The sequence below is a fragment of the Tenrec ecaudatus genome, chromosome 2 (genome assembly GCF_050624435.1).
Source record: "Tenrec ecaudatus isolate mTenEca1 chromosome 2, mTenEca1.hap1, whole genome shotgun sequence".
Taxonomy (NCBI): Eukaryota; Metazoa; Chordata; class Mammalia; order Afrosoricida; family Tenrecidae; genus Tenrec; species Tenrec ecaudatus.
This window is the reverse complement of record NC_134531.1, coordinates 211,439,606-211,583,450: the sequence shown is the minus strand read 5'-3', so window position 1 is coordinate 211,583,450 and position 143,845 is coordinate 211,439,606. Positions and strand designations below refer to the sequence as shown.

General features: G+C 48.1%; 2 protein-coding genes and 1 pseudogene across 2 annotated transcripts; 2 read left to right on the top strand and 1 right to left on the bottom strand.

Moving 5' to 3' along the window:
- Positions 1–2,761: 2,761 nt before the first annotated feature.
- LOC142440494 (zinc finger and BTB domain-containing protein 21-like) lies at positions 2,762–5,517 on the top strand. Its single transcript, XM_075542911.1, has one exon. The coding sequence runs from the start codon at positions 2,770–2,772 to the stop codon at positions 5,515–5,517; it is 2,748 nt and encodes a 915-aa protein (XP_075399026.1). The 5' UTR covers positions 2,762–2,769.
- A 38,522-nt stretch (positions 5,518–44,039) lies between these two features.
- Positions 44,040–67,733, bottom strand: LOC142440493 (non-histone chromosomal protein HMG-14 pseudogene; annotated as a pseudogene).
- A 117-nt stretch (positions 67,734–67,850) lies between these two features.
- Positions 67,851–136,726, top strand: UMODL1 (uromodulin like 1). The gene is made up of 21 exons (XM_075542910.1): positions 67,851–67,926; positions 71,009–71,251; positions 78,643–78,804; positions 80,425–80,546; positions 82,614–82,800; positions 85,237–85,380; positions 97,761–98,015; positions 100,617–100,729; positions 102,816–103,035; positions 105,660–105,797; positions 107,194–107,814; positions 109,998–110,255; positions 111,733–111,845; positions 117,471–117,684; positions 123,411–123,548; positions 126,908–127,245; positions 128,863–129,008; positions 129,556–129,792; positions 130,061–130,220; positions 131,881–131,965; positions 136,545–136,726. The coding sequence occupies exons 1-21, from the start codon at positions 67,851–67,853 to the stop codon at positions 136,724–136,726; spliced, it is 4,152 nt and encodes a 1,383-aa protein (XP_075399025.1).
- The last annotated feature ends 7,119 nt before the right edge of the window (positions 136,727–143,845 follow it).

The following is a 143,845-nucleotide window of genomic DNA, read 5'->3' as shown; positions in this document are numbered from 1 at the left end:
TCAGGGAGTTGTCGTGGGTTTTCTTGTCAGCCCACCCACACAGACCCGCTGCCATGGAGTCCAGCTGCTCCGTGGGGTTTCTAAGTCTGTACAGTTTTACGGGAACAGACGGCCTCATCGTTCTCCTGAGGAGTGGCTAGTGGATTCGAAGCCCTGTCATTGTGAAGAGCAGTGCAACTCATTGTGTCGAGAGCTCCTTATCGCCCAGGCATCATTTATCTGGAACAAACTCAATAACTAACGCGTCCACAGAAGATCCTAGCTTTCAAGCTTAAAGACTGTGACCCTGGAGAAAATCACATTCACAGCATGTTCGGGGGAGGGGGTGATTTTGGAGGCATGTGCGCCCAGCAGATTACCTGACAGAGGAAAAGGAAGCATAGCATTCCTCGGTTGCTGAGTGGCTTCAAAGTTCAGGGGGGGGGGGGGGGTCTGATTGGTGTTCGTTTCATTGCTCCTTAGTAGAACCTAAAATCCAACTTGAAAATACCTGTACCTGCTGATCGTGACCCCAGTCACATCTTGCTGCTGACACAAAGGGTGACTCTGCAGTCTAAGAGCCACTTTTGTTCAGCCCACCCACAGTGCCGTGTTAGTGTGTTAAAACATTCATCATCGTGTTTTCTTTGGGGCGTTATTTGTTGAAATCGTGTCCACGGCTAAAGAAAAGTTAGGGATACCAGCAGTGAAGCTAAGAGGAAAGCTGAGAATCACTGTAGAGTTAACGAAATCGTTCCAAAATTTTACTCAGGCAGCTGCTTGTTTGATTCGGCAACTGAATACAGTATGGCTAACGTGATGTTATCAACATTAAAAAATATATGATTAAAATGGCTAATGTAGCAAAAGGTGTGAAATCAATGAGGAAAACAATGAACCCAGACCATTGAAGAGGTTGAAAAGTTAACGTAAATTTGGATAAATCAGAAACAACTCTATGGTTATAGTGTCTCCAAGACAGTAATATGCGAGAAGGCTAAAAGCCTCCATAGTTAAAATCCTGGAAAAATGGATTTATAAGTGTAATTCTTGGCCTTCAAAATAAAATTTGGTTTTCTATTATTTTTTATGGGAAAAACATTTCCATTCTTGAACTTTTCGGTGTTCAAACACGAATTTGGAACAAATTGAGTTTGACAACCAAGCTATCACTGTATAACACTAACCTCACATTTTACAGCAGCCTACTTGTTTGTTTTTTAGTACAAGAGGTAACAGCTGTGTTGAGCTCTAGCATAGAAGGGAAGGCATCAATGTATGACAGCATAGTCCAGTGACTTCATAATCTTGACCTTGAGTTATCAATAAGGACTTTGCATCTTGTGTAAACCTTGTATAAAAAGTGAAACAAGTAGGTTTAACTCATTTTAGAAAGTCCTTTGGAAAACTTTTTAGAAAAATTTCCATCTGCTTTTTTAAAAAGGTAAATCCCTTGTCCCTCTCTAAGAATAATAAGCATTAAACTTAGATTAGTTGTTGGTGGTAAGTGCTTTCCAGTGGGTTCTGGACACTTGGCACCCTATGTAGAAAAAAACAAATTACTGCCTAGTCCTATGCCATGTCCACAATGCTTTATTGGAGTCCATTGTTGCAATGACTGTGTCAATGACTCTCAAACATAATGCCCTTTTCTGAGAACTAGTCTCTAATACTAACGTCCCATCTTCACTACTGTGATGCATAGTCAATAAAATATAAGTAAACATCTTTCTGGTATTTGCTTTCAACCAAGATTTATCTGACATCAGCAATTATATTCCTTATTCCACACCTTATTGTGAATCCAGCTTGAATTTCTGGCAGTTCCTATCAATGTGCCGCTGCAGCCATTTTTAGATTATCTTAAACCAATTTTACTTGCATATATTAATGATATTGTTGGGTAATTTTGGCATTCTGTTGAACTGCCATTTTTGGAATGGGCATAGATCCTGGTCTCTTCCTGTCGGATCGCTGTCTTCCATGTATCTTGGTATAGATAAGTCAGTGCCTTAAGTGCTTCATCAGCTTGTCTAAATATTAGCTGGTATTCACCAATTCCTAAAGCCTTATTTTTTGCTAATGCCTCCAGTGATAAGCATGGATATCTTCCTGAAGTGTACTTGGTTCTTGGTCTTGAAATGGTTGCATGTTGACCAGTTCTTTTTGGCACATTGACTATATTCTTTGCTTAATCTTATGGCACTTCCCTGCACCATCAATATTTTCCCTGTAAAGTTCTTCAATATTACAACTTGAGACTTGATATTTTTCTTCATTTATTTCAGTTTGAGATATGCTGAGCATATTCTTCCTTTTTGTGCCTATTTTTTCATTGTTGATCTTTATAGTTCATAGTTGGATATTGTGGTAGTTACATAATCTGGTGTCAATTTGGGATTTGAGAGGATTAAGAGTGAAGGGGTGGAGTCTAGTCTGTCAATCAGATCATAGCCAGTGAGGCCTCTGTGTGGGCATGGCCTTCTGAGAATTCTGTAAAATAGAGTATTCCAAATAGAGTATTCCATCTTGGAGGTGGGAGACACGTCTCACTTCATGGGAGACACTTCTGACAAGACATATCCAAAACCTCAAGATGAATCAAAGACTTAAATACAAAACCTAGAACTATAAAGATCCACAATGAAAATATAGGCACAAAAAGGAAGAATATGCTCAGTGTATCTCAAATGGAAAGAAATTTACTGATGTAAAGAAAACTGGTGTTCCCTGCCGTTGTGGGGCACTGACTATAACACTGTGCGTTTGTCTTTCAGAGCAACCCAGACAATGGAGGGATTACTGCATTACATCAACCCAGCACACGCCATCTCTCTCCTGAGTGCCCTCAACGAGGAACGCCTCAAAGGACAGCTCTGTGATGTGCTTCTGATCGTCGGCGACCAGAAATTCCGAGCTCATAAGAATATCCTGGCAGCCAGCAGCAAATACTTCCAGAGTTTATTCAATAATAAGGAGAATGAGTCACAGACTGTCTTCCAGCTGGACTTTTGTGAGCCAGATGCTTTTACCAATGTCTTGAACTACATCTATTCTTCATCCCTGTTTGTTGAGAAGAGCAGCCTGGCGGCAGTGCAAAAACTAGGCTGTAGTCTGGGGATTTCCTTCCTGACCAACATCGTTTCTAAAGTCCCCTTCCAGCCGTGTCCTAGTAGGAAAAGAGTTTTCCTGGAGGAGGATGAAAGCAGCTCCCAAAAGAGAAGCGTCATTGTCTGTCAGAGTAGAAATGAAGCACAAGGGAAAACTGTGAGTCAAAATCCACCCGAAGGAAGCCATATTTCCCAGCCCTCGCCCGGCATCACCAGCAAGACAAGTACCAGTAAGCTGCATGTCCCCACACCGACGGATCCGCTTCACAATCTGTCGCTAAGTGAAAGGAGTTGGCCCAGAGATAGTTCGGTGGGATATGCTAAGACCCTTCAGCGCTCTGGCTCTTTGGATGAGCCTAGTAGAAGCAATGTGGCACAAAGAAATGCGGTCTTGCCTTCAAAGCCTCCACAAGACCGAGAAGCTGCAGAGGATAAGGCAGGTGGGAGTGGTCAGCTCCCCAAAGAAAAAGCCATCGAGCTGGCTTTGAAAAAAACACGGCCACCTGTTTTGTCCCTGTGTGGCTCATCGGAGGCTCCTTACCTCTTGAAAGAGACGAACCCAGGAGGGGGTCAGGACAGAAGCTTGCTGGGCTATTCCAAAATGGGGCTCATGGTCCCATCCAGGGAGCTTGATCCTGGCAACCAGAGCATTGATCCATATGGCCCTCTTGTCAAGAGTCTCCTTAGAATGTCACTGTCGGTGGACAACCAGGTTCCTATGTATTCACCCTCTTCAGATATGAAGTCTTCTCAGGGATTATCTGCCGTGGGTTGTGATGCACCAGGGAATGTGCTTTGTGCTTTAGCTCAGAAGCCGGTGTTCAAAGAGGGCGGGGCGAAAGCAGCCTTGGATGGCTGTACTCCAGTCCTATCGCCACACCGCCTTAGGTCCTTCAGTGCATCGCAGTCCAACAGGAAGGCCACCTCACCCGTCACGGAAGTTCGCATCAAGACGGAGCCCACCAGCCCCCTCTCAGACCCTTCTGACATCATCAGAGTCACCGTGGAGGATGCAGCAGCGTCCTCCCTGTCAGCAGTCACAAGAGACGTTTCCCTGAAAACAGAGGACGACCTGAAGGAAATGAGCAGGCTCCCAGCCAATAGAAGGTTGCCATTCAAGAAGCTAAAGGTAAATGAGCACAGATCCCCTGTGTTGGAAGATAACTTTGAGGAAGGCTCGAACCCTCCTCTCCTCGAGACAAACCTTCCACATTCTGACATGAATAAAGATGCATTTGGTGAGTTGGCGGGAACAAAACCCAACAAAAAGTTTAAATGCAAACATTGCCTTAAGATCTTTAGGTCAACAGCAGGCCTTCACCGCCACTTTAACATATACCATAACCCCGAAAAGCCCTATGCTTGTGACATTTGTCACAAGAGATTTCACACAAGCTTTAAAGTGTGGACACACTGTCAGACACAGCACGGCATAATGAAGAACCCGTCCCCAGCCTCTAGTTCACAAGCTATTTTGAATGAAGTCAATCCCATGAATCCAGCAAAAGAGGATGTTTTCAGCGAGACTTCTGGACAAGTTAACTTTGATTCCAAAGACTCCTCTTGCCTCCCTGAAGACCATAGCCTTTCCACGCAACTTGAAACTCAAGAGAAAGAGAAGTCTGTAGAAAAATCAAAGGAAGCGATGCTTGAGACCTGCACAGCCTCCAAAGAGGCAGCCATGAGCAGGAACACTGGCCCCCGGCACTGTAAGAAATGTGGGAAGATGGTCATAGTGCAGAAGCCTTTGGGGCAGCCCCAGGAGCTCCTGTGTTCTATGAAATCTTTCCTCTGTCACATTTGCAACAAAGCCTTTCGCTCAAACTTCCAGCTCTGGAGTCATTTCCATTCTCACGTTAACTTGAGTGCTTCTCAGTTCACAGTGAGGAAGGCTGTCTCACCTCTCACAGAGTTTTATGTAAAGATCGAGCCCAGCAGTCTCCTCTCAGACCCTGTGAACATCATGAGAGTCACCATGGGGGATACGGTGGAGTCCTCACTGTCAGCTGTCTCAAGAGACTTTTCCCCGAAAACAGAGGATGACTCGAAGGAAATAAGCAGGCTCCCAGCCAAGAAGAGGTTCCAGGCTGACAAAAGGCTGCCGTTGAAGAAGCTGAAGGTAAATGAACACGGATCTCCTGTGTTGGAAGATAACTGTGAGGAAGACTCGAACCCTCCTCTCCTCGAGACAAACCTTCCACATTCTGACACGAACAAAGATGCATTTGGTGAGTTGGAGGGAACGAAACCCAACAAAAAGTTGAAGTGCAAACATTGCCTTAAGATCTTTAGGTCAATAGCAGGCCTTCACCGCCACTTTAACATATACCATAATCCCGAAAAGCCCTACGCTTGTGACATTTGTCACAAGAGATTTCACACAAACTTTAAAGTGTGGACACACTGTCAGGCAAAACATGGCATGTGAAAAACTCATTCCCACCCCCAGGTCACATTCCGGTTTAGATGAAGTCAACCACATGATCACAGGAAAAGACAGTGTGTTTGGGGATTCTTCTGAACAGTCAACAATGATTGTGAAGACTCCTTGCCTTCCTGAAGACTACAGTTTTAAGCAACTTAAAACTCAAAGAGGAACCCATGGAAAAGGCAGAGAAAGTTATCTGAGAGCAGTGTAGCCCCAAAGAAGCCACCAGCAAGGAGCTCGGCTTGGGGTCTCTGTGAGAATTGTGGAAATGTTAATGCTGCACAAGCAGAGGGAGCGGCACCAGGAATTCCTGTGTTCAACCTTTTATCTGCCACAAAAGATCTCTACAAATTTCTGGCCTGGGAGTCTTCCAGCCCTCTTGTGTTTAAGGCAGAGGGTGGGTGCATGAAGAATCTGGTAGTGCTACTTGTGCCAACAATTTCTCATTCCTTTTTACCTCTGCTACCACTGCTTTTGCTTCCCAATATCCAGTCCTTGGAGCCTGACTGCTCATGCAGTCTGTATTTAATCTTTGGAGTCATAAGCAACTTAAAACCTGAGTGAATTTACAAACCAAATTTAGAGGCTGACACTTTATTAAATGGGTTTTCAAATTTCAGCTACATTCTGTCTGAAACACATCCAAAGAAACATATTTAAAATAACAAGAGTTGGAAATTATGCTTGAATTTTAGCTTGAGGAAAACAAGTAGTAAGATCCATATTCAAGTTTAAGAAAAATTTATTGTGTCTAACAGGATTATTTGATTTCATTAATATTGAAACGTGATTAATCTTGTTAGTGTGGTGCCTCGTTCCATGTGTTATAATGCCACAAACTCAGGAGAAAGAAATGAGATCTTTTACAATATATTTTACAAATAGTGTACATTTAGTGAAATGTTTTATAAAAGACCTAATGATTGTAACCAAGTATGGTGTTCTTCTCCAGGGACTACCTCACAATATATCCAAAGTATGTGAAGTCTTACTGTGCCTGAGTTTGGTAAGCACTATGTGGAACGACCTTAAAGTTCTCCAATGACCTTAGCGTAGCGGGATATCTTTGTTTTTGTTGTTAAACTGCATTTTATTTTGCATGGGAAAGGTTTACAGAGTATGTTTGCTAATGAAAAAGTCTACACACTTTGTTTCATGTCACTGATTGTAATGCTCACAATAGAACTTTACATAATCCTACTTCCTGTGCTGCTCTTTTCCATTCTACCTCTTTTGCTAACCTGTCTGAACTTTGTCCTCCGAAAAACGTAGGAAGTAAGACTTTTTATTTTTAAGAAAGCAATTCTTAATATATAATCTATTTCTTGTTAAAAAGTTTCCTGGAAACCGTCTGTGTGGACAATTCTTTGCGAGCATTTTCAGCATACACTTTCTGGAATAGTTTTGTCACCCATTTGCCAATTAAAACCATATATTTGCTTCCCATTGTTGTGGTCTGTCTGAATTACCTCTATTTTGGAGTTTTGTGAGCACTTTCCCCTGTTATCAAACTTGGGTCATCAGTCACCCACAGTAAAGCTGCCTTCTACAAGGACTTTTTGTTGATGAGAAATGTTTTCTTTCACCAGCAGTACAAATAGGCCTCATCTTCAAGGTGAGTTAATTCCAATGAGGTTTACTATAGCAGACAAGGCCTCATCAAAACCACAAATTCAAGCTGAACTCGGATAATAACTGTACCATAGTACCCAGAAGCAAGAGTGGCTCTTTAAATTCTTGTTATCGATTAGGAGACGGGCTTGAGGAAAGGATCACAAAAGTTCCATACTATACAACCTAGGTTTCTAAAGTACACAACTCCACAGAGTAAGTAGGGCTCCTTTTGGTTACAAGTGTTAGATGCCATTGAGCCCATTGTAGCCATGGTGTCAATCCATCTTGGCCTAACTCCCTTTTGCTGCCCCTCTACCAAGCAGAATGCCCTTCTCCAGGAACTGGTCTCCTCACAACATGGGTTTCTCCTCACAATATGACCCCAGCCATGCCTGTTATTTTCCATGGCTTCAAATGCTTGTGAAAGATTGATTAAGAAAAACCAAAGAGGAATCAATGCTTTTGAATTGTGGTGCCAGAGAAGGATATTGAAAGTACCACGAACTGCTAAGAGGACAAACTGATAATGTCTTGGAAGAAATAATAGCCAGAGTGCTTTTAAGAGGCAAGGATGGCAAGACTTCACCTCACATGCTTTGGACATAATTGTGAGAAGAGACTAGTTTGTGAAGAAGGACATCATGCTTGGTTATAAGCATCAGGCCTTTCATAAAATATTTAATTAAACCTAGAATAATTGTCATAAAAACAATCCAGTTTGTAGCATAAATCTGAACTATTAAGTCAATACCATTGGGTAACTAAGGATACCTAAACTGCAGTCAGCTATAGGAACCATTGAAAATAACCAAATAGCATTCTCTCATCTTTTTCTAATACGTTGTTCTACTCCAGCAGAAGTTGTTAACAGTGGCACATCTCGAACTTGGCATGAGAAGGAAATCAAGGGCTGGTCTATTATCAAATGGAACCTTAGCAAGACATTTTAAAGAATTCTTTTGGGTTGTCATTTTATCTGTACCATCATGCAATTTGATCCAGCATAACAAACAGATTGCAAATTTGTCAAGCTAGGCAATACCATAGTTGAGTAAGAGTACCAGAGGAACACCAACTGCATTCCAGATTTTTAGCTATCAGAGCAGTAGCATAAAACACTCTTATTTTGAGTGAAGGTCTTCGGATCACTAATTGGAGTGTCTACTTTCATTAAGGCAGGGGATACTGAGAGGGACTCCTATAAGATCTAGTGGACACTGACTTGTCACAGTTCAACCATTTAAGCAAGGTAATGCCAAGATGTGAGGCATGTTCTCTGAAGAGCAGGATAATTTGGTCCAATATGTAAAATGCCATACCTATAAGGATAGTTCAGTTTGTCCCTGCACTAACTGCGTGGAAGAGGAATGGGTCAGTTGGCAAATGGATAAAACATTTTAATTTCAGTGTATTGGGGGATAAAATCTTGCAGAGAAGTTCTCATGAAATTCATCTCATGAAGGGATTAAGATACTGCTATTCAGGACATTGTGGGAGTGAATTGAAGCATGATAGGCCTTTTCAGATTTGGGTTAAATTAAGGCACAACAGTGGGATTTTGTTGAAATATAGAGGGGTACCATAGCTTAATGCTTATGACTGATTCAAGGGTAATGTTAGGGTTCACAGTATTGAGTATAAGACTACTTCATTACAGGAAATAATGTGAATGTAAATTTTCATGCTAAGATTGCAGATTAGGATGACAGATCTAGCAGTTAGTAAAATTGCTGGCATTAGGTACTGATTAAGGAGCCCAGTAGTGCTTCAGATTAAACATTGGGTTGCTAACTGCAAGGTCAACAGTTCAAACCCATCAGCCACTCCACTGGAGAATGAAGTTATCTGTTAGTATAAAGTTTTAGTATGATAAACCTTAGGTAGAATTTCTATGCGTTAGAATCAACTTAGTGGCGAGAGTAGGTATGAACTACTGATAGCGCTAATTTAACATGTTTTCTCTCCAAGAAGTTGTTAGAAGAGCAAAGCTTAACTGAACTTTCAATGTGAAATAAAATGGCTAAGAAGACCACAAATAAATTGAAGGGCAGCAGGAGGCATCCAAAAGTTAGTGAGAAAAAAAAGATGGTTGGATTTTCTCACAAGCTTGAAAGCTCTCTTGTGTACTAAAGTTAGCAACAGAAGAGTAAGAACTACTGAACAATGTCCATAAAATAACATGCATACAGTTTTGGTATGTTGACCTCAGATGTTTCAGGATATCAGAGCACTTAAGTGTAATTTTTAAGTTTCTGATAACTGGCTGGTCCAAAAGGGGTGTTTTAGCTTTTAAAAATTGTGATAAATGAATCCAAGGTTTAATTATTTGTAGTATGAACACACAGGAGAACTAAATATATAACCTTTGCATACAATTTTTAAGAAGTTCTTCAACTGTTGTACTTTCTAGTATATTTACTCTCCTGTGGGAATTAGGAAGATCCTGAGAGCTTAACTTTCTTACCAAAAGTTTAGTCTGTTAAAAATAGCTTTTAAATTAATTGATAATAGTAATTTAAGCTGAGCAAGGTTGGAAATCAGAATAAGGAACATTAGGGAGGATTATAGGTCTTCCAGGAATTATAAGGGGGTAAATTGTGGAGCTCAATTGGTATGGACAAGTTCAAAATGACCAAGGGAAGGATTTGTTGTTATTAGCTGTCTCCTGGTTGTTTCTGGCTCATAGTAACCCTGTGCACAAGAGAAGAAAACACTGCCTGGTTCTGTTTCTATGAGTCCATTATTGCAGCGACTGCATCAGTCCATCTCATTGAAGGCCTTCCTCTTCACCAACCCATCATGTGAAGTATGATGTTTTTAAGGGACAGATCCTGCCTGATGACATGTCAAATACACAAGATGCAGTCTTGCCATCTTTGGTTCTAAGGAGAATTCTGGCTGTACCTCTTTCAAACATTTGTTCATTATTCTGGAAGGGCCATAGTATCATTTTTCACCAACACTATAAAGGCATCAATTCTTTCTTATTGTCCTGTTTTTAGATACATATGTGGTGTTTGAAAATACCATGGTTTGTGTAAGGTGTAATATGTCTTCAGAGTGACATCTTTGCTTTCTTTACAGAGATTTAGCAGTAGATTTGTCCAATGCAATATGCAATTTCATTTCCATACTATTACTTCCATGAGAGTTGATTGTGGGGCCAAATAAAACAAAATCTTTGGCAACTTGAACTTCCCTCCGTAAGTTGTGATGTTGCTTATTGTTCCATCTACTTGTGATTGAGAGTATTTGTTTATGTCGAGGTGCAGTCCATATTGAAGGATGGAGTGCTTCATTATTTGGAGCTTTACTAGTCCATTAGTTCTTTCTAATAACCCAGAGGATTGTGAAATGGGTTCATAAAAAAATATTTTTGGTGCTCCCCATGTGAAGATGATGTTTTGAGGAGTTTTTTTTTTTAGCTATAAAAGATGTAGCATGATACCACAGTCTGCCTTAATCCAAATAAAAATCTACAAGTAATGATTAGTACATATTTATAACTTTTTAGGGTAAGAATTGAATAAAATATAGCTTCCATTAAAGCATAGGCCTAGGGAAGACCCCGGGAAGATAGGACCAAGATAGAGTTCCCTGCCTAGAACTCCCTTTAAGTGGGTGGCCCAGAGATAGCTGGACCACTATGCCATGCAAATGACAGCCATCAGCAGATATTACAAAGAAAATCAAGTGCAATGAAAGTCAACAAAGATTACCCAAACAGAATACACAGAAAAAAAAACTCTGAACTTCCAGAAAGAATACAAGGGATTGATGTTTAGGGCCATACAAGAAATCTGGGGATCAATCCTGAAAACACAAGAACTGGAGACCATAAACACCTCACACCTAAAGGAAATTCAGAAATTAAAGAGTTAGCAAAAAAAAACAAAAAAACACCAAAAAACCTGTGCAATAGAATGGAAGAAAAGGAAAATCAAATCAGTGAACATGGAAGACAAAGCAAATTTCACCAAATGAGAGAGCGAAAAAAAAGGTAAAACAATCTGAAGAAAGCCTGAGGATAGTGTGGGATACCATGAAGATAAATAGTAGATTTATTAATGTGCCTGAACAGGGAAAAACAAGCTAGTCTACAGATAAAATAGTAAAGGAATGCTAGGAAGTAAATGTCCCCAGTATAACAAAGGTGGAGAAGATAGCCATCCAGGAAGCAGAGAGAACACCAAATAGATTAACCACCCCCTCCAAAAAAAAACAAACCAAAACCAAAAAACCATCAAGACATATAGTAGTCAAATTATACAATTTCATAGAAAAAGAATCCTGAGAGCAGTAAGAAAGAAAAAAAAAACAGTCCCATACAAAGATAAATATAAGAACAAACTCCTATCTCTGCAGAAACCATGCAAGAAAGAAGAAATTGGAGCACTATGTTCTGGAAGTTGAAAGTCAAAAATTGCCATCCAAGAATCCTATATCCAGTAAGTCTATCCATCAAATTTTAAGGAGAAATAAAAGTATTCTTAAACAAGTAAATATTTATAGAATTCATAAAAACCATCATTACAAAAACAATTCAGTTCTTTATGGTGAGAAAACCAAACCAACAACTGCAGTACTCAAACATGACACCACCCAAAAATAACACAATGAAAACAATACCCAAACAATAGAGATCTATTAGGAAATGACATGGATAACCCCACCACCATACACCAAACACAATCACACACACACACACCAAAAGGGGGGAGGAAGGTTAATATCAAACACAATATGAGAAGGCACCAACTAATGTATATTTAGATTTAATTCCACTGAGTGTCAGTTGAGTAAATGTGTACCAATCAAAAAGAGTAACAGACTGGATTAGGCAAAAATAGACTGAGAGTCATAGGATGGTGAAAATTTTACCAAGCTAATGGCAATTGAAAAAATAGCAGGAGTGGCAATATTAATCTCCAACAAAGTAGACTTCAAGATACATGATATAATCAGAGGCATGAATGGGAATTACACATGCTTAAGGGATCATTAGACCAAGAACACATAACCATACTGAACATATACGTGCCCAGTGAAAGACCCTCATAACTCATCAACCAAATCCTCAGAGATGAAAAGAGAAATCGCCAAGTCAACAATAATAGTAGGAGACTTCAATATAACACTCAAATTCAGATCTACAGGTAAGAAACTTAGTTAAAAAATTGAAGAATTGAACAACACAGTAGAAAAACTCAATCTCCTAAATATTTAGAGTTCCCTAACAGCAGAAACAAAAAACAAACAGAAAACCCCACATTTTCTCTAACACACATAGTTTATATCCTAAAATAGGCCACATACTGGGCCATAAAGCAAGCCTCAACACAATAAAGGCCATATATGAAAAACCAGTAGCCAATAATTCACTCAATGTAGAATATCTGAAAAGATTTCCATTGAATAAGGAATCACAACAAGGATGCTCCTTATCTCCACTCTTATTCAACATTCTGTTCGAAGTCCTTGCCAGAACCACAAGACAACAAGAAATCAAGGGAGTACAATTGGGCAAAGAAGAAAACCTTTTACTATTTGCAGATGATATGATTTCATACATAAAGAATCATATACAGTGTCCCCCATAGAATTGTTGGAAACAATTGAGTTTAGTAGAGTAGTAGGACACAAGATTAACAAGCAAAAAATTGTATTATTATATACTAGTGATAAGAATACCACAAAATATATCAAGAAAAGAATGCCATGTAAAATAACCACACAAAATCAAAATAAACCTAACAACAGCAACAACAAAACATTCAAAAGACCTGTACAAAGAAAACTACAGAGCACTATTTTTTTTAATCTTTTTATTGGGGCTCATAAGGCTCTTATCACAATCTGTGCATACATCAAATGAGCAAAGCACCCTTATACATTCGTTGCACTCGTCACTCTCATAATTCACCTTCCACTTGGGTTCCCGGAATCAGCTCGGTTTCCCTTTTTTTCCCCCCATTCCCCTCCCTCCCCGATCCCACCCCTGGTCCCTTGATAGTTTATAAATAATTATTATATCTTATCTTACACTCCCCGGCGTCTCCCCTCACCCGCCTCCCCCTTGACAATCTCCCAGAGAGGAGGTTACACATAGATCTCCGAGATCGGTTCTCCCTTTCTACATGCCCTTCCCTCCTGGTGTCGCCTCTCCCACTGCTGGTGTTGAAGGGTTCGTCTGTCCTAGATTCCCTGTGCCTCCAGATCCCCACTGCACCGCTGTACATCCTCTGGTACAACTAGGTCCGCAAGGCAAGGTAGGATTGGGGTCATGAAGATTGGGAGGGGAGGAAGCGTTCAGGAACTAGAGGAAGGTTTTGAGTTTCATTGTTGTTACACTGAACCCTGTGTGGCCCATCTCCTCCTCACTACCCCTCTGGATAGAACACTATTTTTTTAAGATTCAGACAAATTATATTGTTTTCTCTCTCTGAAAATGTAGTTTTATACCTCACATATGTAGAATTATACCTCACATAGAAAGGCTGTTATAGAGGAGTCTAAAGAGCATGAGATTTCATTTTCAGGGATCTGATCCCAATTTCTCCGATCTTTGCTAGTTACCACTAGTTCTTAAGATCTCTGAACTTTCTTCATTTATATGATGATCATAATAATATTATTCTTTGATTGTAAGGTGTAGTTTTCTTGCTCCATTTAGTAACTGAAAACTGAGATGCATCTTACAAGACTGTGGGTTCTTTTTTTTTCAGTTGCTACCAAGCATTATTACAAGAAACCAAAAGAAACCTACACTAATGGAAGAATATCCCTTGTTCATGTATTGGAAGACTCAGTATGGTGAAAATGTCACACGGACCAATGGATCGATATGGTGAAAATGTTACATAGACCAATGGATCAGGACAGAAAACCCAGAAATAAAACCTGCATACAGACAAGTGATTTTTAACAAAGGCCAAATAATCACTAAATGGAAAGGAGATGCCCTCTTCAATAAATAGTGCTGGAACAACTGGATATCCATTTGCAGAACAATGAAACCAGACTACTTCTCACCTCATACCCAAAACTAACTCAAGGTGGATGAAAGACCTGGTGTTAGGCAGGGTTCTCTAGAGAAACAAAACCAGGACACCCATGATTTTATATAGGTACATATAAAAGGGTAGGTTTGTATAGCAATAAGGAACACAACAGCTAATTACTCCACACAGCAGAACAGAAGGCTCAGTTCAACTCACTTTCGTGTAAGTGCTGGTCCAAGGTCAAGTAAGGAGACAGCAGAATCTGTCCTCAGGCAAGATGAGCAGAGTCAGCCGGCAGGCAGCAAAGGGAGGGGCAGCAACATCCAAAAGATGAGAAGGTGAGGTGTAGTAGAACTCAGTAGCATGGGAGCTTAGCGAAGCAGGCCTTGATGGAGCCAAAAGTTCTGCGATGCATGGCAGAGCAACATGATGCACGGTTGGCTTGGCCCACAGTTAGCATGGCACATGGTTGAGGTAAAGAGCTAGCTTGAGCAGCTGCACATTTGTCTGATCACCAGGGAGAAAGAGGAAAAGCCCTGCTTCACAAAGCCTTTTATCTTGGTTGCCCTACAATCAAGCTGCAATTGGATTAAACTTCACCCACATGCTCCTACAGGAGCTTAGATGACACAATAACCCTATCAGACTGGAATGTAAACCCCCAAATTATCAGGATCACCAATGAGAAAATTAGGACAAAATAAGTGCCCTAGAACAGGGCATTCATGGGCTACCAGATAGAAAACGGGAAGCATACTCCATGGAAGACAAAACAGATGAATGGGACTTATTAAAAATAAAAGGTGTATATAGAAAGATTTCATCAAATGAGTAAAATGAGAGCCCACAGATTGGGAAAGATATTTAGCAAATACATATGGAAAAGGACTAATTACGACAACCGATAGTATACTATACACCGACAATAAGAAAAACACTAACAGCCCTCTGAGAAGGTGGGCAAAGGACGTGAACAGACAATTCACAAATTATGGCACTGAATGGCCAATAAACACATAAGGAAATGCTTATTCACTAGCCATCTGGGAAATGCAAGTCAAAACAACCACGAGCTGCCATCTAACACCCATAACCGTAGCCCAATTTAAAATACCCACACACGCATGTGCACACACAAACACCTTGAGAACAAGAAATGCTGGAGAGGGTGTGGAGACATTAGAATGCTTATACACTGCTAGTAGATTTGTAAATAATTACAAACACTGGAAAACTGTATGGAGAGTCCTAAAAACTGATGGCAGTAGAAATATCATAGGGTATTTACCCATTTACCCCAAAGAAATAAGAAACATCTTACAAACAGACGTATGCTCCTCCATGTTCATTGCAGCACAGTTCACAATAATAAGAAATTGGAAACATCAGATTAGCTAAGAAAATTCTGGTATATACACACAATGGAATACTATTCCCGCCCCTACCCCACCCCCCAAAACAGGGATGAAACCATGAAACACCTCATGACATGGAGAGAGCTGGAAAACATCCTGGGTGAAGTAAGTCAATCACAAAAGGACAAATACTGTGTGAGTCTACTTCTGTAGGAACAGCAAAAGGACAGGCACAAGCTCAGGCTTGCCGGGCATCCAGTGTGATGGTCAGGGTGGCCAAACAGCTTGATAACCTCACTGGTGCCAATGTACCGTGCATCATCCTCTCTAGCTATGTGTCTTGAAGGTCACTTTGCTGAAGGAAGCCTCATGTAAGTTGGGATCAAATGGTTAAAGGAGGGCACAGGGATATTTTCCACTGAGAGGCTATGATGCAAAGTTAAGAGGAGGCATCCCCCAGGACAGGTAGTCAGCACTACCAGAGGGATGATGGATACTGATGGGAAAGTGAAGTCAGGAGATGGGAATGTGAGCAAACAAGTCTAGAAGAGCACAGCTGTTGTTACTGTTGGTAGGAAAAGTGAGAGGACCAACTTCCAGGTGGGGGAAAGAATGACTGAAAATGCTTTTAGGGACCCTAGCACTTAATATGTCACATTGACCTGGGCTTCTGGGTGCATCCCTGGGGCCCAGACAGGGTGCCGTGGCATGCTGGGGCATTGAATCCTGGATCATCAGAGCACAAAGCATGCTCCAAGGCTACATTATTGGGATCTGATGCTACATTATTGAAAAACATCTGGGTGAGCTGGACTTACTGCAGACACACTTGTAACCTGAGGTCTTAAAACTGAAAATTCATGGTGTCTGAGGAAGTGGAAGACAAATGTAGAGATTGTTGAACTGTTGGGTGGCAGATAATCATAGTCCTGTTAGTCAATGCCCTATATACTGTATTAATATATATATTTTTCTGGCAAGCTGTGACTCACATTCTCAGGGAGTATTATGTAATTTTCCCATGACAACCAACTCCCATTGTTTGTGTAAATAGCATCGAGGCATGAAAGAATTGATTCTGTACACGTGAATAACTCAGGTACTGTGAAATGGAGTTAGCCTACATAGGCCCAATAGCCCTGTCTCAACAGCACTTAAAAACAAAATTAGAACCAAGGGCTAATCAAAGACAATTAATGGAAGATCATTAGGCCTCAAGGGGATTATTGATAAGATTCTGCCATAAATTAACGAGATTTTGAAAAGAAGCCAAAGGCAGACAAATAAACAGATCCCGGATTGGGTTTGGGACTTGCATGAAATCCTAGCTCCTATTTAGGAACCACAGTTCTTACATCATGGCCCTGTTGGATAATTACCACCAGGAAGGGAACACCAAAGATATAGGTGCTACAGTAAGTAACATGCAGTGAAAAAATTAGATGGTGCCAAGCTATCAGATGACGTAGCATCTGGGGTCTTAAAGACTTGTTTCCAAACAAGCAACCATCTGAGTGAAATGTCAACTAAGTCCACATGGAAGAAGCCACACTAGCATCAGTCACTGACTATGCATCATGTAATCTGAAGCTGAAGGAGGGAATAGTGAGAATTTGATTTGCAGAAGGCTATTGATGACAGTTGGAGTTCAGGATGTATTTATGGGATCTACATAGGAAATAAGCCTCTTGTGATTTCCCTTTATCCACAATAGAGGGATGAGAAGAAAGTGGTGACCAAACAGAGAGCATTTGGAGATGATGACTGTAGAACATCAGGAGGATAAACCTGACTTGAATAGTTAAAAATTTGTCAGTTGATCCCCCTTCTGATGCATGTGATCCCTGGATCTGGTTTTCAAGTTTCTGTATTTTGTTTGTTTGTTCCTATTGGGGTTTATCTTAGATGTGTTTTATCATTAGGGGTGACCCTCTTTAATTTTAAAAACATGTTTGTCTGCTTTTTCAGCATAAGAAACTCAGGATTGATGAACCTATAGGGACAGCAAGTAGAATAAGGGTTCTTCAGGGTACAGTGGTGGTGGTGGGTGGATAAAGGGGAGCTGATGTCAAGGAGTTCAAGAAGGAAAAGAATTGTGTTAGTCTGGGTAGACGTGAGAAACAAACTCATAGACACTCATGTATGTATAAGAAAGAGCTTTATACACAAGAGCAATTGAATATTAACAAAACATCCCAGCCCAGTATAGACCAAGTCCATAAGCCTGATATTAGTCCATATGTCTGATACTAATTTATAAAATCCTCTAAAGACTCACAAAACACATGCAATGATGCTGAATTCAGGAAGATTACAGGCCAGTGCGTGAAAGGTCTTGTGGATCCAGTGGCAGTGGAAGCCTCTCAGTGCTGGCAGGGATCTCTATGTGGCTCCCTCAGCTCCAGAGCTCCAGTGTAGCTCCATGTGTATTCTCAACAGGAATGTCTCTCTTCCAGCAAGCCATTTATTGCCTTAGTGCCTCCAAATGAGGTCTTCAAGCTGCGGCCTGATTGACAGGCTAGACTCCACTCCTTCACTCTAAGTCGCAAATTGACAACAGATTATGTAACTACCACAAGAATGTTTTGAAGATATATATATATATATATATATATATATATATATATATATATATATATATATATATATATATATATATATATATATCCTGAACCTCTGGCAGCTTCCTGCCAATGTGTTTTTACAAATGTTGTTGGATCATCTTCAGAAAACTTATCCTTACATCTGATATTAAGATATTGTTCTATAATTTGAGCATTTTTGAGGTGTAATTGGTGTAAATATGGATCTCTTCCAGAAAGTTGGCCAACTAGTTGTCTTCCAGTTTCCTCACATAGACAAGTGTGTGCTTCCAGTGCTTCATCAGCTTGTTGAAAGGTTTCAATTGGTAGTCCATCAATTCCTGGAGTTTTGTGTTTAGCTAATACTTTCAGTGCCGCTTGAGTGTCTTCCTTTAGTACCATTGGTTCTTGCTCTTATGCTACCTCTTGAAATGGATGAGTGTCAACCCCTTCTTTTTGGTACAGTAACTTTGTATATTCTTTACATCTTCTTTTGCTGTTTCCTGCATCATTGAATATTTTGCCCATAGTATCTGTCAAGATTGAAACTTGAGCCTTGATTTTTTTTCTTGAGGTCTTCAAGTTCATGAACCATGTGATTTGCTCCATCTACTTCTCTGTTAAAGTCATCTTAAAAATCTATATTTTCACATACTTATTCACATTTCTAATATGTCCATTGATTAACAAAACCACTTTTGTGAGTTAGGTGAGGATTTACAGAGTAGACTAGTTTTCCATTCTATAATTCATTCATATTTTGTTTCATCTCATTGCTGGCAAATCCCACAATGCAGCATCACCTAGTCCACATCTTCCCTATGTTTCCTGTCGCCATTCCTCCTCCTTTCCTAACCCTCTGAACCCTCCTGACTATGTTTGCAGATTTTAACTCTACATTTTAGTGCTCCCCCTTAACACACAATTCATCTTTTAATTAAAAAAAAACATATCTATCATGTTATTTTGAAGCCTGTGGCAGCCAATGCCATGATCGAGGTTAAATTCCCTAAAATTTAGCACTTATACATACAAGTCACCACAGATAAAATGAAATGCACCTGTCTCCTGGCTTCTTTTGTTTTTACGTTTCATTACCCTATTTGTGTTGGTTTTGTGTTCAATGTGTGCATAATTTCTTAGAGTCCTGTCATTACTCTCTCAGGAAAAAGGACAGTAGGTGAACGTTGCTCTAAATTTTAGGTTAGTAGTTAAGCATGTATGCTTAGTAATCATACAAATATATAAATATATTAGTCCAAATTATCATGAGTTTACTGCCTTATGACTACAAATAAGGAGATGCATTTCCTGTCCTACCAATAATTTGAAAGGCTCGCTTGGACAATATGTGATTGATCTGCGCATAAACATAAGTTTCATTGTTTTCCTTGAACTGACCAATTCACATAGAAGATTACCAGCCCAATTATAATCTATAATTTTAGCAAAAGGTCCTTTATTTTAGAAGTTGATTTTCAGACCCTTTAATTAAAATAGCATATTGTGCATGTTACGAAGATAGCATCATGATGAAGACCATTGTATGGCAGATATAGAGATTAACTAACACTAAAGTTGGCTTTAATTCTGAGTCATAAAACACTAATTAGTTCATTTATCTGTTTTTATTGCTAGAGAACTTCAAGGGATTCTCTGATGTTTGTAAGAAGTAAAGAACAAAAACTCTACTGTGTGCAGTTGAGAGATGTGTATCCATATATACTATGGAAGAACCTGAGCTGGTCTGTCTCAATTGCTGTCCATGTAGAATTTTGCAGTGTAGTTGTTTTACTATTCCAATTGTATTAAGTATTGTGCATTAAAAATAAGAGGAGATAACTTAATGGTCAGTTGTCTGTGTCTAGGAAATGAAATAAAAGAAAATTCACAGCCAATCATGTATTTAGACTTGATCTTGAAGCCTATCCAAACCCACTTGCTGATCCCCTGGTACTGAATACTCCATTGAAAGTGGTTTGGGATGCTCAGTGAATACTGAGCTTTTGGGGGCCCATGAAGTTCCTGGGTAGTGCAAATGATTCAGCATTCCACACCCAACCCAAAGGTTGGTGATTTGAATCCACCCAAAAGCACCTGAGAAAAGGTCTTGGAATCTAGTATCAAAAAATCAGCTGTTGAAACCCCTCATAGAACAAATTTATTCTCTGACACATGTGGTGTTATCATGTGTTAGAGAACATGGATTCAAGAGGATTGGAGTTTTGCACTTGCCAACCTCATTGCCTTCCCTGACCAACACCCATCACTATTCACAAACTGCCTTCACACAACTCCCACTTAACCATTCTTGATGCCTTCATTCATCTCTCACAGAGTGTGTGACCACAGTCTGTTAACCTTTGCCTACCTTTCTCTAGATTTCAATAAATTACCCATTTCCCAGTTGACCAAACTCAAAATCTAAACTCACTGCCATCAAGTTGATTAGAATTCATAGTGATCCTCTAGGACAGAGTGCCATTTTTCCTTAATGTTTTTGAGGCTGTACATCTTCACAGGAGCTAAAAGCCTTTGCTTTTCCTATGGAGCGGCTTGGCTGGTGGGTTTGAACTGCTGACTTTTTGGTTCAAAGCCTAACATGTAACTGACTATGCCAGCAGTGACCCTATTAAATCTAGAACCATCTATTTTACACGTAGGAGTCTTCAATTTGCTTTTTAATGTAAAACATACAGTTTCTCAATGGCCAGTTTTCCTTGGAATCATGACAAATTGGAGGATCTTCAAGTGGATTGAGTTTTAGCAGTCTTGGCAATCTTGTGCTTCTACAACTCAAACCCCCCAAATGGATGGGTATAACAAGTAGAAATGCATTCTCTCATAGTTTAGGAAGTTAGAGGTCTGAAATTTGGGGATCAGCTTTCTCCATTGTCTCAAGAGGGGAGTCTTTGTCATCCTGGCTTTAGCACTTTCTTAGCACCGAGATCCTAGGTCCAAAGAATGTGCACCACTCCCATCTCTCCTTTCTTCAGAATAGGAGATCCCTTTCTCGACTCCTCTCTTTATTTCTTGTTAAGATAAACAGTGATACAGGCCATATTCCGGAGAAACTCTCTTACATCAGATCAATACTATTACCCAAGTAAGTATGTTGCAAACACCCTTAGAATGCCGTAGAAGTCCCATGCCCTAATGCCTTAGAATCATCTGACTGATTATATCACATCACCTGATGGAGGATGAATATATCATTGCATAAATGACCAAATGTGAGAATCGTGGCCCATTGACACATATTTGGTGGAGGAGGAGGGGGAAATACTCAAATCTATGGCAAGCAGGGGGTGCAAATATTTTAATTATAAAACAATAACATATTCTCTTGAATGTGGTTGTTTTGTTTTGGCTTTCTGTACCTGAGTCAGACCTAATTTAAGGGTTAGTTTAGTCAATTTGGTAATGGGTACAGTTTCTCCATCTAATCTATTGTGTTTAAGTAATTCAGACAGTTCTAGGTGTAGACCATTTTACAATATTGAATTAAAGGCAATTTCAGCTCCTACTTCAATAAGGGCTAGGTCAGAGTGTTCTGAAATACTTTGGCCCCCATTTCTGTTTTTTTCTTGTTTACAGCTTTGGACGTTTACCCAATTTACTTCTAAGGAAATGCTTTTAGAATGGCATCCAAAAGTAGCTTGTCCCTGGCTCTTGCCTCCTTGAATAGTTCAAGGTCAGTTGCATTGGCTTTCCCAAGTAGGGATTTGTCTGATTCTCTTCTATTTGTTTTCTTCATCTATAATTTAGCCTCTCTTGGTCCAATCAATATATTTATTAATTGGTATTAATCAGACAATCCAAGTTCTTAAGTTTCAGTTAAGATTTTAAATTTCCTATGAACTTTTGCAGGTCTTCTCTGGGGTCAGGAAATCCCTTTACATTTGTGTGAAGTTCTACTTTGGACCAGGTGGGAAAAGTAATCCATGAGAACGGGTTTGCTGCAGGTTTGATTTTAAAGCATTGGTTTCCAACCTTCCGAATGCCAAGACCCTTTAATACTGTTCCTCATGTGGTGACCCTCTGACCATAAAATTATTTTCGTTGCTACTTCATCACTGTAATTTTGTAATGTTATGAATCGGGCAACCCCTGTGAAAGGGTTGTTTGACCCCAAAGGGGTCGTGACCCACAAGTTGAAGCTGCTGTTTTAAAGGCTACTTTAAGGAAAATATTTTTTTTAAAGATTATTTTATTGGAGGTTCTTATTGCGCTTATAACGATCCATACATCAACTGTATCAAGCATATTTGTACATTTGTTGCCATCATTATTTTCTAAATATTTACTTTCTATTTGAGTCCTTGGTATCAGCTCCTCTTTTCCCCCCTCATTCCCCTACTCTCCCTCCCCATGAACCCTTGATAAATGATAAATTATTATTTTCATATCTTACACTAACTGTTGTCTCCATTCACTTATGTTTCTGTTCATCCCCCTCAGGGTGGGGATCGGGGTTATGCATCGATCATTGCGATCAGTTCCCCCTTCCTGCACTTCTACCCAACCTTCTCCCTATCCTCCATTTCTGTTTCTGGGGGGTTATCTGACATGGATTCCATGTGTAGTGTGCTCTTATTTGTACTAGTGTATATCCTCTGGTCTGGCCAGAAATGAAAGCAGGACTAGAGTCATGATCTAAGGGGTGAGGAAGCTTCAAAGAATGAGAGGAGTATTGTGTGTTTCATTGGTGCTATACTGTGTCTTGGTTAACGCATCCCTTCCCTGTGACCCTTCTGTGAGGGTATGTCCTATTGTCTTCAGATGTGTTTGGGGTCTCTGCTCCAACCCACCTCATTCTCCACAATGTTTGTTTGTTTGTTTTGGGTTTCTGGTGCTTGTTACCTGATTCCATTAACACCTTATGATTGTACAGGTTGGCGTGCTTCTTCCATGTGGACTTGTTGCTTCTCTGCTAGATGGCCCTTTATTTAACTTCAAGCCTTTAAGGTTCCAGACACTATATCTTTTGGTAGCCAGGCACCATCAGCTTTTTTCACCACATTTGTTTGTGCACCCATTTTGTCTTCAGCGATTGTGCCAGGAGGGTGAGCATCACAGAATTCCAGGTTGTTAGAACACAGTGTGCTTGCCTTGAGAGGAAGGTTTGAGCAGAGGTCCAAAGTCTGTCCACTTTCTCAATGTATTTCTATGTAAATATATGTACATAGACTAATACCTCTATTTTTATGAATTAATATATTTACATAAGTACACACCTATGTTTATACCTCTATCCATAACTTTGTTTCCTAGATATTTTCACTGTTTCCTTTTACCTTCCTTCTGTCCCACCATCACTTTCACCCCTCCCTCTGCCTCTTCTTAATTCCTCTCAGCTAGAATGCTGTTGCTCCAACACCACCAGGATCTCTACACCCTCCTTGGTGTTGATTTTAATTCCGTAGTTGTTCCGCTGTCTATGACGTTGTTTGCTCACTGCTCCCTTTCCCCACCTTCTGGCCCCTGCCCCCCTCCCCCACCCCCATGTCCCTCTGGAACCATTGGTCCCATTGCTTTCTCCTCGGGCTTGCTTCCCATGTCTATCTTATATGGGTAGACAAAACAACAATAATGGAGACAAAACAAAAATAAAACAAAATATCGAAGAAAAAGAGGCGGGAAATCCCAAAACACATGGACAAAAAAAAATGAAAAGCATATAATTCCAGGTCTGACCACTGCCCTTTATGATGATCTCCCCACTGGTCCTGGGGGGTTCTGACATCTAGAGCTCCTCAGGATCTTTGTGGCTTTTCTTTGCTCCCATTGCTGTCCTGTTGTGTTCCATTCTTGATTCTGCTCACTGGGGAGTGGTGTGTGTGTGTGTGTGGGGGGGTATCAGACCAGACTCACTCCCTGCCATGCCATGTGTCACCAGTATTGTCCCTTTGTCGTGGTGTGCTCCAGCGAGGGTACATCATGTCTCCAGCTTTAGTCAGCCCTTCAGTCCTTTCTGTGCCTTAGCAGCTCTGTGTAGGGATGCTGTTCTCAGGGATTGGTGTGCCAGTTTGTGGTCCAGTCCCTCACTCTTTTTCCTTCTCGGTTACTTCCATGCGGGTGCTGCAGGCTGGCCCCTCTCCCCAACCTGTCGTTTTTTGTTGTCCTCGGTAGCACATATTTCTAGGGAGGGGTCAGTTTGGATCTCGTGGCCGGCCCTGGAGACCTTTCTGTTCAGGAGTTGCTCCATGTGGTTACATTGCCCTCAAGGTTTGGCATGCTGTGATGGGTTTGCCCTCAGTCCCATTTCTGTGGAGACATAAAAAATAAAGGGTAATTTTTTAAATGTTATATTAGATAAAAAACTGTTCAGTTAGTCTTAAATTTGTTTCTAAAAGAAAGGCAGCTCAGATAGAGTGTTGTCCAAAGAACAGGCAGATAAAAAGAGAACCAAAATTAAGAACTGCCAGAATTTGTCTGGGGCGAGTGTGTGGGAGGGGCACAGATAGAAATCTCTGTCATTATAATCCTTTAATTTGCTCAGTTATTTTAGGAACTGTATTATGTAGAGAGGCTCTTGGGCTGAGGGATATCTCTTAGAAGCTTCTAGTACCAATCAAAGTACATATTAAGTAAAATTGATATTAATTCAGGAGGTTTTTTCTTTTAATTTACTGTACAGAAAAGTTAATTTAGAAAAATCAAAAGGACTGCAAAGTGGCCATCCATTTTCCAGACTATCTCTGGGGAAGAAATGCTACCCAGACAAAATGCACCCCTGAAGGGACCACAATTCCTGGAGTAGTCATGAGTCTCAGAGAGTGGCTCTGAGCTGCCACTTGGTATGACTGTTTCCATTTTTTCCAGAAGATAAAGACTAAATGTATGTGGCCAAACAGAAACTGAACCGGCATTATATGGAAACTTTGGTTTCCTTAAAGTCAGACAAATATTCTATCAGGGATTTATCATAGAGTTTTGGGTAGTGTTTACCTCAGTGAATCTGCCCTGAATTTTGCATGGGAGTTAGCTTGCATGGCAGGCAGCCTAATGCTTCTGGACCACCTCGTGCCCATTTTATGTGTTCATAGGTATCTTTCAACTGGTGGCCCCAGGTGATTTTATTTGCTCGAACCTGTGCGCACATCTTTTGTGACTTAAGAGACATTCGGAGACTTTGGTTACTTCTTGGTTCAGCACAAACTTAAACTGGCACCCAACAAAACAGTGAAAATAGCTTCCAAGTGCAAATTAAAACCCAGTCCAATGTGATAGTTACATAATTTTATGTCAACTTGAAGATATATAAAAATGTAGGAGTGGTATTCAGATCTGTCAATCAGGTCACAGCCTGATGGTGCCTCTTTGGGGGTGTGGCTATCTCCTCAGGAGGTACTTGGGAACTTCCTCCGCGCTCTGCCTTTACCTTCCTGCTTGCTGGCCACCCTGCCATGTTTTCACAGACTTGGATCCACACAACTTCCCAATCACAGGCCCGTGATCGTCCTGCATTCTGCATCATTGCATGTGGATGCATGAGTCCGAAGAGGGACTTGTGGATTAGTACAGGACTTATGGACTTCAATTGGCCTGGGCTGGGATGCTTTCTGGATGTATAATTACTTCTTGCTATAAAGCTCTGTCTTATATGAGTGTTACTGCATTTTGTTTCTCTAGACAACTCAGCCTAACACATCCAACCATAAAGCTAAAAAGCAATGCAAAGCAGAGAGCTCAGGGTTGGGAGATTATTTACCTTGAGGCAACCACCAAAAAGCTTTGGAGACAGGGGGCCCAAATGGCCTCAGGGGTCCCAAGCCTAGTCCTTGGTGCTTTTAAGTCTTAAAAGGTAATGCACCTTTCAGATCCCCATCGCCGGCCTCCCACATGCTGCAGTGCACAAATGAAAGCCTTTTCCCTCTGCAGAATAAAGAAGAGAGCTTCACTGAATAAAACCGTTCAAGCCCGAGAACACTTCAAAAGGCAAAAATCACAAAGCGCTCCAAATACTAGTGGGGCGAGGGGTTTTTATATAGTGCAGAAAACACAGTCTATAGACCTCTAGGCGTAAGGTAAAACCATGATTACAGCTACGGGAAGGTCGCTTGATTATGACCTTTCTTAGCGTCAACTACTGTATGTTAACATTTATCCTTCCTGGATTCTATACATTGTTCTTGGAATCTATACATTTTCCTACATAAGCATTCTCAATTTACATCTTTAACAAACATTTCCTGGGGCCTTCCTGCCACAGATCACGTTTCCAGCCCTCACTCTGACTTGCCGGGGATGGTTAACGGTCCACAAAAGTAGACTGTGCTGTTCAAAACAAACAAACAAACAAACAAAAACTGTAAGAGTTTAAGACAAGTTATGGCTAGATTCAAAATAGAGTTAACAATATGGAGTTTGAGTTGAGCCAACATCCTGTTACAGCAAGGTGCCTCAATTTTTGAGAAACTGCGACACAATTCTCATGAAATATCAGGCAAAAGCACCTGAACAGAAGTTGGTCACGGCCACGTCCAGTCGCCATGCACTGACGGTTCTCCAACTTTTCTTCAGGGGTCTCTTCCAGTGGGGAGACTTCAAGGAGCTGAGGAAGTAAAGCTTCCTGCCCGGGAAGGACATAGGGTCTGGAGTTTGTCAAGTTTCCATTTCCTCCTTCCTAAAATGAACAGATCCCAAAGGAAAAATTTGCTAGGGAATTGGAGGAAACAGGGCTTCCAGGTTCACTCAGCCTGAGAAAGCCTGGATTTTATAACTCGTACGACGTCTACTAGTAACCTATATTTTCACAAGCAAACACCTTGTAAAATAGGCTTCTAAGTATGCAATGACCTTATTTTCCAGAGCAGCTCTTCTCTTTCGACATCTTTCAATGTTTTGTGCTTAGCTTGGTTGTATGAGAATGACAACTCCACTTTTAATTAGAAAATTCACTTCCCTTTCTGTCAGAATCAGAAAATTAGTAGAACTTAACTGGTAGACACCAGCACTAAAGACAGAGCTCTCGCAAAGGGCTTAAGTGGAGAGCAAATGCTTTGAAAATGATTAGGGCAAAGAATGCACGGATGTGCCTTATACAATTGATGTATGTATATGTATGGATTGTGATAAGAGTTGTATGAGCCCCTAATGTAAAAAAAAAAGAAAATGATTAGGGCAAAGAATGTACAGATGTGCTTTATACAATTGATGTCTGTATATGTATGGATTGTGACAAGAGTTGTATGAGCCCCTAATAAAATGTTTAAAAAAAAAAAAGACAGGGCTCTCTAGCTCAGCCAAGCCAAAGAAGCCAAAAAACCAAACTCGTTGACTTCCTTTCCATTCCAGCTGTCCATTCTTGACTTCTGTCGAAATTACAGCCAAGGTCATTCTGAAGGAAGCAGCCCTAGCAAGCAGTTCTCTTCTGTAATGTAGGGGGCTGGCAAGAGTCGGAATGGCAACTAACTAGGACCATCTTAAAGGAAGCACATCGCCAAGCCTTTCTTTTGTGACATCACTGCGTGGATTCCGACCTTTAGGTGAGTCGTCTCGCAAAATTGTCTTGTGCCACTGACCAACCTGATAATTCCCGAACTGGGAAGTCTCTGGATTTTGAATGTTGCTGTTGTGGGGTGCAGTCAAGTCGGCATAGGCTCTGAGCCAGGAGCGTAGGCCCGACCGCTCGTTGACAGGGTACGGTCTTTAGCGAAGGCCTGTGCTCTCCTCTCGCAATGTTTCCCTGACACTGTGACCTCTTTCTACCTTCAACTGCTTGCTCACTGCTCTCCTGGCCTCCAGGCGCCTCCTTTTAAGCCATCCTCCCCCTGGAGGGAGCCCTCATGACCTCTTGAGCAAGCACACTAGTGTGCCACGCCTATGTTTAATTTCTCAGGTGTTGCCATTGCTAATAAGATAAACTTAAAACTGCTTGTTGTGCCTTTACAAAAGCCTAACCACCTGGTCCACTATAACTGGCCCACATCTTTCTTACTACCCCCTTCACAGACATACGTGTCATCCGTGCTAAACAATTCCTCCTCTTCCTCTTGCCCATGGGTCTTCGTGGGTGTTGTCCTTCTACCTGAGCGCATATTCCCAGGTCTCATACATATGTGCTCTTTAAACTTGTTAACTTTCTCTTGCTGCTCTAAGTTCATTGTACTTCCTCCGGAATCCCCCTTCCTCTCCTCCCTTCCTGCTCCCCTGACTGCCACCTCCCACTCTTTTTCTGGGTCCAATGCTCGACTTCTATGCTCCCAGGGTACCCTCTGTTGCTTTTGTTAATAATCTCTTGTGTGCACACTACTGATTGCATTCACCTGCCAAGTAACCTCACGTACCTCCCCACAGTTAACTATCACTTCTACTTGTCCAGTGCCTAGCAGGATCTCTAGTTCCATATACACATAGCTTTATTTATTCTAAATCCACATTCACCTCCTATTTAGACAGTGTCTAGATTGGCCACTCAACCCGTAGTTCATCGCTTCCTATCTGCTTTCTTGAACCTGTTCTTTCTTCATGTCTGTCCCCCTTGATTAATGGTATTGACTTCTGTCCTACTGTCCAAGAGAGACTCTTGATGGCTATTTTCGATTCTCTCAGTTTATGCTTTCTTACGGTCACTAAGTCCTATCAACTGGCCTCAAGATAGGACTGAAGTCTGTCCTTACCACCTCTACTTGGCTGTTCCTGGCCTCCAGTAGCTCGTGCCAATTGCTGTAACCCCCCAAATAGGTGCCCGACTTAGTTTTGCATTTCCCTCCTCCCCAACTCAATCTATTTTTGCATCACATTTATGTTTCTAAGAGAAAATCTGGTCAAATTGCTCAGCTGCTGAAAAACCCTTCAACAACTTCCAGTTATCCACAGGCTCCTCCTTGTTGAGCCAGTGTACAAAATGAGCTCAGATTCACCAACCTGGCAGTCTCTGGTCATGCACAGCAGGGATAGGCCCTTCACTGGACGCCCCATTTCCTGTTGTGATAATGTCTTCACCAATCAGACCCAGCCCTGGTCTGCTTAGTTCATAGTTTGCTCTCATGAAAAGAGGTGAGGGATACAATTCCTTTAAAATCTCCTCCATGGGATTTCTTTGGCAAAGAAAGTAAATTGCAAATCTCTGACTGGATGAAGAATAACAAGCTGTGTCTTTTCAACTATGATCTAATCCATACAGCACTTTACACACCAGGAAGGTGAGACTCGTCGAGGTAGGACGTGTGGGAGTCAGATTGGGACCAAGTGTGGCAGTAAAGCCCATGGCTTTTCAAATAAATCTAGCCACTCTGAATGCAGTTCCGGTGTGCCCAGTAGAACTGGTTAACTTAGTCCTCTTGTCCTATATCTCTCTCAATGGGAAGAGTCAAATCCAAGGTACAGAGCTTTGGCTTAATAATTTGGGAAGGGAGAAAGGTGTGTGCTATCATTACCTAACAGCTCTAACAAAAATACCCCAGGTAAATAGCGTTAACAAGCAGCACTGTTCTCTCACAGTTTAGGGAGGCTAGGAGTAAAAGTGCAAGGTGGCAGTGATAGGGAAAGGCTTTCTCTCTCAGCGGTTCCTGCTTATTTTTATCTAGGAAGTTCTTGGCCCAGGGATCTTGGGCCCCAAGGATGAGCTCCACTCTTGGATCTTCTTTTGGGATGGCAGTAGGTCCCTCTCTCTGCTCACCTGCTGAATATATAAAACACACACAAGGCTAACTCAAGATACAACCTAATCTTGTAGAATCAGTCAATTGTATCCTGCCTTGTTAGCTCCATTGCCAGGAATCCTGCTGCACCAGTATCTTAGAGGTAGGGGTTCACATAGGATCATTTTAGGGATCACAAAATAGAAGATGATTACATAACCCTGAGAATTCTGACCTAGCCAAGTTGACACATACTGTGGAGAGAGAAAACCAAATCCATACTTATGTGCGTAGATGAGAATTCACTGGGAGGAAGCAGGAAGCAGAGGGATTCATATTACAAAGCTTACATTTATATTCTGAGGTGTGTCGTGGGCTATGGCATATCTTTGAATTTCTGCCCCCCTGCCACCCCCACCACCCCATCTGTGTCTATTGTGTCTCCAAGCTTTGGTACAGTAAATATAGTAGGTAACCCCTGTCCTCAAGGAGTCGGCATTCTCTCTGGGAAAAATATACACGAACTGTCAAATACAAGTGGTAAAAGCTGTTGGACACAGGCATGCCAGGGCAGCTGGGGACAGCCACAAGGGCATAATTATGCCTCTCCCATAGACCCCCATGGGAGGTCCTGAGGCTTTAAAAGATTGTGCTTGAGTGTGGTTCTCTCAGTGCTTTCAGCTGGGGATGGTGAACCGAGCAGTAACACGTTCCCCCTCCCCCTCCCCCCTGCCCCTGGCCCATTCAATGGCCACAAATCAAGGCTAGCCAGCTTGGTATTGACTTCAGGGTATCAGAGTGATTGTTGGGCAGGCATAAGGGAGCTGAGAACTGATGTTCTGTATTTACAGATTGAGACCTCAAACTGCTGCACCGGAGATGATCTCACCTACCCAACCCCAAAGCCATTGCCATCGAGTCCATTCCAAGTCCTAGTAACCCTGTGAGAGAGAACGGAACTGCCGAGCCTGTCAATCTCTGTTGAAGTCGGCTGTCACATTTCCCCCTAAGGAGAGGCTGGTGAGTTCCAACTTCAGCTAAACACTTAATCACAGGGCACCACGCAGGCTCCGGATAAGATCCTCAAAGAACTGTACGAAATCCTTTTCAAACAGCAGATATAAGGTGTATATCAAAGGGAGAAGACCTTGTTTCTTTATGGCAACATCTCAAGGCAGCTGAACGGGTTTGTCCAATTTGGCTCTCGAGCTGACCGAGGAAGCTGGTGTCTGCTTAAAGAAAACAGACATGTGGCTGCTTTGATTTTTTTCCCATTTGGAGCCTTTGGAGTTTTTGCCCCTTTTGCTAAAAGTCAGCCTGTGACTCTGATCCAGAAAGAGTGTCTCTACTGAACAAATAAATATGAGTGTGCACTTATATTTGAATTTAATAGTGGTTATGATACTTAATCATATAGTTTTATTTTTAATGTCAGGCATGTTTCATATTATAGATTTTACACATTTAAGCATCTTAATAAATGCTTACATCTTAACAACTAGTGTGTGGACCATAACAAACTGTGGATAGCCTTGAGAAGAATGGGAATTCCGGAACCTTTCATTGTGCTCATGTGGAACGTGTGCACCACTCCAGAGGCAGCTGTGCGAACGGAGCAAGGACGCACTGCGTGATTTAAAATCAGAAAAGGTGTGCTTCTGGGTTATTCAGTCTGTGTGCTGAGCAAGTAATCAGCGAAGCTGGATGATATGAAGGAGCCTGTGGCCTCAGAGTTGGAGGAAGACTTATGACCAACCTGGGACATGCAGATGACACCACCTTGCTTGTTGAAAGTGAGGAGGACTTGAAGCACTTCCTGTAGAAGACCAAGGAGCAGAGCCTTCCGCAGGGATTACAACTCAATGTAAAGAAAACAGAAAACATCCTCACCACCGGCCCAGTAGGTCACACCATGGGAAATGGAGAAAAGGTGGGAGTTGTCAAGGATTTCGTCTTGCTTGGATCTACAATAAATGCTTATAGAGGCAGCTGTCAATCAAAAGCTCAAATAACGCACTGCGTTGGATAAATTTGCTGCACAAGACCTCTTTAACGTGTTGAAAAGCAAGGAGGTTACTTTGAGGACTGAGGTATGTATGATTCAACAGCACCCAACAAAGACAAATGGTTTTCTCTACATTTGTATTAAAATGTACACTGATTATAGAATGAGACGTGTTAATACGCTATAGGACTTACACTTGAAAGTTGCTTGCAAAGCACTCATAAAAACTAGGTCAAACGATTTAATCTATTTTCTCCATTAGAGAGCCCCCACCCACCCACTTCCCCAAACCCACTTGAAATCTGTCTTGGTTGGGTGCACTGTCTGGTCCTCTGATAACGATGGAATTACGACATCTGAAAACAGGGGCCCTCTTCCTTTTATGCTTTCATTCTTTCAGAGGTAGACAGATAATATTTGATCTCACAACACTTTGAAAAATCTTAGCTGCCGGTAACCAGCAACCGTGAGCCCCAGTGATGCCATCTGAGGTGTTACCAAGTGCCCACTTCTGCATTTTATGTGTCGGTCACTCAAACCCATTGAGACTTTTCAAATAATGCTAATCTTTCATCCCAAGAATTTTGATTTTTCAAACTCAACAAAAGATTAAGAAATAAAAGATGATTGGAATCTGTGGCAGCGAGGTAACGGTGGCAAGTTGGAAAGTGCTTGGGTCTCCCTACATGATCTGCTTTCCTGTTTCACATGGTCACCTCTCCTGGCAGTCGGTTCACCACACCGACAATTGGATTTCATCATGGATGCCCGGCTGAGTCTCTTGGTAGTTGCTGTTGAGTTGATTCTGTCTCATGGCAACCATGTGGGTGCACAGCAGAGTTCCTCCGCAGGGTTTTCAAATCAGCGACCCTTTGGAAGTAGGTCTCCAGGCCTGTGTTCTGAAGTGCCTCTGGGTGAGTTTGAAAGATCAGCTTTCCAGCTAGGAGTTTGAAAGCTTAACTGCCCCACCCAGGGACTCTCTAAAATAGTATTGTATTATAAGCAGTGCTCACAAAGATCCTAAATTAAACCCCATGTTCTTTCTCTGAGTGCTTCGAATCAGAGCATCTGAACTCTCTCCCAGTGACAGAGGATGGGACATCACTGATTTCACAGAGGGTCCTATTCTGGGTTCAAGAAGCAAAAAGGGGGGGGGGCGGAGTCTAAGGTAGCAACTCAATTTCACTGCAGTAAAACACATCCATTGTTTCAGCAGGTCCAAACTAAGTTTCAGAACAGAACTAAGTTTCAGAACAGCACTGTAAAGCATGTCTTCAGGGGAACCAAATATGCACAAATATGTAGAGACACCAAATGAGCAAAAATTATGCCCATGATTCATCACCAAATATTTAAAAGAAACAATAACAGAGCAGGGATGAGTCATTGTGAAGAACATTCATTAAGACCAAAATATCCCCAAGTGTGAGAACTGATGCTAATCATGCTCTCAATGACAACGCTTCGGGTGGTGACTGACAAACAGGGTTCACTTCTGAAGTCAAGCAAGTTCTGTCTCTGAAGGAAGAAAGTTCTCTCAGTGTCGGAGAATGAAACACATGCATGCGGCAGGAGTAACTTTTAAGTGTGTCTCCTCTGGCTGAGATATAGCCACAGACAGAGATGAGAGTTTTGGGTTTGTTTTCTGGATCCTTTTGAAGAAGGTGTTCATCAAGAAGCAGAATGTGTGACACCGAGAGCATGCTGCTAGGGACTCTCACCCTGGCTTCAACGGCCAAACTCTTCAATGTAATACCCAGGTGCACTCTGTACCCTGCGGTTTCCATCTCTGTCGAATGGGAGCACTGATCTCTCCTACCTCATTGATAGCAACTTTCATGACAAACTGAGATAATAAAGACAACATTCTAGGCGAATAGCATAGAGTAAGCATTCAACAGGCATTAGGTATTGCTATTTCTAATGCTTGAAGAACTACTTTTCAACTAACGTCATAAAAGGAAAGCAATCAGATTTTGAATAAATGCAGCCTTAAGGTGAATGTGGTCTACAATGTGATGTCTAGTGTACTCACTCAACTAATTGCCCTCAGGTCAAGTCCAATTCACAGTGACCCTAAAAGATAGGGTAGATCTGTCCCTGTGGGCTTCCATGACTGTAACTGTTCATGGGAATAGGGAGCCTCATTTTTCTCCTGAGGAGTGGCTGGTGGTTTCAAACTGCTGACCTTGGGGTTAGCAGCCCAACATGAAGCAAATTACATAGGGTGAAATTGAATGAGCATACATATAGATTCTGTGTCTGAAAATGTTGCAGATTAATAAAAGGGATCATGATGTAAAGAATTTCTCGTGCCATATGATTTTTGGATGATAAATTGACAGACGTGATTTGTTCATAATATTATATTTTGCATTTGAAAAGAACAATGATAATACAAATGCCAGGAAAAGTGAAAATTGGTGCTCACAAGAATATTCAAAGAAATTTACTATTTTTAAAATTCCACAGTCTTTTGAAGAAGGGACTTCTGAAAAACTTGCTAAAGAAGTCTCGAATTCTGGGCAAGTGAGGGATTTTCAAACAATGACACCCATTGCAAGACTTTTTCTTGGGAGTCAGTGGACTCATAACAGCCTACGTTACAAATGAAATTAGAAGTACTGATACTGAACAGTCTTTAATGTGTTACTCAGTTAACTTTGATAGACATTCATCTAACAATCTCAAAGTTATTTTTGCTAGTGAAAATCGTTAACTAAGTTATGGGAAAATTCCAAAAATTGATCAGAGAGTTGTGATGACAGATAAGTAAATGTCCTGATAATCATAGAATTCTAAATGAACTTTTGGAGTTTTGTAAAACACTCATGACCCAAACGATATTAATTGAAAAAAGGAGGTCTACACAGAAAAACTACAGTGTATAACACGTTCCTTACAGATACCTTATTATCTGGGGTCCATGGTATGTGAGTGTAGCATTGTCTTCTGTGCAGGACAGGTGGTGTGGCAAACTCCAGTCCATCTTTTAAACATGTGACCTGCGTTGAGGTGCCTTCTCTGATCCTTCCAAAAGCAGAACCCCTTGGATGATTACTTTAGATGGCAAGTCGCCTAGACTGTGCTTCCCAGTGGTTTGGGCAAACGTGAATCGAGTTGTTCCATAATGTGAAGTTGATGTTAGGTGTGGGTGCCCTGGTGGCGAAGTGGAGGACATGTTGGGCTGCTAGTTCCAAGGTCAGCAGCTGGTACCCTGTAAAGATTGATAGCCCTGAAAACCCACAGGGGCAGTTCTGCTCTGTTTATAGGGTCCCTGCAAGTCAGAATCGACTCAATGGCAGGGAAATTTTTATTTTTGTTTTTTTTCTTTGTTGTTGTTAGGTGTCACTGAGTCAGTTCTAACAAATAGTGACACGGTGTACAGCAGAACAACGCATTGCCTCATTCTGCACCATAATCACAATTATTGCTGGGCTGGAGCCTGTTGTTACAGCCACTCCTAAGTCCATCTTGCTGATGGTCTTGCTCTCTGGCTGCCGACCCTCCTCTTCACCAAGCATGTTACCTACTGCAGCGACTGATCCCTCCTTGTGATACATCCAAAGTACACGGGACACACTTTCGTCTTCCTCGTTTCTAAAGAGCATTCTGGCTTTGCTTCTTCCAACATAGGTCTGGAAGAAGTTCACAGTATCTTTCACGTGGTCAACATCATAATTTAGACATTAATTCTTCTTCAGGTTTCTTCTCATTCATTGTCCAACTTCCACAAGCATATGAGGCAATTACAACTGCCACAGCTTAGATCAGGCGCACTCTGGACTTCAAAGGGACTCTTTGATTTTTTTGAATTTTGAAGAGTTCTTTTGCAATAGATTTTCCAAGGCTAATATGTCATTTGATTTCCTGACTGCAGCTTCTGTGGGCATTGATTGTGAAATCCTTGCTAACTTCAACTTTTCTCCATTTATTGGTCCAGTGTAAGGATGTTTGCTTTTTTTTGGGTTTGTGTTATGTTGAGATATTATCCAAATTAAAGCTTGTAATCTTTGATCATCAGTAGGTGCTTCAAGTCCTCTGTGTTAATGAGTTTTATTATAATCCTAATTCTTCTCAAATTATTTGCTCAGCTTACAGATTGAATTAAGTATAGTAAATATATAACCTGAATGCACACCTTTCCTGATTTTATACCATGCAGTGTTTCCTTGTTCGTTAAAACACCTACTTCTTGGTATATGTACAAGTTGAACATGAGCACAATTAAGTGTTCTGGAATGCCTATTCTTTGCAATGTTATCCATATTGTGTTATAAAGCACAGTTGAATGCTTTTGTTTAGTCAATAAAACACAGGTGAACAGTTTCCTTATATTCTCTGCTTTCAGTCAAGATCTATACCAGCAATCATATCCTTAATTTCATGTCCAACTTGACTTTCTGACAGTTCACTGTTGCTGTACTGCTGCAGCCATTCTGAAGTTATCGTCAGCAAATTTTAGTTGCGTGTGTGTGATAGCAATGGCATTGTTTGATAATTTCAGCATTCTGTTGTGTCATTTCTATTTGGATTGGGCACAAATATGGATTTCTTGTTTCATCATATATTTATGTTCCCAATTTCTCATAATAGATGAGTAAGCGTCTCCATTGCTGCATCCATTTGTTGGCTATACCAATTGACGATCTGTCAATTCCTGGAGCCTACTTTTTTACCTGGAGCCGACTTCAGTACAGTTTGGAATCTCCCTTCAATATGATCAGTTCTTGAATGTGCTGCTCCTGATATAGTTGAACATGCTGTAATGAAATGTAATGCACAAGTAATGTAATACAATGTAATGATTTTTCATAATATAATCCGATATAATCAATTTTGTGGTGTAGTGACCTTTTGGAAGAAGGTCACTCACCTGAGCTGCTAACAACAAGGTCAGCAGTTTAAAAGCATCAGCTGTTCTGAGGGAGAAAGATGAAGCTTTCTACTCCTGTAAAGGATTCCAGTCTCTGAAATCCACAGGGGCATTTCTAACATGTTCTTTATCAGCGGTTCTCAATCTGTGGGTCGCGACCCTTTGGGGGTCGAACAACCCTTTCACAGGGGTTGCCCGACTCATAACAACAGTAGCAAATTACAGTGATGAAGTAGCAATGAAAATAATTTTGTGGTTGGGGGTCACCACAACATGAGGAACTGTATGAAAGGGTTGTGGCATTAGGAAGGTTGAGAACCACTGCTCCATATGGTTGCTATGAGTCGGCATAGACTCAATGGCAGTGAATTTTGTCTTTTGGAATGTAATCAATTAATTGAAAAGGGAGTTTCCTTAGGATGTGATAGATTCCAGAATGTATATGTGGATATTTTCCCAGAAGCCTCTCTATCTCTTCACTCTGTACTCTTTTCATCACCTGACCTAGAGGTCTTAAGACCCATGTTTGAAGGAGTTTCCAGCCTGTTGCCTAATTTTGACCTTCTTAATCCCCTTAATTATGTGAGTCAATACCCTGAAATAAGTCTATTCATTATATGGATGATAGATAGATAATAGCTAGCTAGCTAGATGACAGACAGAGAGAAAGTCAATTGAGTCCTGGTGGCATAGTGGTTATGTGTTGGGCTTTGATCCTCATGGTCAGCAGTTTGAAACCACCAGCAGTCTTGTGGGAGAAGGACTGGGCTTTCTACTCCTGTAAACAGTTATAGTATCAAGGTAGAATTGGGGTCATGATAATTGGGAGGGAGGAAGCGTTTTGAGTTTCATTGTTGCTACACTGAACCCTGAGTGACTCATTTCCTCCCCACTACCCCTCCGGTTAGACCAGAGGATGCACAGCGGAGCAGTAGGGATCTGGAAACACAGGGAATCTAGGACGGATGAAGCCCTCAACACCTGCGGTGAGAGTGGCGACACCGGGAGGGAAAGGGGGTGTAGAAAGGGAGAACCGATCTTGGAGATCTATGTGTAACCTCCTCTCTGGGAGATGGGCAATGGGAAGGTGGGTGAGGGGAGATGCTGGGCATTGTAAGATAAGATATAATAATTATTTATAAACTATTAAGGGACCAGGGGGAAGGGGGGAGCGGGGAGGGAGGGGAAGGGGAAAAAAAAGGAAACCGAGCTGATTACAGGGACCCAAGTGGAAGGTGAATTTTGAGAATGACGAGTGCAACGAATGTATAAGGGTGCTTTGCTCAATTGATGTATGTATGGATTGTGATCAGAGTTGTATGAGCCCCAATAAAAATATTTATTAAAAAAACAGTTATAGTCTCAGAAACCACAGGGGGTCATTATGAGTCAGCATTGATTTGGTGAGTCAGCACTGACTCCGTGGCAGTGAGGTGCTTATCTAGAGAATCCAAAGGCTGGAGCCTCTCTTTTAGCTGTTTTCTCCTGAATGATCTTCCTCTTTGGTTCGCTCGTGTTTTACTGCATCTTGTGTTAATGTTTCATTCTGCCACGGTGCTCTGTTTTCTTCATTGCATTTCAAATATCCGATGCATTATTGTTTGTTTGCTAACAGGTACCCCCACCCCCAAGTTTAAGTTCCGTATCATGTCCTTAGCACATGATAGTTCCTGACATGACATGGCTTCCCAGTAGATACTTACTGTTTGAGCGGGAATGGGAAAGGGAGTTCTTTTTTTAACATTTTATTAGGGGCTCGTACAACTCTTATCACAGTCCATACATATACACACATCAATTGTATAAAGCACATCTGTACATTCTTTGCCCTAATCATTTTCAAAGCATTTGCTCTCCACCCAAACCCTTTGCATCAGGTCCTCTTTTTTTCCCCCCTCCTTCCCTGCTTCCCCCTCCTTCATGAGCCCTTGATAATTTATAGATTATTATTTTGTCATATCTTGCCCTATCCGGCGTCTCCCTTCACCCCCTTCTCTGTTGTCCATCCCCCAGGGAGGAGGTCACATGTAGATCCTTGTAATCGGTTCCCTCTTTCCAACCCACTCACCCTCCACTCTCCCAGCATCGCCCCTCACACCCTGGTCCTGAAGGTATCATCCACCCTGGATTCCCTGTGCCTCCAGCTCCCATATGCACCAGTGTACAGCCTCTGCTCTATCCAGACTTGCAAGGTAGAATTCGGATCATGGTAGTTGGGGGGCAGGAAACATCCAGGATCTGGGGGAAAGCTGTATTCTTCATCGGTACTACATCACACCCTGAGTGACTCATCTCTTCCCCTAGACCCCTCTGTGAGGGGATCTCCAGTGGCTGACAAATGGGCTTTGGGTCTCCACTCTGCACTTCCCCCTTCATTCACTATGGCATTTTTTTTTATGATGCCTTATACCTGGTCCCGGGAAAGGGAGTTCTTAATGTAAGAAATGACATATGCAAAAGTGAGGGGACTAAGATGATGTTCCAGAGCTGGAGATTTAAAGGGCACCAGGAGCCAAGGACAGTGAGGGCTGAACTGGACCAGTGGGACCTCTGTATACGTATGTCCTAGTCTGGCCTTCCTTTAGGTGACAAGGGCGCAGTGTTTGGGTTTGAAGGTCAGGAGAGAAAGGTCCAGCTTTACAGTCTGTGCATACCTGTGGAGGGTGTAAGGAAAAATGAGATTAGAAATGGGATCTTCTGAAATATGTGCAACGAGAAGGGAAAAGAAACTTAAGTAGCAGCAGTTTTGGCGCGGGACTGAGAGGGGGGAATAGGAACCCCATGGCTCCCTGATTTGGAGGTTAGGGAAGCAGAAAGGAGCTCAGACAACTCCAAATCTCAGGTTTAAGAACAGGATGTGCCAAAAGCCCAACACCAAAAGAACCGATTTCTCAACTTCTGCTTTCCTTTCTTCATGCCCTTGTCTAGACTGTTAGCTCCATTCGGAACCGTGTGCTTTTTTTCTACTATCCCTACTGGTTGAAACTGACCGTACTCACTAATCAACTCCAAATGAACACTTCCAAAGGGATGTAGCATATATCATCTGATAAGTAACGGTGTCTAAAATGGAAGGGTTTTAGCTCATACGGTGTTCAGAATGACTGTACTTGCTAAATCCATTTTCAAGCCACAAAGGACCCCACAGTCTTAATGGGCAGCTTTCCAAAGCACATGATTTGAATGGTGAAACCGTCCTTCCTGGGATATGCTCTCTTTAAGTAGGGAGGCGATGGGAATGAATAGATGAAGCTGCAAAGATCCTAGGAACCAGAGAGGTGTAGTGAAGAGATGTGCTCACTTGTGTATTTCACAGAAAATACACAAAGCTTGATTCGACCTCTCTTTGGGGTAAGATGCAGTCTGTGGACAACAGCACCAAGACAAGACAGGTGTGTTAGTCTGGGTAGACTAGAGAAACAAATTCATAGACACACTCATATGTGTATAAGAAGGAAGTTTATATTCAAGAGCAGTTGAATATTGAATATCAGTTGATGATCAGTCCATATGGATATATTAGCCCATATGTTTGACACCAATCTATAAAGTCCTCTTCTGACCCATGAAACACATGCAATGATGCTGAATGCAGGAGAATCACAAGCCAGTGGATGGGAAGTTCCTGTGGATCCAGTGGCATTATAAAGTATCTCAGCGTTGGCAGGGGTCTCCATGTGACTTCTCCAGCACCCAGGGCTGCATCAGGGTAGGTCCATGTGGCTTTTCCTCAGGGATGTCTCGAAGGGAGTTAGACTTGTCAGTAGAGAGTCTCCAAGGGAGTGAGGGGAGAGAGAGAGAGAGAGAGAGAGAGAGAGAGAGAGAGAGAGAGAGAGAGAGAGAGAGAGAGAGAGAGAGAGAGAGACTATCTCCTGCCTCCATGGAGGAAATTCAGGAGTTCCCAAAATTCTCAGGAGAAGGCCATGCTCATACAGAGGCCTCTCATTGGTTATATCTTAATTGACAGGTCAGACTTCACCCCTTCACTCATAATCCTCTCCAGTTGACACCAGGTTATCTAACTACCATCAGAGGCAAAGAGGGTACAGCAGGATGGTATTGCTGGGTCATAAGGTACTTCTTTTGTTATATAGCCATATCACTTTCCACAGTGGGTTGTATTACAAGCCCATCAGCAGTGAATGAGAGTTCCAGTCTTTCAACACCTTCTCCAGCATTAGTTGTTCATTTTTTAAAAATTGGGCTACAGTTATGGGTGTTAGATGGTATTTCTTGGTTGTTTTGATTTGCGTTTCCTGGATGGCCAGTGAACGAGTGCATTTCCTCATGTGTTTATTAGGCATTTGAGTGTCATTCTTTGTGAACCATCTGTTGAGTTCCTTTGCCCAACTTCTCAGAACGTTATTAGTTTTTGTCTCGTTGTGGGCTTGACACTGTAGACTTTATTAATTAGTCCTTTGTCCATTATGTTGTTGCTAAATCTCATTTACCAATCTCTTGCTTTATGGCCAAGCATGTGGTCTATTTTAGAATATGAGCCATGCATCTTGAAGCAGAATGTATATTTTTTTGCTGTTGTTTGGAGAATTCTGTAAATATCTAGGAGCTCGAGTTGTTTGATTGTGTTGTTCAGCTCTTCAGTTTCTTTATTGAGTTTCTTACCTGTTGATCTATCTTTTTTGAGAGTGATGTATTGAAGTCTCTTATTATTGTTAATCTGGTTATTTTTCTTTTTCATCTCTTTGAAGATTTGGTTGATGAGTTTTGAGGGCCGTTTGTTGGGCACATATATGTTCATTATGGTTATGTGTCCTTGGTCCGTGCCCATTCTTGTCTATCAGCATGTTATGTACCTCAAAGTCTATTTTGTCGGAGATTAAAATTGTCACCCTGCCTTTTTTTTAGAATCCCATTAGCATGGTAAATTTTCACCATCCTCTGACTTGAGAGTCTATTTTTGTCTGTGAGTTTGAGGTGTGTCTCTTAAAGGCAGAAGACTGATGTATTGCTTAATCCTGTCTGTTACTCTTTGTCTTTTCACTGATGCATGTAGTTCATTGACATTCAGTGAAATTAAAACTAAATTTAGATTAGTCACTGTCATCTCGTATTATTTGTGCTTGATATTTTCCTTTCTCCTCCTTTTTTTGGGTGGTGTGTGTGTGAGAGGAGTTTACTTGTGTCGTCATTTCCCCGATAGCTCTGTATTGTTTTGGATATTAGGTTCATTGTGTTGTTTTCTGGGTGGGGTTGCATCTTGTGGTGGTCTTATATTTGAGTTCTGATTTTGTTAGTTTTCTCATCATAAAGAACTTGATGTTTTGTTTTTGTGATACTGGTTTTGTTTTTATGAAGTCTCTAAATATTTCCTTTTTTGAGAATACTTTTGTTTCTTCTTCAAATTTGATGGATAGCTTTGCTGGACTAAGGATTCTTGGATTGCAATTTTGGTCTGCCAACTTTTGGAATATGTTGCTCCAATTTCTTCTCTCCTTTATGGTTTCTGTGGAGAACTCCAAATTTATTCTAATCTGTTTCCCTTTGTTTGTGACCTTTATAATCTCCAGCTGTTGTCAGGAGTCTCTCTTTCCCCCTTGAAACTGGATCATTTTACTACTATATGTCTTTTTTTTCTTTTGTAACTGGCATTTTATTGGTTGTTTTGAGATCAGCACAAAGACATTATGAACAATTTGTACACAATTCTTAATGCATGTCCCCAAATCCCAAAGAGGCATGTAGATAAATTTTTTTTCTAAATTCCAGTGACTTTCTAGCTTTATATTTAGAGGTAAAATTTTTTTAAAAGAGATGATCAAGTACCATTATCTTCAAATGTCTGTAAACTATTACATCTTAAGTCCCATTAATTCACATTCAATGTCACACATTACACACTCAAATATTCAATCCTTCACAGCATGTAATGAAGTGATCAGGAACACTGGACGACCACGACCAAAGTTGTTACAGAATGCACAGTTCTGACAAGACAGCCATGGTGACAGAAAGGTTTTCAGACACAATTCTATTAAGAAAACAAACATGGAAATAAAATTTTAAATGTTCAAGTCATACAAATGCATGACAGTGACTCCAAATTTCCATTAAGTATGTTTTGCATTAGGAATATAAAAATTTCTCCCCCATCCCATGGAATGTTATGTTGACACCCAAGACAGTCAGATCTTCACACAATTCAACATCCCACTAATTTTTGGTTGTACTAAAAAATCAACAACCAGTAAATAATTTCACATCTTTTTTTTAAAAAATCTTTTTATTGGGGCTCATAAGCCTCTTATCACAATCTGTACATACATCAATTGAGCAAAGCACCCTTATACATTCGTTGCACTCATCACTCTCATAATTCACCTTCCACTTGGGTTCCTGGAATCAGCTCGGTTTCCCTTTTTTTCCCCCATCCCCCTCCCTCCCCGATCCCACCCCTGGTCCCTTGATAGTTTATAAATAATTATTATATCTTATCTTACACTCCCCGGCATCTCCCCTCACCCGCCTCCCCCTTGCCCATCTCCCAGAGAGGAGGTTACACATAGATCTCCGAGATCGGTTCTCCCTTTCTACATGCCCTTCCCTCCTGGTGTCGCCACTCCCACCGCGGGTGTTGAGGGGTTCGTCTGTCCTAGATTCCCTGTGCCTCCAGATCCCCAGTGCACCGCTGTACATCCTCTGGTATAATCAGGTCCGCAAGGCAAGGTAGAATTGGGGTCATGATGATTGGGAGGGGAGGAAGCGTTCAGGAACTAGAGGAAGGTTTTGAGTTTCATTGTTGCTACACTGAACCCTGAGTGGCCCATCTCCTCCTCACTACCCCTCTGGAAGGGGTGTCCAGCTGTCTACAGGTGGGCATTGGGTCCCCATCATGCACTATCCCTCTTTCACGGTGATGTGATTCTCACCACCACCCCACCTTTGTTGTTGGAGACCTGGTCTCCTCTGTCCTTCATGGTCACCTATGTTGGTGTGTTGCTTCCGTGTGGGCTCGGTTGCTTCTGGGCTAGATGGCCGCTTGTTTGCTTTCAAGCCTTTAAGTCCCCAGACGCTATATCTCTCAGTAGCCGGGCACCATCAGCCTTCTTCACCACACTTGCTTATGCACATTTTCGTCTTCAGCAATTATGTGAGGAAGGTGATCACACAATGATTGTTTTTGTTCCTTTGTATCTGCTACATGGTCCATTCAACACCTTGTATTCGCTTAGGCCGTGTGCTTCTTCTCTGTGGGCTTTGTTGCTTCTGAGCTAGATGGCCACTTATTTGCCTTCAAGCCTTTAAGACCCCAGACGCTATATCTTTTTTTGATAGCCGGGCACCATCAGCTTTCTTCACCACATTTGCTTACACACAAGGCTGTCTTCAGTGATCATGTCGGGAAGATGGGTATCCTGCAATGGCTGCTTAGCAGGGCGAGGTGCTATTGTATTGGGGGATAATTTCACATCTTAAAAAAACATTTACTCTTTTTTAAAAAATGGGATGAACTGGGATTTCCTTATTAAAAATGTTTCTAGAGCTACCAAAAACTTGCATTTACAAAAGAGTTGATAAAAATATTCCTCTGGATTATACAAGAAAGGCGATAACAGGGCCTACTAAGACATGATGAACATTCATCAGACTTGACTTCTTTTTCTCCTGTTTCATCAGAGACTGGACCCTCCTCATTTTTTGTTTGTCCATTTTCAGCAGGTAAATCTTTAGTTTCTTGGTTAGCTTCTTCAGCCTGTTTTCCTTTTTGCTTGCACTTTTTTGTCCGAAGATTTATCCTTTCCTGGTGCCATTTTTGGCTTCGTCTCCACTTTTGCAGGTGCAGGTTTCGTTGATAACTTCACTGATCTCTTCAGCTCCTCCTTCTCCGTCCCTTTGGCCGAGCTGCGCTTCCTCTTAGGGTATCTTGGCTGTGGGGAGGACGCTTGCAGGACGCCTTCTGACCGCGGGGCACCAAGAGCCTTCTCGACGCTGGATTGCCTGGTGCTGCTGCTCTCCTAGCCGCTGCCGGAATTGCTAGGACCCACGGCAGGACTACCATATGTCTTGATGTGTGTTTTTGTGTGTGTGGGGGGGAGGCGGGGGTTAAACTATTTGGTGTTGTCTCTGTTTCCTGGATAGTGATAGTCTCCTCCTTTGTGATATTAGGGAATTTTTCTTCCAAGCATTCCCATGCTATTTTAACTGTAGACTTATTTTTCTTCCTCCTAGGCAGCCCAATAATTCTAATATTCTTAGCATGGCAGCCCACATCATCCTCAAGCTTTCTTTAGATTCTTTTACTCTGTGCTTTCTTGGTTCACTCACTTGGTGAAGTCTGCTTGGCTGTCTTTAAATTCACTGATTTGATTTTCCTTTTTTTCCATTCTATTGTTTAGATCATGTACCTTTTTAAAATATATTTCTGCTACCTCATTACTTAATTTCTGAATTTCCTTTGGGTGTTAGGTTTTTAGTATCTCCATTTCTTCCCTTGTTTTCTGGATTGAGCCCCAGATCTCTTGTATTGCTCTCAACACCATTCTCTGTATTCTCTTTCTGGCAGTTGAAGGGCTTCTCTTTCTGTGTATTCTATTGTGTTTGGATAATCTTTAGTTGTTGACTTGTATTTCTCTTGATTTCTTCTTTCGTGGTTCTTCTGATGGCTGTTGTTTGTGTGGCATAGTTATCCAGCCGTAGATGATCTGTAGGCTTCTGGGTTGTGTACGGGGAGAGGGAGGGGTTGACTCTTTGGGTTAGAGGAGGATCATCTAGGAGCTGGAATTTGTATTGTGTGGAGATGAGGAAGCAGTTCCAGTTGGGTGGATAAGAGGAATAGGAGAAAGGTGCTCAAGAGTAGGTTTAAGTGGTGGTATTAATTGTAGGAAGGCTTCTTGTTAAATCTAGTCATTTTTGATGAGTTGGAAGAAAGGATTATAAAAGGTGTGTCATTACTTGTAATAGGTTTTGAGAGAGTGTGGGCTACTGAGGTTGGGGGGAGCGGGGTCTTGAGTTAATGGTGGTTGGGGTAGGTGAGGGGTATAATAACAAATTAGGAAATCTACCAGTGTCACTTATTGACTCTGTAGATTATATAGGGAGAGTGCAGCCCATGTGTTATTGTGTTTAAGGCAGAAGGCCCTTATTTCAGTGGCATTAACTTTCCCTGTTTTCAAGGAGGGAAAGTCGAGTGTTATATGTGGAGCAGTATTGGGTTTCTACACCACTCAGTACTGTCTGTCCTTCATACCAGGGTCACATTGTGGAAATAGGCTACTGGACTGGAGATCCAACCTTGGGCGGTGGGGTTTGGGGAACTCCTGCTAAGCACAGTAAGTCCCAGTGACAGTCAGACACCTAGGTAGGGGAGGGGGAGCCACCAAGAAACACTTGAATACTGAGTTCTGGTTCCTCTCCTCTGGTGGGAAAGAGAGTTTTGTGGTTTTATATCTCAAAAGAAAATAGAAAACATTCTAAGATACTCTTGAACCACTCTCTAAAATTTAGGTTGTGTTCATGGCTTTCCGGGGTACCAGTTTCCTGTTTACATTAGCTGGGAGTTTCTATCTGGCAGCTATTAGAACTGTGCTCTTGAAAAGGAGGCGGGGAAGATGGGATCAGGTCAGGGAGTGAAACTATGCAGGCTCTGTTGCAAGGGCCTTGGTGAGCTCCAGGGTGTGGGGCTGGAGACTCCACTTGAGGGGTGGTCTGGCGTGGGATATTTCGCCATGCTTTCAGTTTATAGAGCTAGAGGAGAAGGCATAAGACTGGCACTTACCGACCCACTGAGCCTGCTGAGCTAGGGGACAGAGGAGGCTGCAGGAGCTTCCTCAGTATTCTTGGGGAAGGAGAAAACAGGAGAGGGAAGTCTAAAATATTCCTGCGGTGGTGAGGATCCAGGGCCTACTTCTAACTGCCCAGAATTGACCTCCTCACCTGTCAATCTGTGGGCTATGCAAGGGGAATTCTAGACAGGGCACTATCTTGATGCAATCTTCCCAGGTCTCCTCTCAGTTGGCTCTTGACTGAAAGTAGAGGATACCAGAATGATATTTACTTGTGTTTCATTGGCTATGCAAAGGCATCCGACTCTATAGGTCTTAGCAAATTATGCATAGCCTTGAGAAGAATAAGAATCCTAAAATGCCATGTTGTGCTCAGAACTCCTGCATGGATCAGGAGGCAGCTGTGTAAACAGAACAAGAGAATACTGAATATTTTAAAATCACGAAAGGTGTGCATCAGGGCTGTTTTCTCTCACCATACTTATTCAATCTGTATGGTGAGCAAATAATCAGAGAAACTGGATATGTGCAGGATCAAGATGGGAGGAAGGCTTTCTGTCAACCTTTGATCTGCAGATAACACAGCTTGCTTGCTGAAAGTGAGGAGGGTTTGAGGCACTTGATGAAGATTTCAGCCTTCAATATGGATTACCACTCAATGTAAAGAAAACCAAATCCTCACAACTGGATCAATAGATAACATCATGTTAAATGGAGAAAAGATTGAATTTGTCAAGGATTTCATCTTGCTGGAAGCCACAAACAATGCTCATGGAAGTAGCAGTCGAAAGATCAAATGATGCATTTCTTTAGGTAAATCTGCTGCACAACACTTCTTTAAATTGTTAAAAAAAAAAAAAAAGAAAAAAAAGATGGTGTACTTGAGAGCTGAGGTGCACCTGACCCAAGCCATAGTATTTTCAGTCGCCTCAAATGCATGTGAAAGTTGAACATTGGATAAGGAAGACCAAAGCAAATGGATGCATTTGAACTATGGTATTGGCAAAGAATACTGAAAGTACCATGGACTACCAAAAGGACCGAGCTGTGTTGGAAGAAGTACAGCAAGAATGCTTCTTAGAGGCAAGGATAGCAAGACTTTGCCTTATGTTCTTTGGACACATTGTCAGGAGGAGCCAAACCCTGGAGAAGGACATCCGAAGGACAAGAAAAGGAGGAAGACCCTGGATACGAAAGATTGGCACAGAGGCTGCAACAATGGGCTCAGACATAAGAACATGTATTTTATTTTGTCGTAAATAAGATATCGATGAGCAGGAACTGACCCAAAGACCCTAACAACAAACAGCAACTCTACAGGGCTTCCATGGACCTTGCTTGCATGGTTATCAAGCCCACTTTTCCCCTTGGTGGGTCACACATGCCTTATTGGCGTCGTCCCAGCCATTCACTCGGAGGGAGGTGGCAGACCATGGCTAGAATGGCCATGTAAAGGCAGTCCATCGCGCCACAATAGCATTCTCTTCTGATTCATTCCGCAGACTCCCCGAAAGTCATGTTGGAAATGCCACATGCTCTTTTTCCTTCTGACCTGGAAAAATGCTCTGCACAGCCCCACCAGTCAGTGAGTCATTCCAAGCTGATCTTTCCATCTTGTCTGTCTATATTTATGGAAGCCTGAAACCGCTGAACACTGCTTAGTAAACACCAACCCACTTACTCTGTAAATGCTGACATTCGATCCCAGGACCTTCCCCTGGAAATCCATGTGGGTTGTGGAACATTGATAGAATTTCCTTCCCAAACTTGAGGTTTTCTGAAGGGTCATGTTTTGCTAACATCACTTCAAATGTATTTCTTAACAACTTCCCCAACCTTTAGGCTGGGGGTGGGGTGGGGCGGGGCGGGGAGAGGGGACTGCAGCAATTACTCATTTGGAAGGAAGTACAGATTCTTTTAAGAATCTACAACCAAATGCTTCAAGATGATTGTGGTTCCTTTGTTTTACAACTCCGAAGAAAGTGTTACCTGGTCCCAGGGTTGAGTTTCCAGCAGAGGTTTCTTTCATTCTTTCTTTCTTTCTTTCTTTCTTTTTTTTTAATGAAACGATCATTTTATTGAGGGCTCTTACAACTCTTACTACAATCCATACATCACTTGTATCAGGCATATTTGTACGTATGTTGCCATCATTCTTTTCTAGACATTTACTTTCTAATGAGCCCTTGATATCAGCTCCCCCGCCCCTTGGCCCCTTGATAGATTATAAATTTTTATATTCATATCTCCCACCAACCACTGTCTCCCTTCCCCCATGGTTTCTGTTATTCTTCTCCCTGGAGGGGTGTGTATGGTTATGTGTGTATGGTTATGTGCAATCAGTTTCCCCTTCCTCCCCTCTTCTCCCCGCCTTCCCTCTATCCTTCTGGTATCGTGATTCCCATTCCTGTTCCTGGATTCCGTGTGTCATGAGCTTTTATCTCTTATCTAGACCTTTGTACATGCTTCAGTCTAATACAGAGTGAGAAGCAGCTAGGGTCATGATAGTGTTGGGGTGAGGAAGCCTCAAGGGACCAGAGGAGTATTGTGTGTTTCATCTGTGCTTTACTGCACCCTGGTTGACTCATCCCTTCTCTGCGACCCCTCTGTGGTGGATGTGCCATTGCCTACAGATGGGCTTTGGGTCTCTGATCTGACCCCCTAGTTCTCAACAATGTGTTTTTGTTTGTTTGTTATTTGTTATGAATCTTCTGATGCCTGTTACCTAGTCCTGATGACACCTCATGATCACACAGGCTGGTGTGCTTCTTCCGTGTGGGCTTGTTGCTTCAGTGCTAGATGGCCGCTTGTTTGACATCAGGCCTTTAAGACCCAAGATGCTATATCTTTTAATAGCTGGGCACCATCTGCTTTCTTCACCATATTTGCATATGCACCCATTTTGTCTTCAGCAATTGTGACGGGGGCGGGTTGGGGGAGTGAGCGTCACAAAATACCAGTTTGTTAGAACAAAGTGTTCTTGTATTGCGGGAGGGTGTGAGCTGAGGCCCAAGGTCCGTCCACAACCTCAGTGTATAGCCATATAAATCAATATATGTACCTGGCCAATGCCTCTATTTTATGAATTACTGTATTTATATATGTACACACCTATGCTTATACCTCTATCCATACCTTTGCTTCTTAGAGCCTTCTTCTGATTGCTTTTGCCTTCCTCCTGCCCCGCCACCACATTCACCCAACTTCTACCTCTTAGTACATCCTCTCAGCTAGACTGCTGTTGCTCCAACACCCACAGGATCTCTACAACCTCCTAGATGTTGGTTTAAATTCCCTAGTTTTTCCCTGTCTGTGGCGTTGTTTGCTCACCACACCCTTCCCCCTACCACCTTCTCCCCCTAAGACCCTCCAGGACCTTTGGCCCCATTCCAGCAGAGGTTTCTGTATTATGTTATGCAGGTGTTCTATGTTAGATTAGTATTTTCCAAGGAATCTTTTTTTTGCCAACAACAACAGCCCCTTGCAGTACTAGTCTGTGGTTCATTTAATGCCTGGCAAGTATCGCATGCCTGCAGAACCAGAACATTCATATGTGGAAGTTAAAAGCAAACAGCCTGCTTCTGAGTCGTTGTTTGTCCTCATGGTACAATAGGGAGAGGATCCCTTTGTCAGTGATTTGAAAGATGGTAAGATTTAATCACACCTTGTCTATTAGTTTGTTGTTTGGAACTATGTCACCTGTATTTAAAATACCAGCAGGGTCAACTAGAATGGAGCGATTTCAGCAGTTTTTAGACTAAGACAGACTAGGGAAAAAGGTCTGGTGTTCTACTTATAAATATCACCCTGTAAAAATCCTAGGAATTACAACACATCTGTATCCTATCTCGTGTTGGAAGAGGAGCTTCCTAGGTTGGAAGGCACTTACCTGCCACAGTGGCCACACAATCTACTCAAGTGTACTTTTATCGGTTGAGTTATGTCCCCTCAAAATGTGTGTGGTACACACTAACCTGTGTATTTTCTTATAATCCCCTTTGTGAATGGGTCATGCTTGTTATAGTAATGAGATTTGATGGATCTTAATGCTGTTGTTGTTAGGCCATAGTGAGCCTATGCACAACCGAACAAAACACTGCACTGTCCTGCGCCGTCCTCGCAATTCTTATTACGCAAGAGCCCTTGTTGCAGACACTGCGGTAGTCCATCTCCTCAAGGGCATTCCTCTTTGTTACTGCTGCTCCACTCTCCCACCCACCACGTTCTTCTCCAGAGACTGGTTACCCCTCACAGTAGGTCCAAAGCAGGGAAGACACAGTCTCGCCATCCCTACTTCTAAGGAGCACTCTGGCCATATTTCTTCCAAGCCAGATTTGTTTATTCTCTTACCTGTTCATAGTCATTTTAAAAGCCTTCTCCGGCATCACACTTCAAACATATCAATTCTTTTTTAGTCTTCCTATTCAATATCTCTCCCATGCATATTAGGTCATGGAAAATACCATGGCTTGTGTCAGGCACACCTCACTTTTCAAAGTAGCACCCTTATCTTTCAGTGCTCTAGCGAGGTGCGTGCAGCTGATTTACTCTGTACAATGCGTCATTTGGTGTTTTGACTGTGGCTTTCCTAGGCATTGACGATGGATGCAAGCAAGACAAAGTCCTTGACAGCTCCATTTGTAATGTTACCTATTGGTCCAGTTGTGAGGATTTGGTCTTCTTGATATTGAGTTACAGTCCACACTGAAGGCTGCAATCCTTGTTCTTCATCAGCAAGTGTGTCAAGCCCTCCTCACTTTCAGCACGCACGGTTGTGTCATCTTGGTATTGCAGATGGTTCATAAGTCTTCCTCTGATCCTGATGTCACATTCCTTTTCATATAATCCAGGTTCTCTGCTTATTTCCTCAGCATGCACATTGAGTAAGTATAGTAAGAGGATGCAATGCTGATGCATATCGTTTCTGATTTTAAAGCATGCAGTGTTTCTTTGTTCTGTTTGTACAACTGCCTCTCGATCCCTGTACAAGTTCCTGATGAGCGTAATGAAGTGTCCTGGAATTCTCATTCTTCTCAAGGTCATCCGTGGTTTGTTATGATCCACACAATCTAATGCCTTGTCATAGTTAATAAAACACACATAATCACCTTTTGTTCTGTTTTTAATTTTCCCAACACTTTTATTGGCATCAAATTCACAAATTATACAATTCTCAATAGTTTAATCACATCAAGAAGAGGTCTACACTCATCACCATAATCAGCTCTAGAACAGTTTCTTCATTTTTGTACTCATCATTAGTAGTTCCCTATTTCCCCTAAAACTCCCCTGCCGCAGCCCCCAGGAATCATTAATCCAATTCTGGTCTCTATAAGGTTACCTATCCTGGATTCTATATACAGAAAGACATCAAAAGACAAATAAACTGAACAAGAATGACACAGTAAAACAGATAAAAGGCTGGTTAACAGGCCTCTTTCCCCAGCGCTGATAGGGAAAGAAAGCCATCCCTGTGAGCTGGTGCTCCGAGACCAAACTCTATCCTCCTAAATGGAAAAAAACCCAAAAGTGTCCGGGATGGGGGTGGGGCAGGAGGGGGGCTGTGGCAGGGAGACTTTTGTTCAGAGAAGCCCTCCACCTGGGTGCATCTGTTGCAGCACCATTAGAGAGCTCAGACACGAACAGTGCCTGTGGCCATGAGACAGGACTGGGCAACGTTGCATTGTTATACCCAAGTCCTCCATGAATTGGAGCTGGCTTGATGCCACCTAACATCAACAATGTGATTTAAAGGGGACCCCTACCATGACACCATTGAAAAATATGGGGAATGATATCACATTGACATATGCTCCTAGGACCCTGTCCATTAGTGAGCATCAGCTTAGTGTCACGGAATGGCTTCTCCTTGCTGTGGGGTTCTCTTGCCAGGACTTGGACAAAGTAAGTTGCTGCAAAAGGAAATGTTTCCATTTGTGGTCTCCCTGGAAAAGGAGATGGAACAGATCTGAGCCTGAAACTCCAGAAGGAGGCATTTCCCTGATCCTCAGGAAACCACGCTGGCCAGGTTTATTCTGGGAAGCATGACTGGGGCTCTCTGGGACCATCTGTTACTCTAAAGCAACGTGCCTGCCAGGGGAGAGGGTGGGAAAAGGTGGACAACTGGGAGCTGTCTTCACAATGCAGTCTCTGGTGGTGTCCTGATGCACACATGGACGGATCAGGGCATTCATTCACAAGCACCTATTAAATCCTTGCTGGACACCAGATGCAGATCTGAGTGTTGCGAGGTGATGGTGTCATAGGCCATGAACCCTCCCATTGCACGGTTCCCATCCATCAGCGGAAAGGAGACCTTTTCTGCCATTGTCATAAAGGACAGTGTGACCAGTGGTGTGACCAGTGATGAGTGAAGTGTTCTAGGTGCTTGGAAGCAGGATCGGGCTGAGAAGGCCAGGCCACGGGGGAGGAATTGATTTTTGAACTGGCATTGATTGGGCCAGTATTTGCTCCCTCTCATTGCTTTGACCTGGACTGTCCTTCAGCCTTCCAGTCAGAATCTTGATTTTGATACTGAAACTTGATGTCTCACTCCAAGGCCAAGTCAGATCCTCCATGTGTTTCCTACCGCTCAGCCTCTGCCTGTGTTTTGCAGCCTGCTTCTAGTAATCCACTCAGCCACCTCACTCTGTCCTAGAATGGCCCTTGCTAGGAGCTTCTGGGCCAGGGGCCAGAGCCTTGCCAGCCCCTGGGGGACCTCCCTGACACTGCAGCCCTGATTCCTTGTCTTAGGCATCTTTGTCCTTGTGCCCTGTGGTTCCCATGATCCTGACCATCTCACTGCTACCTGCTTGCCTTATCCCTGGCCTGATCTCTTTGGCACTCAGACTCGGTGCAGGATGAGTATCCCCTATGGATGGCAACAATGGGAACAGCTCCCCAAGCCTGGCCGGTTCTTACCTGGGTCCCGGCTGCGCTCTCTCTGCCTTCCTGCCTAGCACTCAGGAACAGCCTGAGTCCTGAAAGACCACTGGCCCCTGGGAATCCTGTTTTCTGGTGGATCCCACACGTGAGCATGGCTGTACTTGGATTGTACCTTCGGTTCCAGCCCACAGGCTACTTCGTGGTCACTCTTGGGCTCACTCTGCACAGGAGGAATTAAGAGAACCAAATCTTATTAAGCTTGAGAAGTCCCAGAGCTTTTGAATAAGCCAGCATGCAGAACCGCTGGGCTGAGGCATTCCAGACGAGGTGCCTTAGCTTGTTAGAGACAGTCTGAGGATCAGATCCAAGAGGCCGCATAGAAGTGCTCTCTCTCCCTTTGACCTCACACAGTTCTGGTTCCTCACAACCGAATCCTTGTATGACCTTCGCTTGAAGCCAGATGTTTCCCAAGGGGAGTCTTTGCTAGAAGCGTTTGTCTCAGGTGCAGGGTTGGAGGTGATATAGGGGTGGGGCTGGGGCAAGTTCGTGGGGAGTAGATGTGGGAACTCAGCCTGCTCTAGGCAGCTTCACCAGGAAGCAGCCTTTCCTTGTCATCACCCACCCAGCCCTAGACCAGCCATTCCTGGGCTTATCAGCCCCCCTTATCTGACCCAAATACCTCTGGCTGAAATCTAAGCCCACCTCTTCCGATTCCATCCTGAGTCACCAGACAATGGTGGGCTGTCCCGCCTTGGGCACCGATTCTGAAGGTGGCTTTGGGTCTGCCCTCACCTTTATGCTCATTTCAGGAGGCTCGGCTATCTAAGGTCATATTGTCTTGGGTAGGGAGGAGGGTGGAGAAGCATCACTGGGAGGAAGCAGTGACGGACTGAGCAGAGCATCTTGTGCTCTGGGACCCAGACACCCTGCTCACCTTTCCCTTTCTCACCCTCCTGGGGTGGCCCAGTTGACTCCCCTCCCTTAGGGTCTCAAAAAAAAAAAGGGTCAAAGCAGAAGCAGCTTCTCCAACCCTCCCGACAGGTCTTTGTGCCCCGGATGATGTTGCCATGGCGTCATGAGTTGTGAGGCTCTGTTTAGCGTCCATCTCTCCCGTTAGACTGAGGTCTAGGGTTTGGATGGGCTGCTTCACAGCCGGATCCCCAGGGCTGGTCCACAGAAGGCCAGTGTGCCTTTGCAACATTCAAATGAGCAGGGAGAGTTTTGAATTTGCAAAACAAACACACAGGCAAATTTGACTCACAGTAACCCCATGTGTGCCAGAGTGGAACGACACCATCTCTTCTCTCCCAGTAAAAGGGACCATAGAAAATAGGCTCATCGCTGTCCTTGGGCTCGACTCTTTACTTATCCCTATCGGGCACCTGCCCAACCTTGGTCCACCGGGCTCTGCCTGAGGCCCCGAGGCCCTCCCTGGGAGAGCTGCTTGGAGGGAGCATCGGTGGGCGGTGAGTGCATGCAGACCCGCCTTGCTCTTGAGTCTGCGCTGGCTCAGGCTCTCCTTTCCTCCTACTTGTCCACAGGGCACAGCAGCACCTGGCAAACTCAGCCCCCCTTTGCTCGGCTGCCTGTCTCCTCCAGAGCATGTATCTCTACACTTGTCTCCAGAATCGATGCGTGCTGGGCAGACGGGGCGATCCATGTTGCTATACACATCGTCATAGCAACTTGAAAAGGGGCCCTCCTGGGGCTGTGGATCAGTGCCGGGCTGCCACCAGAAAGACTGGTGGTTTGAACCCACCCCGCAGGTCTGCAGGAGACAGACTGTGGTCCGCTCCCTGAGAGACTGTAGCACAGGAAACCTTCCGGAGCAATTCCGTTCTGTCACTGGGCCACTATGAGTTGGAAACTGTCTTGTTGGCCCAACAGCTTTATTAAAAACACGCGAGGCTGTTGCTTTTTAATCATCTTTCCTCACATGATGCATGAAAATAAATGTTGCCATGTAAGCACAGATGTCACCTTGACGGGCACTGACCCAAGCCATGACCGGTCCTTCCGATGGCCTCGCATGTCTGTTTAAGTTGGAGAGTCAAAGAGAAGACAGGAGAAGAATGAATGTAGTTGAACTGTGCTGCTGTCAAAGACTACAGACTGTAGCTAGTCTTCCCTTCGCCACCACCTCCTGATCCAAAATTTCACATTTAAGACAACAGTAAAAAAAAACCAAAAAAACTATTATCTGATCGTGTTGAGCATTAACAATGTCTGTCTGGCAGTCACGAATGTTGAAGCGCTAGGCAGGAGGAATATTGGTTGTAATGGTCCATGTCATGTGTCACCTGGCTGGCCCTTGATTTTCAGTGGTTTGGATGGGCTGTTGTATAATCATGTCATTTGGCAGTTGTGTAAAGTTACAGTCACCCTCTATTGTGTAATCTGTTTATTGATCAATTTTAGATCTCTTGAGTTTGTTGGCTCCCCACTCCCCGTCCCTGCCCCTTCCTCTCCCATGACCCATCAGAACTGCTGGTCCCGTTGTTTTCTCCTTGGGATTGTTCATCCTGTCTATCTTATAAGGATAGACATAGGGAGAAAGAAAAAGGAAAACAAACAAACAAACAAAAATGAAACAAAACCAAGAAAAAAAAACACACCAAAAACCAATAGATAGTTCCTCTGTCTGCTGACCCTCATATGTGTTTTCTGATCAAGTCTGACGAGATGCCAAGCCCTGCCCCCAAGTCTATTTTCAGGGTTCCTCAGACTTGGTTCCTTTGCTCCCCTTGCTGCCCTGTTGCACGTCCTTCAAGTTTCACCCCACTGTATACGGGGCAGGCCAGGCACACTTCCCACACAGTGTCTCCAGTGCTGTCCCCCATAGCAAGATGGGTCAGTGAGGGAATGTTGTGTCTCGTGGTAGGGCCGGCCCTATGGTCATCTCTGTGCATTGGCCACTCTGAGCAGGGTGTTGTCCCTGGGGCCTCTCTCCCCCCGGGATATATCTTCAGTTCTGTCTTCTGTGTGGGGAGGGGATCAACATAGCCGGGCTAACTCCCTTACTTTAGACATATCTTCATGAAATACGTTACCAGAAAAGTGTATCCTAGTGTTAACGCAGAGGGTCAAAGGGAAACGAGGGAAGTGCTCAGTGCGCTGTATGGACACAGTAGCCGCAGCAATGGACTCAAAGACCAATGACCATTAAAATGGAGCAGGACCAGGCGCCTTTCCATTCTGTCCTACAAAAAGCCACCACGAGTCAGAGCCAACTAATCGATGGCAACGAATGCCAGTATAATACAGCTGGCCAAGGCGGGGGCAGGCCACGGGCCCGAGAAGGGGGCATCTACATTGGGTTATGCCCTCGCCACTTACCATGCTCCCTTTCGTCTTTGTCCTGCCAAAGTGGACATGCTGACTTTAGGATTATGGGAATAAAGATCTAAGAACAAATAACACTCTCTAGGTCCATTGACTATTGATGTTTAAGAAGCAGAAGGTGAGAATCTCACGTTAAAGTGAGGAAAAGATTGCAAAGAAAGAAGCCGAGGTCCCAGTAAAAGCTGAGCCTCTAAGCAGAGGCAGCTCAGTCAGATGTGGCTGAGATAATAACATATCAAAATCTCAAGCTAAGAGTGGGACAAGATAGGTTTTTGTGGGATGAAAGCCTCATAGACCCATTAGGTCAAAGGGGATGGACCTTTATGGGATGGCCACCAGAGAAAGAACTCAAGTTTGACTGTTACCAAGATACACGAGGGGTGTGACTTAGCAATACGGGTCAGAGGCTGTTCCCGCAGAGCTTAAGCTCTGGGCTCTGTTGGAAACTGTTGCAAAGCCCCAAGGCCGGGATGGCATGGAAACACGACTGTGTTATTTTAGGTGGATGCAAACATTTCCGGCTTGCAGCACCTCTGAGGACTCAATGTACTTGTCAACTTATAAATCCCACATATATTGAGTTGGCTCATTGCTTTTGTCTCCAAATAAACTCATGTGGAAGTGGGAGGCTTTTGATGAGGCAGAGAAGAGGGGAGCTGGGGCATGGAGCAGACGGAGGGTGCAAGGGCACTGGGGAAGTCCCAAGACTACAGAGGTTCTACTCTAAGACAGCTGGTTCTCTGGTACCCCTCAACCGGTGGCTTAAACTGGTGGTGCGTTTTTCACGTGTTTTCGAGCCCCGGAGTCTGAAATCAAGGAGTTGGCAGAACTGCACCAGCTCTGAAGGCTCTGGGGGAGATCTTTCCTTGCCTCTCGGGGTTCCTTGGCTTGTAGACATATCACTCTACTCTCTGTCTCTATTGTCACACAACCTTTCCCTTTGAGGGACTCTGTGTCTCAAATAGCCCACCCTTTTCCTGTATAGCCCTGGTTATGCATTGGGCTGCGATCCTCATGGTTGGCAGTTCAAAACCACCAGCAGCTCTGAGGGAGAAAGACTGGACTTTCTACTCCAGTAAACAACTAAAGTCTCAGAAACCCACAAGGGGTTGCTATGAGTCAGCATGGACTTGATAGCAGGGAGTTTGGTTTGGTATTTTGGGTTTTTTCCTATATGGATATCTGCCCACGAAGGCAGAGCCAACTCTAAATCCAGGAACCATAACTTATTTAATGTCTGCCAAGACCCTATAAGACTGCACCCACTGGTACCAGGGGAGGAGGACTTGATCATCTCTCTCTCTCTCTCTCTTTTTTTTTCTCTTCTTCAGATTCTCTGTCATTTCCTAGCTCCTCATGTTTGGTGAGTGGTGGGCTGCGGGAGTATGGTCCTGGAGGCATGGGTGAGATGTGTCTGCCCAGCTGGTCAAGAGAAAGGCTACCAGACAGTCACAAAGCCCTGGCTCAGGATGCTTTGAAAGAGAGCCCAGTTTCCAGAAGAAGCAGTGTTTGACAGTGGTGGTCACAGTTGAGGAGCTTAAGTTGGTGAGAGTTAGAGATGATGCACATCCAACTCAGCTCTGGTATCCAACACAGGGACTCTTATTGTGATGTCCAACTCAGCTCTGGAATCCAACACAGTGACTCTTATTGTGATGATGATGGTGGTGGTGGTCGAGGGGATGATGACAGTGATGGTGGTGGTGACAATGGTGATGGTAATGGTGGTGATAGACATACCTTTCAACCCAGAGGAGTCCTGGTGGTGTAGTGGTTATGTTTGGGTTGTTAACTGCAAGCTCAGCAGTTCTAAACCATCAGGTCCTCAGGAGAAACATGAGGCTTTCTAAGTCCTGTAAAATGTTACAGTCTGGGGACCCATGGGTGCAGTCTACCCTGTCTTATAGGGTGCAGTGAGTCAGCTTCGAATCAATGGCAGTGAGTTGGGTGTGGATTTGGATTCAACCCACACATCAGTCCCTCAATGATACAAGTGGTCTGCATTTTATTACCAACGTATAGGCTGGTATTTGAACCCACCCAGTGGTAGTGCAGAATAAAGGCCTGGCAATCGGTGTCACTAAAGAGTCATGCCAAGAAAACCAATGGTGCATTCCTACTCTCTGGCAAACAGGTTGCCTTGAGGAGGAATTAACTTGGTGGCAACAGGATTTTATTGTTGTTGTTTTTAAAGATTCTGCACACCAAGTGGTACACATGACTAAGCACGCCCCTGCTCTCTGGAAGCATGGCTGCTCAGACCCACCCAGAGGCACCTCGAAAGCAGGCATTGCGATTTACTTCCCAGAGGCCTCATCCTTGAAAATCCTATGAAGCAGTTCTACCCACAGGGCAGTCATGAATCAGAATCATTTGCTGTTGTTGTTGTTGTTATTCAACCCTCTGCAAGGGATGATGTCGGTCAAGGTAATTTTGCTTCCATTTCTTCTTGGGCTCTCTGCTCTGAGTTTGAACTTGGTTAAGTTTGTCAACTTGGACCATCTCCCAGAATCCCTTCTATCTAGGTGCTTGAAAGAAAGGCATGTTCCTCTTCACCCCCCAGAAGTTCTAAAATAGTGTGACAGTTACATAATCTGATGCCAATTTGAGGATTCAGAGTTACGGGGTGGAATCTAGTCCGTCAGTCAGATCTCAGCTTGATGACCTCATTTGGAGGCACTAAGGAGATGAAATAGCTCGCTGGAGGCAGGACACACGCAGACTCCCTGGGAGACATTGCAGTTGACAAGACACATGGAACTATGCTAGTGCCCTGAGCTGGAGAAGCCACATGGACCTACCCTGATGCAACCAGACCTCTGAAAAAAAGAGAAGCCACGTGGAGACCCCTGCCAGCGCTGAGATGCTTACAATGCCACTGAATCCACAAGATTTCCCACCCACTGGCCTGTGATCGTCCTGCATTTGGCATCATTGCATGTATTTCATGAGTTTGAAGAGGACTTTATAGATTGGCATCGGACATATGGACTAATATTGGACGTATGGACTTGATCTGGGCTGGGATGTTTTGTCAATATTCAAGTGCTCCCGTATAGAAAGCTCTTTCTTCTACACACATGAGTGTGTCTATGAATTTGCTTCTCTGGTCTACCCAGGCTAGCACAGCTAGTTTCCTTGAGACTGGGGCCTGGGCACTGGCATTTCTTAAAGCACTTCCATAAAGAGACCAACTCCTCCCTCCTCTCTAGCTTGTGAGAGACCCTCCCAGTTAGTAGTGAAATCCCCAAGTCTCAGGAAAGCCTGGTCAGTGGGTCCCCCTACCCAGTGGGCATGGAGAGCCAGGGACCCTGGGACTGGGGCACACAGGAAGTGAATATCACCTGCTGTCCCGGTTGTTCCACAGTGTGGCCGTGGCCAGATCAGAGAGTGCCCGCCATTGCGTCAATGCACCATTACAAAGATCGGCCTTTCCTGACAGATGCAGCACTGTGCACACCACGGTCCCAGGCTGAATGTGCCCCCGTGGTCATCATAGCTCCCCCATGAGCAGCGGGGACCCTGCCTCCCCAAGGCCACTTCTCATACTCCCTCACCTCCTCACGTCTGGGTCCCCTTCTTCTCCACTCCCTTCTCTGAGTGAAGTTAGGTGACAGCTGACTGTTCCTGCAGCTCCTCTGGAGAGCACAGCCCAGGGCAGCCACCGGCAGTAACCACCTCCGATCCCGGGGAAGAGGTGTGCTCTGAGCTGCGAGGCTGTTGCCCTGGAACCCACTCCCTACACCAGGCAATTAGCAGCCCCTACAGAGAGCATGGTGGCACATGGTTTGTGCTCGCCCAGTGTACTGTGGAGGAAAGGCCTGGAAACCTGCTTCTGTAATGACAACAGCCCAGGACACCCCACAGAGCCCTTCTCCTCTGAAACACATGGGATCACGATGAGTCGGAATGGACGTCATGGGATCGGGTTTGCTTTGGGGCTTGGGGTGGGCAGAGAACAGCAGCAGGGAGGACGATGGGTTGGAAGATGAAGCGTCTACATGCTGAGCACCTGAGAACCCCCAGGATGGTGATTGGTATCAGTTGCCATTGAGCTGACTCCAACCCCTGGTGACGCCATGTGTCACCCTGAGTAGGATTGTACTCCACGGGGTTTCCAGTGGCTGTGACCTTTCAGCAGTTGCTCAGCGGGGCTTACTTCTGAGGTGCCTCCGAATGGGTTTGAACCACCAACCTTTGGGTTAGTAGTTCAGGAAGTAACCATTGTGATCTTCCAGAGAACCAGAGGGTTAAATGAAGAGTTAAATAATGTTACTTGTCCTCTAATAGGACTGTTGACGCTCTCCCGGGGCCGAGGGAGGCTGTTGTTGAAGGCTCCGCCCTGGGTTTCCAGTCCTTAGGCACCCTCGGGACCACTGTAGCTAGGAGAGCCAGCCTTTCTCCCCAGGGGCACAGGAGAGCCTGGCAGCCCCAGGAATCGGAGAGATAGAGGGGGTTGTTTTTCATTGGGCACAGAAAGCATTTTGCCACTATTTTTCCTTTCTCTCTTCTTTGGAGTGTGTGTTGGGGTGAGGAGTAAGGAATGGGGACAGCGATACTGCCTCTAGGCGTCTTCACTAGCCCTCAACCCGCTGTCCTCTCTGAGCAGAACAATCTGATAAAAATTCTGCCTTCACATGTTGCTGGGGTCCCTTGCCTTTGAGTGGATGCCGATCCATGGCAATTTATGACCAACAGAGTGAAGCCCCGCCCAGTACTGCGTTCTGCCTATAGTCAGCCTGTTGCAGTGCATTGTGGTGGCCTTGCGTCAGTCCATGTCGCCACGGTCTCTCTCACCCTCACTCACTTTCCCTCTTCTCTCACCTTTACCCCCACCGCTTCACCCATCAAGACAGCCTCCTTCCATGACGGCTCTTGATGATGTGTCTACAGCAAGCCAGTTAGAGAATATCCTGTTACAATCCACAGTTCTCAGCAACTGGTATTTGGATGTGGGCCCTTCTTCCTGAGTCTGGAAGCTCTGCTGAGACTTGTGCACCATAGATGACCCTTCCGGTCTTTGCACAATCAGTGGGATAGCTTCCAGCACACAGAAACATACATGCCACTTTCCAAGCCGAAGATCCGGGCTTACAACCCACAGGTTGAGAACTGCTGATTCAGAGTTTCTGTAATTTCCCTTGCGGATAACCACATCGCCTTCTGCGGACCTAGTGGTAAGCACACCTGTGTCTCCCACGGAGGAGCCTTGGTGGTGCAGTGGTTTCACAAGGTCAGCAGTTTGAAACCAAGGGGGAGAGAGGAGGCTTTTTTCCTGCTGCAGGAAAGAGTTACCATCTTGGAAACCCACGGGGGCAGTTCTACCCTGTCCTGTAGGGTCGCTTTGAGTTGGAATCGCCTAGATGGCAGTGAGTTTGGGTTTGGTGTCTCCCATTGTTCTGTTCTTCTGATGTGGATAGTGACTTAGCACATGGCATTATTGAGTCGACCAACTTTATTGTTTATTGGGCAATGGCTAAGCCTTGTATGGTGTTGTTGTTGGGTAGACGAGGGTGGATTCTGACTCATAGCCACTCTGTGTAGAGAGGAGTGAAGAGCTGCCTGGTCCCGCACCCTCGTCACTGACCTTGCACGCCTGTGGTTGCCACCACTGTAGCAGTCCTGCTTGCTGATGGGCTTCCTTAGTTTGCTGACTCTTCTCCAGGGACTGGTCCCCTGAACAACTTCCCAATGAATGTGAGACAAAGTTAAACCTTCCCCGGTTCTGAGGAGCCTCCTGTCTGTACTTCTTTCAGGTGGATCTGCTCGTTCTGGCAGTTCCTGGAATAGCTGATTTTCTTCCCAGTCCCAGGGTTCACAGGCACCTTAGTCAGTCTTCCTGATTCAGATGCGCACGAGGCGACTGAAAGCACCATGGCTCAGGTCAGGTGCACCTCCGTCCTCCAAAGGACACCTTGGCTTTGGAACACTTGAAAGGAGTCTTTTACAGCAGATCTGCCCAGTGTAGTCTGTCCCTTCATTTTTGACTGCTGTTTTTAGGAGATTTAGTCATTACCTATTATTAGGAACTATATATAAATTAATAGATACATAAACAGAGGAAATCAACTGTGTCTAATGGACAGAAATATATTCCCTCCCAGTTTTGGAGGCTGGAAGGTTGAAATCGGGGTGCAGGCTCTGTGGGGAGGGAAGGGGCTGTCTCTCTGTGCCCTCGGGAGGAAAATCCCTGTCTCAGCTTCCCTCACTGTCCAGCCTTGGAGTTCCTGGGCTGATAGCTCACTCAGCCTCCGCTCTCTTAGAGACAGTTGCTCTGCCCCCTGCGTCTGTCTTCTTCCAAGCCTAATATGGACTTTAATATTTCCAAAGCGATTAACTGAAGGCACACCCTACACTGGCATGACCCACTGACACAGCAAAGCAAACCCTCTTCCCAAATGGGATTGAATCCACAGCCATCACGAGGATGATTTACAGCATGTATTTTGGGGGCACATAATTCAAGCCACAGCAGAAGGCATCCCCAGCCCAGTCTCATCTGATATCTAGCCCTCTTGACATCCTGCCTCCCACACCTTCCCTCTGCATTTGAGACGGCAAGGATCATATGCTTTAACGATGTTTCATAGCCCCAGAAAACAAACCAAAAATCTAAACTCACTGCTGTTGAGTCGATGCCAACTCATCTCAGCCCTCTACGACAGGATGAAACTGCCCCTGTGTGTTTCTGAGACTGTTACTCTTTAAGAGAGTAGAAAGCCCTGTCTTCCTCCCTCGGAGCAGCTGGTGAGTTTGAACTGCTGACCTTGAAGTTAGCAGCCGAACACATAACCCCTATACCAAGGCTGTTCTCTATATTATTTGACTTGATGCTCACAAAATTAGGAGACATTAAAACACTGTTATTTTAGAATGCACAGAGACATAATTATTCCTGTATTTTAGAATGCATAGAAACATAATATGTCAGAACACATAAATCTTCCCATTTTTCAGATGGGGAAACCAAAGCACAGAGTGGTTAACGATGGCTCACAGTGACAATCTGGTGGTTGGCCAAGGAGGACCCCTGACTCCTGATGAGGGCTTTCTCCTCTGCTCCACAGTGAGTGACTCACGAGGGAAACCAAATGGGACAGTCGGCCTACACGGCCTCCTGTTCACCACTGTCACAATGGAAGCCTGCCCCCCATCCCCCCTGCCCCCCACCTAGCAGCTCTGCTCTCTTGGCACTTCTTCTGGAAGTTTCCTTGCTCCTCCTCATCTTCCAGCTTGCAGCTATGGGGCCTGGGGACAGTGCCCCGACTGTGCCAACCCCCCACTTTCCACCCAATCTCAGCACGAGGGCGAGTGTCCAAAGTGGAAAATGTGAAGGCAGGGTCTGACATCATGCAGGCTATGGTTTTGCAGTGCGGAGTGGCTGCAAAGTTAAACAGAGAAAGGGAGCAGGACAATTATTTTTAAATGGTCTCTGTGTGTGCAACCCTGAGGCACAGAGAGCTAAAGAGAGAGGAGAGGAAAAGGGAAGGGGAGGAGAGGGGAGGTAGAAAAAAAAAGAGGTGTGAGAAAGAGAAGTGGATGTAGAGGTGGACAAGGAAAAGGGGGAGGGCCTTTGTGAGGGAGGCTGATGCCACCAGTTCCTTCTCATTTCATGGAGCGGAGCCCCCAGGCTCCTAAGTCCCCCCAGCCTCCACAACCCGAAAACCAAGACTCGTGTCCACCAGTGCAACCCCCTCAGGTACTGTTTCTGTCCCACATGTTCTCCCCTGAGCCCCTACTGCCTTGAGCCTGGGCCTAGGAAAGGCAAAAGCGTGGAAGTCGCCCTTCAGCCATTGACGACTGGTGGCAGGACCCGGAATGCTGATGTTGAGCCTGATGTGGGGCCTGGCCAGGGGGCAGGCTGTGAGCCATCAGTGACCGCTTCAGAGCAGGTGAGGAGCCAGCCCTGTCACAGCTGTGCATAGCTGCCCAACGGGCTCACGGCCACATCCCAGGCAACACCTGTGGGGAACATATGCTAGGTCCGTGAGGGTCATAGCAGACGTGTGGCCTTGTCACGGAGTTTGCTGAGTCTCGGTGAGGTTATGAGGAACCCTAGGGCGTAGTGGTTATGTGTAGGGCTCCTCACAGCAAGGTCAGCAGTTTGAAACCACCAGCTGCTCTGTGGAAGAAAGATGAGGCTTTCTACTCCTGTAAAGAGTGACAGTCTCAGAAACTCACGGGGCAGGTCTACCCTGTCCTGTAGGATCGATAGGAGTCAGAATTGACTCGATGGCAATGAGATTATTATTATTTTTAGTTTGGTGAGGTTATACCACAGAATCCCAGGACTCAGTGTGGAGATTGGAAAAGCGCTTCATGTGAGAAAGCTCGTCTAATTCATACCCAGCTTTCTACAGATGGAGAACACACAGCAGAGCGGGACTTGAGAATAATCACTTAAAACAGGGAGAAAGACACATGATGGTAGCATATGTGAGTGTGGATGTGCATGTGTGAGAATATGAGTGTATGTGTATGATTGTGAATCTGTGTGTGAACATGTGTGATTGTGCCTGTATGTAACTGTGCACATGTGAGGGTATGAGTATACATGTGTATGTGTGTATATGAGCCTGTGTAGGTGCGAATGAGAATGTGACTGCATGTGGATATGAACATGTGTATGTGTATATGTACACACATGTGTGGGTGTGTGAAGTATATATGTGGGAATGTGTTAGTATTAAGTCTGAATGTGCATATGTGAGTGTGTGAGCATGCTCATTTAATGACTGCACATGTGAGGATGTGAATGTGAATGTGTGAGTATATGTAAGGGTGGAACACGGAAGTGTGTGTCTGTATGTGAGTGTGCATGTGTGCACATGAGAGTGTGAACACATTGGAGTGTACTTGTGTGTATGAGTTTGCATGAGATTGTGTATGTGTGAGTGGGAATGTGTCTGAGTGAGAGTGTGTATCAAGTGGGTATGTGTGTTGTTGTGAAGGTGTGTATGTGTACATATGTGTGACTGTGAAGTGAGTGTATTCGTGTGAATACTGTGAGTGGACGTGTGAGAGAGTGGTTCATGAGTGCGTTCTTTCTACAGCCTTGCACACCTGTGTTCTTCCTGGCGTCCTTATTTTGGCCATAATTTTGGTGAGCTGCTGGACTTCCTGCACGGTGGACATGCCACGGACTGAGCTGGGGGCTGCTGGAAGGGCCGTGGCATTGCACACACTCTGGCAGTGCTGGCCTTCTTGCCCCGGAGCATTCTCTCCCTGGGAGGGTGGGGGTGGCTAGAGATCAGTGGTTATTTTCTCCTCCAAGGGTTTACTTGGAAAAGGCAACTGTGGAAACCCCCTCTGGCCATATCATGCAGAAAGTATGCATTCAGTAACAGACACACGCGGCCTCTTCCCTTGTGCCTCTATCATGGGAAGGTGGTGAGGTGGCAGGGAGATCAAGCTAGCAAGATATTGCCAATTCTGAGTTTTAAAATGTGGCATCATTCCACCTTTATCCATGTCTTATAGCAACATTCATTTATTCGTAGAGGCACCGTTTCTAAGAGACAATGCACGGAGCATTATAAAAGAGATTGATCTTGTATTTTTAAACCTTCAGATTTACTTGTTAGAAATAATACTTCGTATTTATTTCACCAGTACTGATCAAATTTTATTTCCTTGATGCTGTGTGATAGCCTCACAATTGAGTCCTTTTGTCCTGAAACTGTTTTTTCCTCCTTTTCTTTTTGAACCTCTATTACAGTACAGTTTATGACTCAATCCTGCCCAAAGTTTTGGTTTTCTGTGAGGGCGATCTCATCGATGCCACTTTGTCTCCGTGAGCCCCTTCACAGTGTAATTATTTCCAGCTCCGGTTTTATATTCTTGTCCCGGCATCTGTCATGTAAGTATGAGCCATGCAAACGCAGCAGTTAATCATCTTCAAGAGTAATCTGCTGAGAATAAAAGATGTAGCAACGGTGATGTGGGAGTTAGACTAGAAGGTCCCTTCTGGAAGAGTCTTTTTTTGGTATCTAGAACACAAGGGAGTTATACTTCTAAAGCACACAGCAAAATGCATCTCTGTCACCTGTTGGGGTGCTTTCTCAGTTACCCTAACTGCACCTTTTTCAGGGACTGTTAAAAGCTGGGTTTCCACGTTCCATTCCATGACTGTGTGTGAGTGAGTTTTATGAGTGTGAATGTGAGTGCGCATGCTGGAGTGAGAGTCCGTGCATCTGCGCACCTGCACATGGATGCGTGTTGAGCTTGTGTAGCTGAGAGTCAGCAGATAAAGGTTAGGGTTGTGTGTGAGTGTGCACATGTCTGTGTGAACTCTGTGCGTGAGTGCTCGTAGATGCGTGTGTGTATGAGTACAGAGTGTGTCCAGGAGTGTGAGTTTGTGAGTGTGGATTTTTAGATGCGAGTGTGCACGTGTGGGTGCCTGACTGTATGAGCATCGTCAACAAAGGGCACTAACCAGGTAGCAAAGAGGCATCATGACCGATCAAAGTATTTGATAGGAGATTTAAAAATCCATTTAATCTAGAACTGGGTGTTTAGGTCAACTAAACTAAAATTCTGGAGGAAAACGGTTTCCTAATTTTCCCCCCTCTCTCCCTTGCAGCCCTTTCTACATTTTATCTATATTTACATGATCATTAGAGTCAAGGATCTCAGATTGAGACAAAATATGAGTTGCTTTTTTGAATCCAGATTATGAAGATTTTTTGAAGTCTTCACAATGATCATGGCAACCACGGGCTTACTTCAGCTCCGGCGGCTGCTCGACTATGTGATTTGTGATGTAAACTCTTGGGGAGTGCCGGGCAGGCCTGTGAGTCTGACTTCCTGCCCCCGTGCTGTCCTCAGGAGGGGATTACTGGGTCAGGCACACAGCCAGCTTTATGGCTCTGGAGCGGTGCCGGCCGACTGTTTGAAGGTGCGCTCCTGCCTCTGATGTGCCACTTTGATTTGGCCTGTCTTCTCCTGCCAGTTCAGAACGATCACGTAAAAGAACACATTGCGTTTGAGGGAGGGAGTCAGATCTGGGTCTGAAATGTGTTTCAGTTTGCATAACTGTGCGATGGGATCGCTTGATGGGGCCTGGTCTGGGGGATGGGGGTACTCACCTTTCCTAAAAGATGCCATCTGTCTCGAGTGAGAATAGGCTGTGACATGCAGGTGCCCCCAGGGACAGGGCTGCAGCAGTGGCAGGCGTTAATGAGCAGGCATAAGGGGCTGCTCCCAGGGCGGGTTCCCTCTGAAGCCATTGCCACTGGCAGCGGCACCGGGAACACAGGGCCCTTTCTACACCGCAGACCTGCTCTGCACCTGCTCCGAAGCGGGGACTACTGGGTGGAGACCCAAGGCCCTCCGCCGCTCCGACCATGCTCAGGCCCCTGGGGCTAGCCCTGCTAGTGCTGCTCAGGGCTGTGAGCCTGAGCCAGGCCAGCGGCTTCACAGGTGAGGGAATCAGGCTGCAGTGGATGGGGGGGGGTCTTGAGGAGGAACGGGGCTCCTTCTGATATGAGTGTACGCATGTGCCCATGCGCACATATGATCATGTGTGCATGTGTGAGCATATGTGCATGCGTTGCATGAGCTTATTTGCCTGTGTGTTCATGTGTGATTCTGTGCTTGCTGTATGTCTGAGGGTGTCTGTCTGGATGAGGTTCTGGCGGTATCCAACGGAACCTTGGAGAGTCACCATGCTCTGACCCATGATCCATTTCTCCAAGTGTTTCCCCGGGAGGACCGTAAAGGAAGTGGCATGTGCACCCCTCTCAAACAGCCACGCTCCCCAGGGGCGGGCAGCATCGTTGCGTCTGTTTTGAGGAGGAAGACTCCATCATGGGAGGCCTACTAGGGGATGCCCAGGTGAAAATGCACACCAGAGTCAGCAGGACAGGTGGGCCCAGAACGCTGCCTTTCTGCCACAGGTGCACAGGCTTTGGCTCCTTGGACCACACTGAGCAACAAGCTCCCAGAGATCCCAAAACCTGGCTCTCCCGACCCTTCAGATGCAAATCCTTAATGTACAGAAACAGATGTGGCAGAGACTCCAGCGTAGAGACAAAACTTGCCAAGGGTGAAATTACTATGGGGAGACCTTGACCCCCGACACCTGGCTTGTCCTCCCTCTCTCCCTCTAGGGAGGGGGGTTCGTACTCCCTAATGCACATCATGGGCTCGGCCCGACCAGGTCATCAGTCAAACAGGGATGGAAACGTCTGAGGGGCCGGGGTGAGGGCCACCCTGCGGAGACTCTCCAGGGCCCTTCAGAGTTGAGCTCCAGCCACTTGCTCTTGGCCCCATGTTGAGTGGTCACTTTGTGCCTGGGTGGCCTTGATTGCCTGGAGTCCTTCCACCCCGAGGCACAGGGACTAGTTCACAAAGGACAAGATGGGCAGCGGCAGCCATGGAAGATGCCGAGTCACCCCGCCATCATTTGTGGGGCTCTGCATAGGCGTGGGTCTGCCCAAGCCAGAACCCAGGCTCCCATTCTGCGCTCCGCTCCACTCTGATGCTCTGAAGGGACTGGCTGAACGAAATGGTCTGGGCTCGGTCAATGTCAGGGCTGAGGAGGACAGAACAGCGCGGCCTGAGCAGAATGAGAATACGGCCAGCCAGATCCCGAGTGTAGTATCACAGGAGGGATGTGCCTATGTGTGTGAGCACGCAAGGCCTATGGGCACATACAGGCACACATGCGTGTTTGGATGTAGATTACATGTGTGTATTGTTTGCATCGGTGTGTGTGAGTCTGTTTATTTGCATGTGTGTTTCCGTGTGTGCAGAGTGCACCTGTGTGTGTGTGTGCATGCGTGCGCACGAGGGCCTGGGGGAGGGCTATGCTAGGTCAGACGGAGCCACGGTGGCTTTCCACAGAAGAGGAACTGCAGCCTTGCTGCGGGGCCGGCACCTGGTCTCAAGATGAGAAGCAAAGCCGCCTTCACACCCAGCTTGCTGCGTTCTGTATGCTGGTGCTGCCCGGCCCCATCGCTCTCTGCAGCCGCTACAGTATGGACGGCACTCATTAAGCCCGGTTCCTCCAGCTGCAGGCAGCCACTGCTGTGCTCCCCTCCACGAGACGGTTTCTCTGCCCTCCCTGCATATAACCAGGAGCCTCTCCTGTTCCCCCAAAGCCCTGTTCCTGGCTCCTGGCTGACGATGACAGCAGGCTGCTGGGTCCTGGTGTCGACTCCTGTAAGGAGGTACCATCTCAGAAACCTCCAGGGGCAGGTCCACCATGTCCTGCAGTGTCTGTGGGCATTAGAACAGGCTCGATGGCAATGAGAGGCTGGGGAGCTGGGGAGTGTAGACCAGTGTTGCCTAAAGTGGGCAATACTGCCCCCCGGGGGGGCTCTGCAAATGTTTGGAACCCCAAAATTTGGCCTATCACCCCCTTTTCAGAAAAAAGTTTGTGAAACCCTGGCACAGGGAGATGAACATTCAGCCCCATGCTAAGTGAAAGGTTGCTGGTTTAAGTCCACCCAAAGGTACCTTGGAAGAAAGGCCTGGTGATCTACTTCTGAAAAACATCCATTGAAACCCTGAGGAGCAGGATTCGACTCAGACCCCCGTGGGGCCCCATGAGCTGGGGCTTACTCTGCAGCCATTGGCTGGCCCTGCATGAGTCGGGCCCAGGGTAGCAGCTTCACCACGCTCTGCATGCGAAAGGGTCTTCCGTAGTGCGCCCCCACCTGAAACTTTCGTCTCGCTCCCCACCTCCATGTTTTATGGTTTTATTGAGCACAAAGAAAACCTTTAAACGCACTGTCTGTTCATGTCCTTCCTGGCAAGGCCTGGTGCTGGGATTGGCGACCCCGATAACCAGCTGGGCTGCTCTCTCAGCGGCTTCGTGATTCTTGGAGGAAGCAGCGTGGTGAGCAGTCTCCGCACTGCACGACTGGTTGTCCATCGGCAGCACTTCCGTCCCTTTGGCGTTGCGGATCAGGCACTCCTGGGCCGAGTGCGCTCAGTTTCCTCGGTGCTTCAGTAACCAGTGTTGGCCGTGAAGACCTGGCCCTTGAATCTTCCCTGCACCCTGTTATCAGCGCCTCTGGACTTCCTCCAGGTCCGCTTAATTTTGACCGCACGGTCTCCTGAGTGCTGGATGAACGTCTTGGTCTTCTTTTTGACATTGTGGGTTTCCCCAAGGGTCTGGGGGCAGCCAAGATGCCTTCGAGGAAGAGACACCTCTGGGTCAAGCGAGACCTGGGAGGGCCCTTCCTTCCCAGGGTCTCTTCTGATCCGCAGCTACTGAGCAGACTGGAACTGGAATGGGGCTCGGTCCGACAAGCTTGGCGTCCCTGCCATCTCTGAAGCTGCCAGGACACTGGCTATCCTCTAGACACGGTTCTAGGGGGTCTCTGTCTTCTTTCTCGTGAACACGAATGTGACGGTGTCCCCAGAGTGCTTGGAGACAAAGCCCCTAGAGATAAGTCCAGTGGGCAGGTTCTGAGAGGTTTGCCAAGTGATGTCTGCTTCTCTGTGGCTCCCGGGTCCTGCCTTACTCCCCTCTTCCTCTTTCCCTCCCTCCTAGACAAAGGCCTCTCCTTGTTGAGCTACCAGTTGTGCAACTACCGCGTGACCCAAAATGTCCCCAAGGTGCTGTCCTTCCAGACGTCCGCCTCGACCTACGCTTCGTGCGGCGGCTGGATCCCATGGCGACAGTGCTCCAAGACCGTTTACAGGGTGCAGTACCTGACGGTGCAGGTGCCCGAGACCAGGAACGTGACCGACTGCTGCCAGGGCTATGAGCAGCTGGGCCTCTACTGCGTTCTGCGTAAGTCCCAGATCTGGGGTGGGGCCGGACAAGCCCTGGTGGCCACCCTCCCTGGGGGTTCCTCAGGAGTCACTGCTCTTATCCCTGAGCCTGGAATGTTCTAGAACCTTTCAGCACTTGGTCCTCAGATTGAGGCATGCATCGGGCTCACCTGGAGGTGGTGTGCACTAAAGCATAGCTCACTGGGCCCCACCCCAGAATTCTGGTTCTTTGGGTCAAGGATGAAGTGGCGATAACCCCAGTTTTGTTCTGTTGGGATGTTCTGACAACTGTTGGAGGTGGGTTTTGATGGCAAGTTGGATTACCGCCCCCTTCCACCACCACCCATGTCTTCATCGTCATTGCCTTGTATGATCACTCCTGTAGATGTCTGAGAACCAGTGTTGCCATCTGTTAGTGTGTCCAGCTTTGCATGTTAAATCCTGGCAGCTGGGTGTTTCAGCAAACAAAACCCACCTCTGACGCCTAATATCAGAAACTCGCTGTCTGTAAGATACTTGGGGCTGTCGGTTCTTGGGGTGAGGCTGCCTGAGTATGGGTTCTGGGCTCTCTCTGATGGCTTGCAGGGGGAGCTTGTGGCCTCTGTGTGTGCAGGTGTGGTGGCGGGAGGGCATTGTGAATGTTGAGGCAACACCAAACCGAAAATGAGTCTCGAGGTGAAGGGGAAGTGGGAAGATGGGGCGGCTCACTGAGACGGCACCACCCCGTCTTAGGCACCAGGGCTGCTGCCAAGAGAGCAGGAAGTCCAGTTCTGGGGGTCCCAGGTAACCTCAAGTCACCATACCTGCACAATAGCAGACAAGGCTGCAGCCACACCCTCCTCCCCAAGCCACAGGTCCGGGCTGTTGAGTCCAGGGTCAGCACAGACCTTGCAGAGGGCCACGCCATCACCTAGTCACTCTGAGTCAGCTTGAGCATGCTTCCCAGGTGACAGGGGTCATTGCCCCATCAGAGGGCCAGGCCCAAGGTAGCTTGGTGCCTCAGGTTTGAGCAGTGTTGCAGAAAGAGTCCCTGGAGGGGCGTAAAGTAACCTGATCAGTTCCCACCCAGAAGGTTGGGGGTCTGAACCCACCCAGAGATGCGTGGGGGAAAGGAGGCAAAAAGAGCTGGTGATCCACTTCTGGCCCTCCCCCCTTGGAAGGTAGTTCTGCGTGGGGCTGCCCTGGGTAAGGTGTTTTCTCCTGGTGCCTGGGGCCAGTTGACCACAGGTCCAGCTGCTGGGTCCTGGTCTCTATTCCTGACTGCTCTCTAGTGGAGGCTTCCAGGGAGGGGCTGCCTCAACTGTCTACCTTCTCCTGCCCAGCCCAGTTATTGGGTCCCAATGTCCTCTTCCGGCCTCCCTGGGGCTACAGGAGGGTGTTGTCTGCCTGGGAGCAGCCTCATGTCTTGGGGTAAGACCAACTGGGGGCACCCAGTGTTCTGGAGGCCGTGGGCCTGGCTATATTGGCATCAAGGGTGTGGGCCTTACAACACACAGCGGTCCGTAGAGTCCAGCTCACATTGGCTGGCTGTGGTGTGTGAGTGCCCACGCTCCATCCCACCTGCCTGCTGTAATCACATCCACGAGGTCATGGCCCACAGGTCTGGAGAGGGCCCTCAGGCCATGCTGACCAGTCAGCAAGCCCTTCCTGTGCTAAGGTTTTAGCAACTTTGACTCCTCATGATCCCGTGGGTGTCAAAGTGATACTGAGTGTATAGGGCTATCAGGGAAGAATCTCCTGGAGCCTGGGGGTGCAGAGGGTAACCTGTTGGGCTGCTAACTAGAAGGCCGGCAGTTTGGACCCACCAGCAGCTCTGAAGGACAGAGATGAGACTAACTGCTCCTGTAAAGATTTCCAGTCTCAAAACATCCTCTATAGGGTCCCGATGAGTTGGAATCCACTCGACAGTAGTGGATTAAAAGTTTTGGAAACAGATGCCATGGCGTGCTTGCGAGAGTGCCCAATCAGTTCCATGTGTCGAGGCGGGAGAGGGCCTGTTTGGGGTGCAGAGGAGGCTGGAGCTCTTCCTCAGGGAGGCCTCCTGCTTGTGCCAGGATTGTGTGCAGGGCACAACCAGCAATCGTGGAGACTGGCCTCCTCCGTTCTAGGGTCAATGGTGGGCTTCTTTTCCCAGCGCGGTGACATCACAATTGTTGCCCGAACTCCCCGTGATGGGACATTGGCGAAAGGCACAAGCCAGAGTGACCCATCGGCGCGAGCTTGTGCATGCACAGGCAGCTCTTCTGATCAAGGTTTGGGGGCTTCATGCCTCTTCATTTGGAGGGGCCAGGTGAGAGGCTGGCTGCCTGGACTGGAGGTGGTGTCCGTGAGTCATGAGCTAGAGGTCGCAGGCCCGGGTAGGCATCAGGAGCAGCCTGGACGCCTGGGGAGGAGAGAGGAAAAAGGACTCTCTCCTCAGGGCAGGGACCCCTCCCGGTGGCTAAATGAGGGCTGACTGCCTTTTGGCAGCTGGTGCTCTGAGCCCCAGAAGCCTTGTCCCCCAGACAACAGAGACTCTGTCGGCAGACTTGGTTCCGTCTCTCTCTCCCACTCCACAGCAACCGATCTTCCCGGGGGATGAACAGTCTATCAACACAGGCAAACCTCCTGGCTGAATGCCCTTTCGGTGTCTCAGCCCTGCGTGTGGAGCTCCAGGATCAGGTGTACCTGACTTTCCCGAGAGGCTTCCATTTCCTAATTACAAACATGAATGTGGGCTATGTGCAGAAAACATGGAACCGCAGGATAACCCCCCAGAAAGGCGAGGTGCTTGGAAGCCGGCCACCCGGCACAGCCCCTGCTACCATATTCTTCAGGAGTCCCCGGAAGGGGGTGCGGATGGTGATGTGCTCACAGAAGAGCCAACAGATGGGTGTGTGCTAAGCACCTGGGGGCGCCTCTGACCCAGGCCCAGCCATCTGCTTCCCCAAGGTCACAGCCATGGGGCAGTTCTGCTCTGCCCACAGGGGTTGGCAGGAGTCGGAATAGCTCGATGACACAGACCGCAGAGTTGTGGCCTTTTAGAGCGTACCCAGTGTGTCTACAAGAATTTTCCAGGAGCGGGGTCACCCTGCACAAGCTCTTTGGTCGCAGGCTTTTGATCAGGTAGTACTTTGTTCCACGTATTTCTCGATGTCAACAAGTAATGTAGCCCGGCACCATCCAACGGCCTCTTACGGAGGTCTCAGCATGGGCGAATCGCTCTCCTACCGCTTCACATGCGAACGGGGTTGTTTCCCGTTTCCCATTACGGCAACTAAGATAAATAATGTTACGATGAACATCCTGGTACAAACCTTGGCAAAGCCCCATTTGGAAGATCGGTTAGTAGTGGTTGTTAGGTGCTGTTGAGTCGGTTCTGACTCACAGTGACCTGAGTCCAACAGAGTGAAATGCCACCGGGTCCCGCCCCATCCTCACGATGGTTCTTTGAGTCCATTGTTGCAGCCGCGGTGTCAATCCCCCTGGTCGAAGGCCTTCCCTTTTCCTCTTGGGTGCTTGACTCAGGAACCTAGCAGGCTGACTTCTGGATTTGGGCCCTGGAGGCAGGCTTTTGGTGTTAGCTCTGCGGACAGGCCTTGTCTCTCCCAGTGTCTGCAGCCCAGGGTTCGTGTCAGCTCCCTGGTGGACTTCCCATGGTAACTATGGCCCCCCAGTGTGAGCTTGCTTCTGTGTCTAATCTTCTCTCTTAAACTCAGAAGTGATTAGACTCCCCTTGACTGAGGGTCTCCGTTCTGACCTCAGAGAGATGCCCAGGAAGGAGAAGGGTCGGGCCTGGCAACGATGGTGCCTGCCTTGGGCACCACACGAAGGGGGTGCCACGGTGCTGAGTCACCCAGTGTGGGCCAACAGGCTTTCTCAAGCAAGGGGGCCACAGGGGCCCATGGAGAGGTGAGGGAGCAGAGGATCATTCCAAGGAGGGGACCACAGGAGGCGCAGACCAACATTCCCAAGTGCCACAAACCTGACAGGCAGCGGGGCACAGATGAGCGTCTGCCTCCACTGGCAAGTCTCTTCTCTCAGGGTCTGTTCTTGAAATGGGGTCTGGGCACCATTGAGAGCCTGTTCCTGAGGGCTTACACTGGGGGAGGGTGCAGTTTAGGGATTGCCCCTGGGTGCTCATGACTCTCTCTGCCCCTGGGCTCAGGGACCTCAATTCCCAGGCTGATCCGGTTCCCTGGCCCCAGGGGAGCCTTTGCTGCTCAGCTCAGAGAAGGCTCTGCTGTTCACTGGCTGAACGGGGACGAACCTTGGGTTGCCAGGCAATGGGCCACGCTGTTTTCTTGTTTGTGTGGGTTAGGGCAGGAGAGCAGGGTGTTGACTTTCTACCAAGGGCCATTACTGTCAAGGCTCTTCAGACGGGGTCACCCATTTGCCCAGGATGGTGGAGGGGGATTCCCAGCCACAGCCCGAGGAAGCTGATGAACTGTCACTGGATAAGACCTCTGGTTAATGAGGCCCGTATCTGAGGGCACCTTCTTCTCTTTGCTTGGGTAGCCTGCATTGACCTTTTTTTCCAATTACCTTTCTTGAAGAGCTGAAACAAAACAACCACTGGGCAATTATTGCCCCCTGCCCCCACCCCCCAGACTCTAGATGGTCTATATAGACTCCAGCCAATCCTTTCAAAGAGCTTTTTTTGGGGTAAATCAGGAACCATCAGGCACCCACGGGTGAGATTCAGAAACAGCAACTTCGCTCTGTGTTTTCGTTTATTTCAGCACACCGTAGCTTAGAGGGGAGAAAGCCGAGGCTTCCCACACCATAAAGACCCACAGTCTCAGAAACCCATGGGCACAGTTCTACCCCGTCCCATGGTGTTGCTGTGAGTCGGCACCGGCTTGGGGGCAGTGAGTGTGGTTTGGTCTGGCTTGGGTTTAGTTGTTGACTTATAAGGGAGTTCCTGTATACCCCTCACTCAGAGCCCCCTAGGGTTAGGGCCTTTCTGAAACACAGCCAGCTCACTGCCAGCAGTCGATGCTGACTCAGAGTGGGCCTGTAGGATGGGGTAGTCCCTGTGGGTTTCTGAGACTGTAACTGCTGAAGGGAGTAGAAAGCCCCGTCTTTCTCCCATGGAGTGGCCCGTGGTTTCGAACTACTGACCTTGAGGATCAAAGCCCACTTTGTAACCACTGTGCCTCCAGGGCTCCTATCAGTGACTGTCAGGCGGGTCCCCACCTCACAGTGACCTGAGGCTAGTGGAATGAAACACTGCCTGGTCCTGCACCTCCCTCTGAGTGGGTGCAGACAGATCCTTTGTGACTTTTGAGAGTGGAGCTCCAGTCCTTTCTTCCAGGTCCATCTTAGTCTGGAAGCTCTGCTGAGCTCTCTTCAGCATCATACCCATGCACAAGTCTCCACTGACAGACGGGTGGCGCTGTGAGTGAAGTGTACCGGCCGGGAATCAAACCCTGGTCCCCACATGGAACGAGAGACTTGTAGCACTGAACTTTCCATCGCCGTGAGCCATTGATCTGACAACGTGCCAATAGTGGTGCGTGGCTGGTGTTGAGGTGTGTTGTCAAGTGGGTCTCCAGTCAAAGTGACCCTAGAGGACAGGGTAAAACTGCCCCACCCATTTCTTGGACCCTCACCTTGAAAAACAACCATTAAAAAGTTTTATTGGCACTTCATCCACATGTCGCACAATTCAATCGTATCAAGACGAGTTGTATAATTCTCACCACAATCAATCCTGTAACATCTCCTTCCTCCTTGTACACATTGTTAGTCATGTGTTTCTAAAATCGTGGTAAGAATCTACACAACGAGACATCATCCAATTCCACACTTGTACATGAATAATGCAGTGCTCCTGATGATACTGTGTCATACAGCCGCTCTTGACATCTTTCCCAAGTTCGTCCACCGCCCATCACATGAATTCAGTGCCCCCCAGCAAAATCTCTTCCCCCTGCACCCATGGTAACCATCGGTCAACTTTGGTATCTTTTTTAGTAGAGTTCTTTATATAATATTTACATATCATGCACTTTCATGGTTAAATCGCTTTTAAAAAGAGTTGTCTATACATCGTCACACTTGGTTTGAATGCTCCCTCCCTCCTCCCGCATTCATTGTTTTCGCCCCTCACCATCCCCCTCCCATCCCTCTCCACATCCCCCATAAACCATCACATCAGATATCATCTCTACACATCCACTCCCCTGTGCTCCGCAACAGGGAAACCACAGAAACAATACAAAACCAAACGGCAAGGAAAAAATCAGGTAAAGATAAAGCCTCTCCTCTTTCTAGGAGGGGCCCTGGAGTTGCAGGGGTTCAGAGCACTGGGCTACTAACAGGAAGTTGGGGGTTGGAACACCCCCCCCCCCCCGCTGTTCTGCAGGAGAAAGCTATGGCCGCCTGACTGCCAAGGCTCACTGGCTTGGGGATGCTGTGGGGCCACTCTGTGCTGCGGTACACGGCTGCCAGGCCTTGGAGTTGACTCAGCGACAGTGGGTTTGAGATGCTCGTAGATGTTCTGGGGACAGATGGCCAGGCCTTCTCTCCCACAGATCTGCCGGTGGGTGGGTTTGATTCATTTCATCTTTCGCTCCGTGGCTGCATAACCACCTGGGCAGCCGGGCTCCTTGCTGCTAATCAAAGATTCCACAGCTTTCCCCCAGACCCCGCATGCCTCTGGGCACCACCTCTCCTTGCTTGGAGGCCGGTTTGGGTGTGGAAGGGAAAGCAATGGCCTTTGGAGCTGACTTGAAGCTCATGAGAGGTCCTGGCAGGCCATCCTAAGACACTCTCGTGGGTGGCAGCGTGCTTCATGCTCCAGCTCCCTCCCCAGCCCCCGGTGTCTTCAGGACCTGGGGTAGCCGCCAGATGAGTGAAGAAGGGCCCAAACACCACCTTGGAAGGCGAAGGTCATGGCCTCTTGGGAATCGGGATGGAGTCCTGGCTGCTTCCCCAACCCCCAGGCCCAGACAGGAACTACCTCTCCTGACTACTCACCCAGCACGTCTTTGCTCTCATCCCTCCATGTCTTGTTGGCACCTTTGTCATCCTGCGCCCGCACCCCACTGGAATCTCAGCTTCCCAAAGGCAGGGCGGTGCGTGGCCCACTCTGTGCCTGGTCCAGAGTTTGCGCTCTGGGTTTGTTGAGTAAATGAGTCAGTGAAGGAGTGGGAGATCAGGAAGTGAAGCAGCAAGGGCTTCTCAGGCCGTTGGATATTCCTACACCTGGACTCCCAAGCCCCAGAGGGAAAGAGGACACCCGGACCTCAGCTGGCACTGTCCTTCTTCATGGAGAGATGGCTGTAGTAAAGACAAGCCACCAGGGTTAGGGGTTGCTGGGCAGGCTATGGGGTGTGGGAGCTGCCCAGACTGGAGACCCCATATGGCTCCTCCAGACATTGCAGGTGGAAGATTCTCAGTGTCATTTACTGTACTGTCCCCCAGCTCTGAACCAGTCCAGGGAGTTTACATCGAAGCCAGGTGTCTGCCCAGCACTGGGGCCGGGACCGTCCACCTTACCCTGCACCCTGGACACTGACTGCCCGGGACTCCAGAAGTGCTGCCGCTGGTCCGAAGGCCACCGCTGCATGGACCCCGAGCCTCCAGGTAGGCCGGAGCTGTGATCTCTCGAGGGCTTGGGGAGCAATTCCTGTGGGGTGGGAGTGGAGGCCCATGGGGCGGGCTCAGGAACAGCCCACTTCACTGGGGCATGGCAGGTCCAGAGCCAGGTTTTGGGTCAACATCTGGTCACTGAAATCTCAGAGTACAAGGGGCTGATGGCTTCATAGGTAACTCTAGAGTCCCTAGAATGACCCCAATTCCTCCAGTTTCTACAGGGAAGCCCAACATCTGGTGGTGGGGAAGGTGCAAGTCCCCTGCCTCCGGAATCATCCTGGGGCCTGGAGTCCTGGGCGGCTCGAGTGCGCCTACCTAACTGGAGTGTTCTGCCCTGGAGGTTGTCCCCAGGGGAATGGCCAACACGCTCAGAGTCAATGTTTAAGGGAAAATATATCTAATAGCTTAAAATAATAAACCCAAACCCTCTGCCGTCCAGTTGACACTGACTCAAGCGGCCCTATAGGACAGGGTAGAAGTGCCCCCATGGGTTTCCAAGATTGTAACTGTCTACAGGACTAGAGAGCCTCGTCTTTCTCCTGAGGAGTGGCTGGTGGATTCCAACTGCTGACCTTGCAGTTAACAGCCCAACACATACACCCCACACCACCAGGGCTCCTTTAGATGAATATGAAAAACGTCTAGCGTATTATTTATAAAGCTTAAGATAAAAAAATACATCCTATACTATTTAAATGAAAAGCGATGATTTATACCATTAAAGGGGGCCTGATGGTGCAGTGGTGAAGCACTCAGTGGCTAACTAAAAGGTTGGTAGTTCAAATCTGCCCAATGCCTCTGAGGGACCAAGACCTGATGATCGCTCCCCTCAAGGTCACACAGCCTGGAAAACCCTCTGCAACCTTCACCCTGTCACGTGGGGGGCCCAACGAGCCAAAATCAACTGGGCAGCGCGTGACAACAGCATGCAAATGAAAGCTCCCTGTCCATGGCTGTTGAGTCTGTTGGGTCTCGTAGAGACCCTATTCAGGGTTTCTGAGGCTGGAAATCTTTATGGGTGTAGACAGCCTCACCTTCCCCGGCGACATCATAATTAAACAGTATCATTACTTGGTATCATTAAATTATGAGAGTCTATTTATAATATTTGAATGATTAGAGACTATATTGTTTAACCCTTGAAAATTATTTGTAAATTTCAAGTGATTAAACATGGTGGCATATTTAATTATTGATGGTTAAATATAATACCTGACTTATTAGGTGTTGCCTATACTATTTACATAATAAAACATTATTTATATTTAAATTCAAAGCCATTTATAATGTTTAAATTAGCAAATACTGTGCACATGTACAGGATTAATCATTGTCTAAATACTCAGCATCCACCATCTGTCCTAAGGGTGTTTCTGTAAGGGAAGCTCCACCCCAGGGGGTCCGGGTCCAGGGGCAGTGGTATCCGTTGAAGATCTCCAGGAGGAAGAGGATGGAAGGACAGGGATTGAGGGGAGCCAGCTTTCTTCCTGGAGGGAGATAAAGGCCGCCTGCCAGGCGGATTTCTGCCTCCTTCCTCCCCCATGCAGTCAGGGGCTTGGGGACCGCTGCTCTGTCCCAGGTTTGTAAACATCCGCATTTGCCTTCACGCAGCTCTGGAGAGAAACCTGAGGACCTCTTGGTACAATGTGACCATGCGTGTGAAGATGGACTTCAAGGAGCTCCATCGCGTGGACCCCCAGCTCCTGAACCACACAAGGCTCCTGCACTCTATGGTACTTGCCTCGGAGTGGGCGATCAGCAGGCCTGGGGAGTCCAACTCCTCAGCATTCCTGGCCTGCCAGAGTTCAGGCACCTCCCCCCTCACCCAGTATAACTACTGAAAATGTCTCCAGAGGTCATTCTGTGCACCCCCAAACTGCTGTGACTGCCACAGCTTATGTTTCCAGCAGTCTCGGTGATGATCTTACCGTCACGTGGTGGGGAGGGCCGTGCCATCAGCCTAAGGTGTCTCTGGGTGGTGGCCTCCTCAGGGCCCTGCACAAAGGGGCCCCAAGCTCAGTTTAGTGCTCTGCTGCCCCCTCTTGGGATGCTTTGTCACTTTGGACCAAGGGGCTTGTGATTTCATTCTGCACCAAGCTCTGCACAGTACGCAGCTGCCCCGTGGGCAGTGGGGTATCATGATGTGAGGCCCAGGGTCCAGCCCGCCTCCGTCTTTGGACCCAGCGCCCAGGTACAGCGCACACTCAGCATGTGCCACCAGGCTGCTAGCCAGCAAAGCTACCTGAGCTTTTGTTCCACTCACCTTTACCTGGACGCCTCCAGGAGCGCTACAGCCGGAAGCGATTTCTAGCTCCTCCTACCTTGTTGGGGACTTCTCAAATGGTCAGCAAGAGCCCGGAGTTAGACTGCCGGGGTTCCAATCCCAGAACTGCCATTCATCAGCTGTGTGACATCACCCACTTTACGTAACCTCTCTGTGTCTTGGGGACTTTAAGCATTAAGTAAAATAAGCATACTCTTATGTAGGGGGTTAAGGAGCTCTGGTGGTCGAGTGGGTTACCCATTGGGCTGCTAACTGAAAGATCAGTGGTTCGATCCCACCAGCTGCTCCATGGGTGAAAGATGAGGCATTCTGCTCCCTTAAACTTGGATAGCCTCGGCGGGCAGTTCTACTCTGCTGCATGGAGATGCTTGGAGTTGACTGGACACAATGGCAGAGCGTTTGGGATTGAGCTGAGAGAGCGGGTGTTGGGCAGCGTACGTTAGCACACCAAGACTGAAAGTGGGGCCCAGGAGGTATGGGTCAAGTGGCTGTGGTTTCTGGTATTTAAAATATGAGTGCTGTGTGGGACTGGCTGTCTCTTCTTATGTGGGGATTTCTTTCTCCTGCCTGTCTCTGACCTCCCCAGAGGAGGCGCTCTGCCTGGCATGCCTGGGATGCTGAGGGGAACAGGTTGGCTCCACAGCCTCTTTCCTGCCCTCTTTCTGTAGAGTTCGATCTCCTTTCATGAATGCACTTCAGGATGGCCCAGGGCCATCCAGTTCCCTCCCTGAGCCTCCTTTCTTGCTCCCAACAGACTTGGGGACGTGTTGGTCCAGGGAGCCTGCTTTGTTGGCGCTGTTCTGGTGCTGAGGGGGGGAGCTTCCCCTGGCTGTCCTGGGGCTGAGGGTCGAGGCAGAAACAAAAATAATTGTCATGAAATGAGAGAAGGATTGTTGAATCAAGAAGGATCATCAGATGTACCCAACACGAGACCATGGTTTGTCTCCTGCTGCTCAGTTGTCTAACCCACAGCGTGGAGGCAGGCAGGGGTGGGCTGGGGGTCCTGGGGCGGCAGAAGTATCTGCAATTCTGGACTGCGGGGCCTTTAATGGCAGGGTAGAATGGGGTGTGTGTGTGAGAGAGTGTGTGCATGTATTCATGTGCCTGTTGTGTGGGTCCGTGTGCTTAGATGAGTGAGTGCTTCTGTGTGTCTTTGTGTGCATGTGCGCAGGAGAGTGGCTATGCACATATGTGTGCGTGTGCATGTGCGTGTGTGCCTGTGTGATAGTATGACTGTCTGTCTATATGGGAGAGTGTGTACATATGTGCGAAGAGAAGTCCAAAGGCATGGCTACACGAGCTCCAGTCCCCCATGCACACTGTATCCCACATAAAACCTCCTGGAACCTGTCTCCGGGATCACCAATGGCAGCAAATGGGTTCTCCCAGTAATGCACATGTCTCTGTCTCATTAGGTGAACTTAAAAAATATAAAAGCCCAGTCAAAACTGTGGCTTTCCAGGGGATCTGGTGGGCCCGTAAAATGCCACATGATGTGTTCGCTCTGACTCCACAGGTCACTAATGCCCTGCAGCCACTGGACTCCACCGTCCACCACCTGCACTCGGCTGGCGGGGACCCCTCCACCACGGTGTCATGGCTGCTGCTGGGCCTGAGGCAGTCACTGCCTGTGGCCAACATCTCTGCGGAGCTGGACGACATCGTGCGGCGTGTCTACGAAGTGATCAACGTTCAGGTGCAAGGTTGTGGTTTCCCTTGGTCCTGTCTTCCGGGGGAGGCTGTGGAGTGGGCCAAATCACAAATAGATGACAGTTTCTAATGCTAAAAACCTGTCTTTCACACTCTCAAGAGTGCTTAGACTCATTAACGGGAGAACAGTTGGCCTTCGTGTACAGATTCGGGAAGTTTGGTCTGATCCAAGCCAGGTTTAAACCCCAAAGGAAGGAGTTGAGACCTTGTTTTTCTGCAGTGTCATCCTTTTTCTACCTCCTCGCTCTATTTATCCTCCACACCCTCTCATACATCTCTGGGCAGGATTTTTCTACTACTCCAATCCCGGAATGCCAAGAACTTGTTTCTTCACTTCTTTGAAATCCAAAAGAGCATGCGCCCCACCCCCCTACCCTCACCACAGACACCCTTAAACCCAGGGGACTGTTTCTGAAGAAGGTGCACACAGCTGAACTTGGACTCTGTCGAGCGCACAGATTCCCTGCCTCCCTCCCTCTCTTCCATCTTCCTTCTGTCTGTCTGCTGTTCTCTCCTCCTCTTCCTCCTCCTCCTCCCTTGTCTCCTCTATATTAGGAGTCACCCATTCACGCCAATGAGTCAATTCTGACTCACAGGGACCCTTGGCTCTTCGTGGGAGAAGAAAGCCTTATCTTTCTCCCATGGAGTAGCTGGTGGTTTCAAACCACTGACCTTGTGGTTAGCAGTCCAGTGCGTTACCCACTGCTCCACCAGCGCTCCTCATTAGAGGTAGGCAGATTGTTGTTTTTTTTTTCCTGAAAAGGGCCAGATAGTAATTTTCTTTTTAACTTTGACACCATGTCGTCTCCGTCTCAATTGCTCAGCTCTGCCGTGGTATTTCAAAAGCGGCATTAGACACGATGGAAGCATGTGGTGTGACCGCGTTCAGAGAAAACTTTCTTTGTAAAAGCAGTTAACGGGCCACAACTTTGTGCTGCTCATTCTGGGTGGAAGGATGGCTGCTCCTGGGGGTGCAGCTTCTTCTTGGTGCGAAGGCTCCCTGAGAGAGGTGCCAGGGTTCCCGGGACAGAGCTCAGAAGGCTTGGGAAAGAAGGAAAGCAAACGGGAAGTTCAGGGAGGAAGTGGGAAACATCACGTGATGTTACAATCAGTGAGATGAAGAAGAATGAGTGTGGATTGTTGAATGGAAAACTGACGTTTTCACCCAAGTCGCAATACAAAGTTTTGGGGTGGGGGAGGATGAATGCTACCAGGGCCTCACGGCCAGTGGTCCTGGAGCGATCACATACATGTTTCTTCCAGAATCTGCACACGTTTTTAAAAACTACGATGATTCGTTTTAGTGCCAATTGGAAAGTGCTTATCTTGTGGATTCTGCCCTTGGCCTTCAGCCCCCAACCACAGGAGCACAGTTGCCATTGACTAAGTTGGGTCTGTGGGAAACACACACCATGAGACGCATTGGGGGCGTCTCAGGAAGAAGGCGCGAGAGGAGCCTGCAGTAGGATCGGTGCTTTGCTTGGGCTCTTTGGGGGAGGCTCTCGGGAAGCAGGGCTCACTGTAGATAGAATGGTGCCAGAGAGTGGAGTTAATTCTATAATTACGCACCTCCATGACTCATATCTATAGAGTGGGGGGGCTGCCTGCCATTGATGAAGAGGAAGAGTCGTTCACCTTGGCCCAGAGCAAGGGCTGTTGGGTATGCTGTGGGTGATGCAATGCCTTGCTTTGGTGCTTAGCCCAAACGACAGCCTGGCTATACTTTGTCTCACTCTCTTGTCGTCTCAGAGTGCCCGTGTCCGTGACTGGTGTCCCACGAGGTGGGTCATGCCTCACAGGAGAGTGGCATGGTCAGGCCGCGAGCTCTGAGCAAGCACCCACATGTCAGGGCTGCTCTCTTTACATTCTGAGCTCCCAGAGCTCTTTGTCCTCCTCGTCCACAAGATCTCTATATGGTGGGAGAGTTCGGCTCCATCACCACGACCCCTCAATGCAGCCCCCAACTAATTTGCTTAGGCAACAGCAGCTACTTCGGGATATCTGTCGGCCACAAAATGAGTGTGCCAGGTGCACTGCTTGGTACAGTAACTCAGAGGGCTGACCGAGACTTTCTAAGACAGTGGTTTGCAACCTTCCAAATGCCGTGACCCTGTAATACAGTGCCTCATGTTGTGGTGACCCCCTAACCGTAACATTGTTTTTGTTGCTACTTCATCACTGCCATTTGCTACTGTGATGAATCAGGCGACCCCTGTGAAAGGGTTGTTCATTCCCAAAGGGGTCGTGACCCACAGGTTGAGAACCATTGTTCTAAGACATGGTTTAAGTCGGTACCCTCAGGGCCACTGGCCAACACACCTCTCAGCTCATGCCACACAAACCCCCAGAGTATGCCTGTTTGGACGTTCATGAAAAAGCGGACGTGACTCTGACTCCCGTGAGTGATCAGAGGTTCTCTTCCTCCATAGATGTGAATGAATGTCTCTTCGCTGAGCTGAACTCCTGCCCCGGAAAGGAATGCTGTGTAAACATGGAGGGCTCATACCAATGCGTCTGCCACCACGAGGCCCCCGCCACCTCGCCTGACCTGAAGCCAAACCACACATGTGAAGGTAATTGCCTGAGTTCTTCCAAGGTGATGTTAGACCAGGTGGGGGGTTTGTGGGGTTTTGTTGTTGTTTCTAAGGCTGTGTGGTCACGAATATAGAGCAATCACATGTTTGTTTCATCCACTCTGATCTCATAGAGGGCCATTCTTGCGCTTATTCCTTTATTTAATAAAGTTTGTTTATATGTCAGTCACGGAGCTGACTGATGGTGCTATGCATATACACAAATAGATCACACTCTTTGCTCTTGGAAAACCCAGAGAAGGTGACAGACAGTTGTCATACATGGTACATAAGGAGGAGTCTAGGGTTGATTGTTCAAGTCGGGTCACTCTTGCGAGTGCAGCAGGAATAGCCGGGACTGCCCGGAGATGGCCTGGGCACTCTGGAGAGGCAAAGAACACTGGGTGCTTGATGGGTGGAAGTAGAGAGGAAGACATGCCTGGTTCTGTTGAGTTGGGAGAGGAGGCTGGGGGAAAGAAGTCGTGATATGAGTGCTGGATGTGTGATTGGGGCCTGCCAGGTGTGGAGCAGGTGCTGGATCTTCATGATTACAAGGACTTTGGGTACGAGCCACTGAAGTGAGGAGCTGCCGAGCAGGTGTAGGCAGGGAGCAGGTCTTGGGGTGGACCAGTTAACTAGTTGCTAACAGGTCCATACTAAGTCGTGGCAACCCGGTGTGTATCCAGACAGGACTGTGCTCCATGGGTTTTCACTGGCTGATTCTTTGGGAAGCAAATGACCCAGTCCTTCTGCTGAGGCACCTCTGGGTGAATGCAAACTTCCAACCTTTTGGTTAGCAGTCCAGGACGTACCCAACGATTCCAGCTGAGGTGAAAGGGGAGGGTTTTAGGTTGTGTGCTGGAGCAGGCAGTGAGCAGATGGACCCTTATGCTTTGATGGATGATGGTGCTGACCTTCCAGGTGGGTTTGCTTGGGGCTGCTGCTGGTATGCACATCCACTGAGCATGCACTGTACTTAGTACCGAATGGGAGCTGGCTGCTGACCTAAACTGGGGGTCCTGCTCTGCCCAAGGGTCCTGCTTCTGTGGCTCTCACCTATCACAGAGGGAAGAGTACAAAGAAATGGACAAAGGAGTGGCGTGGGATGGGGTGGGGCTGGGCAGAGGACCAGGCGCCATGGAGAAACATGGTGTGTGACAGAGTGAGCTTGGCTGTGCCATCTCAGGCACCGAGGCTGGAGAAGCCTTTGAATAGAGGCTGAACAGAGCAGGACAGTGAGTGAACTACGAGACAATGGGGAGAGGAGAGAAAGAATGCAACCAAGAGAATAATAGACCCAATCCCTGGCGCCTGTGCCTCTGCCACCTTACACGGCTCAGGGGACTCTGCAGGCATGGTTAAATGAAGGACACTGAGATGGAAAAGTTATTCTGGTTGCCCAGGTGAGGCCAATCTAATCAGGCCACCCCATCAACACTTTGATTTCAGACTGCACCAGACCTCCAGATCCGTGGGAGAAGAGAGCTGTGTTGTTTCCAGGACAGCAGCACGTAGGGATCTGTTACCGCAGCAGTAGGACAGAGAGCCACTTCAAGATCTCAGGGGTGGAGCATGCTCCTCATGGTCTGGGAACCGGGGGTCCAAGACCAGGGTGGAGAATGCAATAGAGCTGTGATTCTCTTAGCTTTCAACCAGAGGACTTGTGCTCCAATATAAAAATAGAAGAGTGCGTTCATTAAGGATGCTCCTATCTTCAGGCCCCATGACTTCGCTTCCATCCTTGCCCCTTGAAGGCTTCTCTTGCTTCATCTCCACCCACATCGATTCCTCCCTCTGTATCCTTTATCTCTTTGAAGCCCATCTCCATCATAATGCTTTGCCTGCTTCTCTAAGAGCTAAGGGACATTTCATCCAACAACCAGTTACCAGGGGCTCCCAGCCTCACTCTGGGTGATGCTGTGTGTCAGAGTAGAGTTGGACTCCATGGGGTTATCGAGGCTGATTTTTCAGAGGTAGATCACCAGCTGAGCACGTCACCTGTTCCTTATGCGAGGCCGCACACTCTAATGTCTTTGCTCTTCTTAGCTACCATGGGGTCAGCCTGGTTAATGGGGACCCCTTGTACAATGGGATGATTGTGATCAATAGGGTTGTCACTGGCTGAATGTTGAAAGTAGACCCCCAGGACTCTATTCCTAGTCCATCTTAGTCTAGAAGCTCTGCTGACACCTGCTCAGCATCATAGTAACACACAAACTCCTACAGACAGCAGGATGCTGGCTGCACCGAGCTGTATGGACCCGGCACGGCACCTGCGTCTTCTGCATAGAAGGCAAGGATTCTACTGCTGAACTACCACTGACTCCTGGATGTGTCTAATGCCCTGCTACTTTTCTTTCTTTAATTAGATAAAGGTAGGGGCCTTAGTGGGTTATACCTTGGGCTGCTAACTTCAAGGCTGGCCGTTTGAACACACCAGCCACTCCATGGGTGAAAGATGGGTTTGTCTGTTCCCCCAAAATGTATAGCCCCGGCAACCCCAAAGGGCAGCTCTACCCTGTCCTATAGGATCATTATGGGTCAGAACAGACCAGGTGACAGTGAGTTCAGTTTTCAGATGAAAGAGCAGAGTGGGCAGGACAGGAGGCTGCCTCACCTATAAGGGCCACACTGGACTTAGAGTGCTGCCAATTTCTGAAACAGCCCCCAAATGACCCCCTTCCCACTCTGCGGTTCCTGCCTGATGGAAGGCAGAGCTGTCGATTGCAGACACAGCCCATTCTCGCTGGTTGCTCAGCATTTCTCTGTTGTCATTCTGAAATGCGAGCTAGTACCTTAACCACACTCTGACAGCAAGGGAGACATGTGTCATCGTGTCCCACTGTCAGCAGAGCAGCTGCAACACAGCTTTTCCACATTCCTTCCATAGGAAGGCACGCTCTGGCCTTATTTCAGTCCCACTGTGGTGTAGTGGGGCATGCATTTGGCTGCTCATCTCAAGGTCAGCAGTTCAAACACGCCAGTCTCTCTGAGGGAGCTTGATGAGGCTGTCTACTTCCATAAAGATGTACAGTCATGGGGAGCTCTGGGGAGCAGTTCTCCTCTGTCTGGTAGGGTCATTGTGAGTCAGGATGAACTGGATGGCAGAGGGTTGGGCTTGGGTAGGCACGGAACTCCCTCCTCTGCTTTCCTCAGCAGTATGCCATGCGATGCTTCCCAGAAGGAGCCTGGTCTTCATCGTTCTCATTTTCAAAGGCTGGATAATAACAATTTCTGCAGCAATGATATCATACTCTTAGCTATGTTTCCTCTCGTGGGGCTTTTAAGCTATTTCTAACATTTTGCGCTGTGAGCGAGAACTTTCATCACCATCACAAAGTGGTTGTAGAGGGGAATACTCTTCCCCAGAGTTTGGATTCATTAGCAATTTCATTCGCATGCTCTCTACAGTGAGGACACTGCCTTCTTTCAGCATCACAACAAATAACACAGCAATGAGTTGCTAAGCCTTTAACATGCAACAGGTATGGGTCCAAGCACATTAGGGGGGGTGTTCATTTTGAGAACAACCCCCGAGGCAGCTCCTTCGGTTGTACTCATTTCTCAGAAGAGGAATTGGAGACAAAGGAAGATCCCTTCTTTGCAAAGGGCCCATGGCTAGTCTTGTATAGATTCAGTCTGCGAATTTGTCCCATTCAACATCATCCTCAGGCCATCTTCCCTAACAGTGCTCCTCCGGCTGGGGGACATCCCTGTGGGTTTTAAGCACACATCTCTGGGTGGTGCACATGTTTAAGCACCGCATGGGGATTCAAACTCACCCAGAGAGGCCTACATGAGGCCTGATGTACATTCAAAATGTCATGGCTTAGAAAACCCTACGGAGTAGTTCACTCTGGACTCGTGGGTGTCATGGTGACAGCAACTAACACCAACATTCCCGTATCCCTGGTGTAGTTCTCCAGGGGCTGCTGCTCCCAGTGTGCCCCAGTGAATGATGCCACTAGAGTTGGGCCACTCAATGGCCTAGTTCTCTCCTCCCTCCATTAGCACTATGGGTCTTGAGTTGAATTGAGTTGGAGAAGAGTGAATCAACTAACTCTGATGTTCTAGGACCGCCTACTGCCAACGAGTCAATTCTGACCCTATAGGGCAGAGTAGTAGCCCTCGTGGCATAGTGGTTACTCATTGGACTGCCAACTGCAAGATCAGAAGTTCAAAACCACCAGCTACTCCAAGGGAGAAAGGCAGAGCTTTCTACGCCTATAAAGAGTGACAGTCTTAAAGAGAGAGAGAGAGAGTCAGTCTTGGAAACTCAACAGAATCTTGTCATGAGTCAGCATCGACTTGATGGCAGTGAGTCTTGGGAATAGGATCGAGCAGAACTGCTCCCTAGAATTTCCAAGGCTCTCTCTCACTCTCAAGGGGAGCATAAGTGTGACCTGGCATTTAGCAGTCCACCAAGTAGCCCACAACACCACCAGGGCTCCAGAGCCAGTGCCTAGTAAGTACGATCCTCCCTTCTTCACAGTTCCTGCTGTCCTGTGGGCTGGTGCTGGGAAGGGTAGAGCCCCAGGCTGTTCTCAGCATCACATGTGGATGGGAGAGGTCCAGAGTCAGCCTCTCCCCCTGGAATGTCCTTCCTCCCAACCGAACGGAACTCCATTAGGGAAAGGACCATATTTTTGTCCACTGCTGCCAAAAGTCTCCCCACCAAATCAATTGCTACGAGTCTACATCAACTCCTGGTGATCCCGTGCACGTCCTAGTAGAATTGTGTTTTCTGGGGTTTTCAGTGGCTGATATTTCATCTCCAGGCCTTTCTTCCGAGATGCCTCTGGGTGTATCAAATCACAAACTTTCAGGAAGCAGTTGGATATGTCTGCCATTTTAACCCCCTAGGGGCTCCAATGAATCCCTTGTGCCTGAAACTCGGTAGTTGATCAAAAATAGTTGTTGAGTAAATTAATAAACGAGGTATTTAGCCAGTGACTGGTCCCCCAACCTCCAGAGACTTCTTTTTATTTAGATAGAAGCTACCTAAGGAGGAGCCTGGTGGCTGTTAATTGCTAAGGTCAGCAGTTCAAAATCAGTCACTCTCAGGAAAATGACTAGACTATCTACTCCTGTAAAGAGTTATGTCACAGGAGCAGTTCTTCCCTGCCCTACAGGGTGGTTGTGAGCCAGCATTGACTGGATGGTGGTGAGTGAGTGGGAACCACCCCTAGCAAAAGCAAAGCAAAAAGGTCCCTTGGTGGTAAACATGTTCTGTTCTCCACTATTAACACAAAGGTTGGTGGTTTGAACCCACTCAGCTATGCCATGAAAGAAAGGTCCAGCCATGATTCCGTGGAGATCACACACTAGACAGATGGGTGGAGCTCAGTTCTCAGTAACATGTGGGAGCGACATGAATTCGAATGGACCCAACAGCAGTGGTCCATATGGAAACTCCTAACCAGTGAGAGAGAACTCGATGAGAGCTTCCCTCTCCCACACAAGTGCACAGGACAAGTTTTGCTTACAGGGAGCCCACAGAGAACTGCTGGCTTTGTGGCTCCAGGGAGAGAATTCGGTCCTTCCAACAGGGACACAGGGTAGAGCACACTCATGCTTACACTGGTCGATAAATCTGAAAAAAAAAAAATTCAACCTCATTTGCATTGAAGAATGTCAGCCAAACCCTGCCTTGCTATCCAAACCAAATCAAGCCCATGGCCACGGAGTTTATGCCAACTCATAGCGACCCTGTAGGACAGGTGGAGCTGCCCTGTGGGTTTTTGAGACTAGGGAGCAGCTAAGCACAAATGGGGGGGGGGGGTTGTGTGTGTGCTCTGACTTCACTTCTAATAGAGTGGAAAAGACCCATGCAAGCGTTTCCAGCTTAGAAATTCAGAGTGAATCCCAGCATTGCTAAGGGTAACAGCATATGTTTTATATTTAGCAGCTAATAGAAATGAGCAATTAGCTGGCAGGCTCAGAGGTATAAACCCTTGGAAAATACAGCACAGCACTCAGAAGCTTTTCTTATAAAATTAGTCATCCAATTAATGACACCCAGGACAGCTGGATGATTGCACCAACCAAAAACCCTTAGAAAGAAATCCTTGCATAGTTAGTACTTTGAGGGCCAGGAACGTGTTGCTGGTGGGCTGGAATGGATGGTATTTCAGGGTCTTTGTAACTCCCTTGATAGGATTCCCGGAACCTGATAGCTGTCCAGTCCATGAAGGATCGTCTCCTGAACATGTAACTTGGCCAGGGGAGGGTGTCCTCTAAAGAGGACGCCAGGACGGGAAGAGGGGGGAGCTCAATGTCACAGGAACTAGCACTCCCCCCCCAGGTTTCCGACCATTGAACATGGAGATCCTTGACTCCACTCCTCACCGTTTCTACCTCCAGTGGGTTCAGAGGCCAAGCCCACAGGTCCGAGAGGAAGAAAGCAGCAATCTAACCACACTTCAGGATTTCAAGGAAAAGCAGAGTCTTTGGTAGAGAGGGGTCAGGGCTGCCTAGGAGACGTAAGGGCCATGAGCTCCTGGACATGCAGGACACGATGAGCTTCGTGGAGGTCACTGTCAAATCCTGGACTGGGCTTCACAGCCATAGGGTGGAGAGGTGTGCAGAGAAAGAACCTCTGTGTAGGAATGTTAGGATGTCTATGATGCCACACACCTGGAGCGTATTGAGGTTTGCGTCAGGCTTCTAACCTCAAGGTCAGCAGTTCAAAACTGCCCCTCTGAAGGGAAAAGATGAGACTTTCTACTCTTATAAAGGTTTGTAGTCTTGGCACCCCACAGGGGCAGTTCTAGGCTACCAGCCAGGATTGACTTGATGGCAGTCAGTAGGATGCCAAAGCGCCCAGGAGTGAATGATCCTCTGAGGGCCGCCTTTCAAGAGCGCGATTGAAGAGCTGAGACATGGTCCAAAGAGGGGCCGAGACTAAAACAACGGAAACTAAACCCAGTGCTGCTGAGTTGAATCCAACTCACAGCGAGTCTGTACTGTCAGCATAGAACAGCTCCATGGAATTCCCAACAGGTGATAGTTTAGGGGTCGATTGCCCGGCCTTTCTTCCCCGGTGCTACTGAGAGGAATCAAATGGTTAACCTTTAAGCTAGTTGAGTGCCATCTACTTGTGCTGCCCAGGGACCTCTCCGGGCTCCTAAAGGTCTGCAAATCCACGTCCTAGGGCACATTTGCCTGGAAGAGAGAAGAGTAATGGGCTAGAAGGAATATTGCTGGTCTTGCAATATCTCAAGATCAACTGCACAGAAGAGGAGTAAACATTTATATGTTAAAAAGTGACCAATTTCATGGCAAGTTGAGGTGTGTAGCTGTGGGACAGCTGCCTGGAGAACTCGCTCAGGACCTAGTGTCCTAACAGGTGCATGCGTTTCCTTTGGCCGCTGTAGCAAATGACCACCAACCGGATGCTCCAAACAGCAGAAATGTTTTCTCTCGTGGTTCTGGATCCTTGACGTCTACAACCAGTTGTTATAGATTGGACTTGCGCGCCCCACGAAAGATAGGTTGAAGCCCCAACCTCCTGCTGTTGTTATCAAGTTGGCTCCAACTCCTAGTGACCCCGTGTCCAACAGGACAAAATGCCGCCTGTACCGTTCACCCGACATCCTAACCCCTAGTCCCCTGGCAATGGGACCTGTGACGATGTCATCATTTAGGCTGAACGCGGTCATACTGGAGTAGCATGGGTCCTACTCCAATGTGACTTATGAGCTGTGACAGAGGGAAGAGGGCCATGTGAAGGCAGGACAGAGAAGGGGGAAGGCTGCAGCTGTTCTTGAACTCTCGGATGAGCAGAAGCCTGAAGGGACAAGCAGGCATCTTTCCTAGAGCCTTGGTAGAAACGATGGTTCTACAGTCGAGAGGATGAGAGGATGCCAGTGTGGTGTTCTGTTACAACAGCTCTAGGAAATGGACCCATTTGCCTTCTCAGCTCACTGCCTTCGATCAAGCCAATGCTGACTCATGGGGACCTTTCAGTGGGTTTCTGAATCTATAACTGTGTATGGGAGTGTAGAACGCCCAGTCTTTCTCTCCAAGAGTTGCTGCCGACCATGAGGATCGCAGCCCAACGCGTAACCACCAGGGCTCCTTGCTGGCCTGAACCCAAGGCCTTGCCAGGACTGTGCTCTCTTCTGAAGATTCTCAGGCAGGACCGGGTTCTTGCCTCTCACAGATTCTGTGGCTGCCGTTCCTTGGGTGGGGGCTGTGTCTCTCCAGCCTTCAAAACCCCCATCATCCAGTGTCTCTGTTGTGTTGCCTTCTCCCCGTGTGCAAAGTTCCCCTCTGCTTCCCTTTGCTAAGGATCCAGGTGATTGCATTTAAAGCCTACGCACATAATCCACAGTCATCTCCCATCCCAAGGTCACTATTTGACCCCATCACCAGAGGGCCCCTTTCCAAATGAGGTCACATTTCCAGGTTCCTGGTTGTTCAGTGGTTACCTGCTGAACTACTAACTCAAAGGACAGCAGTTCAAATCCACCAGCCACTCTGTGACAGAAAGATGAGGCAGTCTGCTCTTTGAAGACTTGCAGCCTTGGAAACTCTGTAGGGCAGATCTCCTCTCTCTACAGGGGCACGATGAGTTGGAATCGAATTGATGGCAGCTGTATAACTTGGATATTTAAAGGAAAAGGACCTGATCTTTTTATTTGGTGTGTGTGTGTGTGTGTGTGTGTGAGGGGGGCCTTATTCAGCCCACTGTAAGAAGTCATACACTCACTCATCCATTTGTTCACTGCTATCGAGTCAATGTCTACTCATAGTGACCATATAGAGTAAGGTAGAACTGCCCTATGGGTTTCTGAGGCTGTAACGATGGGAGGAGAAAGCCCCATCTTCCTCCCTTGGAGGTACTGGTGGTTTCAAACTGTTGACCTTGCAGATTTCAGCCCAACTCGTTACCACTATGCACCCAGGGCTCCTGAAGGAGAGAGCATAGTTGGAGCATACAATAGTTGTTGCCATGGAACAACTGGACCCTTTACCCTCTCTTTGATTTTAAGAAATGTTGCCCCTTTCATGATTTTTTTGGTGAGACACATCTCTTTGTTTCTTAGAGCTGTGAGTGGCTTTACCCACGGTAACTTATTGCCTCAGTTACCTCAGTTCTGGGCTCTGGGATTCCCAGTTAAGGGTGTCAGCAAGTTGTGTTCTTTCCAGAATCCCTAGAGGAGAACCCTTCCTTTGCATGTGGACTGTCTTTTCTCTGTTTCGTCTCCTCTTTTATCAGAATACCACTCAGATGGGATCAGGACCCTAGTGCAGTAGGTCCATGTGTTGACCTAATTGATAGTGTATTTTGGGTCGCTGTGAGTTGGAATTGACCCAACGGCACCTAACAACGACATTCACTAATTGATTTCCTTATGTGGAATCATCTCTGAATTCCTCAGATAAATCTCACCGAGTCATGGTGTGTAATTCATTTCTATGGTTCTAGGCTTGATTCGTTAATATTTTGTTGACCATTTTGGCATCAACGCTCAGAAAGGTGCTGGCCTGCAATCTGTTCTCAGGATGTTTTGCCTTCCTCTCGAATCAGAGTAATGCTGGCCTCCTAGAGCGAGATAAGGCATGCCCCTTCCTCTGCTATGGATTTGGGAAAATTTGAGACATGCTGCCAATTCTCTAAATGTTTGGTAGAACTCCTGGGTGAATCCCTGCTCCAGACTTTTTGATTCAATGCTTTCCCTCGTTATATGCCTGTTAACCTTTTCTGTTTTTCCTTTAGTAAATTTAGGTAGCTTAAGTGTTTCTAACAGCCCTGGTGACTCAGGGGGTTAAGTGTTGGGCTGCGAACCAAAGGTGAGCGGTCTTACTCTGTCAGAGGCAAATGCAACCGTCTGCTTATGTAAAGATTCACTCTCCAAAAAACTAAGGAGCACGTCCAAACATCTTTAGGAGTTAGAACTGACTCAATGGCTGTGAGGTTGGCTTCTGTGTATCTAGGCATTTGTCCATTTCAATCAGTTTATCTAATTTGTTGACTTATACTTGTAGCCAATGAGTCTCTTTTCATGTCTATACAGTTGATAATGCACCAGCTTCATTTCTCACTTTACCAAAATGTGTGTCTTCTATTTATCTTGCCAGTCTGGCTCAAATCAGTACATTTTATTGATGCTTTCAAAGAATGCGCGCGCGTGTGTGTGTGTGTGTGTGTGTGTCTGTGTTTCTCCTGGTTGATTTTCTATTGTTTACATCTTTTTGTCTCTGCTCTTAATGGTTAGTATTTGCCGTCTTCATTTTTCCCTTGCTGCTTCCAAGACGTGCCTCCTCTCGGGCTTTCATCATTCCTGTTTCTATCATATGGGATGTTTGTGGGTCTCTTAGTATTGATTCCACGTGGAAGTTTGTTGAGTTTCCTGGATGTGGAGGTGACTGTCCTTCCATTGATCTGGGCCCTCGGTATTCTGGTCTGTGAGTGGGAATTAGGTGGGAGAAGGGAGGCCCCACCCCTTGACTGCCCTTGCCTGGGGCTTAACCTCCACAGCAGGCAGCTGGGGAGAGGATGTCCCTGGTCTTCTGGGATGAAGGCCCTTCAGCTGGGCCCTGGGGGCGAGAGGGAGCCCCGTGTTCTTGGCTGCAGCAGTTTGGAGTGCAGCCCCTCATGGAGCTGCGAGGCAGTGGGAACTGTCTTGGTTCAACTGTCACAATCATCACCTTTCTCACCCCGGTTTCATAGACCATCATGGGTAGGCATTACCTCACTTGCTGTTTGCCTGAGGTACCATTTCCAGAAGTCTTTAATGACTTTGTTCAAAGACTTTGCCCATGTCACTGGGCAGCAAGCCAGCAAAGCCCCTCATCCTGTCATACTGAAAGCCCCTCTCCTCCCAGCCTGTTCATTTTTATTATTCTTACTGTGGCTCTGTAAGTAATAACAAATACAGTTCTGCATTGCTTTTAAATATATAGACAGAGCTGAATTCTGGTGAGACAAGCATGGCCTCTGGCTGAGGGTCATCAAGCGCTTATATAGAATGCATATCGCCCAGGCTACTTGTGGTAGAGCCAGACCATTTCCCTGAAGAAGAGCTTGAATTCTCTTCCAGTGCGAGAACCTATGAAGGGTCACGGTGGTTGGAGGGTGGCAGGCTCATCCTCCATGCAGGGGACCTGGGCGTGATTTCTGGTGGCACCCACTGGGTAGCCACCCCGGTAGTCAGTCAGCGGAGGCTTGTGGACGGCTATGAGGTTGGACCATTTCAATGAAGCTTCTCCACTAGGACCAGGAAGACAAAGCCCGGTGGTCTACTCTCCAAAAATCAGCCCATGAAAACTCGACGGATCCCAACAGCTTACTTTCATTGTGCCTGGGGTCTCCCTGAGTCAGGATCGACTGACAACAATGAGACTGTCTAGATTTTTCTCCTTGAAATGAAAGCATACATAGGCTCATACAGAACTCTCCACCTGACTTCTGAGCCTCACTTCTCCTCAGCAAGCTGGAGTAGCTATAGGCAGAAGCTCCTTGGGTGCATGACTGGGTGTTGGCCACACACCAGGAAGACCTATACTGTAAAATATGCCTGCGTGTTTATGTGTGAGGAGTTGTCTGTGACCCTAGGGAATTCTCACGGCCTGGTAACCCGTGATTTAAGTCACAACAAACGCAACTCCGGGTTATTTGCTGTGTCTATAAGCTTGGCCTAGTCGCCTTTCTGACTTGGCTCTCTGATTCAGGAACTGAGATGGGAAAGTTTAGACTTATTTTGCTTCTCATTTCAGCTTAACTGTCCCAACCTCCTCAGTGTAATCCTAGCACACACACACCAAATCAGCTCCTTTTGAAGATTATGGTTGCAAATCTTAAAAAAAATTTTTTTAAAGTGAGGACTACTCAATCCTCACTAATGCTATTCAAACTAAGGGGCAACTAAATAAAGAAAGGGTGCTGAGGCACCGTTCTCTTAACTGGCAGGTTGGTAGTTCAAATCCATGCAGAGCATTTCAGGAGTTAGGCCTGGCATTCGGCTCTGGAATATGGCAGCCGTGAGAACCCTGGGGCACGGCTTTCTATTCTGCACACCGTGGGGTCTCCAGGACTTAGGATCAACCTGAAGGCAACCTTTTTGGGGTTTTTTGGTATGTAAATTAAAGCAAAAACTATATTACCTGCCATAATGATTCTTGGTGGCACTGTCCAGGAAGCATTGGACTGTTAGCTGCAAGGTCGGGGGCTCAAATCCACCAGCCGCTCCAAGGGGGCAAGATGAGGCTGTCTGCCCCTGCAAAGATGTATAACCTCAGAAACCCTATCTGCGGCTCTGTGGGTCGGCAGCGACGCGGTGGCAGTGGGTGGGGTGGGTTAATCTACCTACTTCAGGAGATAAAGGGGTTCTTTCTGATGCTTTATAAATTGTCCTCCTTTTGTGCTTGCATAGATTGTCCTCCCATCAGGAACTACATGGTCTTCAATGTCACCAGCAGCAGTTTTCAAGTGTCTTGGAGTTTAAATTCCACCCAGAAGCACACCTTCCACGTCCAGGTTTACAAGGGCGAGGAGTTAGTCAGAAGTGCCAGCACCAGCGGAACGGCCATGCAGGTGGTGGGGCTGGAGGCCGGAGTGCTGTACCGGGTGAAGACCAGCTACTGGGAGTGCGGGGCCAACGCCACTGCCATGCTGACTGTCAGAACAGGTACGGCCACGAGGCAGAAGCCACCTCCTGCCTCTGGAGTTTCTCTCAGTCTCCCTCCTCGGGCTACTGTACCAAAGTACTGCAAAGTACATGAGCGTAGACGACACACACCGACTGTCTCACAGCCCGGGAGTTTGCTCTGAGGCCAGTCTGCTCACGTCTCCCTCCTGGCTTCTGGCGGTGCCAGGTGCTCCGTGGCTTGTGGATACTTCATCCCATGGTATCCTCGCTGACTTGTGTGTGGCTTGATGTGTCTCTTCTTGTCTTTGCTACGGACACCACCTGCAGGGCATTAGGGTCCACCCTACTCAAGTCAACCTAATGGGTAACATCTGCAAAGACGATTTCCCAACAAGGTCATGGTCATAGGTCTTGGGAGTTGTGCCTTCAACATCCAATCCTTAATATGTTCTAGTTCAGTTCTATTGTTTTCAGAGCTTCTAATCTTTGTTCTTCCTAAAATGAGGGCACGGGAAGTAATTGCCGGGCCCCACGGTTCCACTAGGGCTCCAGCTCCTTCTGATATTGACCTAGTCTTGGCTGTCACAAGCTCCCTCCCTTCTGGCATCTGTCAACATGGGCACTGTGGAGATCTTGTGCATTTTGGAGGACAGATAATAGATTCAGGATTCTCAAAATGAACAACAACAAAAAGCCTCACTGCCATTGAGTTGATTCTGACACACAGTGACCTTGAGGACAGGAGAAAACTGCCCCGGTGGTTTTCTAAGACTGTCGGTCTTTATGGGAGTAGAAAGCCTCCTCTACCTCCGGCAGAGCAGCAGGAGGATTTGAACTGTTGCCCTAACCCACCACAGCAGCAGAGTTGCTATCCAGGAACCTGGGTAATGTGATGGGAATGGATTGAGCCAAAGGTTGACAATTATAATCTACTCAGAAGCCCCTTGAATGACAAGCCTGGGCACTTGAAAACCTTGAAAACCTTCTGGAGCAGTTGATTCTGGAACATGCAGGGTCATCATGAGTCAGCATTGATTCGAGGACAACAGGTAGGATGAGCAAAAAAGGAAATCATACATTTAAAGGCCTCTGACCACCCTTGGTCTCACAGGGCTGGGGCTGCCTAACTCTCCAAATTATGGAGCTGAATTTCACATTAAAATATTCCTGAAGCATGCCTCATTCCCCAGGTGATGCCCATGAAGAGCAAACACAATGCACACTCCTTTGTGCCAAGAGGAAACCTCCTCCCAGCAAACACCACACACACACACACACACACACACACACACACACACACACAGACTCCAGTTTCTAGAAGTCAGCTGCCCTGGCCCATCTCTGCCTCATGACTCATCCTGCCCTCTGTCAGATCGCAGGTATTACCTGGATTAGGTACAGTGACGGAGGTTCTCCCCCCGCAGTGGGACCCTGCAGCTTCAAGGTGTGTGGTTTGGGAGTTGGGTAGGGGAGGTGAAACTGTAAGATGTTCTGGCCTAAGTATTGGGGATATGTGTATTTTGATCTGATCAGGTAAGGTCCTCATCCTGGAGCGTCCAAGCTGGTAACTCAGCAGGGTGAAGAGATAAAAGTCATTGAGTGGAAGATGCGACCCCAGGGGTCAGTCACAGGCATAGAGATTCACACTAGGGGCAGCAATTGGTGCCATTGAGTTAGGGAAAGAAAGAGCAGCCCTTTAATGGGAGGGTCCGACCCTCTTTATGCACTGATTTGAGGCTGATTCCATGTGAAGTGGTCAGTGGCCAGGGAAGGTCCCTGGAAGGTTGGGAAAGGCCCCAGTCAACCAGAATGCAAGCTCTTGGATGTGCAGGACACTCCAGTGATCCAGCTGGCTCCATCTCATTCATTTCTTATATCCTCAATATACTTGCAGGGTAAGTGAAAGATGTACTCTGTTCTCATTGAGGAAACTGAGACCAGAAAGTGGGGTTACTTATCTGAGAGTTACTTATGTGTGACTGTTGAGCTTGAGCTCCTGGGATCCCCAATGTGCCACTTTTTCTGCACCCGGCAAATGCACCACATTCTCTTCCCAAGTCATCCCCCAAAGTAGTTGCTGGTAAGTCAACTCTTGAGTGTGGATTTCTCCCAAGTTGGCTACCGGACTCTAAGACTGCTCTGGATTCAACTGTGTCTACCAAAAACCCATGTCAAAATGGTCATTTCCAAATCTGTGGATCTGACCATGTTTTGTCGGGTTAATTAGACCATGCCAGAGTGAATGGGGCCTAAACCTAATCTCTTCTCAGTGGTGTCTTATAAACTGAGACACACTCACAAGGCACAATGACAGCTGGAGAAAGTCAGAGGCTAGATTGCTGGCAGCTTCTCAAGGCTCAAAGAGACAAAGAAGAGCCTCCTTCGAGAGCCATGAACTTGGACTTCCAGTCTTCTGAACGATAAGACAATACATTTCTGTTCTTCAAAGTCACCCACATGTGATGTTTTTCTTGTAGTAATATTAGAGAACTAAGTCAAAGATTCATGCTTCAATCTGTAATTTAATATTTATTTCTCAGCAGGATATGTTTGTTGGTTTTTGTGGGGAGGGCTATTGACAGGGAAGCGTGAGGCTCTTGATGAGAGGGCTTCACACCATTTGCATTTTTTCTGCCTCAGATGCCCAGGTATTTGAACTCACAATAAGGATCATCAACCGCAACTTCACAGCAAAGCTACTGGACAGCAGCAGCGTGGAGTTCCAGGACTTTTCTAGACAGCTGCTGCAGGAGGTAACACTGGCACACAGACACGTGGGACTCTGGTTGAGTGTTCTGAGCAAGGGCACCCAGGCCAGGTCAACCAGACCTGCCCAGACCCTGCTCTGTGCTTCCAGAAAAATGACCTCTTATCACTATCAGCTACAGGGGAGGCGGAGCCCAGATTGCACACTAATTACACATACACAGAGATACTCTTATATTATTATATTTTTCTTTATGGATTATTTAATCTAGGTTTGCCTTGGGCAACCCATCTTGGGCTCAAGGGGTCTGCACTACTTGTTGGATTTTCTGTGGGCTGCGGTGACCTGGCCCCCTGTTTGGGTGCGCATTATAGAAGCATTTATCAATAGCCAGGTGCCCGTGTGGCTCAAGGCAGGAATCAGCACACCGTCTGAAAGAACCGAACCCCAACCAAACTCACTGCCAGCGAGTCAATGCTGACCCATAGGGATCCTGTAGGACAGGGTCAAACTGCCCCCTGTGAGTGTCCGAGACAGTAACTCCTAACGGGAGCAGAAAGCCCCATCTGTCTCCCACAAAGGCCCCCGGCACGTGTTCCAACTTATCCATCTTTGGATGGTGAGTTGTAGGAAAGAGTGACATCACGAAGCTGAGGACCCGTGTACGGTCTGAGAATGTGCTGGGAGCCCAAGCCAACAAGTCATCCTGCCAAAGGGTCACAGTTGCTAGCAAAGAACACCAAAGACCTAAGCCCCGGCTGGCCGCAAAGGGCTTTCCTATTCACAGGCCAACAGCCAGCAGGCGCTGCGCAGGAGCTCCCCGCGTCCCCAGGAGCCACATGGATGAGGGTTCAGAGGGCGGACAGACAGATGGGCAGTGGGCTGGCCCTGCAGCGGACAGACTTGAAGTGCAGGGGGCCTGAGTCATTGGGAACGGAAAGCCCAGCTGGACTCTGTGCCACAGGACCAGTTTGCTCCTGACGGAGGGAAACCCCGTGTGTGTCAGAGGAAAACCCTGGGGGTGGGGGTGGGGGGGTGTCAACGGCTGTTTGTTTTGGAAAGTAGCTTGCCAGGTTTTTTTCTGAGGTGCCTCTAGGTAGTCGTGAACCTGTAAACGTCTGGTCCACACCTGGGCATGTCAACTATTTGCACCCCCACGAGGGCTATCTCTGGTGTCCTGGGCAGTGTAACCCAGGAGGAGGCGCCTTGGCGGTGCCATGGTGGGTGTGGGTTGCTGCCCTCGCGGTAGGCAGGTCAACAGCACCAGCTGCTCCTGGAGAGAAAGACGGGGCTTTCTACTCCCGTGAAGAGCTGCAGTCTCAGAAACTCACAGGGAGGTTCTAGCCTGTCCTGGAGGGTTGTGATAAGTTTTCACGGACTCAATGGCAGTGGGTTGGGTTTGGGTTTTTAATATGGGAGACATTGCCTGGTAAGGATGCTCCCTATACAGACATCCTGGCAAAGGTAGTCTGAAACAAAGGGGAGGTGGTGTCTGCTCTCAAGAGCTATAAGGACGTGTGAGACCCGGGAAAGGTTGTCTCCCAACACTCGCCTGCAGGGCACATGCTTTTGAACTTCCTTAGAGAATCCTCTCTCTATAGTACTTCAATTGTGGACACAGGAAGGGAGAGGTAGGCAGGGAGAGACCAAGACTATGTCTCCTTTGCCCTGGCAGAAGTGGCTCTGCAGCTGGCTCTGTTTCCTGGGGCGTGCATGCGTGTCTGTGTGTGATTGAGAGAGAGAACTCCAAATAGACCCAGGGATGACCTCTCATACAAATGACCTTCATACTTGAGTTCAGGGCATCCAGAGGGGCTTTTACTTCACTGGGAGCTCGATCGGTTTGCGTTCTCCAATAAATACCAGACTCAGGCCCAACCACCTCAGAGTAGCCAACTGGGGAGCAGTGTGTGTGGGGGGGCGTTTAGGGAGGTGAGGAGGGAATGAGGAGTGGGGCGTGGTGGGCACTCTGCATGCTCCTCTCCGGTTGGTGGTTGGCGGCGTGGCCTCTCCTGAATCTCACAGGGGGCAGATGGATCGCGTGCGCCCTCCTTCCGTCTCACCTGGGCACCTGTTCTGCAGACAGAGGCATCGATGTTCCGTCTGAGGCGCTGTTGTTTCTTCTTGCTCAGGTTGAAAAGTCTTTCCCCCCGGCTGTCTCCGACCTGCACAGAAGTGGGAAGCTGCGGGTGGAGATTGTCTCCCTCCGGGCCGGAAGTGTGGTTGTGAAGCTCCGACTCACGGTGCAAGACCCACCGGCCCCAGTGTCTCTTTCCACGCTGTCCCGCATGCTCCCGCCGCTGTTCGCAAGCGCAGTGTTCCAAGTCGACCAGCAGGGGACACTAGTGCAAGGTAGGTTCTTCCCCTGCCCCACTTGGAGTGTGGCCCAGGATGCCCCTCCCGCTTCCGGCCAGCATCTAGGGGGCCGAAGCTAACAGGATCTCCCCCCCCCCCAAAGATAAGGCAGTAAACAAAACACAAATCCTTGGCCAGCCTTCTCCACCAGGCAGTGGGCTCCTGGCTTGAACAGCATGAGCCAGCCACACTTGAATCCCGTGGGCATTTCACATCTGGTTGCTGCAGGCAGTGCTGGGGTGGAGGCCTTTCCCTAAGAGTCACACCTCTGGAGCATCCTGACCGGGGGCAAGAAGAAGCCCTGGCTAGAGGATCCTGGGAGTGTAGACTAAGGATGCTGACCTTCCTTGTGCTTCTGCGCGAGTCTAGTTCAGCAGCCCCCACAAGATTTGTTCTACTGGGAGTTTCCTCAGGTAGGAAATGTGCAGAAGTCATAGAAGCAGGAGGGAAGGAGAAAGGGGAAAGGGAGGGGCGCAAAGTTGGAGAGGGAGGAGGGAAAGGGGAGAGGAAAGAAAGGAGAGAAAGGGTTGCAGCTCAAATGCAGGGGTGAAGTTCCTTCATGGGTGTTGACATCAAGGGCCTTGCATTTGGGGTGCATCCGCAGAATGGGCATCCCTGTGGTCCCTCAGCGGGCACTGGGTCCTAAAGGGAGTTCTGTCACCTCGGTGGTTAGGGAAGGGCATCCCATAAGAGGATCAGGCACACCTTAGTCCTTAAAGTAACATCCTTGCTTTTCAACACTTGAAAGAAGTCGGGTGCAGCAGACTACCCAAGCAGTGTGATGTTTGAGCACTTCACTGCTGCTTCCATGAACATTGGTTGTGGATCCAAGCAAGACATTCCTGGACAACTTCCACCTTCTCTCCATGTATTGTGAGGTGACCTGTTGGTCCAGGTGTGAGGATTTCGATTTGGGTTTCCTTTGCCTAGTGTTGTAACCCATCCTGAAGACTGCAGCCCTTGATGTTACTTTGAGGACTACAGTGCGCCTGACCCAAGCCATGGTACTTTCAATCGCCTCATATGCACGTGAACGTTGGGCATTGAGCACAGAAGACTGAAGAAGCATTGATAAGTTTCAATTATGGTGCTGATGAAGAATCTTGAAGGTGCCACGGACTGCCAAAAGAACCATCAGATCTGTCTCGGAAGAAGTACAGCCGGAATGCTCCTGGAGGCACGAATGGCGAGGCTTCATCTCATGTTCCTTGGACCTGTTATCAGAAGAGACCGGTCCGTAGAGAAGGACATCATGCTTGGTAAAGCGGGGGGAGGGGCAGGGAAAATGAGGAACGCCCTTGATGCTCCGGATTGGCACAGCGTCTGCAGCAATGGCTCAAACAGAAGGACAGTTGAGGGGATGGTGCCGGGCCCGATTGTGTTTGGAACGAACTCGAAGGGATCCGGCAACAGCAGAGAGGGTCAGCAGAAGTGAGGGGAGCCTTCCCTGGGATGGATTGATGGAGTAGCCACAGAAGCGGTGTGGTGCGCCCTGCCCCCGTGAAGGTGATGCAGGGCCTGGCTATGTTTGCTGTGTTGTACACGAGGCTGCTGTGAGCCAGAGCTGGCAGGGAAGCGACCATCAGCAGCAGCACAGGATGCCTGGTTCAGTGGTATGACAGCATCTGGGGACCGTCGAGGTCTTTTCTTAGAGCAGGAAGGGGATGGAAGCAGAGGTCACCAGGGAAACCAGACGGGAAGAGCGGAGGTGAGAGGAAGAGCAGGGGCTACGATTTCTGTTTCACTTTGTGGCCTTGTGCCAGTCCTCACTGACAGATGATTAGACAATGAGGGGGGGGGAGGGTTAGCTTTGGCAGGGGTGAGGGGGTGAGCAATTAGATGGACAGATACTGGGGCAAGGAGATTGGGGATATTTTGTGAAATGGGGGACAGGTACTTAGCATACTCCCTTGCCCCAGTCAGAAGGGCCCAGACTTCCTGTTGGAAAGGCAAGCTGTGGGTTCTTTAGGCCCCTAGAGTCATTTCCAGGACATGGGGAGAAGACACCCCAGCATCATCCCTGCACCTGTTGAGACACCTGGACTCTCTAAGCTGACACACCAAGCCATGTTAACCTGCCATGTTAACCTGACATATCTCAAGGCAAATATATATATTTTATATTTCTTTGCCAAAGCACTGAGTATTAGGAGGGTGTTGGCCCATTACAAGGAAGGAAGTAAAATCTTGACGTTTGGGGTTCAGGAATACAGGGTAAACAAGACAGGAACACTGTCACGCTTTGGGGAGCTCATACAGGGAAACCTGTGAGACGAGAATCTGACAAGCCACTGCGTTGTTTACCCAACTCTCCCCCGTTCCCCCTCACCAAGCCCCTGGGCACCACAGACTAGCCACACTGACACACAGAGCTAACTGCAGGTGCCTCCAAATAGGACGAGGCCTGGCATGCCCCCGGGCCCGAATACAGGCTTCTAGGGGAGGGGCTCCATGCAGGTCCTTCTGCAGGGGAGCTGGGCACTAGAGGTGCTTGCTAGAGCCCCAAGTCTTCGCTCGGCCCCGTCTGCTCCAGGCCCTGCCCTGTGCAGCCCAGTGGGGACGAGGGAGCAAATGGCGGCCCTTTGTGAGCCTGCGTCTGTCTGTCTCTGTCCGTTTGGCAGACTGGGATGAGTGTGCAGACCCCTTGGAGAATGACTGCTCAGCCACCGCTCAGTGCCTCAACCTGGAGGGTGCCTACACCTGCCGCTGCCAGACCGCCAGCGATGCCAACCCCTCCCGGGCGGGCCGGGCCTGTGAAGGTGGGTGTCCTGGGCCCGGCTCTTGAAGGAGTTGGCCGACTTCATCCTCAGACACAGAGGGCACAGTGTCCGGGCCCGCAGCACCTCCAGGAGCCCAGGTTTTGATTTCAGCTTCTCTTCAAAAAGAAAGAAATTCAGATTCTAGTCCCTCCGTTGCAGCTAATGTCGACTCACTGTGACTCAGAGTAGCCTGGGCTCCGTGGGGTTTTCAATGGCTGACTTTTCAGAAGTCGACCGCCAGGCCTTTCTTCCAAGGTGCCCGGGGAGGACTTGAAACTCCAGCTATTTTGTGAGTAGCCATGCCCATCTATGAACCCAGCTCCCTGCCACGGAGCCAGTTCTGACTCCTAGCGAACCCGTGGGACAGGGTGGAATTGTCCCCGTGGGTTCCCGAGACTGTCCCTCCTTATGGGAATAGAAAGCCTCATCTTTCTTCTGTGGAGTGGCTGGTGGTTTCGAACTGTTAATCAGCCCAGCCTGTCACCCAAGACACCACCTCGGGGGCTCCTCCTCCCACATGGTAGTCACGAGTGCACGTAGTGGTGAATCAGCCTGATTCCATTCACGTTGATCTCAGTGCACTTGTACAGACTTTGCAGAGTGGGAAGGAACTCCTGGGAATCATCGCGGGCATAAGCCTGTGAGGATGTGCAGCCCCTCCCCACCCCCCACGAATGTGCTGAATGTGAGGTCTCCTGAGCTCCATTCTTGGTGCGTCTCGGCCACAAGTCAGTTTTGGAACCGATTCTGTCAACTGGTTGCATTCTGTCTAGAGTGCTGAACTGAGTGGCCCGAGGAGGCGACCACCCCCGGATGGCATGCTGATGCTCCATGGCGCATGTCTGGCCTGGATATCACTGCGGCTGGGAGTGAGGGGGGGGTGTCCTTTGTCATCCCCAGCAAAACTGGGGAGAGCGGTGAAGCATGGCCCTGTTCTTTTAAAAATTTTTTAAAGAGGGGTTGGATAGTGTGTATTATCTCCACTGTGTCTCTTCTCTTTTCATTATTCACCCCAACATGCAGTAAGCTGCCAAGACTGACCCTGCCCAGGTTTCCCACCTCCCCACATGGGTCTCAGGATTGAATGGCGGCTGCAGCACCCTGGTTCTGCAGCCCTGAGGTAGTTCCCCTTGCAGGATTTAGCGGAGTCATGGATTAAACAAGACACCTGCCTTGCCTCCTTGTAGAGTGCTGGGGAGACTGCAGATATGGATCCCTTTAACGATTCAGATGCCAACCAAGGCAATCCAGGCCCCTGTGTTGGGCTTGCCTGGAAAGCGGCAGGCCGTCTTGCTGCATGGCCTGTGCGCTCCTCTTGGGCGAGGCTCCCCCAGTGCGCGGCGGGCTCCGATAGCCTGGTAGACCAGATGTCTGAGTGTGATTTATGTCCCAGCAGGTGAGCTAGTGAGCCCTCTGGATGGCATGCAACCCCTGGCAACAAGGGTGCCCACCCCAGCCCTTGGGACTGAAGGTTCCGCTGATGGCACTGCAGTGGCTGCAGGCAGGCCCACCCTTGTGACCCCTGGCTTGTCACACAGCCCCGGGACCCTGTGGAACACCTCAGCAGCAGACCAGGCCCAGAGCCCTGCGCCCCTGCTCAGGAGAGGGCACGAAGGCAGCACAGCCGAGCAGGACAGGAACAGCACGGGGCATGGCATGGAGGAGGAGGTGCCCAGTGCCACCCCAGGCCCGGGGACCAGCCATTGGAGGACAGGCCAGGTGGCCAGCACCGGGGCTTCCAGTATAACCCACAGCTCCCTCCTGGAAGCCTCAGATGGCCCACTGGACCCCATGGGTCAGTTCCTTGAAAATTCAACTGTGGAGTCCAGCCCCCGGCCCACCCCCACAGCAGGCCTCGCGGACCACATCGTGTGGCACCCCAGTTCCCCGGCGGAGCAGGACACACTGCCAGCACCTCTGAACACCACACGGCCATGGGACTTGGACCCAGGGCCTCCCAGCTCCCCAGACCTGCCATTAGCCTCCAGCCCTGCTTCTCCAAAGACCCCGGCCTGCGGTGAGTAGCTTGGAAGGTGCCTCCTGGCTCAGGAAAGGTGGGAGGGCAAGTTCCCACGCACTGAGGTCTGGGCAGTCTCAGGCTGTGAGGACTCACTGCCACGGCAGACCCTTTGGAAGTACTGGGCGCCAGTCTCACGTTCACGTCACTCTGCCAGGGCGCAGAGTGACCGTGCACCTGGCGGCAGGTGGCTGCTTCACTGAGATGAGGGTGCCTCCCTGTCTCTCCAGCCTCCCACCGCTCCCCCACACCACGGCCTCCTTCTCTGCAAGCAGGTGGGCAGGAGGTGGGACCTCCTGGGTCATTTGAGGCCTATATGCGCTGGAGTGCCCCAACGTTGTGCCTGCACCCCAGCAGTCATGCACCCCAGTAGCATGTACGCTTCACAATCGTTCTGCTCCCCCTGACAGCTCCATGCTGTGTCAGAGGGTTCAGGCTTGGCAGAGGTCCTGATGACCCCTCAGGGACACACAGCAACTGCGGGAAGCAAGGATCTGACCCCGTCATCTCCCATTGACTGGGCTGCCCTTCAGTTGTGAGCTGGCAGAGTCATTGCACCCCGTCTTCTTCCAGGTTAACCCCCATCAGTGCACTGTGCCCCCCTCCACTGTCCCAGATCAGAATGGAGGCCCAGGCCCCGTAGCAGAACAGCAAGGGCCCCAGGGTCCCCTGCAAGGGTGGTCCGTGTACACACCAGCCACCCTCTCGTCAGCCCATGTAGACCCAGGCTTTAGAAGGTGACCAGATGCTCAGGGCAGCCACCTGGAACCTGCTTACTATAGCCACCACCCAATCCTGATGCATAGCAACCTGGAAGGCAGAGGAGACGGCTCCTTTAGGGTTTCTGAGACTGTGCATTTTATGGGAAGCAGGCAGCCTCATTTTTCTCCCACGGAGCTACTGGTGAGTTTGAACCCCTGACCTGGTGGTTAGCAGTCCAATGCCGCCAGAACTCCTCTGGAACCAGCTCAGGAAGCTTTTATTGCTGGAAGTCCAGAAACCTCCGGGATGTCTTTGAATCACTCCCTGAAACAAACACAACCCTAAACCTTTTAAGCTCCTCCTGAGGGAAGGGGTGCCTTCCAGGCAGAGAGCGGATATCCTGGTGTCTTCTGAGACCATGGTGTCCCCAGGGTAGGGCCAAAGCAGAAAGCCATGAGCTGGCACCATCCCTCTCCCTGTGCCCTCTGCACCTGGAGAGGTTGTGGCACCTGAGCCCTGAGTGTTAGCCTTTCTCTCCTTGGTGGAGAGAAAAGAAGCAGTTTGCAACCAGCAGCCACTCCTCAGGAAAAAGATGAGTCTTTTACTGCCATGGAGAGTGACAGTCTCGGAAAGCCACAGGGGCAGGTCTACTCTCTCCCGTATGGTCACTATGTGTCAGCAACGACTCAATGGCAGTGAGTTGTGTTTTTTTTTTGTTCAAAGGCATTTGCATTAAAATGATCAAGGGTGGGGATGTCAGGGGGGACCCTTACTGAGGTCTGAGAAATCAGTGTCTTGGCCCCTCCTGCCTTCATCAGGCATGGTTGGCTCATCTGTGTCATGGGCGACGTTTGAAGAAAAAAAGCGCATTAACCATGGTCACCCTGACCTGGCAGAAAAAAGCCTGGGGCCAATTTTTGCTGTCCAGACTTAGGGAAAGGTAAGGCAGAACGAAGGCATGAACAGCCACGGCTGAGCCTTTTATAAGTGCCCCTGAAACACAGACTCACTGCCATGAGCCAATGCTGACTCGCAGCTCTCCTTCAGGACAGGGTAGAAGAGCCCCTGGAGGGTTCTGACACTGTCACTCTCTACGGGAGTAGAGCTCAAGTTCACAGCCATGGAGTCCATTCCGACTCACGGCCACCTGCAGGACAGGCTAACACTGCCCTGTGGGTTTCTGAGACTCACTCTACGGGAGTAGAAAGCCTCATCTTTCCCCTGTGCGGCTACTGGTGGTTTTGAACTGCTCACCTTGTGGTGAACTGCCTAAGGGGTAGCCCACTCTGCCACCAGCGCTCCTCGTACGCGCGCCTTTGATGACAGCCTTGAAAGTCCAGCCCGGATCTTGTGACGCTGGAGGCGATCGTCCCACAGTGCTCCTGTGTGATCTTCAGTGTTAGTGGAAGTGTCTCTCTTCCCTTCTCCCTGGAGCAGTGTGATGGGCTGCACTTCTAGCTTTTGTCTGTTTCACCTTCCAGTTCCCAACCCCATCACCAAGGTCAGGGTCTCCAATGTGACCGGCACCAGCTTCCACGTGGCATGGGAGGCAGGTCCCATCCTCAGCTCCACTTTCCTGCTTACGCTGACCTCTGCACTGAACCTCCCCCTGGACTTCGAGACCCAGAACACAAGCCTGGCGCTGCTGGGACTGGAGCCCGGCATGCTGTACAAGCTTGCGATCGCAGCCAAAGCGTGTGGGAAAGAAGGCGCCAAGGTGCACTTGAAAGTGAGGACAGGTAACGTTCCAGGAGCCCCCGTCGCTGCTCCTTCGTTTGTCCCCGTGGGAAGGAAAAGATACGCATCCAACAGCTTTCGGGTGCAGTGAGGCTTTTTGAAGACGTGGCTTTGTTTGAGGGATTGCATCTTCTCAGGGTAGTGAACTCTTACATCCCTCACACTCAGATGGTCGGCAAGTGCCATCTGAGTGCGGCACATTTCCTGCAGCGCATCTCTCTGCGCTGCTCCTGTCTGTCCACCATCGCGGGCAGCCCTTGGCTCGCTGGCCAGCCTCACGTGCATCTGTGTCTCTGTGTCTTTTCGCGACCCAAGGGTGATTAGGTTTGGCGTCCGCTCTACCTTGGTCTGATGGTATCCCCACGAAACCCAACCCCTATTTCCAAACAGGATCACATCCACAGGTACGGGTGCGGGGTGGGGGGTAGGGGGAGGAGGAGCAGGGCTGACTTTAGTACTCACGTTTTGAGGGACGCAATTCAATGTGTGACACACAAAACCTTCCCGATGTCAGGACAGGTGTTGGGCAGGCCAGGGTGAAGAGGCGCCTCCGTGGCAAAGTGCTGCAGATGTTCTGCCCTGAGGCTGCAGGCCACACCGGGGGATGCCAGGCCTCACTAACTGCAGCCAGGGAGTGGGGTCTCTGTCTGGCTGTCGCCATCACCTAACATCCCACCCCCTACTCTCTTGGGGCCACCTGCACTTGGCTTTCAGGGAGGAATGATGATAAAAAGTCTAACTGGGAGGCAGACAGGCTCCTTAGCGAACGCTTCAAGGCCTGACCTACACACATGCACACACACGCACGCACACACACACGCACACACACACACAAACACACACATGCACACAGAGGCTATCATGGAATTGAGGGCTAGCAAATGAGACATGGACCCCAAGGAGGGGAAGCTAATCCTCATCGATAGCTATCTAAGACTGCCACCCAGTCGATGCTGACTAGCGGTGACCTGTTGGACAGGGTACAGTGGCCCCTGAGCATTGCTGAGAGGTTCATTCTTCATAGGAGCACGAAGCCCTGCCTTTCTCCCAAGGGGTACCGGCCTTGCAGTGAGCAGCCCAATGTGTAACCACTGTGCCACCCGGGCTGCTGGAGCTGCAGTCAAGAGAACCCTCCCTTTTCTCTCTCCCAATGGCATCTAGAATCTAGAGATTTTCTTAAGCTACCACTTACCCGAGTGACAAATGCATGGGTGAGGCTGCAGAGTAGCTGCTCGATTTGAGAGCTGTGTTCTCTAGAGGGGGGCTGGAGGGGGCAGGTTTGGGGTGTACCTGTTCTCCCTGGGATTTGTCCCCTGGAGCCTGGGCGCTCTATCTGTGCTGCAAGGTTGAGGGCCTCATCCATGGAGGCTCTTCATGGCCAAGTACAAAAGCACTATTATCAATACTGAAATGGCAGCCGATCACTTTATTTTCAGCCTATCACTTTATATGTAAGCCTTTTAATTCTCTGCCCCGTAGCGGCCCAGAAGCTCACCGGGAAAGTGCGAATAGCCAATGTCGAGTACTCGGAATCCTTCCAGAATGCCAGCAGCAGAGAGTACCAGGACTTCCTAGGACACTTCTTTACCGTGGTACGTTGGTGGCAGTGGCTAGTTCCCTTTCGGAATACGAGGGAGGGATGGTGGGGAAAGGGGGTATAGAGATCCAGCTTCACATTAGCAGGACTTCTGTTTTGGGGAAGGAAGCTGGGGATTACCTTCTTGGGCTGGCAGACAGGGGGAAACCTTTGTTCTCTGCTGCCCCCTGGCTGTGCGTGGCTATCTTTCCAGGGAAACTTCTTTATGGATGAGAGGGTCTTACGGAGAAGGAAGGGGGCCTGTCAGCATAGTTAGTGGCCTTTACACTTGTCTGGTAAATGCAAGGTCCACGGTACCAGTCCATCGGCCGCTCTACAGGGGAAAGATCAGGCTGTCTGCTCGCATCTAGATCCAAGTCTCAGAAATCCACGGCACACTTGGGCTCGGTCCTCCAGGGTGGCTGTGGGTGGGTGGTGGAGCAGGGAAAGCACCCTGGTGACTCAGCGGGTAAACCCTCAGCTGGTGGCAGAAAGGGCAGCACTTCTAACCCACGAGCTGCTCCACGGAAGAAAGAGGTGGTATTCGTCAGCAGCATCTTACCTGAGCAGGGCAGAGGCCAAAGAGCCTCCTGGCTGAGAAGCTAAGGAGGGAGGCCTGCCTGTGGGCATGGCTGAGAAGAGCCTGTCCTAACCAAAGAACTGTGTCCTGAGCATTTTTGACTTTGAGTCGTAACCCGTTAGCTCCCTTCATAAGCCCAGTTAGTGTAAATATTGTCTGTGAGCGCCATGTGGCCATCACAGTGAACTTTCAAACTCACCAGAGAAGCACAGAGAGCCTCGGGAGAGACTGTTGAAGTCAGAGTTGGTAAGAGTGTGGAGGCATTTCTGACCCCTGTCATGGTAGTGAGCCGTGGGCTGGTGTGGTGGTGGAGTCTCGCACCCTGTGAAGTCAGAGGAGGGTGGGCTGTTTTACAGTACTCCATTTTGCTTATCCATTCACCTGTTGATGAACATTTAAGAAGTTTCTATTTTTCACTATTATGTATAATAAAAAGCAAAGATTGCACTCACTGTCAGAGTCGATGCCAACTCAAAGTGGCCTCAGGACAGTGGCACTGCCCGATGAGTGTTTGAGACTGTAACTCTTTACAGGGATAGAAATGCCCGCCTTTCTCCCAAGGAGTGGTTGGGAGTTTTGAACCGCCGACCTTATGGATAGCTGCCCAAAGCATAACCACACAGCCCCAGGGCTCCTTGTGTCTAACAGTATCTATGATTTTCTTTGTAGTAAACACCTCTGCTCTACCTAAATACCCCTTCAGCATTCTTTAAGAAATTGCATTGTTACAGGTTGTAAAGGGTATATTCTTTGTGATAGGGGTTAGTTTACCTTTATAAGAATAGAGGGACCCCTGGTTATACTCCAATGTGACCATTTATTAGTACGGTAGAAATGTCAGGCATCTTAACTTTTCCTCAGTGGAAGAGTTTTGTTTTCTAAGACCCACAAGAGTGGGTTTAAGTGTTCCATCTACTGGCAGTGTGTGGAACCATGGTAGCATCTTGTCAATGATTGCATCATAGTTTTGAGATTTTGCATAATTGCAAAATATTTGGTGGAGACACATTGCTTCATATTTTCAAGATTCATACATGTGGTAGCATGTATTGCTATTTTATTCTCTTTATTGCTGATATTGTTTTCTTGTTACATTATAGTATATTAGCATTATTTTATAGACATTATATCTAATTATTATAATTATACTCCACTTGTCTTGGACTGCTACCTGCAAGATGAGAAGCTGGAACCCACCCACCACACCACGGGATAGAGACAGGGCTTCTTCTCCAGCAAAGCGCTGGTGTCTTAGAAACCCACAGGGCCAGTCCGACCCTGTCCTCTAGCTTCCCTGTGAGTCGGCGTCGACTCAGCAGTGACTTGGTTTTGTCTGTCAATGTGTGGACCATCGTGAGCATGTTTCTGGGATGCCGGAAGCTGTGCCACCGTTATGTTAAGAACCATCAGGTCCCCCATGGCGGACAGGTTTCAGTAGAGCAGCCCGACTGAGACAGACCAGGGAGAAAGAATGGGAGGCCCACTTCCAAGGAATTTGCCGATGGAAACCCTAAGAGGGGGCGTGGAAGCTTGTCTGAGGTGCGGCCAGAGAATGAAGCCCTCGGGTGGGAGGCACTCAGAACAGGACTGGGGAAGGGCTGCCTCCTCAATGTAGAGTCTAACTCAATGGCGCTGATGGAGCAGAGCTCTCAGGACATTCATTTGCTGATGGGAAAATGAAAAGTAACATCTGTGAACCTGCATTAATAATTGGAACATGGAATGTATGACGTATGAATCCAGGAAAACTGGAAGTCCCCCAAAAGGAAATGGAAAGCATAAGAATCAACCTCCGAGGCCAGCCCCAGTGAGCTGACACGGATGGGTATTGGCCATTGGGAACTGGGCACCCATCTCCTTTACTGTACCAGGAATGACAGACTCAGGAGGAGCGGTGTCCCTTCAGCACCAGAAATATCACGTCAAGATCTGTCTGGAAGTCCAGTGCTGTCTGTGATGGGATAACACCCCAATTCCTACCAGGAAGACCAAGTACCATAGCTGGTATGCAAATTTACCCACCAACCACCCAAGGCAGATGATGGAGAAATTGAAAACGTCTACCAGCATCTTTAGTCTGAAATGGATCCAACAAGGAACCAAGATGCATTGATTATGACTGGTGATTGGAATGTGAATGTAGGAAACCATGAAGAAAGGATCAATGGTTGGAAAATACAGCCCTGGTGATGGAAACAAGGTGGAGGTCATGTGACAGAATCTTGCAAAGCCAATGACTTCTTCATGGAAAAGAGCCTTTTCAGCAAGGTCCATCTGTGGAACTTTCCAGATGGCATACACAAGAATCAAATGGAGTCCAGCAGTGGGAGGAGGTGATGGCAAAGCCCGACATGACCAGTGGGCACATGGCCAAGAGCTGACCGTGGAACAGACCCTCGACCACTCATCCGCAAATTCACGGTGAAGCTGAAGAATATTCAAACATGTCCAAATGAAGAGAGCCACGGGAACGCCTTGAGTATATCCCACCTGAATTTAGCGAGCATCTCACAGGAACAGATTTGATACATTGAACACGTAAAACCCAACACCAGATCCGTTGAATCCTCCCAACCAGGCCAGTAAAACAACATCACACCAAAGAAAGAAAAGATTGAAATCGTCTTGGATTTCACTTTTCTTGGAGCCACAACCAACACTTTTGGAAGTTTATTTTTGTTGTTAGGTGCCATCAAGTCGGTTCTGACTCATAACGACCCTATCACGACAGAACAGAACACTGCCTGGTCCTGCACCATCCTCACAATGGTTCCCGGGCTTGCACCCACGGTTGCTGCCACCTTGTCCGTCCTTCTCTTAGAGGGTCTTTCTCTTTTCTGCTGTCCCTCTGCTCTACCTACCATGATGCCCTTCTCCCAACAACACAATCAAAGTACGTGAGATGATGTCTCTCCATCCTTGGCTCTAAAGAGCACCCTGGCCATCCTTGTTTCAAGACAGATTTGTTTGTCCCTTTGGCAGTCCATAGAACTTTCAATGTTCTTCACCAGCACCACAAGTCCAACACATCAGTCTTCCTTACTCAAAGTCAAACGTTCACAAAGCAGATAGGCAACTGGAAACACCATGCTTGGGTCAGGCACACCTCAGTCCTTGCTTTCCAACACTCTACAGAGATCTGGTGCAGCAGATGCACCCAATGCACGCGTCTTCTGGTCTCCTGACTGCTGCTTCCATGAGCATTGACTAATGTAGTCAAACAGTTAGATGAAGTACAGCATTGAGCCACTCTGCTCCAACAGAAAGATCACCCTGAGGATTAAGGTGTGGCCTCATATGCGCATGAAAGCCAGACACAGGAAAGAACGGATGCACTTGAACCTCGGTGCTAGAAGAGCAAACAGCTACAGCCAGACACTGCTGCAAAGTGAGCAGGGGGGACTCCTCTCACAGGCTTTGGAGAGAGTCGGCGAGAAAGAGGCCTCTGAGCTGACTCAAGCAGTGGCTGCATCAGTGGGCTCAACCACCACGCCCATTGTGAGGGGCAGCCAACAAAAGCAGTCTATTGTATAGTACTTGACACCTTTGATTCATCAATTCCCCTCTTGATGGATACTCGGGTTGCTACTGTGAATAGTGTCACAGTGATTGGTGCTGTAGTGCCGCACTGGTGTATAAGTATCCACCCCAATATTCTGAATTATTCTCTCTTCTAAAGGGGTTCCCTCTTTGTCCATCGATTGGGGATAGCTTGGGGTGTTTGTCTAGGATTTCAGAGAAGCTAATGATCCCACGAGGCACATGATGTGTGTGTATTATTGTCTGTAGGGCATTAAAAGAGGCTTGAGGCGGTACACTGGCTTAATGCATCAGTTAGATCTTTGTCACTCCCTAGTAAGGATCCTGGAACTTGCCTTTCAGACTCATCTCAGATGCAAGTAAAAGGAACCTTAATCCCAGCCTATGGCAGATGCCTGCCTCTAAGTCGTGGAGAAAGAGTGAGAGTAGCTGACTGTTCGCGGACAAGGATGCAGCCACTCAGGGGTAGCACCAACCGAAGGGACTCACGTCTCTGGGGTCTTCAGCCTCGGTGGATGACACAGGTTTACTGACCCTGGGCCACCCGAAGGCCTGGGGTGGAATCCTTGTGCCTGAGCTTCAAGACATCACTCTTCACACCTTTCAGAAGAGGACGGGGTTGTTGCTGCAAAGACCACCTTTGCAGCTCTGCTTTTCCATGGGAGATTGAGTGATAGCGACGATTTGAACCCCCTTCAGAGATGGTGGCTTTGGGCATTTTGACTATAGTGAGTTAAAGTGGGATATATAAAATTACAATGTGTGATATATGATTCTGGCCAAAGCTAAAGAATGCACAATCCAAAGCTTTTCTGGGTAGCAATGGATGCCCAAATAGGGATGGCGGAAGTATTCATGGGGAAACAGTTTTGAAAATGATGTTTCCTTGAAACATGCAAGGGGACAATTATTTGCAGCATCAAGAACAAAAAATGTTCTAGGAAATAGGTAGGGTGGGAGTCTCCCTCCCCTTGAGCATGCATCAAACCCCCTGCCCTCCACAACTCTGCACTGAGGGTAAACAAACAAACAAACAAACAAATAAAAGCCCCACCAGGTTACATGAAACCACCCTGAGTTCACAGTCACCCCTGTTCCATGGGGCATTCAAGAGCTGGTTTCTTGGAAGTAGAACCCCAGACCTTTCTTCCAAGGTACCTCCGGGTGCACTCAAACCACGAGCCTTTCCATGAACAGCCAAGTACATTACCTGCTCAGACCACCCTGGGAGCGAGCTGACAGATCCTCAATGGAATGAGGAGCCCCTTACCAAGTAACATGGCCTTGCGGGTCAGGTCCCTGTCTTTGCACTGAGCCCCAGACTCAGCCTGTAGATAACAGCTTGCTGGTCACGATGGCTGTATGCCCTACCCGCTGTCACAGAAACAGCTACGCATGTGTGCTGGGCTCAGGGACACAGCAGACAGGAATGGGCCCCATGGACCCACTTTGGCTTCTACCTTTCCCCCAGGGTGCATCTAGGCGAGGATCGCTCCCTTCACCTGGTCTGTCTCCCCACAGGTGCGGAGCTCCTTACCGGCCCCCACACGCCGGCTCATGGATGAGGGTGGCATTAAGATGGAAGTGGCCAGCATCACCAATGGCAGCATCGTAGTGGGGTTCACCCTGCTGATCCTGGCGGACCTGGATGCCCGGGACATGTTGGATGTGTTCCTCGCTGCCTTCCAGAACATGTCTCAGCTGACAGTGATGAGCGGTGACACCTTCATCCAAGGTGCTTGGGAGGTTGGGCCCCATGGAGACCCCAATAACTTCTGGGACCAGAGCCAGGAAAGGGGCCCAAGCCCTGTTTGTCTTTTAAAATTAATCAATGGTTTAATTTTTCATCCTGAAATAATGACCGAACCCATAGAGGCATGTCTTATCCACCCTTCACCCCGTTTCCCTCAATGATAATATCTCGTGTAAACCTGTTGGGTACCATCCAGTCGGCCCCAACTCAAAGCAACGCTATACACAACCGAATGAACACTCCCCGCCCTGCACCTTTCTCCCGAACCCAATGCTGCAGCCACTAGTCAATCCACTTCACTGGGGGTCTTTCTCTTTTCTGCTGACCCAGGGATTGCTTCCCCCGCCCCCGATACCACATCCACAGTACGTGAAACAGGTGAGCGGTGGTGTATCAGGATAGATGAAGCCCCAACCCAGAAAACTGGCATTGACACAGCACATGCAGCTTATTCGGATCCCACTAGTTTCACATGCACTCATCCACGCATGCGTGGGCTTTTTCGTTTTTGGCTGCTGTCGCTGCACGCCATCACACTCCGACATTAGAACTGCCCCATAGGGCTTTCTAGATGATAGGAATTTTAGACATACCACAGAGTGCCAGAAGGATGAACCAATCCATGGTGGAATCAGTACTGTCAGAGTGCTACAGAGAACGGAGGCTGGCGAGGCAGTGCCGCATGTACTTGGGTGTGTTATCAGGGGCGCAGTTCCAGGAGAGAGGACATCGTGCTTGGTAAAGTAGAGGGTCAGCAAAGATGAGGGAGACCCTCGTTGAGGAGATGAATTGGCACAGTGGCTGCAGCCACTGTGATAAGGAGACTTTCGGACTGAGCACTGGCCGCGCTTGAGGGGTCACTATGAGTTGGAATTGACTTGGTGGCATCTAACAGCAACAACAACAAAGGAGGGGGTAGGGAGCATCGGAAGAGTGATGATGCACACACAGCTGTTGTAAAAGCAACCCAACTATGAACTACGTGATAGGAAGATATTACATCAAGAAAACGACTAAAAAGAAAGAAACCAAACGTGGCCAGTGGTTACCAGGGGTGAAGGAGGAAGAGTTTTTTTGCCGAGGGTGCACTGAGTTTATGTTAGTGCTGGTGGAATAATTAGGATCTCATTCATGCTTGGACAACAATAAGAGGATAATCAATGCTCCTGAATTATCCACGCAGTTGCTGAATTGGAGAATGCTTTTTGTGTATATTTTTGCCACCATTAGGAAAACAGTTACATCAATAACAATGAGGACAAGGAAGGAGAAAAGGCTCTTGAATTGATTGTGGTGATGATTGTACATCTCCTCTTGATAGGATGGGATTATTGAATCATGGGACATGTGGATAACGTGCTGATAAAACTGTTAAAAAATTTTACAGGAGAAAATTTCCAGGTCATTTCTCCCACAAGAGCCTCTGCATGGGTTTGAACTATGAATCTTTTAGTTAGCAGCTGAATGCTTAACCAGTGACACCACCGGGGCTCTCTGGGCATGTGTGTTTGTAGTTCCACACAGTTTTATCATGTGCGGACTTCACAGCCACCGCCACAGTGTTCCTTCACCATGGCCCCCTCCGACTCCCTCTGCCTAGAAGCCATATCCAGGCCCTTCATCCCTCCCCACCCTTAAGCTCTGGTAACCACTAATTTTCTTTCTCCACCTCTATAATTTCTTAATCTCAAGAAAGTTGTATAAATGGGATCACATACAGTATGACTTCTTTGGAGATTGGCTTTTGTTTTTTGTTGGCTGAATAGAATTCTCCTGAGACCCATCCTAGTTGTTGAGTATCAATATTATTATTATTATTATTATTATTATCATCATAATTTCTCAGCAGTCTCACAGTTCCCACTTGTCTGTCAGTTTGTCATGATGTGGTGGCTGGTGTGTTGCTATGACGCTGGACGCTATGCCACCGGCGTTTCACATACCAGCAGGATCATCATGATGGACAGGGTTCAGCAGAGCTTCCAGATGAAGAACAGACTTCAAAGAAAGAACAGGCTGTCTTCCACTAAGGTAAACCCTATGTATAGCGGAGATACATTGGACGGCAACCTCAGGCTGGATGGCATTCAAAATATGACTGAGGAAGAGCTGCCTTCTCACATAGTAGCAACCACAAGGCTGTGGATGCATGACTCAAAACGAGAACAACTACCAACATGCATCAATAACTGAAATGTGGGATACACAAGGTATGACTCTAGGAAAATCATAAACGGTCAAAAATGAAGTGGGATGCATAAAGATCAATATCCTAGGCATTTGTGAGTTGGAATTGAGTCTACTGGCCCTTTTGAACAGACAACATATGGTTTCCTTGCCTGGCATGGCAACTAGCAGAGGAATGACCCTGCAGGAACCCCAAAGTAAACATTTGAAGAACTATCTTAACAGACAATGCTGTCCATGGTAGGATAACAGCTATCCATTTGCAAGGTACACTGGTTAACTCCATGATTGTTCAAAGTTATATATCATCCACTAAAGTCAATGAGGAAGTAATTGAAGAAGTATACTAACATCTTGAGTCTGAAATTGATCAAACATACCATAAACGTGCATGGATAATTACTGGCGATTGGGATGTGAACACTGGAAGCAAAGAGGAACAATCAGTAGTTGAAAAGTACGATTTTGGTGACGGAAATGAAGCCGGAGGTCGAGTGACAGAATTTTGTAAGGCCGATCATTTTTTTTTTTAAAGCAAACACCCTCTTCCAACCATGTAAATAGTGAAATAGTGATTGTACCCATGAACTTGGCCAAAAGGAATACCTAGGTATCAATTCACTATATCTGTGGGAAGAGATGACAGGGATGCTCAATATCATAAGCCCAAACGAGGCCAAGGGCGGACTATGGAACAGACACCATCAATTGCTCATGTGTTAGTTCATTTTGAAGCCCCCCAAAATTAAAGCATGCCCACAAGAACCAAGTACAACCTTGAGTACATCCCACCTGAATTTAGATCCATCTCAAAAACAGATTTGAAACCATGAACACCAAAGACCAGACGAGTTGTGGGATGATTGTTAGACCACCATCCACGAAGAAAGCAAAGTCATTAAAAAGACAAGCGAGAAATACAAGACCAACATGAATGACCAAAGAGACTCTGAGACATGCTCTCGAATGTAGAGCAGGTAAAGCCAATGGAAGAAATGCTGAAGTAAAAGAGGCGAACAGACATTTCAAAGTGTAGCTTGAGCAGACAACGTAAAGCCTGATAATGAAATATGTAAAGACCTGGATTCAGGGAAGAAGAAGCTCAGCATTTCTCAAGCTGGAAAAAAATATTCCAGCCTCTAGTAAACTGGAAGGATTCAGTGGACAAAATATAGAGCTACTTAGGAAAGCATCAAAAAAAAAGATAGAAAGAATAAATACACAGTCACTGCACCACAAAGAATTGCTCAACATTTAACCATCTCAAGAGGTAGCATCTAATCAAGAGCCGATGACACTAGAGGAAGAAGCCCAAGCTGCACTGAAGGCCATGGTGGAAAACAAGGCTCCAGGGATGGACTATGTCCCAACTAAACTGTGCCACAAAAAACTAATACTGCACTGGGAGCGCCCACTCGTCTATGCCAAGAAATGTGGACGGCAGCTACTTGGCCAATTGAAAGATTCATACGTATGCCCCTGTCAAAAGAAAGTAACCCAATAGAATGTGGAAATTATAGAGCAATGTCATTAATATTACATGCAAGTACTGTTTTGTTGACTATTTTAAGACAGTTACAGCAATACATTGACAAGGAAAGGCCAAAGATCCAAGCTGTGTTCAGAAGAGGAAGTGGAATGAGGGATATCACTGCTGATGTCAGATGGATCTCGGTGGAAATCAGAAAACACCAGACAGATGTTTACTTGTGTTTCATTGACTCTGCAAAGGCAATGAACTGTGTGGAGCTTACCAAACCGCAAATGACCTTGCAAAGCATGGGAACTCCAGAGCACTGCGTGGTGCTCCTGTGGCACCTATACATAGACCAAGAGGCAGCTGTTCAATCAGAATACGAGGGTGTTGCATAGATTAAAAGCAGGAAAAGTGTGCATCTGGGTTATGTCCTTTCATGATGCATACTCAGTCTACGCCGAGCAAATAATCCAGAAGTGGGGACATTTGAAGAAGGCGGCATCAGGACCAGAGAAAGTCTTAGTCACAACCTGTGACATGCAGATGATGCAGCCTTGCTCCCTGAGAGGCAAGTGCTTACTGCTGGACACGAAGTAAGGACATGAAGTACTTACTGCTGAAGAGCAAACCCGACAGCCTTCCGTGTGGACTACAACTCAAGGTAAAGAAAACCCAAACCCACACAACTGGATCCTTCCGTAGCACCATGCTAAGTGGAGAAAAGATCAAAGTTATTGAGGATTTCAGTTTGCTTGGATCCACAATCAGTGCTCATGGAAGCACCAGTCAGGAGATCAAATGACACATTGCATGGGGTCAGTCTCTGCAGGAGACTCTTCAAAGAGTCAAGATGCTTTTATGAGGACAAAGGTGCACCTGACCCAATCCATGGTATGTTCCATGGCCTCATATGCACGTGACAGCTGGACAATGAATGGGGGAAACTGGTAAAGAACTGATGCATTTGAATTATGGTGTTGGCGAAGAGTATTTAAAGTCCTTTAGACTGCTAGAAGGATAAACAAATCCGTATTGGAGAAGGTATGTTCCTTAGAAGCAAGGATGGCAAGACTTTATCTCACAGACTTTGAACTCATTATCAGGAAAGACCAATTCCTGGAGAAGGACAGCATGCTTGGTAAGGTAGATGGTCAGATAAGGGAGAAAGGCCGTCCGCGAGGTGGTGCGATGCCATGCTGGCAGTCTTGGGCTTAAGCACAGCAGCCATTGGGAGGATGGTGCACGATCACTCTGTGGGGCATCGGGTTTCTGTGAGTCAGAACTGGCTGGATGGACGCTAACCACAACAGTGTTTGGAAGGTCCATCCCCTTGTCTTTGAAAACCACTGCTCCCACAGACCGTATTTTATGAGTTCTCCCCTGAATCAGATGAAAACATTTTACAGGTAGACTTGGATTTTGCGAGTTTTAAAACCAGATGAAAAATGACTTTACAAAGGAAAAGATTGCGATATTTGACTACATAAAAATGCAGATTGTTTGTAGCAAATAAAAACTAAGGCTAGCTAGAATTAAAAGAACTTTTAAAGCAGCTGATGAAGAATTAATATCCTAAATATATAATGAGATGATATAAATTGATAGTAAAATACGAAAAAATAGGTAAAATAAATGTGCAAAAGACCCAGATAGCTAATAAAAGAAGAAACACCATTATTGCACAAAGATGTAGGAATGGAATAGCCAAAGGCAGACACATTAAAAGACATTATTCTTTTTTGCCCATTTTATGCTAAAGGTGTTTGTTTTAAAACAATACTGATGCCAGTATGCTAGGCCAGACACCTGCGCACATTTCTGGTGGAAATGGGAAGTGCCGAAACATCCTAGAAGTCAGATTGACAGTCTGTGTCAGAGCTTAAAAAGAGCTCATCCAGCGTGCCTTTGAATACTGCTCCTAGACCTTTTCCCTACAGACACATATTTCCACATGGGCCCGACATTGATGGGCAGAGTTATTTTAGAACAGCGTCCTGCCCACCCCGCTGATGCTCTTGGGCTGTGCTCTGCAATTGTCTCACAGATTACAACGAGTGCGACAGCGGCGAGGATGACTGTGTGCCTGGAGCCTCCTGCTGGAACACCCTGGGGTCCTTCATGTGCAGCTGCACAGGAGCGGATCCTGACTTCTGGGTAGAGTATCCTGGGAGACCCTGCCAAGGTAAATAATTCTCATCATCCTGGTCCTGGAAACTGTCCCATCTTTGTCCTTCAATTGCATTCACTTATAAAGTGCTTCTTTACCAATCAGAGCAGTCTCTTTGTCCTGGGCAAGCCTCTTAATTGTGTGCATGCATACACGCATGTGTATGTGCTTATGCGTGTGTTGTCTTTCCCATACTTACCTGGATCTCCAGCCTCCTGCGGAGTAGCGTATCTTTATTACCGTGTGCTGCCGTAATAGCAACACCACAAATGGGTGACTTTAATAAAGGGGCATTGATTTTCTCACAGTCACAATGGCTGGAAGCCCCGATGCAGAGCAGTGCGTCTAGGGGAAGGCTTTCTCTCTGTGTCCGCTCAGGGGGAAGGCCCTTGTCTCCCTTCAGTACCTGATGGCCCAGCGTACCTTGAGATCTCCAGGTGTCTCAGCATTAATTTTCCCCTGGGTCTAGGACGTTCCTGTAGCAGGGACCCTGAATCCCAAGGAATCCCTGACTCTTAGCTCTTCTTTCCTGGGGGCATGGAGGTTCCCTTCTCTCACTGATTCAGGTTCCTTTTGTACCTTGAAAGAGAAAACGATGCAGGCTACACCCCCCAGAGACACTCTCTTTACATCAGGTCCCCAGGACCCCCCTCAACATGCCCTGGGGAGGCTCAGGGGTGTTGAGGAGATTCAGTGTTGACAATGAGATGACTCCACCCTAGGGACTGTAGCCCCAGGGAAAGAGACAGATTTTTGTAGGAGGCAGACTGCTGTCACCAGCAACGTCAAGTGTGCCATGATGGAGCTTGGGCGACGGCACCAAAGAGACCCCAATACTGACTATAATGTAAGGAGGACATTTATTCCTTCTTAAAGGGGACAGAGCCACCACAAGGACCGGTCATCTGGATGTGGGAGGCCATTAGCACAAGGCCAACGTGGCATGCACAGTTGGGACACTAGCTAAATTAGACATGGGACACAAGAAACAGCCTCACAGTTACAGGTGGGACTCTAACAGAGGAGAAATCGGGACCGTGACTGGGACACATGCATTATGTTAGAGGCAAGGGCCCCACAGCCAGCCAGCCAGCCCTGCCCCCACACTGGAGACTCCCCCCTCACCCCCTTGTCAGAGCTTTGTTCCTGTCATTTCAACCGTCCCTGCAGTGCCAAGCTCAAAAGTCTTAAAGAGACCACTTTTTCCAAGCTCTCTCTGAGCCCTCACACTGAACTGAGACAACCCACACCCCTCTGGACTTTTCAAATGGATTTGGGTCTGTCCCTGTCACTTTGACAACCGGATGCCCTGGGCAGAGGCTTGGATTTAGCCCAGAGACAGGAGTGACCAGGTAAAGAAGCAGAGCTTTGAGGAGGTATGGTGAGCTTGCGGCTATAGGGTTAGGGATGTTGAGGCTAATCGAGATCAAAGATATGACCACAAGATGGCAGTGTTGCTCACAAACCGAAAACCCAAACCCACAGACATCTAGCTTTCCAATGGATTCCAACCCCTGGTTTCCAAGACTGTCAATCACCCACTGCCATTGAGCTGTTTCTGACTCACAGCTACCCTACAGCGCAAAGTAGAGCTGCCGTGTTTGGGTCTCTGAGACTGCAAATCTGTACAGAGACAAACAGCGTCGTCATTCTCCCATGGAGTGGTGGATTTGAACCATCAACTTTGCAGTTAGTAGCTCAGTGCCTTAACCCACACAGCCATGTATGTATTGGGGCGGAAGAATTGATGGCTAGTGCATGTGAGTGGCAGTCCCAGGAAGAAGCACCTTACAAAGGCAAATGACTTGGGGGTACTCACCAAAAGGCGGTCCAGGACAAGAACCCCCACCCCTCGCCCAGGGAAAGAGAGGGGAAGTAGAGAAAGGCTTACATGTCTAGGCAATGCCCCTTAGTAGCAGCATGGGGAGTCTCTGCAGAGGAGCCAAGGTGGTGCAGCGAGTTAAGTGTTGGGCTGCTAACCACAAAGTCAGCAGTTCAAATACACCAACTGCTCCTCAGGAGAAAGATGAGGCAGTCTGCTTCTGTCAGGATTTACAGCCTCCAGCCAGCTCACTATGAAGATCTAAGCCACTGGAGGCCAGTCCACCTAGGCTGTCTTTGCTCACATATATGTCAGAGGTCTCTGGAGGGAAAAGAATGGGGGACAAGGCCCACAGGAGCTAGCCTGCCCTGGGGGCGCATCACGTGGCTGAACGGACCTGGCGGCTTGCTCTTCTGGTCTGTGGGGATAAGTAGAGAGCAGGTGCAGGAACAAGGTTCCCATGACCTCAAGAATCAATGTGATTAACTGTAGCCTAGAGATCTGAACTTAGACCTTGAGGTCAGACACTTTGCCCAAGTCCACCTTGTGGACTTGGCACACCCAGAGTCAGCTGGGAGAGGCTGGAGAGGTGGGGGGCCGTCTCAGTTTTTCAGGGCTGCTGTGACATAAATATGGGACCGCAGTTGTTACGCGGTGGGCTGTGATCTGAAAAATCACCAGTTCAAAACCACCAACTGCTCTGGGGCAGAAAGACGAGGCTTTCTACTCTAAAGAGTTAGAGTCCCAGAAACCCACAGGGGCAGCTCTACCCTGGTCCTATAGGGTCCCCATGGGTCGGCATCAACTCGATGGCAGTGAGTTTGGTTTGGGATTTGATGATACAGATGCCACAAGCGGGGGGTTTAGAGAACAGAAGAGCATTTCCTCACAGCTCTGGGGCTCAGCCTCCAAATCAGGGTCTCAGCTGTGTTGATTGTCTCCCTGTGAGCAGTCCCACGTGTTCCTTGGTTTCTTGATTTGTAGAGGACCCTCACAGGGTGTCTGTCTTCTCCGTGTGTGTGCAAGAGCGCTGCCCAGTGATCTCCCCTTTCAGCTGATCATTTGATCATACCACATTAGATTGCGGGTGGAAAGCGAGTGCCTTACATCAGATGGCAGGTCATGACATTGGGTTGCACTATAAAAGGCTCTTTGCTCTACTCAAGGCATCTGATTTAACCACATTCCATAGCAGCTCATGTAACTCTCTGTAGCAGCAACCAGACAAGTGTTTGGCTAAGCAGCCAGGGACCATAAGGCTCAGTCCTATGACAAAGTCAATGAACTATTAAAGACCCTTTGATTCTTTGGCCCACAGTGGTGGCCTCTTAGGAACCAAGCCAGGCGCGTTGGCTGGTGGAAATGTCCAACGTGTGTGTGTGTGTGTGTGTGTGTGTGTTTCTCGAATGGGCAGTTCCTGATTTGGGCCATTGTCGGGCATAGAGTGGGTCCCTATATGCAATTCAATCCAACCCACTCCCAAAGGTTGGGCTTACGTACCTGAACTAAAACATGGATCCACCTTCTCTCTCTGTCTCCTTGTGCCATGCAGGTGACTCTCCTGGCAACACAACTCAGGCCCCCGGATCCTCTCTGGGCCCTGACACAGAGCAGCCTCCCACCTCCCCAGGGACTGGGGCTCCCTTCACCCAGGATACAAACCTCACCAGCCAGGGCCTGCCCCAGCGCATGAGGCTGACGGGGGCAGTCAAGGTGCTCTGTGAGATCGAGAAGGTGGCCATCGCCATCCAGAAGAGCTTCCTGCAGCAGGAGGGCATCCCCGAGTCCTCCCTGTACCTGGGCCAGCCGGCCTGCAACGTGAGCGGCAGCAACAGCACACACGTGCTCCTGGTGGCCGGCTGGAGCGAGTGCGGGACTGCCATGCAGAGCGTGAGCACTGGGAAGGCGTGTAGTGGGTGTAGGTGGTGGGGTTTTCTGCCAGAGTCCTCTCTGTCTTGGGGGCCCAGGAAGAACTTGCACCCCAAGGTCTCTGTCTCTTGAGAAGGGGACCCAGCCAAAGAGTTAGGGCAGAGCTAGGGTCTCAGGCTGCACCCTAAAGTCAGGCAAGAGCTGAGTGCCTGGCCTCGCTGCAGAGTTTGATGGAATGTGTGCGAAGGAGCCACTCCGGGAGTGGGGGGGATTACACCTCCTCCTCCAGGTGATTTCACAGGCAGGCAGGGCTGAGAGGAGGCGGGACAGGAAGGAGACAACAGGGCTGAAGGGCCTCGGAGTGTGACTGTATGTGGATATGAGTGTGAATGTTTGTGCGTGAGAGAGATGTGCTTATGGCAATGCGTGGAAGTGTGTATATTTGTGAGTCTGTGGGCGTATGTGCATAGAGAGATGTGCATACAGATGGATGTGCTTGTCTGTGTGTAAGTGTGTATAGACGTGTCTTTGTGCGGAGGTGGCTATGTGTGATTGCGTTGATAGGAGCATGAATGTGTGTGCACTTGTATGTGTGTGTGAAGGTATGGTGTGTGTGTGTGTGTGTGTTGGTGGGTGGCATTACTCAGAATGACCTTGGTGTTCTTTGTGGGCCTTTAGCAAGGCAGGGTTTCCTTGCCCAGTGTGCAGAGAGCCCTCCCCAGAGCTTCTTCCTCAGGGATTCTGGGAACTCGCTCCTCTCAGGGGACTCGTCGGAGCGCCTGGAATGCACAGACACTCTGGATGGTTTTCACCTTTTTCTCAGACGAAGAGTCCTCCAAACACTTGTTTGTGCAAATGCAAACGGGGCTTCCAAAAGTCTGTGCGAAAATTCCATTATGTCCGAATTCCATTATCCTTTCATCTTTTTGAACCCCCTTCGTCCAATGAAATACAGTATCCTCACCAATTACCTCAAAAATAGTCACCTTCCGGAGCCCCAGTGGTGGAGCGGTTACCCGTAGAGAAGTTACAGGGCAAAGCTTGCTTATCTCCAAGTTCAGGCAGCTGGAGCCCGGATGCAGGGGCCCGGCAGGGCCAGGTTCCTTCCCTCAGTGGCTCCAGGGGAGACTCCTTCCTCATCTCGCCAGCTTCTTGGGGGGGTGGGGGGATGAGTCTTTTTCCCTATTCCTGGCTTTCAGCTGCCCCTTCCCAAGGGGTCACCTCCTGTGGGACTGTTTTCACGTCTGTCTCCTCAGTGTAAGGCACCACTCATCCACGGTGGCCACATGCCAGCTGACCACTTTTTCAGAGGAACCCCTCTTTCCGGGCAAGATCACATGCCCAAGGAGAGAGGTTAGCATTGTAACGTGTCTTTTCAGTTGACACCGCTCTGCCCACGCCAGCCAGCAGTTTCGGTCCCCCTTGGATCAATTAGAGGGGAGTTAAAGCAATGAGTATTAGGAAAATGCCCATGCGTTTGTGTTTTGGTTTTTAACTTTGGGGAAAGTGCTTTCACGAGAAACTCCACCCACACCCAGTACCGGGGTCCCAGGCGTGTGCGGTGGCCTCCGGGGTCCCAGGCGTGTGCGGTGGCCTCTGGGGTTCCAGGGGCTGGCTCACGCTGAGCTGTGTGTCCAGAACATGACCGACACGGTGGTGAGGACCACGCTGCGCAATGACCTGTCCCCAGACGGCATCATCCACTACCTGAAGATCTCCAGCCCCATTCACTGCGCCTTCCGCAACGACCTCCTGACATCATCGGGGTACACTCCGCAGTGGGGGTGAGTGGAATGCCTCACAGCCCCCTTCCATAATGGGGTTCCTCTCGAGCACCTTTGCTTTGGGGTTTGACCCGCTGCAGGCCCCTTCCTCATAGCTGGCATCTCTGGGTGGTGCACTGCTTAGCACACTTAGCTGCCAACGGAAAGGACAAGGGTTTGAAGCCACCCAGAGGTGCCTCAGAGGAAAGACCTGGTACTCCACTTCTGAACAACCAGCCACTGGGAACCGCGTGCAGCCCAGTTCTGCTCTGGTGCATGCAGGGTTGCCGGGAGCCGGAGTTCATGCTGGCAACCGTCCCCTCCCTTCCCTTTTGAGGGGAGTCCTGGGGGCCACTGTGGGTAGGCGTTGGCTCTCACACTTCCCAGTCCCACTCAGAGTACAAAGAGGAGGCTGCCTGCTCCCGAGAAGACTCACAGCCTCGGAACATCTGCATGGAGTTACTGGTCGTTGGCATGGGCTTGGTGGCAGTGGGTTTGGTTCGCGGTTCGGAGTTGCAAAGGGGGAGTCACAGTAAGGACTGTCCTAACTGCCACCTGCCTCCTGCAGGGTCTACACCATTATTGAGGACCTCCACGGGTTCGGAAGCTTCGTCACGGAGATGCAGTTGTTTATTGGAGACTCTCCGATCCCACAGAATTACAGTGTGTCTGCCAGTGACGACGTCAAGATCGCAGTGGGGCTCTATAAGCCAAACCATGACCTCAAGGTGGTGCTCACAGAGTGCTGGGCCACCCCCTCCAGCAATGCCAGGGACCCAGTGACGTTCGGGTTCATTAACAACAGGTAGGGCTCAGGTGGGCACTGGGTCATGCCCACCGCCTCCCCAGGTGTGGTGCCTGCTTAGAGACCTCAGCCTCTCCAGACAGGCCATGAGATGGACATGGACAGGGGGGCTGGGCCCATGAAGGGACACCCCCACCTCTTGGGAACTGTCGGAGTAGTTGGTCTGTGGGGCTTCATCGGGCCCTTGTAGGCCTGCTTTTTGGAGTGGTGAGATGGAGCTATGCTGGAGCCCATCTGAGACCATGCACGGTCTGCCCCGTCTCTGCAGCTGCCCCGTGCCCAACACGCACACCAATGTGATTGAGAACGGGAACTCCAACAAGGCCCAGTTCAAGCTGAAGATCTTCTCCTTCATCAACAATTCGATCGTCTATCTGCACTGCAAGCTTCGCATCTGCATGGAATCCCCCGATGCCACATGCAAAATCGTAGGTGTTTGGGCTTCCTGTGCATTTGTCTGCACCCACACTCCTCCCTGTGATTGTAAGTGGCGCCCCTCGTGTGTGATTGCCGCCACGTCTTTGTCTTTTCTCCCCTGTATAAGAAAGAAAGACAACGCGATTAGGACACACCCTTCTCCCACACGGCCCTGTGCTCACTGGCAACATCGTTGGAGAGAGAGGGCTTGCTTTTCCCATTTCACTCAAGAACATTGTTGGGATTTTGATTACAAATTCATCATAGTTACGGATCGTTTGGGAATAGTATTAGCATTTTCACAGTGGTTGATAAATCTTCCAATCCATGACCGTAGACTGCTTCTCCATGTGTGTCGCTCTCTTTTGGTTACCGTCAGTAGTGCTTTGTAGTTTTCCGTGCACGTGTCTTACACATCCCCAGTTAGGTTTATCCCTCATAATAGATGACCAGGCCCTCCTTTGAGGCACCTCTGGGTGAATTTGAACTGCCGACCTTTTGGTTAGCAGTTCACCATGCTGACCATTTTCACCACCCAAAGACTCCATGCAGGGCATTCGCCGAGATCCCAGTCATCTGCTGAATTAGAGCACACTCACAAGCAATCATCTCAGGAGCGCTGATAGGCAATCGGGTACCCTGTGCATGTAGAGCTGGTAAACCCCCCTTGTGAACAGATCTGGGGTAACCCCAAAGACCAGATGTTAGCAATGAAATATCTCAGAGAGTATCAATGCATTTCTCTTATTCTGAAAGGACTTGCTGCTGCCGTTAGTCCCTGTGTACAACGGAACCCCACACGGCCGACCCTGCGCCACTTTCTCAGGGGTTTTGCTGCAGCCACTGTGCCAGACGATCTCATTGAGCATCCTCTTCTTTTGCACTGACCCCCTGCCCAGCCAAGTATGGTGTCATTTTCCAGGAGTTGGTCTCTCCTGATCCTTGATTCCAACCCACGGGGACCCCATTTGTTGAGAATCACTCAGCGCTCCATAGGCCTCCGTGGCGCATCCCATCAGCCAGAACTCCAGTCTTCTTCCGAGGTGCTTCCTGGGAGGTAGCACCATCAACCTTGCAGTCAGTAGCTGAGGGCATACATTGTTTGTGTCGCCCCCGGGACACCTGTTATGTCTTTGAGACCTTCCCCCAATGCCCAATTAAATTTTAACAAGGTCACAGAAGTTCATAATCCGAAGGTCTCACAGTCTTTGCCCTCCGAGCACTGTGCAAGTTCCTTTGGGATGAGCATGTAGGAAGCAGATTCCACAGCGTCACCCAGCCAGGGAGGCAAGGGGGAGGCAAGGGCGTTCAAGGGAGGAAAGGACTGCCTGCACAGCCCCTGAGAGCTGGAAAGGAGGTGACGCCAGCACCAGGGCCTGGAGATGTGGCTGGGGCTGTCCAAGTCTCACCCTGTGTGCACCCCACTTCTTCAAGCCCCCTAGACCCAGATCTCCTTCCCTCACTGTCGCTGCCCTGCTGTCATCTCACCTGGGTGGAGCCCATGGGCCTGGCCTCATCCACACTCTCTGTCCCCGTCAACACTGATCCATCTGGGACTCCGAGACCCTGGCAGGATAAAACTTTGGAATGGAACCTTCCTCCCTCCTGAGGAGCAGAAGTCTCACCAATGCTGTCCACTGATGTGCAGTTTCTCTCCTTTAAAAACCACAGAACTGTCATGATTTCCGGTCCCTGAGAAGTGAGGAGACATCTGCCACCCACCAGACATCCTGGGGGCCCCTCATCCGGTCTGAAGGTGAGTTGGTGATTGTTTTAGAGAACTAAAGAAAGGACACAGCCAACCCCATTTCAAACTCAAAGGGTCCCCCTCGGTGACTCGGGGCACTTACACTTTTCCTGAAAGACGCCGATAGTCAACATGGGGAGGGGAGCATTCACCGGGAACCTTCTGAGGTGCCAGGCATTGAGCTAAGGCCTGTCCATGCGGAATGCCCCATACACCTCTTGAAAATTTGCCACTCGATTGACCCCCTCATTTATAGAGGAGGAAGCGGAGGCTTGAAGGGGCCCTGCCTGTAAGCAATGTGACATGTGAGCAGTGCTGTAGAAACCACAGATGTGTTCTGACACTGGACGGAGACATTGAGTGCATTGTTAAAGGAAGCAAGGAACCGAAGCTGTGACCAGGTGGAGTCATATTGTGTGTGTGTACACGTGTGTGTACATGTGTGTGAGCACATGAAAAACCATTTCATTCAAATATCAATCCCAGTCTCTGTTGAGTCACCGTTGACTCATGGCAATCCCACATGTCCCAGAGTAGATCTGGTCTCTAAAGGGTTTCCAAACCTGCCGAGCAACCAGCAGCACACAAGCCTCCGCCAACAGGCCGGGGGTGGCTGTGCAAGAGGGGCATTGGCCAGGAATCGAACCCTGGTCTCCCACACAGAAGGTGAGAATCCTGCTCTTGTACCACCACTGGCCCCTGAGTTCTATTATACTGAAAGATGAAAAAGAAAAAAAAAAATGTGGCTGCCAATTCTCCAAGTAGAATATTTTTATCAGCCAATCGCATGCCGTGTGTTTTGAAAATCAATTTGAAATGGTGTGCTTTGGGTGTTAAGACAGAAGCTTCTACTTGTCTCCCGAGATCTGTTCTCAGCTGCTCTTGTGGTAATAGACACGCCCTCCCCCCACCCCCCCTCAGTTTTTTCACTAGCAACAACCACCAGGAGCAAAAACCCGGATGCCCAGCCCCACTTGCAGCTCAGTGCAGTCCTAAGTGAGCATGCGGCTTCACACGTGCCTGCACTTAGCTGCTCCCTGCTCCTGCCGATGAGATCCAGGTGGAATGCCCTCCACCAGAGAAATGCCCCGAGCTTCCCCTCACCCCTAGCGTTGTCGCTTCCCCTTCCTGCTGCCTGAAGTCTAGAGGAGAGCTTAGCAGTGGGCCCGGGGACCTGGAGGGAGCCGGCTTCCTGAGCACTCCACTCCATGCAGCCGGGCTGTGGGCCAGGCCTGGGCTCTGACCCCGTCTTATGTGAGAAAGACATAAACTTTCTTGTTCTTTGAGACATTGTGATTTTTTTGGTTTTTCCCCTCCTAATCTTGGTTGATTTTCTTCATGGCTTTTCTTTCTAACCCTCCTTGCCTCTCAATATTTCCCTGAACAAGGACTTTGGGGGTTTGGCTCCAGGGTGTAAGCTGGCACTGAGTGGGGGGTCAGGACTCTGGGGAACCAGTGGGGGGAGCCCTTTGCAAACGATTCTCAACTCCCAGTTTGTAGGTAAAGTACCTGAGACACCTTTGAAGTAGACACAGGTTCCAGGCCTGGGGCCCTCTGGAGTCAGGCCGTGGGTGTGGTGTGTATGCTCTGATGGGACCTCAGGTGACTTCTGAGCTGGCTCCTGGGACCACATCCTCTCTGGCCCCCATCTTTTGTTCAAGTGTCTGGGGAGGAGGAGTTTGGCCTGGAGTGAAAGATAAGAAATAGGATGCCTTTTAAAATGCAATCTCTCTGTCTTGTTGTTGCCTTTACCTCCACTATTTTTTGCCGAAATTAATGTATATAAGCATCAGATGCATTCCTGTGTATAAAAATGAAGCATTTACATTGATTCATCAATACTCTGGGGAATGTGAGGCGCCTGGGTGGCATAATGGACACTCATTGGGCTTCGAACTGCCAGGCCAGCCGTTTGAAACCACGGGAGAAAGACGGGCCTTTCTACTCCCACAAAGAGTGACAGTCTCGCGACTCACAGGGGCGGTTCCACCCTGCCCTACAGGGTCTCCACGAGTTGGCATGGACTCGATGGCGGTGTGTTTGGTTTGGGGTTTTTTAATTTTTGGCTTTATTTGGCCAAAATTTGAGTGGGAAAAGCACTGGACTTTGAGGGAGGAGACCTGGGTTGAATATAGGACATGACCCTGGCAAACTCTGTGGCCTCGTGGGGATGACTGGAGCTTCTGCCTCCTCTTCATTCATTTACTCATCCACCCACCTCCCCCATCAACTCACTAAACCCTTCCTCCATTCCCCCAGCATCCACTCGTGCACCCACCCCCTTATTTATTCCCCCCCCCCCCCCCCCGGTCCATGTCTTTCTTCCTCTACCCAGATGCTCATCCATCTGTCTGCGCACCCTTCCAGCATTCAAGCACTCACCCACCCATGTATTCACCCCTCCACTCAGCCACCCATTTTCCTGTTCATTCATCTGTTCATCCACCCCCACCACCTATTGATCTAGACCTCCATCCACTCGTCTGCCTAGCGTTGTTGAGTGCCGTCCACTCATTTCCTGTCAGCACTGACCCCGAGGCTCTCTGCTCACTTAGGGATTTGCAGCCTTACAACCCCCAAGGAGCAGCTCCACGCTGCCTGCAGGCTCACCGTGAGTCCGAATCCACTTGACGGCAGTAGATTGTGTGTAGCAGACGAGAGCGTGACCCAGCCCTGCATGGCCTTCACCACCTTTGCTCCATTGGAGCCCATGGTCTCTGCCAGGGCGTCCGTTCACCTTTCCCACGGACCCGCTGCTTCAACACAGGTGTGGTTGAACTCTTAGAAGCAGATGGCCAGACCGCTTTCCTCTCCTCGTCTGTCTTAGGAAAGGGGGGGGGGGCGGGGTAGGGTCCATCTCTACGTGTTTGCAAGATCGGCTCCTGAAAACACAGCATGGAGACCCGCTGGAGCTCAGCTCGTTCTGACGCCCCGAGGCGGACCTGATTCCTTCGTGCCTCACCCACCCCGTGGCACCCACCTATCTCCGTGCGGCCAGAAACTGCCTCCGTGGCCAGCAGGTCGCTCCCTGGGAGGAGGGAGAGAAAGTCGGAAGGACTGGGAACATCTTTTTTTTTCTTCAGACAGTTGGGGTGTCTCCTCTTTGAGTTATTATTTTTCTTGTAAAGAAGTGAAATCTGCATCATAGAAATGGACCATCTGAAAGGAGTCGTTGAACGGGTTTAGTGCGTTCACAAAGCTAGTCTCCACACATGCCCACCCCAGCCCCCAATCAGGGCCGGGTCCAGTCTTCCTTAGCGGTCACTACCCACCCTCTCTTCCTCCAGCCCCTGCAAGCTCCTCTGGGTTCGTCTGTTCTGGATACTGCCCATCTGGGCTCTAATTACTTCACTCGGAAGGCTGTTTCCAACATCCCCTGTGTGGGACTTGCACCTGTACTTCTGATGGATGATTAATTCTCCATGGTGGGTGCACCACAGTTTATCCATCCTTCATTTCATCAACATTATGCTTTGGGTTTCTAATCGCAAGGTCAGCAGTTTGAAACCACCAGTCGCTCCGTGGGAGAAAGATGAGGCTTTCTACTCCAGTAAAGAGTTACCGTCGCCAAAACTCACAGGGGCAGTTCTACCCTGTCTTATAGGGTCACTGAGTTGGAATCAACTCGATAGCAGTGAGTTTGAGAGGGTACTGCAGTGGGTATGCATGGGGGTACTAACAAGGTCAGCAGTTCAAAAAACCACCAGCTGCTCCGATTCACAAGGCTTTCTACTCCAGCGAAGAGTTCTAGTCTCACTACAACTTTTAAAAAGATAACAATTGCATGAATAATAATGAGTACAAGACAGAGGAAGACGTTATAGCATTGTGGTGATGATTGTACACCTCTTCTTGATATGATTCGATTGTTCTATGACATGTGGGTGAAATACCAATACAACTTAAAAAAAAAAAGTTACAGCCCTGGGGCAGTTCTACCCTGTCTGTCCTAGAGGGTTGCTATGAGTCAGTGTTGACTCGCTGGCAGGGAGAAAAGGGTTGCTTCTACGTTAGCTGGTGGCATCGCGCTTGTGTTAACACCACATGTGTGAAGTGCCTGGGTCCCTGCTTTCAACCCTGTGGGGTATATTTGTTCCTCTTGCTCTCTGTGCCATGCTCTCCTGCTGGAAGGCCCCCACCTCCACACGGTAGGATGTGTGCCCACTCAGACCAGCAATCAGGCCAAGCTCTCCTCCCGTAGGAAGGACCTTTTTCACCCACACCTGCCTCTTCCTTGTGGCCAGCGCCCATCCTGAGACCGAGGGGGTGGGCGTTTGCAGGCAAAGCCGGCATGGCTGCGGCGGGTCACTCCTGGCCTCTCACCATCTCTGCTAGCCAACAGCTACCTGGGTACACTTGGGTCCCGGCTGCTCAGCCACGTGAGGCCCACTTTTTCCGGGTGGTAAGCAGAGTACACAGAAGCAACTCGCATGGGGAGAGCACACACACCCTGCTCCGAGACCCCGCTTCTCCCTGATCTCCATTTCCCCACCGCAGGCACTCCTGTTGGGCTTGAGCCAGCTGAAGCCCGTTCTTCTTAATTTGAGCAGACACCTTCCCTTGTGCCTGTCACCCCCACCCCCTGCAGATGACTCCACCAGTGGACAGCCTGGCCTGGCAGTGGTCTACATTGTTCTCATTGTGGTGGCCGTCTTCGGCGTGGTGACGGGCGCAGCTGCCCTCCTGATCATGCGTTACCAGAGGGTCACCGGGAGGTACAACTTCAAAATCCAGTCTGACAACTTCAGCTACCAGGTGTTCTACGAATAAGAGGTAAGAAGCAAGACAGGTGCTTGCCCACCGGGCTGCGGTGGATGAAGGGCGAGCCCGTTCTGGGGAGCTCAGGTTTGTGGGTGTTGGCACTTGGGTGGCTCTCGTGAGGGGTGCATCCTCTCCACTGGGAAGGCAGCCAAGGGCATTCAGAGAGCTGGCAAGGCCTCATTAGGGATGCTTCATGGGGTTCAATCACTTTATACTCACAACTGCGGACGCACTGGACCAGGGCGGCACAGCCGAGCACAGAGCAGGCCCCAGGCCCCAGCTCTGCTGCCATGCCCATCCTGGGTCACCTCGGCCGAGGCCCTGGCCTCTCAGTCTCTTCGTGCGGCAAGGTGGGTGCCCCCTCATGGCGTGGCTGTGAGACTGCAGCAGAGGGACTTAGGTGGAGCCTGGCACATCCTGGATATTGAGGACGTCGAGGTTGCTCTGATGTTCCCTAATCTCGCTCACATCAGCATCCATCGGTCCTTGGGTTGAGGAAGGGCAGACGGAGCATGCTGATGCCCCAGCTCTGTCCCTGGTCCTTCACAAACACCCCAGCCTTTCTGATGCAGAGTTTTTTGACCTGCCACAAGGGGGCACGTGGATTTGTACCCACTGTGGCAAGAACATGTATCATCAGGAACCCATGACCCCCATGACAGGACGCAGTGTTGTTCACGTGGAGTGCCTGCATGGTACAAACGACTCACGTGCTGGGCTCTGCCCACACGGCACCTCGGGCAGGAGGCCGGCCATCGAGAGCCTGCTGGAGTGCCGCTTGCCTCTGACCCATGGAGTCGGGGCTGACTTGACAGCAGCTGACTTCCTGCTGCTGCCAACCTTGAGTGGGGTAGACCGAGATCGCTGTGTTTGTGAAGGCCCCGCAGAGACAGAGGATGATGGCGGTCGGGTATGGCAGCCAGGAGGCCCTATAGGCACGTGGTGTGCTTGCTGTCCCCGGGGCTGGGAGGACAGTTCCTTGGCCCCTGAGCTCAGCTCTGAGCCTGACCCTAGCGGGGCCTTCCCGGGCTGCCCCCAGCTCTGCTCCTTCTTTTACCTGGCATTCTGGGCGGCATGACCCTGGGATATGGGGTCCCGTCTCTCACAGTATCGTCCGTGGGGCTGGAGGAACCTGCCACTTGCCTCACCTGGGACATTTCTTATACGAACCCCTGCTTTGCCTGCTGACCCGCTGACCTCGTTCCCCCTGCAGGTAGTGCTGGTGCCGGCCCCGTTAGTCCAGTGGCACGCGTTCTCGAGAGTCCCCTCCGCCTTCCGTGCCGTTCCAGAGCTTGCATGAAAACAGCCCCCGCGTACCCCCAGGAAGCCCGCCATCACGTGCTGGCCCGAGGACCAGCAGTGCTCACCCCGAACAAGAGAAGAAGTTGGAGAGGAGGTTGGGGTGCCGGGAGCACCGGGAGCTCCAGATGTGACAGACATGAGCCTGGCTCTCCTACTGCAGCACCTGGTCAGCTTTCATGTCCGCGTGGCTCCCTGGGGGACGGCCCCCTCCCGGGGCTGCCCACCACCACACCCTGCGATTCCCAAGGCTGCACATCTGGACACATGGACAGCACACTGGTGGTTGCTTACCAGCAGCTCAGGCCCCTTCGTAGTTTGCTAGCGTTTTCAGTAGAGGAGGCCACACTCTAATAGAGGATAGAAAACGTCTCACTCGGCCTTCGCTGCATTTTGTTCTCACTAAGTCCCAAGGACTCCAGGGGCACTGTCCGCGTGAACACCTTACAACAAGCTGGCGTAATACCCTCCCTCTTAGGTTTGCACGGGTCCTTGAACAGGCACGACACGCAGGTTTTGTCATCCTGGTTGTTTCAAGTGCAATCATGACACATAGGTGAAGTGCCCACGATACAGGTGAGAAGCTGGAGAAGGAGGTCGGCTAGCGATCAAAGGGCCCAAGACGGAGGAATAAGGAAACGGGCAAAGCCTGTACCTGTTTTAATCTAGAAATTTCCCCCCTGGCACCACTTGTTTTATTAAAACAAGCTAGGCCAGTGCTAGACGGCAAACCCCCAAAGGACGGTGCCGTGTTGCTGGGCAGTGAGAAAGGGGCCCCGGCCTGGGGCTGCAGTCCCTCGGGCAGAGGGTGCAGTGGATGGCCATTTGTATGGGAAATAAGAGCAACTTGATTGATTGGGCGTTCTCAGAGTTAGGAAAGAATCATACTAGTAACACATGTGGGTAGCCAAGTTGGAATCAGTAAAATAAATTGCATTTAAGAACAAAAACGGACTGACTGTGTGAGATGCTGTTTGATCCATGTGTGCAGGGTGGGGGGCAGTGGGGGGTGAGACACAGACCCCCGGGCATCGGGTCCCTTCTTCTGCATAGGGACTCCTCATGGCTGTAGAGCACCTCGTTTTTCTCCCAAGGAGCAGATGATGGTTTCAAACTGCTGGCCTTGCGGCTGACAGCCCAACTGGTCACCCACGATGCCACCGGGAGAAGGAGAGCCCAAACTCAAATGGGACACAGGCAGGGGTGTGTATGAAGCCTTCACCAGGACAAAGGCACATCCCCCGAGAAGGGAGACCATCTGCTCCAGGTCTTAACGGGCTTCAAGGGTTCTTGGAAACACAGCTGCTGAAGGAAGGCACGGTAACATGGAAACTCACCACCTCACGGTTGGTGGCAGATCAGGGCATCCCAGTGATGGGACCACCTACACCTGGACCCAAACCCAAACCCAACTCACCACCATCGAATCCACAGCCACTCAGCAACCCGAGAACAGAGCAGAACTGCCCCCGTGAGTTCTGAGCCCCAATCCCTGCCCGTGGGGCTGCAAGGGTTTAGTCCCTGCCCTGAGGTGGCGGCAAGTTGTCGCTGTGTTGAGATTAAGGCCCTGCACAGGCTCCAAATCAGGGGTCCTCAAACTTTTAAAACAGGGAGCCAGTTCACTGTCCCTTAGACCCATTGGAGGGCCAGACTATAATTTTAAAAAAACTATGAACAAATTCCTATGCACACTGCACATATCTTATTTTGAAGTAAAAAAAAAAAAACCAGTGGGCCAGATAAATGTCCTCGGTGGGCCACATGTGGCCTACGGCCTTAGTTTGGGGACTCCTGCTCCAAATGGTCCTGACTCTGGCTGAGACAGTGGCAGGGCTAAGGTCAAACCCTAGCTGGCCTCCACTGTGGCACACCCAAAGCCCCCCACCCCTCAAACCCCGTGGATCTGTGCCTACTTATCTTTCTGATGCTCCTCCTGCGATCCAGTGGGGTTGAATTTCCCTCTAAGCAACTCTCCTGGGCTGACTTCTGCGGAGTCCCTCTGCTAGGTGTTACTCAGTCGCCATCTTCCCGGAAGTTTTTCCAGCTCTCATAACAATCCATACATCCATTGTATCAAGATCCTTCGTACCTATGTCATCATTGCCCTTTCCAAAACATTATCTGTCTACTTGAGCTCTTGGTTTCAGCTCATCATTTTTTCCTCTCCCTCCCACCCTTCGTGAACCCTTGAAAATTTATAAATTACTTTAATTTTCAGATCTTACACCATCTGCTGCTGTCTCCCTTCACCCACGTTTCTGTTGTTGGTCACCTCACCAACAACAGAAGGGTGGGGAAGGCATTATGCATCGATCATTGTGATTAGTTCCCCCTCTTTCCCCCTTTTCCCTCCACCTTCCCCCTACCCTCATGTATCACTACTCCCGTTAGTGCTCCTGAGGGATTTTATCCTTCCTGGATTCCGTGTGTCCAGAGCTCTTATCTGTACCAGTGTACCTGCTCTGGTTGAGTTGGATTTGTAAGGTAGAGCTGGGGCCATAATGGTGGGAGGGAGAAAGCATTAAAGACCTAGAGGAATGTTGTATGTTTCATTGGTGCTATATTGCACCCGGGCTGGCTCAACCCTTCCTGTGACCCTTCTGTGAGGGGATGTCCAATTGTCTGCATATGGGTGTTGTGTGTCCACTCCCAACCCCCTCTCATTCACATTGCTGTGATTATTTGTTTTGAGTCTTCTGATGCCTGATACCTGAACCTGTTGACACCTCATGAACAGGCTGGTGTGCTTCTTCCAGCTAGATGGTCGCTTCCTAGTTTCCCAGCCAGATGCTTGTTTATCTTCAAGCCTTTAAGACCCCAGATGCTACATCTGGGCACCATCAGCTTTCTTCACCACAATTGCTTATGCACCCATTTTGTCTTCAGCAAGCCCGTTGAGAAGGTGAGCATCACAGAATAACCGGGTTATTAGAACAAAGTGTTCTTGTGTTGAGGGAGTACTTGAGTAGAGGCCCAATGTACGTTGGCTACCTTACTATATAAATATATGTACATAGATCTATGACCATATGGTAACATATAAATATATTTACATATGTACATGCCTGTAGCTCTAGGAAAAGCTTAAACAGCCTTGACAAGAGAGAAGTCATTTTGAGCTGACAGAAGCCATTATGAACTATAAATGAACTAGCTATAAACTGTACATGAACTAGCTGATATTGGGGAGGTAGGCTGCACAGACATAGTGCAACGGAATGTACTGGAGGAAATGTGTGTTCAGAAGGCTTGCAAGAATGACCAGAGCAGTCATTGTTCAACTAAGAATAGTTATTGCTCAACTGAGAATGGCTAACCAAGTATCCCGCTTCTGTGCTCTGCCTGCTTACACACCTGCCCATTGCAAAAGTATAAAAACCTTTGGAAAATTAGACTGGGGGCCACCCAGTCTCCTCTCGGCGGTTTGGGTTGTTTTCTTTCTGGGAACGGACAGTAGGCTACCACATTTGAAGGTCCCACTGAGAGCCTACTGCCACTGCCCAAGCCTGGGTAGAAAGGAGACCTCCTTTATAGGAGTGCTCGCCCAGAACTAGGGGATTTCCAAACAGACGTCCTTCGCACCAGTTCATTTGATATGAGCAACTGCCTTTGGTGAATCACTTTGGTGAGTGACTTTGGGGGTGAAATATCAGCTGGACGCGGCATATGACAGTCACCCGAGATCCCAGGGAGACGTCCCTGTGGAACTCCTGTATCTTGAAAGGGGCAGAGCCCCTCTTGGTTCCCCCTTGCTATTCACGGGTGTTGGCATTCTTGTTGTTTGCTTGCTGCTTTTGCTTTTGTGTCTGTGTGGGTTGTCACTTTAAGTGTTCATTTTACCCTTTTAAATGTTCCTCCGAGGTAGGCGGGATTCCAGAGAGTTCCACAATGGGACAGAAGCCTCGACACCACTTGATTGTCTTTTGGCTAACTTCTCTGATTTCTCTAGGCACTCACGAAGAGCATACGGTTTTAACCCTAAAGACTGGAGACTCCGTAATTTATGTAACAGTGATTGGGCAGAAGGAGTCCCTGATTGGCCCTCTCAAAGCTCATTTTCCCTTCCCTTACTGCTCAGATGGGTGGATTGACATTGCCACGGACAAGCCAGCATATATAGAAGATTTTCTTCCTCCCCCAACAGAAAGGATTCTTGTTTCCAAGACTTCAGGAAACGCGGCGGGACTGGAGGAAAAACAAAACCGGTCCAAGTCCCTAATACCTCAGCAGTGAAGCCCACCCCTCTCCCTGCCCGCCGGCTTTATCCCATTTTGCAGGAGGACTTGGGGCAGGAGAGGAGCGGCCTTCTGACCAACCCTTTGGTGCCATCAACACCCTATCAGGTTCCCAGGGACGGAAGAGAGGGAAATACTAACAACCCCTTTTTGAGTCCCCCCCCCCCACACTAGGGCTGGCACGTCTTACCAAGAAGGATCACTCAGCGGCAGCCATTCTCCCCTTAAGACAAGCAACCCCAACACCTGGGGAAGAACCCCGAGTCCCTTTCTTGGTATGTGTTCCCTTCCAGTGACTTGTATAATTGGAAGCAACAAAATCCCTCCTTTTCTGACAAACCACAAGGTCTGATTTCTTTGCTAGAAACTGTTTCCCACACTCATCAGCCCACCTGGGACGATTGCCAGCACCTTCTCCAGGTGCTTTCACATCAGAGAAACAGGAGCGCATCCAGGAGAGGCCCAGAGGGCAGTCATTGGACCTGATGGGCAGTCAGCGGGCACTCCCCACTTGAGAGAACTCTTTTTCCCTCTGCGCGACCCATGTGGGAGGGATCCAAACTCCTTGCAAGGCCGGGAAGCCTTGACCAGCTATCGCCAGTTTCTGTTGCAGGGCCTCCGCAGAGCGGCCAGGAAGCCTACGAATTTATCTAAGGTCAGTGAGACTTTGCAGGCTCTTACAGGAGACTCTCCAGTTGCCTTTTTAGAGCGGCTGATGGAAGCCTACGGGCTTTATACCCCTGTAGACCCGGAGGCCCCTGAGAACAGGAGGGCAATAAATATTGCCTTTGTTACTCAGTCAGCCCCAGACATTAGAAAGAAATTGCAGAAGTTGGAAGGGTTTGAAGGGAAAAATCTTAGTGATTTGGTAGAAGTGGCCCCCAGTGGGTGTGTAACAACAGAGATGACCCCACCACGACAGAGACAAAGAAACTGGCTAAAATTCTAGTAGCTGCCACGGGATACCCCTGAGACTCAGGAAAAGGAAATCGTGGCCCACTCATGGAGAGGCCGACCCGTGGGCACCGCCGACCCCTGGGGGGAGATCAATGTGCCTACTGCCAACAAGAAGGACATTGGAGAAATCAGTGTCCCGAAAACCCCAGGAGAGGCGGACGACCCTCCACTAGAGAGGACGGGCCTCCTCCTCGCCTAGAAAAACTCAAGTGGGAGACAATAATGTTTGATGAAGCTGAATGAAGGGGTCAGAGCTCTGTTTCACTTGGCCCCCAGGATCCCAGGCTAACTCTCCAAGTAGGGGACCAGCCAGTAAATGTCTTGGTGGATACAGAGGCCACCTTCTCGGTTTCGAAAAAGCCTACAGGCGCATTGTCAAAAGAAAAGACTTTAATTACAGGGGCCACAGGGCAGACCCAAGCACACCCACGGACAACAGCCAGAATAACAGATGTAGCACAAGGGACAGTTACACGCTCCTTCCTGGTAATGCCTGAGTGCCCCTATCCCCTCATTGTTCAGGCTTATTACGGAAACCGGGGGCCACAATTACTTTCTTGCCTGCTGAGAACACCTTAACCCTTGAACCCGAAAAAGCCCAGGTCGTGCTCACCGTCCATTGTCAGAGGAATGTGTT

Bases quoted from the DNA above. Each gene is read 5' to 3' on its own strand.
- LOC142440494 (XM_075542911.1), top strand. From the start codon at position 2,770: ATGGAGGGATTACTGCATTACATCAACCCAGCACACGCCATCTCTCTC.
- UMODL1 (XM_075542910.1), top strand. From the start codon at position 67,851: ATGCTCAGGCCCCTGGGGCTAGCCCTGCTAGTGCTGCTCAGGGCTGTG. The intron at 80,547-82,613 runs GTACTTGCCTCG...CTGACTCCACAG, and splicing joins CAAGGCTCCTGCACTCTATG to GTCACTAATGCCCTGCAGCC. The intron at 85,381-97,760 runs GTAATTGCCTGA...GTGCTTGCATAG, and splicing joins GCCAAACCACACATGTGAAG to ATTGTCCTCCCATCAGGAAC.